Here is a 144,179-nt window from a genome sequence, read left to right on the forward strand (position 1 = left end):
GTTTGATTGGGCGAACCCATTTACACTCATGAGACTGGATTCAAAAAGAGTGCATGAACAAAGCCTTTTATTAACAGGATACAGCATTCACACTATTCACATCCACAGCATTAACTGAAATGTTGCAATAAAGAGATGGGCTTTTGTCAGTAGGCAGGGCCGGATTTATGCATAGGCATTCTAGGCACGTGCCTCTGCTCGCAAGTATAGTAAGGAGAAATAATATAGATTTTTTAAATGATTATTATTTCACTCTAATTTTAATATGCAAGACAATTACTTCTTAAATTAATACAATTTAGAATATTGTCGCTGTTGGGCAGAAACCTCGTATCTCATTTTGTCATTTTTATTTTCCATAAATCATTACTGTTCACCCTTTACATCTGTCTGTGGGTTTTGCAAATATAACCAATGAAAAGTGTTAAAAACAGCTTGTGGCTAAACCTCGTAACTCCATTGGATCCTCAAACTGTCAGTCAAACCTCATGACTCAAGAAGTGCTGCACGCTGGATCGCTTCTGCTTGTTTGCAATGCAAAGGGAAAAAAATGACTGGTTATTTGAATTAGTACACTATATTCTTTACTCAAGAAACATAGGCTTATGTTTTATGTATCTGAGGAGCGGAGAACAGTGTCTTATTAAGGTGCGTCCCAATTTGCGTACTTATTCTATGACGTTTTGTAGTATAAATAGTGTGAGTAGTGTGTTCACTGAAAATTCCAAAAAGAAAAAGTGCACTTTATAATACCCGGACGATGCATTCAATTAACCGAAAAAAGTGTAGAATGTTAAGACACTTCATGCACTCAACTTTAGCAGTTTTAATTATGTTTTGCAGAGGGACTATCAGACTTCAATGTTGAATGACAAAATAACCAAATTAAATTCATACACTACACACTTGAGTACATAGTGCATTAGTGCAAACTGCATAGTGCATTTAGGACACAACTTTAGTCTAGCATTTGCCGCCGGGTCTTAGCCAACTGTCTTAAATAGCCTGTGAGTAGCACTTCACCATTTATAACATGAGATTCTGGCCAAATGACAGAAACAAACTGAGCGCCCACATAGCTACAGTAAAGTAAAAACTGTAAGTATGCGATACACTTACGACCTCACATGCGGATGATCTAATAAAAACACGACATTTACTGGTCAAAAATTTCGTAACTCAATTTAAGCTTGATTTTGGTAAAACGTTAATAATATGACACATGCAAGTATTCGATCATATTTAAAGCCACAATGTCAATTTCGACAAGTTGACAGCGTTTAATTATTTATTTATTTTCCTATGTCACAATCTGAGCTAAATCTGGCCCTGACATTAGGTAGGCTATCGTGCTAACAATGAACAATACTTTTACAGCATGCATTAATCTAGGTTACTGTTTATATATATAAAAAAATATAGATACAAAATTATAAACGCAACAGTTTTGTTTTTGCCCCCATTTTTCATGGGCTGAACTCAAAGATCTAAGACTTTTTCTATGTACACAAACGGCCCATTTCTCTCAAATATTGTTAACAAATCTGTCTAAATCTGTGTTAGTGAGCACTTCTCCTTTGCCGAGATAATTCAGCTCATGAAAAATGGGGGCAAAAAAAAAAAATATATATATATATATATACACACACACGTATTGTCAGGGTTCTGTCACTTCTGTCTAGTCTATTTCTTGGTTTTGTGACAGAGCCCTGACACTCCTGTTTTGTCTTGTCTGTGCCTTGTTTCATGTGCTTTCATGTCATGTTTTTTCTTGTGCTGTGTTGCATGCAGCTTGTGTTTATCACTGGCTGCGTGCTTTCATGTTGCCATGTTTTGTGTGAACATGTGGCCATGTTTTGTGTGAACATGTGGCTTATGAGTGTTCTCATTAGCTGCGTGTTCATGTCTTGTTTAGTTGGGGCACATGGCTGGTGATTGTGTTTGCTGGCCATGTGCTCATGTGTTTGTCACGTTTGGTGTGAGGCACATCGATTGTCATGTGTTTCCTTGTGCCATTTGCTCTCCTGTCGATTGTCTAACCCCACCCATCTTGTTACCTGATTATTGATTCATTTGTCCCATCTGTCCTCCCTCATTACCTGTTTTGTTTGTTCTCCCTTTTTAGTCTCCCTGTGTTTTCGCAGTCCTGTGCTGGTTCATCGTATGTATGTCGTATTTCTACCTTGTCTGTTCCTCCTGTCAAGTCAAAGTCAAGTCAAAGTCAAGTGTTTTATTTTTAATAAAAGCCTTCATTCGATTGAGTCCTCGCCAAATATATAAATTTGTTACTTAAAATTATCTGAAAAAAAAAAAGACAGTAAATACACTTTATTTCATCTAATTGAAATGGAAACTTTTCTAATTTTCCTTGAAGCAAATGACTAAACCAAAAACTAAAATAAAAATGAATAATAATTACTAAAACTTTTAAATGAAAACAAAATATAAAAATAAACACTGATTCAAACTGTTAATTTAAAAATCTAGTAGTATCTCAATGATACTAAACACTGACAGAACCACTCATTCTTCTTATTGCACATTTTATTGCACACAAAAACAGATTTGTCTGTAGAACAAAAGCCATGAAGCATTTGATTTTCCCTCTCCGCCATTATTATTATTTAGTGGCATCCCTGTTTTGTCTTTGCACTGATCATTCAGTCTCTAAAACCAGAAGCAATTGTGATCTTTACTAAATTTGGTGAATCTCACAGGACAGAAGTAACAGAATACATATCTATATATATATATATATGCCAACATTTGAAATGGTATCAATAGTGAAAATGTACAGCAGTATACTTCTTCATCTTAACAGATGTGGACATCAATAAAAGACAACTCAAAAAATGTCTAGTGATCTTTTAGCAGAACATAGACTAGACATTGTTAGACTCATTGGTTTTCTCCAATCTAACACACAACACTACAGTACTCACACCATATCCATGAAGGTATTCATGTCTATAGGAATATTATAAACACTTCAACTTGACTTTATAAAACTAGGCAAATTGTAGTAAATATAGACAGTAAAACTTTCTTTCTGTGTACTCTCATGTAATAACGAACAAGCCTATATAAATAACGAATATCCCTAAAAATACCTAAATATCTGTTTTTCAATAACATGAACATTTTATTTACCATTAAAATTACCCTTTTTTGACTGAAAGGGGGGAAATCTAAAAAATTCAGTACACATGTATTATATTCTATAACAACCAGTTACAAACCTTTTTTTAAAAAACGTCCAAAAAACTACTATCAAAAATACAATCACGTTAAATTACTACTACAGGCAAACCTGTGTTGTTGTTTTGTTTATCGCTTAAAGAACTACTGTTTCTACAAGTATTCCCACACTCACTTACAGTGATCATCAAAGACATATCAAATCATCAGTCTATGAATTCAGAAGTATTGCTACAGTCAGTGCAAACAGATTAAAGACAGAATTACCACAACGTGATTACTTTGTCAATAACTACAGTAAATAAACAGTCTTTATATAACAAGTGCTATTACATAATCCGATTACAAAAAACAAGTACTTGTAATTAGAGTATACATTACTTTTTAAAAAGATACAAACACGTAATCAGAGTACAGTTACTTTTTCATGCTGACATCTTGATTATATTATATCAGTCAACAGCAATAAAATTAGTTCATTAAATTGTAATTTACTAATAGTGAGCTGTCTGAGCCAGAGGCTGAAGTTCGGTTGATCTTTATGTGACGTGTCCTTGATTTACAAAAGATGTTTATATCCAGAGCAAAAGTAATAGTGAACTTTAATAGCCTGCTGTTATTTGACCATGTTTACTATTGTGTAATAAAAGTGGAGTTAAATGATACTTAAAATAGTTCACTCAAAGATGAAAACTTTATCACAAAAGAAGATTTTTTTGAGGAATGGAACAGTTGAATGGGGAAAAAAAGATGCATTACTCAAAATATTTTCTTTTATGTTCCACTGAAGAAAGTAGTTATTCATGTTTGAAACAAAAGCGTGAGGAAATGATGACATCATTTTCATTTTCAGGTGAACTATCCCTTTAATTCACAAATTGTTTTTATTAATCAAAACATGCAATAATTGAAGAAACAATTAAGGCTGTTTGTGTTGATAATAAAGGCGTGCAGTAGTTTAAGGAAAATGTTCCTTTTTGGTCTTTTTTGTATTTTTGTCAGAACAATGCGGCAGTATTGTGGAAATAAATACGATTTGGCTCAAAAGCGCTACAAAAACAATTAAATTATAATACTTAAAAAAAATTGTAATCTAAAAGACTTGTTGATTACAAGTCTATTGGTTAAGTTTTTAGCCATTTAATTTGTAATCAGTGCCAAATTATTTCAGAAGTTACGTAGCCAACACTATATATAGCTTAGATGCATGCATGCTTGATCATTATATATTTCTAAAAACAACTGGTTTAATGCTGTCATGTAGTACAGTATGTTGTTCTGAATTAACGACCCTGCAATTATCTACGTCTGAACGCTGATATCGAGTACAGCACGACTGCGAGTATGATTTTGCTTTTATACAGCTGTTTTATAAAAAAAAAATATTCATAAAGTCTTATTTAGACCTATATAGAAATACAGTTGTGCTCATAAGTTTAGAAGCACCTTGCAGATCCTGCTAAATTCTAATAATTAAATAATTTAATGAAAAAAAAATTCAAAATTGCATTTTGTCTTGTATTTATTAGTACTGCCCTAAAAAAGCTCTGAATACACCACAGATGTGTACATATAGTCCACAAGACAAAATAATTGCTGAATAAAAAAACATGGATTAGAGGGAAACAGTTTAGGATTCAAGGGTGTGTAAACTTTTGAACTTTTTTATTAGTGTGGTCTTGTGGACCATTTTCAGGGCAGTACTTTATGATCCCTTTTTTGTTTTTTTTATTTACTTTTTTATATTCTGCAAGGTGTATGTAAACGTACAACCCCAAATATATTTCCAGAAGAAGCCAAAGCATAAAGTTCTGGATGTCACCAAGTAACAAACAGCCTGGAATACTGGAATAGTGTATATCAGTAACGCTGAAAAACAGCCATTTCCTGCATTTTCACTCGGGTCGAGCTCCACTAGTTTACACCTCAATAGTTAGAGAGACTGTATACATAGGCTGGAAAGCTCTGAACACAGACAAGCAGACCATTACAAACTGTGTGAAACATCCCAGTGCTGTTGTTGCTATTAGTACTCTTGGAATGAAGCTCAGCCAATCAGATTTGAGGACTAACTGAACTGTTGTATAAATTAACACAGCAACAGGACTTCCCTCATGAAAAAGAGGTGTGCTTAATAGTATCGAATGTGCACTTGTAATGTATTTAAAATCTTACTTTTTTTATTTTTTTATAAACTGTACTTGCAGAAAAAATTATATTATTGAATTAAAGGGATACTCCACTTTAAAATGAAAATTCTGTCATCATATACTCACCCTCATGTTGTTTCAAACCTGTATGCATTTCTTTCTTCTGCTGAACAGAAAGGAAGATATTTAGAAGAATATCAGTAACCAGACAGTTTTAGATACCATTGACTTCCATAGTAGGAAAAAAATATATACTATGGAAGTCAATGAGACCAGAAACTGTCTGGTTACTGATATTCTTCTAAATATCTTCCTTTCTGTTCAGCAGAAGAAAGATGTTCATAAATCATTGAAACAACACGAGGGTGAGTATATGATGACAGCATTTTCATTTTAAAGTGGAGTATCCCTTTAAAAGCCCACTTAAGTGGACTTAATGTCAAATTAAAAGTTTGTAATTTTCCCTTTATTACAAAGTAGACTTTTCATAATTGTGTTATGAAACATAGTCATGACACTTGACTAAGTACAGTTTTAAAAAGTGTACTTTGTAATAGTCAAATTAAAAGTTTTACTTTGAAGTATGTATTATTTTTTAATTATTATGTTTTAATACTATTTTGCCATGCTTTAAAGTACCCTTATGTTTACGTGTTCACAAACATATTAATGCACATGTAAAGTACTTGATTATAATTTTAACTGTTTGATATTACAGCTAAAGTTAATATATTTTAAATGTAGTAAATTGCAACTTCATCTCTACAAATGTGTAATTATAAATATATTTAAATGCATGACATACAAGTTTCAACAGAAATTACATTAAAGTATATTTTAGTTTACCATAAATACTTATTGCATTAGGCAGTTCACTAACCATATTTCAAAGACAATAGATGTAATTATGACATTACAAATAAAGATATACTAAAGTCACACGGAAGTGGGTGTAAAGTTCAACCTATCGCATTTAATATACATTTAAATTATTATAAAATTTAATTTAATTGTAATTAACCTGCGATTAAGTGTCTGAAGACATCACATTCACTTTCCATAATAAATACTATTTTTAAAAGTATGCTAAAGTGTACTTCTTTTTCACAAGGGTTTAACACAGCAAAGAGAATATAGGCTACTGAAGTTATAAGCAGCTAAACGGTGGCTTATTGTAATACTTCAGTGTTCTTGTAAGATGTCAGACTGAAGATAAAACCATTATATTACACAGTATACCCTCCAGCTTGAAGCAGTGCTTACTGGACAGATCAAAAGACTGATGGATATGAGCACTGTCATTTCAGTTTGACTGTTTGAAAACCATTCAGTAGAGCATATCATTTCCTTTTGCTGCTACATCGGATGCAGGCATGAAATCAGCTGACATTTAGTACCTGATCAGTAAAAGCACTATCAAATTCAACCCAAAACAACAATGCAAAAAAAATAAAAAAGAGTCAGATTTGCAGGATATAAACTTGTGTGAAGCCTCTAGAGCTGACCAAAGAGGATGGAGCAGAGCAAAAAAACAGAGTAAAGAAGCAAGAGACCAAGACCTAGTTTCCGATCCAGCTTCCAGCCATTCAGATGCACACTCAGGACCTACAAGACACATAACACAGTTAACATGGACACTAATTGCATTGAGTATGTGGGTAGTCAGTGTGTGATTAGGGGGATTTCACTGCCTATGCTTTTAATATCCCACTTTCTGATTCATTTTTCATCAGAAAGAAATAAAAAATTAAAGAATAAAAAAGGTAATTTCGAATTTATATCTCACAATTCTGAGAGGAAAAAAATCTGAATTGTGAGATATAAACCTTTTTTTCCCTCAGAACTGAGGACTTTTGTTAACAATATTGGTCACACTTTAGATTAGGGTCCAATTAATAGAATATGGTCATGCAGAACATTAATATGTGCTTTATAAGTACTAATAAACAGCCAATATCCTAGAAATGTGCATGCTAATAAGCAACTAGTTAATAGTGAGACTTGGACCATAAACTAAAGTGTTACCAAAATTATTAGTTTTTACGATTATGTAATTAATATGCAAACCAAATATGGTTTGGAGTCTCTGGTGTAGGGCTTGTATGTTGTGGTACTGGGTTGCTCACAGTGAGGAAGACTGATGCGAGCAGCAGGATAACAGAATAGACCAGGCCCTTATTATTGATGAATACCTGACAAAAGACACAGACCAATCAGATGAAAGCATCAACAGGAAGACATTTGCATTGGTTTTAGAATACGTAAAATGCTCACTGTTGATCCGTAGTCTACTACTAGAGTTCTTAGAGTCCAGGGGAAGCCCAGTCCCAGCAGGATGTCAAAGATATTGCTGCCAATGGAGTTAGACACTGCCATGTCCCCCATTCCTGAGACACATAATACAACATCATTGTAGTACATTTTCCAAATAATACAGTGTGTGTGGTCCTAGTAAATGCTATGTTATGGGGACAAATTGTGGCCAAAAAAATGGCAGTATCTAAAATCCTTGATCTTGTGGGGACATTTTTGGTTACCATGAGGAAAATGGCTTATAAATCATACTATGTGATGCTTTTTGAAAATGTAAAAATGCAGAACGTTTTCTGTAGGTTTGTGGGATAGAATATACTGTTTGTTCAGAATAAAAATGATTATGTCTATGGAAAGTGCCCATAAAACATGGAACCCCTGTGTGTGTGTGTGTGTGTGTGTGTGTGTGTGTGTGTGTGTGTGTGTGTGTGTGTGTGTGTGTGTGTGTGTGTGTGTGTGTGTGTGTGTGTGTGTGTGTCACGTAAGGGGTGAGGAGGATGATGAGATGAGGCACGGATGGAAAAAAAAAAATAATTAAACAAAAGACGAGGATAAATGCAACAGTGTGTAGAATACAAAGAACTCTAAACAATCTATAATGAATAACCATGACAACTAAATACAAAAGGGAACACAGGAAACAGGAAAACAAAGAGAAGCAAACTAAAAGTCCTCAATAACGAAACTGAAACTAAGGCTGCATCCAAAATTGCATACTTCCCTACTATACAGTAGGACGAATAACAGTATGTGACAAAAGTAGTATGTCCGAATTCACAATACTCATAAAAGAGTCGGCAAAAAGTATCTGATTGACCTATTTCCGGAGAGTTTCTGAAGTGTGCAGACGATGGACACTTTATAATCCCATGAGGCCACGGGAGAGGATTTATGAATGGCAGTGAAGCAACATAACTGATGCTGGTAAGTCACATAATAATGACAACATGGCAAATGTAGTACTTCCAGATTACTTTCATACCACACACATTAATACTATATAGAACATACTTTTTTAGCGGTCGTGAAGTAATTACTTGTTCAAAATAAGTACTTACTCATCAGAGTATGCGATTTCGGACGTGGCCTATGACTGAACGTGACAGTGTGTGTGTACTCAGTTTTTACGTGACGTCACACCCTTTTAGGAACGCCCACCTGGAAGGCAAAACAAGGCTTTCCTCTATTGCCGGCCAGTAATTTTTACCAGGTTTGTGCTAAATACTTATGTAGTAAGACAGTGATATTAAAAGACCAAATTCAGTAAACATCTTTTTGATTATGCATACTAGTATGTACAGGCACACTGATGAACCCAGAATATAAACACAACACGCAGTTTCTCGTTAAGCTTTTTTCCAATGAAATCCACTATAAAGGAAATGCTCAACCATCTAGCATGTAGCGTTCATATTCTGGGCTCATCTGCTCACCTGTATATAAAATGCATCTTCAATAAGATGTATATTGAATTTGATCTTTTAAAACAGTACATTAAAGCACTTTAGATGTTTAACGTCCCGCTGTTTTTAGTGGTTGAAATACTGTATACTGTATATGGACCACAACCGCCCAAAACTTGCATTTTGAAAACGTTTTTGATCTTCTTTTGAGATGGAACATTTACAAGTCTGTAATGCACTTCTGGGCGGTCAGTTGCCGCACGGAGCTCCCGGAGGAGCTCTGGGTCAGAACCGCCCTCGTGCATATCCATGAGCGCCTGGGCCTGGTGGACCTGCAAGAGCGCCATGGCATGCAGGGCGGATGCAGCCTGTCCACAGGCCTTCGCCGTGAGACTGGACGAAAACGTACAGGCCATGGAAGGGAGGCTTGGATTCTCCCGCCAAGAGGAAGCGAAAAACACAGCCGCACTGGACACAGCTGCATCGCAACGACACGCTCCACTGGCGGGAGATCCACATACCCCTTGGCTGCCCCGCCGTCGAGGGTGGTGAGGAGGGAGGAGCCAGCAGGCCGTAGTCTGGCACTATACGGTGCCGACGATGACTTGGTGAGCTCCTTGTGCACCTCCGGGAAGAAAGGCACCGGGGCGGCGCGCTGAGAACCAGCACGGCCCGCCCCGAGAAACCAATCATCCAACCGAGAAGGCTCGGGACGTGGTGGAGGGTTCCACTCAAGCCTGACCTTCTCAGCGGCCTGGGAAAGCATAGCTGCCCACTCTGGATCGGCCTCGGGCAACGCTACACTCCCCAAGGGGGGTAATGCAGCCGAGTCTTCATCTCCAGAGGAGCGAAGCTCCCCCTCCGATGCTGCGATTGACATCTGGTCATCAGGAGGAGCCCCAAAAGACACGGCTGGTCGTTCCTGAGAAGGACCAGTACGTTCTTTTGGGAGCTCCAGCGGCGGCCGCGTTTGTGAGGCGTGAGGGGCCCACAGAGATTGCCTCGGCGGGAGTGGCCTTTTATTGTGGCAAGCCTAAGGCACACCTGTGCAATAATCATGCTGTCTAATCAGCATCTTGATGTGCCACACCTGTGAGGTGGATGGATTATCTCGGCAAAGGAGAAGTGCTCACTAACACAGATTTAGACAGATTTGTAAACAATATTTGAGAGAAATAGGCCTTTTGTGTACATAGAAAAAGTCTTAGATCTTTGAGTTCAGCTCATGAAAAATGGGGGCAAAAACAAAAGTGTTGCGTTTATAATTTAGTTCAGTGTAGTTAATGCATTAACTAACATGAACTAAAAATGAGCATATTCTTAAGTTATTAACCTTTGTGAATAAAAAAGTTCACATTCATGTTAGTTCACAGTGCATTAACTAATGTTAACAGATACAACTTTGGATCTTAAAAATGTAGTAGTAAATGCTGAGATTGACATTAACAAAGAATTATTAAAAAAATTATAATTGCTATTATTCATTATTAGTTGTTCAAGTTAACTAATGTTGTTAACACTAAAGTCATACCAAAAATTATATTAAAGATAATACAAGCATGCATACAAACAGTTTTATGTTCATTCAAAGGTTACATACCTTGGCGGGCAACAATGAGGCTTGCCATGCAGTCGGGTACGCTAGTGCCAGCAGCAAGGAAAGTGATTCCCATAATGTAATCCGGAATATCTAGTGTGTAGCTGATGATGGTGACCTGCAAGGCATTAATAAAACACCACATAATCATAACAATCATCACACCAACCAATGGAATGACAAGAAAGTATATTTAGTAAGAATGTCCATATTTTTTTACTTTTTCTTACCATCCACACCATGAGGTAGGAAAAAATAGCAATCCAGAGGGTTGAAGCAAAAAAAGTGACCATGAACCAGCGATGCCAACGTGGCGAAACACAGTTAGGCACTGTGTAATACAGCAAAACACTCAGCGGCCACGATACAAACCACTTCATACATGCACGGTATCCAGCTAAAGCACATAATACACAGAGAAAACAAACCATAAAAGGTTAGCAAAGTACCATTTTCTTTACTTCTCAGTATGTTTTTTTTTTGTAAAAAATAAATCAATAAAATAAATCCCAAGAAAAGAAAGACGAGAACGGACAAAGAATGAGGGAGAACACGGTATAAATACATGAAGAAAACAAAGGCAAGGAATGAGTTAGTTAATGAGATTACAGGTGAAAATTATGAATTATGATCTCTGAAAAACAGAGATACTAAGTCACAGGGAAACACAATGAAACAGAGCATTCATGTTACAAGTAGGAGGATAAGTACGCGCCAATAGTGGGAAACTCAGTATTTTTGTGCAGTGTGCACGTCAAAAGATCCGATTCGTATTTTGTGACACATAAATGCGCAGATTAACCTGACCATTTATTTAGCATTCATGTAAGCACTATGTTTGGATTCAACAATCGGAATTATTAAAACCGTGCCAGAGTGAGAACGGATTGCTATTGGGTTTTATAAGTTAATATTCAGTAATATTACTAGTTTAACTACACTGACACTTTCGGATGAGAAATTAATTGAGCTGAATAATGACACTAACTTTGCAACATTGAATTTAACAACATTAACAGTTATATGAACTGAACAGTATCAACATCTTGACTAAATTGAGATGATTTTTGACACTATTGTATTCTATAGAGCTGCTGAAATGGAATGTTTCATAATTTTACAGCATTACCCCTATTATTTTCCTGTTTATTAATGTGAAGATGCTTTAAAACAATCTATATTGCATAAACCGCAATATAAATAAATGTGTCTTGACTTGACTTATTACTTACAGTTAAATACATATTAGAAAAAGGTAACAAAAATTATCCTATAGATGTTTCACGGCTTAGAATAAACTATTTGAATAGTATACAAATAGTAATACTAATAAATTGCATTCGATCTGCTTTCATGAACTAACCAGGAATATGAAGAGGTCTGAACCTTTCGTCCCCATCCTCATCCTCTTCTTCAGGCTGACTGTTTTCCACATCCACCTTTTCTCCTTTCTTACCATCCATCATTTCTGTGTCCTCAAGTGTCTGCTGTGGTTCAGCACTTCCTCCATTTACTATCCCTCTAGAACTAAAAGTCTTCACTGGGGTCCCGCTCTCCCTAAGCAGCCTCTGTCTCTGAAATGCGCAGGAAAGAGAAAAGCGAGGAATTTACATTTCATGCAGGTTTGGGCAATATTCTGAATTTAAGAATTTACTCCCTCTTTCCATTTATCAGTTTGAATTTGAATTTGAATGACAGGAAAAGTAAATGAATTGCCATTCAAAGAAATAAATACAGAAGAAGGCGTTTTTTCCCAAATATTTTCAAAACTGATGTAATGCATATTTTTGAGTCATGGAACAATGTTTAAACAAGTTTCAGTTGTTAAATAATATTTGTGTTTAATTTTTTTTTTATGTCAGCCAATACAACCAAATAGTTGTATGTATATTGCAGTTGTACCACCTGATATGGAAAGTGTACCAATCTACCCATACTTGAAATGAGCAGTTTTTAACCGTATCTTTTTTTTGAGAGATCAAATCTCTTCACTCTGCCACAAGGATCACATGTGGGCTCCTCTGGATGATTCATTATCATGTTTACTGTTATTACCTTGTCAATTCATAATACAAAAAGCCATGTTTGCAGTTGTGCCACCCTGACATACAAATTGCTGGAGAATTTTTTTTCAATTATCTCAACAGCTTTAAAACTATACTGATATTTATAAAAATTTGTTTATATGAAAGATTTCAAACCTAAAATAATACCATATATTATTTAGTTTTTTATTAAGACACCATTTTAAATAGTTTCTTAGTCTATTCATTTGTTCGGACAGTTGCACCACCTGACATTTTGGGGATTTAAGATAACAAAACAAAAAATAATGTGTATTATTTAAATGAACTAAAAATGAATTCAAACTAAATATGTATTATAGACTTAAGTGATACTTTTTATGTCATGAATTTATCAAATTATTTTAAATAGAAATAATGCACTTTGACATAAAAATATGCACGACATGTCATTGACCCATATATACTGTACACACACACACACACACACACACACACACACACACACACACACACACACACACACACACACACACACACACACACACACACACACACACACACACACACAGGAATTGAACTGGAATTTAAATGTCATTATCTGTATTATTAGGTAACATAAAAAAATTCAAGTTCACCTCACTGATGAGCATGCGTCCAGCCATAGACAGACGGGTACGTGGGGAGAAATGCGGAGTGATCATAACACGCAGCCCAGCCTCCGGAAATGAGAGCTGGTGTGGTCTCAAGATCAACAGCTCATCCACCATCACTACTTGAGATTCCTGCCCTGAGTCTGCTGGAGCTGAGAACAACACAGAAAATGAATGCATATTAAGAAGTACCACCAGTTTGGAAGTGCTGCATTCCTGCTATAGAAAATAAAGACATGCATGCATGAGTACCTTTCTTCAACAGCACCATGGAGGTGTTGCAATTGACTCCCACTTCATCACCCTCTTTATCTGTGGGCATTTCTCTCCTGACACAACACTGAGCTGGACTACCACATGATCTTTGGACAAAGCTGGCAATCTGACGGTTAAACCTGCGAATGAGATTAAAGTCACCATGAAATCAAAAATGAAAATTCACATTTTTTTATGGAACATTGCTGTGTTTATTATAAGTGATTTATCCGTACACATCATTGTTACACAATATTCATGTGCCTTGTAGTCTTTGATTAAAATAACTTCTCCTTCTTGCAGTGACTTCTCTTCTTTGATGACGTGTTTACTGGCGCGAGGGCGGGACAACCTGTCACTCACATGAGACCAACCAATAGCAAACCACAACCACCCAATCAATTAAAATCCCATTCAAACTTTTTTCTTGTTCGAGAAGCCGTTTCACTCTGATATGTCACAATAAGGAAGAAAAGGCTATCACAACTTCCGTTTCATGACGACTTTAAGGCTAAATCAACCAACAGTTTGAGTTTCTGTTTATGACAGACTAGATTTTGTCATATTTTATACATTTAAATTTTATTATATAAATATACACTATTGTTCAAAAGTATGGGAGCGGTAAGATTTTTTCATGTTTTTGAAAGGAGACTTATGCTCACTAAGGCTGCATTTATTTGATCACAAATAACTAATAGTGTTTAATATTATTGTAATTTAAAATAACTTTTAAAGACATTTATAATGTTACAAAAGATTTCTATTTCAAATATGCTGTTCTTTTGAACATTCTATTAATCAAAGAATCCTAAAAAGCAGTAAAACTGTTTTCAACATTGATAATAATAACAGCAATTATTATAAATTGAGCACTAAATCAGCATATTAGAATGATTTCTGATTTCTTCATGTGACACTAAAGACCGGAGGAATGATGCTGAATATTCAGCTTTGCATCACAGGAATAAATTACATTTTAAAATACGGTATATTACAATAGAAAACAGTTATTTTGAATTTGAACTGTACTAATATTTCACAATATTAGTTTTTACTGTATTTTGATCAAATAAATGCAGCTTTGGTGAGCATAAGAGACTTCTTTTAAAAAAATATTTTAAAACACTTTCTTATTCCAAACTTTTGACTGGTAGTATATATCCTAACTCCTGATTTGCCTTCATTCTCTTGGTATGATTTTAGCACCCTCTAGTGAGACAGTTTTGAGTACCTGATGTCTACTTAAGCAGCACTATCTGTAATTGTTCTTTACATATATTTAGCTATTCTTAATTGTGCTTTATCTCTAAAGCTGTAAGACACAAGTATTCAGTGCTAAAAACATATTATATACAATGTCTAAGAGCATTATTTTGATGTTTTTGTGAAAATTATTAGTTCTTGTTCATCTCACTTAATTTCATCAGATATTTTAAGCACTTTTCATTACTACTTACATGCATACTTATCTGTCATGAAGCTGTGATGTTGCCCAAAATTATCTTGCCCATTTTTAGGTGAAACTTTGAAATGTGTGGCACAAATGTAAATTCTTAAAATTCATTGCTATTCAAACTATAGTTTTTTAAAACGTATCAATAAATGCATTATTGTACATTTTTCACAGTTAACTAATATAATATAGTTTCTCAAAGGGTTTTTCAGTCGCTGTTTCTCTTGAGGCACTTGATGGGGACATAAAGCACACCAGCCTCCAAAACACAACATACTCTTCATGTTGTCAACATGGGTTGTTGTATCTGTATGAGATAAGTATGTAGTATCTTGTATTATCAACACCTCTGCATCAAAACATGCTTTAGTTTCCCTCCTCCAATAAAACAGAGAGCAGGGATGTTTATCTCAGTCTCTGACAGCTCAAGCTTCCCCTAATGGCCTTAAAAGGTCTTTAATGAAGACTGTCGTCATCTAGAACATCCTTATCTCTCTAGAAGCTGTGTTGTCTGTACAACACTGTTACTCATCCAGGCTCCTTTCTAAACAACAAATGAAACAGGGTAATCTCTCTCATATGGAGGAAAGAGGTGTCATGTATTAGCTTGAACTTGGAAATTCTTAACCCGTAGCAATAAAGAGAAGAGATGCTTGAAAAGGTATATGATTGAAGCAAGAGGGAGGTCTGTGTAAAATACGTTTTAGTCTATGATATTATTTTATAACTTCATTTGGGATTTAGAGCCAGACAAAGACAACGAGTACTACAGTATTAATTCTAGGATTGTATGTTACACTTTCTTAATTCCTCCCAAGGGTTCTTCCTCTCAAACCTAACCATCTTGGGAGTTTTTCCATAACACATTAGCCTTTGACTTGCTGACTTGAAGTTTTCAGACACAATTTTCAGTAACAGTGCTTTGAAACAGTATGGTTTGTTAAGAATGCTATACAAATAAAACTTAATAAGACTTGACACTTTTTGAAAGTACTATAGGTGGAGCAATGTTCTCTCAAATGTTGTAAAGTAGGCTACTTAAAGGTAGGCTACACTAATACCCCTTTTCCACCAAGGCAGAGCTGGTGGAAAACTGGTTCTTAAGTAGCACCAAATCATTGCAGGGTCTAGAACGGAGCCAAGAAAGAACCGCTTGCGTCAGGCTGGGGGTGGGGTTACCGTGGCCAACAAAACTGAAGAGAAACTTGTGACCGCCATTTTTAAATAGCAGCTAGTCGAGCTAATAGCAGCTCGATTATAATATCCGTCTATGTAAGTTACGGCGAGCTGCACGAACACGTTGGATTCGCCGTGTTTGGATGGCGATTTATTTTCGCAAACCCATGAGCATCCATAGTAACGCAACGTCTATTATTGTTGATGCCTTGTTCGAGATGCATCGGAGCAGCGTGGACCGATCAGAGCTGCGGGAGTGTTTGGAGATCATACGACTCCTTGTGCTTTTTGATCGCTTTGATTTCATGTGCTGATCGTTCTGCGAGAAGCCGATGCATCTCGAACAAGTCTGGTGTGTTTGTGTTTGGCGCTGCCGCACTAGCGTTGCTGGGCAACATGATACGTATGCAGTGACGTAAGATATAGCTCTGTTGTGGCTCTCTGGCCGGTGGAAACGCAAACCGGTTCTTAGTAAGCTCGTCAGTCGAACCAACTCCGAAGTGGCAATAGCTCTAGCTCTGAACCAGCACCCGGTTCTTGTTGGTGGAAAAGGGGTATTAGTAACTTTTTTTTGTTCAAAATACATGATCATTTTTTCTTCCAAAATGTTACTCTGATTCACTATGGTAAGCCTATTATAAGAGTTTATATATATTTTAGGCCCGTCGGGATGGTTTTCATGGGAAATTGCGCACATGCGTCACTCGCCCGTGCATGTCTCGTCGTATCCGAGAAAAGATGCTCCGGCTACTTTGACGTGTGTCTGGTGTGTGAGTGGCAGAGGTTAGTTTCACAACGAGCGAGAAAGTCTGATGTGAAGCAGCTAAATCTCCAACCTCCGGAGAATCACATGTTACAAAATAACACAGAACAGAGGAGAGTCTGCTGGCAAAAAGAGAACGTGACAGAGCTCATAATAAAACAAGAATCAACATAAATGGCGAGAACTGAGGGATTTGAAATGTTGTAAAAGCGATGCGGAGATTGTGTTTGTATTACTCAACAGGTGAGTAAGGTATTTTATTGAACAGATAAATTGCCAGATATAGCTCTCTAACAGAGTTGATTGTAAAAGCATTATCTATTGTGAGGGATCATTTCATTATGGTTGTTGTAGCGCTGTGATGGAATTTGTTCTCAAGGAAGTAGCGTGTCTATTATTGGGCAAAGCTACAGAAAGCTTCAGCTAGTCAGCTTAAGATCCTTTCCATCTAAACTGGTTAAATCTCTTAAGCCTAGTACTGAATGTATTATGAGCAGTAGGATAACTATATTCATCTGCACAGTCACGCAGAACCGAAGCACAACCAAAACAATGTTCTTCCGCAAAATGCATGCCTTTTTGTTTTTAACCGCTAGAGGGCCAAAAGATACATAGTGTACCTTTAATTCCTCTAATATCTCTTATGTGTCTAATACACTGATATCCCACATGCTAAAGAAGAATACTTCAGCATATTTTTAAAGAGTACTTACTATGGAAATGACCATTCGAAAGAATATAATTCTAAAGTATGAATGCAATGTGAATGTTATGCTTTCAGAAACTTAATTGCATGTTAATGGGTTTGGTGTTCTAGAAAATCTTCAAATAACTTCTAAAATGTTCCAAAAAAGGGTGATAAAAGTGGAGGGATACTTTACTTCATGAATAGAATACTACTCTGAATGCTTTCTAAAGGCAATGTGGCGGAGAACAGCATTATTTATACTCACTTCATGATAAGGATATAGACTCCATACATGGAGATCAGAAGCATGGATTCCCACCTATAACAATGGATACAAAGATTGTTAGCGAATACAACACTCATATATAAAAAGATCTATAAATAAGTATAAATATATTAACTTTCTAATGCTTCTAAATAATGAGACTACTCTGCTTGAACATGTGGACATGGGTGTAATAGAAACATACAGTTACAAGACTTACCATACAACTCTTTCATCATAGATAACCTAGAGAAAGGTGGACAAATGAAGGGGTAAAATGACTGGAATTTAATGATGAATTCTTCATGTATAATTTTAATTAAAACTCCACAGAAGTAAATCTAGAGATGCGCTGACCGTCATTATCGAGTCTTTATACTTTTAAGGGGTTCACAAACTTTTTTCAGTCAAACCCCTAAGATGTAAAATATTTACTTTAATCCCTGAGATCTTAAGTTAATATTTCAATAATTTAACGACACATTCACAAGTTCACGGTTCTCTGATGTAGGTTAATGGTCACAAGTAAACGGATAAAATATTGAAGAATTTTTTTAGTAAGTGATTTATTTTGATTTAAATGATATATAACAAATTTTATATGACATTATGATTGGAAGAAATATTTTGGAAACAGTTCCATTTAAGAATATTCACACATTCGGGTTCACTCTTTACAAGAACCAACTAACACTACAAGTTGCAATACAAAAATGTATGTCTTAAATACCTTACTTTCAAATGCTCAAACCTTCGAGCTTTTAACATTACAGAACCTCAAGCTTTTATTTTGGCTAAATATTGGTAAAATGATGGAAATGTCTTGACACTGCACAAGACGCTGCATCATGACGTTGATGCTATGGGAAAGCTTCTGAGTGAGCCTGTGTCTGAAGCATGTGTGGAAAACGCCAATCCCAATTGGCCAACAGCATAGTCACGTGACATAGCTTCAGTGCGTCACTAAGACCACAAATAGACGCATGATATTCACATCATCAGATTCTAATTGTCTGAAGGGAAATATTTTCTGGCATTGCGTGAAGAATGCCAAAGCGACGCAGTGTCTCATTCCTTCTCAGGGAATGGGGTTACATAGGTAACCTGAGATGTTCTCTTTTGAGTGGAACTCAACTCTATGGGAACGTTAATAACCACGTCGCTAAAATACATGACCATCAAGGCTGTGAAGTACTAACATGCACAAACCCTTTAGTCTAAAGAATGGTGTAACCCTCTGGGGTCGACAACGAATCAGCGTGTTTTGCTGGATTTTCTTCACAAGCGGCACAATCGACTTAAAATACTCTGTCATTTATGGTTATATGAAACTGTAAAAGGTCTACTTTTGTATGTGTTCACTTACAATCAAAACAAAACATTGTGCTTTTGTAAAATAAACAAAAACAAACAGGGTGTGCTTTCTGCCGTCTATAAAAATGCTCCGTGATCTTTTTTCAGGAGAACATCTTTAAAATTAAACTGTCACATGCCTGTCCTGTCTTGTGCTGCACATGGGTGTTTTGTTATTTTGGGCCATGTGCTCGTGTCTATTGTCTAGCCCCTCCCATCTTGTTATCTGATTATTGGTTAATTTGTCCCACCTGTCTGTCTCGATACCCTCCTTTGTTTGTTCCCCTATTTAGCCTCCTTGTGTTTGTAGTCTTGTGCTGGTTCGTTGTCCGAGTTACCTGTCCTTGATGTTCCTGTCTGTTGGATATCTGAGTTCTGAGTTTTTGTACTTTGTTTGTGTTTATTTATTAAATCTCCTCTGCACTTGAATCCTCGTCTCTCGTTTAGTGTTCCGTGACAGAACGAACCAGCCCTAATGTGGATTCAGCGGAGCGAGATTTTTTCTCCAGAGGAGGATAAGGGAAATTCCATTTCCCTATTTGAGTATTTCTCCAGATGCGCTCAAAGGACTTTGGAGGAGGAGAGCACCATGTCAGACGGTGATCAGATCGGAGGAGGTGGTCCGGTGGTCCGGAAACGGAGGAGAAGGAAGACCTCCTCTGTGACTATTCCGGTGGTCCCAGTTCTGGTGGTCCCGAGTCCGGTGATCCCGAGTCCGGTGGTCCCAGTTCCGGTGGTCTCGAGTCTGGTGGTCCGGAGGCGGAGGAGGAGGAAGACTTCCTGCCTCCCCAATGACCCGGAGGCCGTCCCCTCCGAGCAGCCCGCTGTCGTCCCGGAGGCCGTCCCCTCCGAGCAGCCCGCTGTCGTCCCGGAGGCCGTCCCCTCCGAGCAGCCCGCTGTCGTCCCGGAGGCCGTCCCCTCAGCCCGCTGCCGTCCCCTCCGAGCAGCCCGCTGTCGTCCCGGAGGCCGTCCCCTTCGAGCAGCCCGCTGCCATCCCTGAGATCGTCTCGGAGTCGCCCACCATCAGTCCTGCCACGGCCAAGAGAGTGGTCTTCCTTTTTTATGCAGTGGCGGTACTGCAGGCGTGGAGGAAGCACAGGATGTCTGCCGATCCAGAGACTGTTCTTGAGCCTGTGTCTTCGGACAAGATGGCCACCGCCGAGCCTGTTCACGTCATGCCTGCCGAGCCTGTGTCTTCGGACAAGATGGCCGCCGCCGAGAGTGTTCACGTCACGCCTGCTGATCCTGTGTCTTCGGAAAAGATGGCCGCCGAGCTTGTTCACGTCACGCCTGCCGAGCCTGTTTCCCCTGACAAGATGGCCGCCGTCGAGCCTGTGTCTGTTCCTGAGCCTGAGCCGGTGGTGTCTGTTCCTGAGCCTGAGCCGGTGGTGTCTGTTCCAGCTCCTGGGCCGGTGGTGTCTGTTCCAGCTCCTGGGCCGGTGGTGTCTGTTCCAGCTCCTGGGCCGGTGGTGTCTGTTCCAGCTCCTGGGCCGGTGGTGTCTGTTCCAGCTCCTGGGCCGGTGGTGTCTGTTCCAGCTCCTGGGCCGGTGGTGTCTGTTCCGGCGCCTGGGCCGGTGGTGTCTGTTCCTGAGCAGTTTGCATGGATCGTCTGAGTCGGTGGTGCCAGTTCCGGCGCCTGAGTCGGTGGTGCAAGTTCCAGCGGCGCCTGAGTCGGTGGTGCCAGTTCCAGCGGCGCCTGAGTCGGTGGTGCCAGTTCCAGCGGTGCCTGAGTCGGTGGTGCCAGCTCCAGCGGTGCCTGAGTCGGTGGTGCCAGCTCCAGCGGTGCCTGAGTCGGTGGTGCCAGCTCCAGCGGTGCCTGAGTCGGTGGTGCCAGCTCCAGCGGTGCCTGAGTCGGTGGTGCCAGCTCCAGCGGTGCCTGAGTCGGTGGTGCCAGCTCCAGCGGTGCCTGAGTCGGTGGTGCCAGCTCCAGCGGTGCCTGAGTCGGTGGTGCCAGCTCCAGCGGTGCCTGAGTCGGTGGTGCCAGCTCCAGCGGTGCCTGAGTCGGTGGTGCCAGCTCCAGCGGTGCCTGAGTCGGTGGTGCCAGCTCCAGCGGTGCCTGAGTCGGTGGTGCCAGCTCCAGCGGTGCCTGAGTCGGTGGTGCCAGCTCCAGCGGTGCCTGAGTCGGTGGTGCCAGCTCCAGCGGTGCCTGAGTCGGTGGTGCCAGCTCCAGCGGTGCCTGAGTCGGTGGTGCCAGCTCCAGCGGTGCCTGAGTCGGTGGTGCCAGCTCCAGCGGTGCCTGAGTCGGTGGTGCCAGCTCCAGCGGTGCCTGAGTCGGTGGTGCCAGCTCCAGCGGTGCCTGAGTCGGTGGTGCCAGCTCCAGCGGTGCCTGAGTCGGTGGTGCCAGCTCCAGCGGTGCCTGAGTCGGTGGTGCCAGCTCCAGCGGTGCCTGAGTCGGTGGTGCCAGCTCCAGCGGTGCCTGAGTCGGTGGTGCCAGCTCCAGCGGTGCCTGAGTCGGTGGTGCCAGCTCCAGCGGTGCCTGAGTCGGTGGTGCCAGCTCCAGCGGTGCCTGAGTCGGTGGTGCCAGCTCCAGCGGTGCCTGAGTCGGTGGTGCCAGCTCCAGCGGTGCCTGAGTCGGTGGTGCCAGCTCCAGCGGTGCCTGAGTCGGTGGTGCCAGCTCCAGCGGTGCCTGAGTCGGTGGTGCCAGCTCCAGCGGTGCCTGAGTCGGTGGTGCCAGCTCCAGCGGTGCCTGAGTCGGTGGTGCCAGCTCCAGCGGTGCCTGAGTCGGTGGTGCCAGCTCCAGCGGTGCCTGAGTCGGTGGTGCCAGCTCCAGCGGTGCCTGAGTCGGTGGTGCCAGCTCCAGCGGTGCCTGAGTCGGTGGTGCCAGCTCCAGCGGTGCCTGAGTCGGTGGTGCCAGCTCCAGCGGTGCCTGAGTCGGTGGTGCCAGCTCCAGCGGTGCCTGAGTCGGTGGTGCCAGTTCCAGCGCCTGTGCCGTGGCCGCCCGAGGGGTCTTCACCGCCCTGGCCGCCCGATGGACTGTCGTCTCCGCCCTGGCCGCCCGATGGACTGTCTGCTCCGCCCTGGCCGCCCGATGGACTGTCTGCTCCGCCCTGGACTCCCGAACTTTGTGTGCCTCCCTGGCCTTCTGAACGGTCCATTCCCCTTTTCCCGCCCTGGTCTGTCCCTCCCTTCCCGCCCTGGTCTTATGGAGCGTCTGGTAGCCGCTCCGTAGGGAGGGGGTAATGTCACATGCCTGTCCTGTCTTGTGCTGCACATGGGTGTTTTGTTATTTTGGGCCATGTGCTCGTGTCTATTGTCTAGCCCCTCCCATCTTGTTATCTGATTATTGGTTAATTTGTCCCACCTGTCTGTCTCGTTACCCTCCTTTGTTTGTTCCCCTATTTAGCCTCCTTGTGTTTGTAGTCTTGTGCTGGTTCGTTGTCCGAGTTACCTGTCCTTGATGTTCCTGTCTGTTGGATATCTGAGTTCTGAGTTTTTGTACTTTGTTTGTGTTTGTTTATTAAATCTCCTCTGCACTTGAATCCTCGTCTCTCGTTTAGTGTTCCGTGACATAAACAAAACTCAGCGCACAAATATCTTTATAAACATTTAAATTTCTAATTTTAAATGATCTAATTCAAAACAAATATTCTCTGTTTATGTAATCTGTATGGAAAGATCTCATGTCAGCTCATTATCCGATAATGTGAGCACGGCTACGCAGAGCGCACGCTATTCAAATGCTAATGTTCTGAGACGATCCATGCAAACAGTGTCAACGCCCACAAGTTTAATCAGATTCATGTACTTCATCTACATGTACTACGTCGTCTTGGGACGTGGTGAGGAATACTCCTGGAATAATTAACCTCAGAATAAGAGCAGTCTGGTTTCGAAATTAAACTGGTTTCAGAATGGCGCAGATGCACGGTTTCATTACCTTCACATACTTAAGTAAACATACAATTTTTACATGTACACATTGACTAGTTTGGCTCTTCCCAAACTATATTGCTAAACTGAGATGAGTGAAATCGACTGAAATATGTTGAAATAAAATGTCTTTGTATAAGCATCGTATTAAACTGCAAATTAACATTTATATGCTCCATAATATAACATAAATACGATATATAATATGTTACAGATGTAATATGAAGGATACTGCCACATCAATGAAGCTTTTGTTAGCAAATTTCAGCTCATATGCTAAATATATAATATAAAATATAATATACAAATTTTGTTCACGTACTGTGCAATAATATGCATGAAATCCCCAAAATCATGTTTTCTGTAAAGAGTGGACATTATATTGATGTTATTACAATAGTTGCTATGATTCTTTTATCAGTATGCTCACAGGTGTTTTTTTTTTCTTCACAGATTTGAGAATCACAGTGACCGGATACTGGCCCACATTGGACATAATGACTAGAATCAGGAACGTATTTTCTCCAGTTCATAGAAACACTAAACGCCTTGGAAATGCCAGGTACAGTATGTGATGTTCAATTAAAGGGATAGTTCACCCAAAAATGAAAATTATGTCATCCTTTTCTCACCCTCAAGTTACTCAAGTTACCTCAAGATATTCAAAATATCTTCTTTTGTGTTAAGCAGAAAGAAAGATACAGGTTATGAAGAACTTGAGGGTGAGTAAATGATGATATAATTTCATTTTTGGGTGAACTATTCCTTAAAATACTTGAACATGATTTGTTTCCAGGTATGACTGTCTACTCAAAATGTGCCTTTAACCTTTATTTATATTTGGATTATATTGTTCGAATAAACTACAAACAATATATATACATATATATATACACACACACACACACACACACACACACACACACACACACACACACACACACACACACACACACACACACACACACACACACACACACACACACACACACACACACACACACACATATATATATGAAGAGTTCAGATGCAAAAGCCTCTAAGTGCCATCTGAAATTTTCTTCTAGAATGATTATTTTTATCAAGCTCGTATATTTAAGTTCAGTAATTTCACTTAAATGGCAATGAAAATTACCTATTAACTGTCATTTAAGTGAAATTACTGAACTTAAATATACGAGCTTGATAAAAATGACCATTCTAGAATAAATTTTCAGATGGCACTTGCATCTGAACTCTTCATATATATATATATATAATTATTATAATTATTTTATTTTTTTTGTCCTCACTTTCTTCCTTGTAGTTCCCTCTCAGTCACATACCTGACTGAAAGGCTCATTAGGGGCAGGGTTTTAATCTCCTCAGGTGTGAATCAAAGCATTATTCATGATCATTCATGCCTACTCTCATATGGCCTTTGTAAACAAAAAGTCTCTTATAAAATTTAAATCAAAATATTGTTTTATGTGAATGAGTAGGCAGGATGATATTCACATCATTTTGAAGTTAAAACTCTAGGCTACAAGAGCCAGTTCTCAGAAGTCTTGTGGACAAGTATTTAATATATTTTTTGTGATCTTATTTCAGTGACTTAATTTTTTTTTTCTATAACCACACATAAACATTATTTTCTCCAAAATACAAACATGTACATACATGTTTCTCACATATTATTGTAGCTCTGTTTGTTCTGAATACAGTGTAATGAGACTTTAGCCATTAATATGTTTAAAAGCAACTGAAAACACTTCACCAGGGCCCAAAAACACAATCAGACCCCAGAGGGTTAACACAAAGGAGTCAAAGCCTGGGGTCAATCCAATTCAACAATAAACATCCATGATTGTGTGGAAAGGCCCAGCCTGCCAGAGCTCAAACATATAAAGGGATTTAATTCGAAAAAAAGCCCCAAGAGGCGTACACAGTACACTCCATGCAGAGTGTGCCTCATTACCCCAAGGACGAAGCCTACAGTACCATGTCCCACAGGTAACTGACATTGTCAAGACTGAAAGGGCACAATCTTAGAGTACTTCTCTAAGAAGGTAGTCCCCTGGGTGCCAGGAGGTGAAACATACTGTGCACTTCACAGACCTGAAAAGGAACTTTACCTAATATAAAGGCTAAACTTCTCCACAGAGAACACCTTTTGAATCACAAAGACTGGAAGATAAAAGCAATTAGGTTGTGAAGTATAGATACGCACAGACCTTTTAGCCTCCATAAGATTCCTAAGAATCCTTCCTTTGCAATACAATTCAATAAAACCCATGAATGTGAGCAGAAAGGGACAGCCCACTGTAGCACAAAACATTTAATAATGGTGCACCTTAAGCCTACCACACTCTTAGTATGGTATGCTTAATGCTAAGTGGGCACTGCGCACCTCATTAGCAAAGAGAAACGACCAACCAATAAGGCTGTGACTTTCGTTTTATAAACCTTATGGCCAAAAAAGAAAGATTATACCCAAAAGGACCTGAATCCTGGGGTAAAATCCATCCAACTGAAGAACTATATAAATGTGTGCAGAAGGAATAATCCGCAGCAACGCAACATCCCAAAAGTGCACCCTTATGTAAGGCCTAAAATTAACCCATAGTTTGGGTACAGTAATGCATAGAGGCGAAGCATGCTGCGTGCCTCATAAGAAAGTGAGAAATAATTGATTCTAAAGGTTGTCATTTTAATTTGTCTATTTTATGGACCTATGGTCAAAAAGAAGATTAAACCCATAGGGACCTGAGATCCTGGGATTGAATTCATATCCAAACAGCAGAACCTTGTGAATGTATACGGAGAGGACCAGCCTGCTGCAGCACAAACATCTTGTAATGGCTCACACTTAGCTAGTACACTACTAGTGGAGTGAGCCCTGTTGCCAAGAGGTGAAGCCATTTTGCGTGCCTCATATGCAACGAAATCACATCAACAATATAATGGAATAGACTCTGCTTAGAGACAGGGGAACCTCTGCCATGGCCTCCAAAGCTGAAAAGTAACTGATCGGATTTACACTACAAGTCTGAGTGGCCAACGAAAATCCTCAAGGTCCTGACTGGGGACAAGAGATGAAGCCTTTCTTACCTTTGCAAGTCAAACGGTGGAGGAGAAAAGACTTAAAGGATGACCGAATTGGCGATCGAAAACAGCACCTATGTAACGTAACCCAATCTCAGGTACAATAGAACTTTGACTAGTCCATGGGGCAAAAACGAAGCAGGAGGGGGCAACTGAAAGGACTGCAAATCTCCAGTTCTCAAGGTTCAAGGGTTTAATAAATAATAATACAGTTATTAAAAAAACAACAACAAAAAAACATTGAAACTGTATTACACCTGCACGTATCTATATTATTGCACGCAGAGCAGAAGAGCAATAATTTGTCAGTCGAACAGCCTCTGGATAAAAACTGTTCCTGAGCCTAGTTGTTCTTGCCTGGATGGAGTGCAACCTTCTTCCTGACAGAAGCGGGGCAAACAGTCCATAGGCAGGGTAGGAAGAGTCCTTCATAATACTTGCAGCCCTGTTTCTGCATCTACTACTGTAAATATCCTCAATTGTTGGAAAACTGCAGCCAGTAATCCTCTGTGCCGATTTCACCACAGACAGCTGCAGAGAATTCCTGTCTGTGGCAGAACAGTTTCCAAACCACACAAGTAACACATGACGTGGTGATACTCTCCACTGCACACCTATAGAAGGATGTAAGGACTGTGGTGCCCAGCCCAGCCCTCTTGAGCCTCCACAAGAAGTACAGCCATTGATTGGCCTTCTTTATTATACTCATGGCATTAGTATACTAGGTTAGGTCATGGTCGATGTATATTCCCAGATATTTGAAACTAGGGATGACCTTAATAGATGTTTCTCCAATGTAGATAGGAACAGGAAGGCTCCTAACGACCCTCCAAAAATCCACAATCATATCCTTCGTTTTCTTATCATCTGCTCTTTCTCTGCTCTGTCTCTTAAGCAAAGTCAGAAACTTCTCTGACTCTGACTCCAAGGGCTCAACCAGAGCCTCTGATAAGACTTCCAGAACTATGGAAAGACCCCAGGAAGGAACTCGAGGTCTGCAGATATGCCTCAGCTGTAAAAAATGAGACACATGAATATACTAATATATATATATAACGTACATCTAAAACTCCTAAGATCCTGATGCCTATTTAGCATTTAAAATTGAGAGGAAAGTGCTAAAATAGAGAGCTTATTAAGCACAGCCAATAATCAGCCAGTTACAACACAGTCTGGAAGATGGCTAGAAGTCAATATAACTTATTTTTTTTAGATACAGGGAGAAAGATGTAAGAAACTTGTAGATACAAAGATACATAAAAGAATGATGAGATCATTGTTTGTACATAGTCGGAGGAAGGAGAGAAAGAAAGGGGGAACACCCGTCTGCTCAACATTTCCTTCGGCCTTATTTGGTTGCAGACCCGTAATCTCTGCAAATGTGTCATCTGCCTCGCTTTCTTCTCTTGAAAATCTGGTGATGTGCATTTCAGGCATCTATTTATGTTCTTAGTTACACACTGATGCTATGTCACCTGACAATGCAGTTGACCAATCAAGATTATCTTTTTCCACACGTGCTTCAGACACCGGTTCATGCAGAAGTGTTCCCATAGCGTCAAAGTCATTACGCAGCATTGAGTTCCACTCAAAAGGGAACTTCTAAGATTTGATAATCTCGATTTAATAATATATATTGCTATTTTAGTTTTATTTCAATGAATTCTGCAGCCCAATTTGGTTATTTTCGATGTTACATTCAGTTGAATGAATTCATTAGCTTTTCATCAACTCATGAATCCCCTGCAGTTCCCTCATGAACACCCATTTGCAAAACCCTGCCTTAATAAAACAATATAAATTGCTTTAAACTATTTCTCTTCTCTTTTGTCCTCTCTCATATGTACCCATATACTCACCAAAATCAAGGCCAACACTGAGAAGATGTAGTACAACGAGTCTCTGAACATAGGCCACCAGGTAAGGACCACCGTCTAGGGCACAAATGAACACACGAGAAACTGTGGCAATATTCTTATTCCAAGTGTCAGCTCACAATTCTGACTTTTGTTCCTTGCAATTGCAAGTTTATTTTTCACAATTCTGACTTTTTGTACCTTCTTCACACAATTTTACGCTTCTGCTAAAATGTTCTCATAAACTGAGAGGAATGAATGATGAGGTCAGATTAGATCATTATGTCTACCTGACGGGCAAAGATGCCACACACTCCAATGATGACCAGTATGTTGAAGACAGCCGACCCTACAATGGTGCCTACGCCGACATCCCCCTCTGTGATAAATACACCTGCCATCAAGCACATGAACAATGGTAACAAATGTGGCAGAGGAATTACATTGATCATTAAACAAATTTCACATTTTACCATGTGGTTTAAATTATATATATAAAAAAGAACTCAATGGACTTGGTAAAAATGCACAGTTTAGCCATTTAATTAGTTTGATAAAGAGCACCTATGATATATATACATTGATATTGTTCCAAACCTGTATACATTTCATCCAAAGAACACAAAAGGATTAACTTTTGAAGAATGTTTCAGCTATTTTTCTGAAGGAATATAATAACTGTTTGAAGGTAACAAACTGAAAAATGTAACTATATATTCATTTGAACGAGATTTTCAGTAAATAAGGACTTACATTTCTGTCCTTAGTAGAGCTTGACAGTTCCTGGTAACTTCATCAAGTCAATTCTTATTTATTTGAGTGCTGCTTTTTACAATACACATTGTTTCAAAGCAGATTTACAGGAAATTACGTATATATATTGTAAAGAAAGTCATACTATAATGTAATGTCTATAATGTATTTAAAGTATTCAACAGTTTCAACATAAGCTTGACTGAAAGTCATGCCATACTGCATTTGACATTATGTTTTCATTGTATGGAAAAGAACAACTTAAATATTTAAAATGTATCCTTTTGTGTTCAATGGGTTTGTAATGAAGGTGAGTCAATTATGATTTTTGTAAAAAAAAAAAATGCATCAATCTGTCATCACAGTTTTGAGTACAGGACTTTTGCAATGTAATATATAAAAAGTAGTATGTGCAAATCTTAACCAATCATAACCAATCAAGTGGAGGTAGGTAATCAAAGGAAGTGAAAAATAAAACTGACCAATTAAGGAAGTAAATAATTCAGGAGCAGAACTTCCAGCAGCCATAAAAGTAGCTCCAGCCACATCTTCACTCAGCTGCAGATTCTAGTGAAAAGCATTATATAAAGTAGATGATTAATCATGGGTACTAGCAATAATATGAAAATAATAAAACTGTCTCTTTGACGATTCCTTGTACAGTGTCTTACACAATGTTTCAAAATATTTATCTGCACTCATGGATACCACACCAAATGCCATGTACATCAACCAACCTTCCCTTGCTAAAAAGAAGTGTGCTCTTTTGTACTGAATGTGCACTTGTAATGTACACCAAAAAGTATATATTTAAAAAAAGATATATATATATATATATATATATATATATATATTATTTGTACCTGCAGATTATATACATTTTAATATTACATATTTTTAAAGGTACTAAATTGCAACATTATCATTACAAACTTTGTGTAATTACAAATATATTAAAATACATGACCTACAAGTTTCATTAGAACTGACAATAAAATATATTTAGTATATCATAAATGCTTATCAGTACATTCAGCAGTACATTTAAAAGACAATAGAAGTAATTACGAAATTACTTCTATTAAGTCTACAATTGAAACTGCAGAGAGGGCTAGTGGATCTATGGCTGTGGATCAGGAGGAGTGATTCATGGGCTAATGCTGCTGGGACACAAGTCAGGGTCTATTCAACCCTAGCTGGGTCACCTGAGGGAGTATAATGATGAAAGACCCGAAACACAAGAGGAACTCAGAAACATCACTTAGGATGTGTCCCAGTGCATCCTAGGAGGAATCTTTTGACCAATTTTTTCTTTTAAATTTATTTACCAAAATTAAATAAATAAAAAAGTTGGTGTGTATAATCTGGGCAGAATGCTAGATCTAACGACCTGTAGACAGTATACTTCAAATCCATTAACATACGTACTGACATATCATTTAAGACTTTAAAATTATAATTCAACTTTATTTGGACTATTTCTTTATTGCACAATGCACATTTCTTAATATTAAGCCAAAAATGTGTTTTAATATCATTATTAATAAGGATTGTATGATCTCTGTATAATATCACTCTTTAAATGCAAGATATTTAAAGTGTACCAGTTCCACTTTAGCACAATCGAGTATACTTAGGTATATATTTATTTTGACTTCAGCACTACTTCTCCACAATTAAAGTGCATTTAGTACAAAATTAGTTGTTCCAATTTAGCAGACTTGAAGTATATCAGTTTTGTACAGTGGGGAGAACAAGTATTTGATACACTGCCGATTTTGCAGGTTTTCCTACTTACAAAGCATGTAGAGGTCTGTAATTTTTTTAATAATAGGTACACTTCAACTGTGAGAGACGGAATCTAAAACAAAAATCCAGAAAATCACATTGTATGATTTTTAAATAATTAATTTGCATTTTATTGCATGACATAAGTATTTGATCACCTACCAACCAGTAAGAATTCCGGCTCTGTTAGTCTTGTTAGACCTGTTAGTTTTTCTTTATAAGCCCTCCTGTTCTCCACTCATTACCTGTATTAACTGCACCTGTTTGAACTCGTTACCTGTATAAAAGACACCTGTCCACACACTCAATCAAACAGACTCCAACCTCTCCACAATGGCCAAGACCAGAGAGCTGTGTAAGGACATCAGGGATAAAATTGTAGACCTGCACAAGGCTGGGATGGGCTACAGGACAATAGGCAAGCAGCTTGGTGAGAAGGCAACAACTGTTGGCGCAATTATTAGAAAATGGAAGAAGTTCAAGATGACGGTCAAACTCCCTCGGTCTGGGGCATCATGCAAGATCTCACCTCGTGGGGCATCAATGATCATGAGGAAGGTGAGGGATCAGCCCAGAACTACACGGCAGGACCTGGTCAATGACCTGAAGAGAGCTGGGACCACAGTCTCAAAGAAAACCATTAGTAACACACTACGTCGTCATGGATTAAAATCCTGCAGCGCACGCAAGGTCCCCCTGCTCAAGCCAGCGCATGTCCAGGCCCGTCTGAAGTTTGCCAATGACCATCTGGATGATCCAGAGGAGGAATTGGAGAAGTTCATGTGGTCTGATGAGACAAAAATAGAGCTTTTTGGTCTAAACTCCACTCGCCATGTTTGGAGGAAGAAGAAGGATGAGTACAACCCCAAGAACACCATCCCAACCGTGAAGCATGGAGGTGGAAACATCATTCTTTGGGGATGCTTTTCTGCAAAGGAGACAGGACGACTGCACCGTATTGAGGGGAGGATGGATGGGGCCATGTATCGCGAGATCTTGGCCAACAACCTCCTTCCCTCAGTAGAAGCATTGAAGATGCACAAACACACAGCCAGGGCAACTAAGGAGTGGCTCCGTAAGAAGCATCTCAAGGTCCTGGATTGGCCTAGCCAGTCTCCAGACCTGAACCCAATAGAAAATCTTTGGAGGGAGCTCAAAGTCTGTATTGCCCAGCGACAGACCCAAAACCTGAAGGATCTGGAGAAGGTCTGTATGGAGGAGTGGGCAAAAATCCCTGCTGCAGTGTGTGCAAACCTGGTCAAGAACTACAGGAAATGTATGATCTCTGTAATTGCAAACAAAGGTTTCTGTAGCAAATATTAAGTTCTGCTTTTCTGATGTATCAAATACTTATATCATGCAATAAAATGCAAATTAATTACTTAAAAATCATACAATGTGATTTTCTGGATTTTTGTTTTAGATTCCGTCTCTCACAGTTGAAGTGTACCTATGATAAAAATTACAGACCTCTACGTGCTTTGTAAGTGGGAAAACCTGCAAAATTGCCAGTGTATCAAATACTTGTTCTCCCCACTGTATACCAAAAGTACAAGTGCAGAGTAATTTTTATTAAGTACATAAATATGCAAATGTATTTGTAGTATACTTAGCACAAAATAAATGGATTTCAAATACATATAAGTATACATGTGTTTCAAATACTTTTTTATTTCACTAGGGAACTGACGAAAATAACCATAATTTTTACCATTCCGAGTCTCCGTTTCACGTCAGGTGGTTCTTTCCACGTTGTGCATTAAAATTGTTTAATGCACACCTAGCCCTGGATTATCCCTTATGTTAGTTCCATTCTGTCTGTGAAATATTTTGGGTAGATGTATGCCACTTAATGTTCAGCACTCATTGGATTATTAATTATTGGATTATGAAATTTATTAGGTAACTTGCTCAATAGACAATTTTTTACTATTACTAATACTTCTCTTGTGTTGGATCTGGATGGCATGTTATTTTACAGTAGAGATGTGCGGATCAGCCCACACATTACTTTTCTTTCTTTCTTTCTTTCCTTCCTTTTGTTTTGTTTTTGAAATGTCTGTTTGCCTTGATTGCTGCTTAAACAAGTGAACCCGCAACTGCGTAGATTAATGAGAGTCTGCAAATTAGTGCCTGACGAAAAATTAAGCTTTAAACACATTAGCCCATACATTTTTTTTGCGCATATGCCACCATGGTGTTGGTCCAAGGCAGTGTCAACTAGCTTATGAGGTATTGAACCGTAGGCATTGGCAAGGTCAAGCCAAAGCACAACCAGGTTTAATTTAATTACAATTAACAGGCCAGAGGGGGCTTTGGAGTTGGACGAGGTGATGGTGATGGGATGGTGAGAGGCAGACAAGGAGGGACGATAGCAGGATGTGGTGACGGGCTGGTGACGGCAGGACGACTCAAAGGGATTGTGATGGTAGGATGAGGAGACCCCAGCGGCAACGCTGTATAGTTCCTGATGGCACAGACCCAGAGCTCTCTAGTGTTGACAGCCCACGGCGGAGACGAGGGAGGAGCCAAGATGTTGCTGGCATGGCTTTTGACAGCTGGGCGACGACCGACGGAGACAGAGCCGGTGGATCCGATGGCCCAGACGGAGGGTCAAGGGAGCTGAGCGATATCGCTGGTTCTGGAGACCCAAGCCATGTTGCGGCGACGAACATCGTGGGAGATGCCAGATTACCTGAGAACAGAGGCGATATCGACAGGAAGGAGGAACCTGCTGCAGCCAAAGAGGTGGACGGACTGAGCTCAGCGGATGACCCGAAAGTCCGTGGCGGAAGAGGTGTGACGACTAACCAAGGGGGAGCCGGTTGGACAAGGGTCTCTGGTGGAGCCGAAGGTGGGAGGAGCCAAGATGAAGCCGACAGGTCGACAGGCCAAGATGGAGCGAAGTGATCCGAGGCTGGCTGCAGCTCGCAGTATCCTCTTGGACAGGCGCTGCTGGTGGTTGCATGACCTGCGGCTCGACGTCCTGGCAGGGCATCCCCAGCATTGTGGTGGTGGTGGTGATGCAGTCACGTGACTTCTCCGTGGTCGTTGGTGTAGAAGTTTGCTCTGGGTCTGGCTGTTCTCTGGATCAGGATGCGAAACTCTGCAAACACTTTCTCTCAAACACGACCTCTCTCAAGTTTAGTTCATTGGTGTTTAAGAGGTCGACGGGAGGATAATAGTTTGCCCCGATCCAGAAAAGTGACTTCAGGGTCTCGTCATCATAAGGGCAGGTGAATGCAAGACGGCAAAATCTTTTGGTGAAAACTAAAAAGTTCTAGCTCTCACGAGCCACAGCAGTGAATTGCGCTGTGTAGTCCGTTTTTGGTCCTGTCATCTGTCACGGTAGTGATGTTACTTATGACACTGAAGCTTCAAAGCATGTATTGAGTTCGCAGCGCAATTTCTCATGAAGCTAGTCAAGCTACGTGCCAGAGCGCGTATTGTTTTCAGAGAAACACATGATCAACGAAAAACGAAGCCTTGCTTTCTTTCCAGTCACGTGAATGCTTCACTTTGCATGTCGGAATGTTTGAACCCAGACCACTACTCTACAGGTTTTTGGAAGTTTAAATCCATTTACTTTAAATATATATATATATATATATATATATATATATATATATATATATATATATATATATATATATATATAAGCCTATAGCCTATGTTACATGATCATATATTCTGCCATATAAACAGCATAGAAACCATAAAATATTTAGACCACCATTTACTTGCATCAAGCAACTCTGTTGGTATTTTTATAATTAGTATTAATATAATTGTAACATTTAATTTATTGTCACACTTTAATATGTGAATTATATTATAGCATTGTATAATTTTAACATTTAGCATTGTCAGGCTTTTATTTTCTCTTAATAGATAAAACTTTGGCGCCAAGCACTCGGGTTTATGGCTGCTATAAATTTGACCTGCCACAAGATGGTACTGTTTTCGACACTCTTGATGCTTCGAATCTTTTCCCGGAACAATCCGGGGAAAGCCTCAGTGCTTCTTGAGGCTTCATTTGCCCATCCCTATGTCACGGGGTGTTTGCAGACGAACAGACGAAGACAGGAGAAGAAGGTTCCAAACAACAATAGTTTTAATAATGCTATTCCCTTAAGCAGGCAGACAGATAGCAAACACAATAACATAACTGTGACCACACCAGGAGTGCAGGAGAGGGAACAACTTAAGTACTAAACACAAATGAAGATAGTTAATTAAACACAGCTGACACATATGCACTAATAATGACGGTAACCAAAGAGACAGATGAGTGGCAGGAATCTGCACAAGGACACGTGACAAATGAAAACAAACTGAAAGTCCATGAAAACAGAAACTAACAGAACATAACAGTGACAGAACTTATGTATATTCTTTTAAAGTATATTGTTTCTGTAATAAGTACTCTTTTTAAAAGTATGCTAAGTTTACTTCTTTTTCACAAGGGTTCCCAGTGGCACGAATCTCTGCTGTTTTAAAGGAATTATTAAATCCTGACAAATTGTGAACAAAGGTAATTTCCTAAAGGAACATGAATAAAGGGAATTTCCCAAAAGGAAACACACCTTCCAATCTTGATGTGTTAATTAACACTTAACCCAGAGTTCATGACACAAAGCATCAGTGCTGACCCATGGGAGCAGGGAAACAAGGCTGTCATCACTTCATTTTCTGAGAAATGGCAAAAGTAACGTGTTGTCATTCGTTTTCCAGCTGAAATGTCTGACAGGTGGCTTGACTCACCTCTGAGATCTTCTCCAGGGAGGGGACAAAATAGTCATCGCAAACAAGAGCAAGTGCGTAGAACATATAGATGGCCTGCAACAAGAAGAGAGAAGATTAGATAGATAGATACTGTAGATAGATAGATAGATAGATAGATACTGTAGATAGATAGATAGATACAGTAGATAGATAGATAGATAGATAGATAGCTAGCTGCATCTCACTCACACATAGCACGTGTAGTAGTATGGCACCTCTCTTCCGCTGTTCTTTGGTGAAGATGTCCTCAGGGAACTCATGAATTGCTAATGGAAAGATACCACATAGTATGGACATGGAATCATTAGAAAAAGTTGTGCTTGTTGGATTTTCAAAACCCACTTAGTTTAATGTGGGGTGGACTAGTTGCATGTTCAGGCAATAAATACAGTCTGACAGAGAGGAATATGAACTTTAATGATGACAGAACCCACTTCTATTTATAGCAGCCCATCATTGTGCTACTGAAACCTCCCTTCTTCACACTCATAGGTCACACATACACACAACCTCTACAAAACCACTTTTCAACAATATAAAAAAAAATAAACAGACAGAAAAAAATGTTGTGACAATAATTTTACAATATACCATCTCGACCTACTATGTTCTCACTCAAAAGCACACATCACCCAAAATCTCGTTGCTCATAAATATAGAAGAATGAACAAATTAATTCCATGAATTAATTGGTGAATACTAATTCATTGTGAATACTTCACAGATTAAATAAAGATTTGTACACACTCATAGGTCACACATACACACAACCTATACAAAACCACTTTCAATAATATTAAAAAAATGAAACAGACAGAATTTTTTTTTGTGACAATAATTTTACTTGAAGTCGCGTAAATCTCACTCAAAAGCACACATCACCCAAAATCTTGTTGATCATATAGTAGAATTAACCAATTAATTCCATGAATTAAGTATTCACAGATTAAATAAAGATTCATAAATATTTGTACTTCTGTAAAGTTGTTAATTCGTAAATTAGTTTAAGAAGCTGTCAATAAATCAATATTGTACGTTTAGTGCCTATGCAAACAAAGGTAAATGTACGCATGCTGTGGTATTGACACATTTTAATTATAAATAAATTTATAAATACATGCAAATACTCATAAGATCATGTTGCTACTATCCACGCTCATTATATAGCTCTATATTGTTTGACAGCATGTCAATTGACAAATTTTTACGAGATATTTTAGGAAAAATAAGTTCTCAGTCATGTTTTGGAAAAGCACCTCTGACTCTGAGCAATACAATTTTCCACTGGGATGCTGCTTCACAGACTTCCTTAGGAGAAGGACTTGTGCAAACAAACGCATTCACAGGGATGATTTTCTTTTCTTGCCCTTTACATCCCAGACAAAACCTCTTCACCCCTCCTTTATTTACAATGGTTTGTTTTGCTTTCGCTCATTGATTGACTTTCTTTCTTTCTCTCATCTCTCTTTCCTGTCATCTTCTTCACCTCTTCTCTAGCCCAGTGTCAAAAGACATGTTTTGGCTCTATGTAAATCGCTGAATCGTGCTGAAATAACCTGGCTCCACTGAACGTCCTGACGAGTTGCCTCAGTGAAGGCAGTTACTATGGAGACGTCTTCCCTAGGGCAGAGAATTGTTGACGAGCAGCGGCAGGAAGCCAATGGCAACAGAGCGAAAGTGAGAAACTGGGTGGAGGATATATCTTTCCCATGGACTTGAATCAGGAAATATGGAAAAAAAGGAGGGACAAAGAGATGACAAGCAACACAGAAGTGCAACTGCTAAAAATACTTCATTTCCCTCTCCCAGGGGGAAAGTCTTGGGGTTCTGTGAGAAAGACACACATATAAGATGGTGTTTGACTCCAACAAAAATAGAGGAAAGTGTGTAAATCAGATTGCAGAGCAAGTGAATGATTTTAAGACAAACTGTATAAAGGGAAAAGCTAGGATAATGGAAACTTTTACATTCTATTTTCACAATTGTTTTTTTAGTCTCAACCTCACATAAATGCCAACCTGTCATTGCATGATTTGTAAACGAATACATTTTAATGTTTGCATCACATAACCAGCTCCATTTGTCTGGCTTTTTTGATGTTGTAAACTTTTTCGGTAGTTCACCAGGTACAGCACTGCACCTGTGATGTGGAGCGTTTGGGTACGAGACCTGTGAAACCCGAGACACAATAAAGAGCTCAAAGACTTGTAGAAGCAAGATACAATTGCACAGTTACTGTACATCAGCTAGTGTGTTTTAGACCATGTGTGCTTTTGTTAACACTATCAGTTAGGTTTAGTGTAGGGTTTCAGGGCTTTTATTAACATAGCACTGAGGCTACAGAGGTTGACAGTTTTGTAATACAGGCCACAAAATTGTAGCACAAGTAAAAAACATCAGTTCCCTTTCGTGGTCCCAACGAGTTACGTCGTGACGACGAATGGGGTTTCGCTTAGAAAGCCTCTCACCTTCGAGTATACAAAACGAGGCAATGGGAAGAAAATGCCATGGGTCTGCGGAATTTGCATGGCGTAACTCCGCCCCACCTCTTGGGTATATAAGGAAGTACGCTGGCAACATGCAGTTATGTTTTCGCTTCAGAGCCAAGCGTTTTCTTCACTCCCACAAGCCATTCTGAATTATCTTCACTCTACGAGATGAGCGGCTCTCCAGTGTGCTGGTGCAACGGCGTGTTCCATTGAGATCACATTACCTGCTGCTGATCTGTGCAGTGATCTGTCGACAGTGTGTTTGCTTCTCCCTGGTAGCTTCAGCACTCTGCTGAACTTTTTTCTCTCTCTAAAAGAGCTGCGCGTGGCACATCTTTTTCAATATGGTTCATCCGTGTGTTTTCTGGATGTGGGCGCGTGATCCATCTGCCTAACGGTCACAAGCGCTGTTTGGCGTGTTGGGCTTAATCACGGTTGGCAGCGCTCGTGGATGAGTCATGTTTTCATTGCGGGAACATGACCATTACGATGTTTAGATCGAGACTCAATGATCTCCGTGTGGGTAGAGTCCCCTCTGCCACACCCCAATCAATCTCTTCCTCGAGAGGGGATACTTTGGCTGGTGGCCAGGGTGATCTGAGGGTTACGGTGTGGCACAATAACCAACGAGTCATTCCTCGGGCTACGCCCGCCTCCACATCGCAAACCGTGGAGCTTCCGGGTGTGCCTGGTTCCTATCGGGGACCCAGTGTTTTCTTTCGGGGCTCCAGCGGATGATGTCATGTCACTCACAGCTTCACAAGGCGGGCTTGATTCCTCTGGGAATCAGGATTCGACTGCGTTGCCTCCCTCGAGAGTGCCAGCGTTAGCTGAGTCAGATCCAGAGCTGACGGCCATGCTTTCCCGGGAAGCTTAAAGCATCGGTTAGAGTGGCGCCGCCCTCCCCCCGAGTGCACTACCAGCACTCGCCCCCAGTGCCTTTCTCTCGGACGTGCATCAGGACGCCTCCGGGTCGGTCGATCACGGTCTGCAGTGCTGTGTGTCGCCTTCGAGGGGGTGCTGACCCGTGAGTGAGACCAGGCCGCCGTGTAACGCTGGTCCATCCCTGGCCAACACTGACAGAACGCGAAAACTCGACCACGCCCCCACGCAGGGACGCTATGCCTCCCATGTCCGGGCTGGTCAATCCGCTGCGCACTGCACTGACCTCGCTCTACGGGCGACATCGGTACCTGCGTGATCCCTAGGCCAGGTGATGTCCACAAGTGTGGTTCAGGAATGTGAGGGGGTCTGAGAACTCGTTTTCTCAGCTCCCCCACGTTCCAGGCTGGGCTCTCTTGCAAAGGCCGCGGGGCCTTTGCAAGTATGCATTTCCCCAGTGAGTTTTCTTGCACAGACCTATCCTCACGAGGAGCAGGTAATTTTGGTTGCGCCGCATTGGCCCACCCGGACCTGGTTCTCCGAACTAGTACTCCCTGGCCAATTCCTCTGAGGAGACTGAATCCTCCCCGCCCTCCTCTCGTACCCTCTTGGGACCTCTCAGTGGCTTTAACTGCCCTGCAGAGTGCTCCCTTTGAGCCTCTGCAAATCAGTGGAGCTTAAGTTCCTGTCAATGAAGACAGCGCTACTGGTTGCATTGGTCTCTATTAAGAGGCTAGGGGACCTGCAGGCATTTTTGGTTGACAAAGTGTGCCTGGGATTCGGGCCGGCCTACTCTCACATGATCCTGAGACCCCGGCCTGGATATGTGCCCAAGGTTCCCACCACTCCCTTTCGAGATCAGGTGGTGAACCTGCCCTCGGAGGAGGCAGACCCAGCCTTGGCACTGCTCTGTCCAGTACGCGCCCTTCGTGCTTACGTAGACAGAACGCAGTGTTTCAGGACCTCAGTCCAGCTCTTTGTCTTTTATGGTGAAAAAGCTGAAGAGAAAGGCTCTCTCCAAGCAAAGGTTGTCTCACTGGATAGTGGACGCCATTGCTTGGCATACCAGCAGCAAGGTCGACCATGCCCCCTTGGTGTGAAGGCACACTCCACCCGGAGTTTGGCTTCCTCTTGGGCTCTAGCGCATGGCGCCTCGCTAACAGACATCTGCAGAGCTTCAGGCTGGGTGACACCCAAAAAAAAGTTTTGTTTTTTTTTAAATCTGGCTAGTTTTTCAGCGAGTAACGTTATACGCTGTAGGATGCTTTTTCTTCTGATGCTCGTTGTGGGTCTTTTTTCTGCTTTTACTGATTTTTGCTCGGTGTCCCAGGTCTCCTTGCTGCCTTCTGGCTTGTGGACTTATAATATGTCTTTTTTGTATTCGTCTCTGGATTTGTATCATTTAAACCCAAAAGCCCGGCCAAAACTGCCTACCAGACTCTACAATAACTGTGTTGCTCTTGGAATTGCTCGCCGGCCTCGCTATATACACCGGGGTTCCCGTCGCAAACAGTGTGCAATAAACGCTTCTACAATCTCGGCTGATGGATGTACTATACCCGTCGTTTGGTCTTCCTCTCGCCGACTGCATAATAAAACATGTCATGAGAATGGAAACGGGAACTTTGCGCATCTCCGTCGTCTGGAATATGTTTCATCAAGGACTCCACTGGACACTACCACATCATCAACGGCACTTAAAATGGCTCTAGTCAATGCCAGGTCATTGTCAAATAAAACCTTCATTTTAAATGACTTTTTTACTTCTTATGCACTGGACGTTTTATTTGTGACCGAAACATGGTTAAAAAATGGTGACCAGTCGTCTCTTAGTGAGCTATCCCCATCTGACTGTTCTTTCTATAGCACCCCTAGGCCAAGTGGTCACGGTGGTGGCTTAGCCACGATCTTTAGAAACTCATTCAAATGCAGACTTATGCCTACAGATGACTCTTCTAGTTTTGAGGCACAGCTCATAAAAATTGAGCTAAATGGCCCCCTACTTTGTGTTTTAGTGTATAGACCTCCCAAAGTCAATACAAACTTTATTCACGAGTTTTCTGAGTTTCTGTCAAACCAAGTGTCTCGCTGTGACAGGCTGTTGGTATTGGGGGATTTCAACATCCATGTCTGCTGCCCATCTAAACCGATGGTTAAAAACTTTTTGAACCTTATGGACTCACTTAACTTTGTACAGTCTGTCTCCAGGCCGACACATATTTTAGGCCATACACTGGACCTTGTTTTGTCTCGCGGTTTCTCTGTACAAGTCTGTGAAGTATTTGATACTGGCATTTCTGATCATTTCCCTGTGGTGTTTGAGCCTGTTATTTCATATACTCAGCCTATCCTCTCTCGTCCTGTACACTATTCTCGTGTTTTTCATGCAACTACTGCTCTCGAGTTCTCCGAATCTTATTCCAAACAACTTTCAAACTCCAATGCTTATTTGTCACCTTGTATGGATACTGAAAAAATGGTTGAAACTTTCAAATCCATCTGTTGTACTGCTCTAAACACAGTTGCTCCACTTAAGCGCAAGAAGTGTAAGGTCAGATCCAATCCTCAGCCCTGGTTAAATGCATCTACTCGTACTCTCAGACAAGAGTGCAGGAGGGCCGAGCGCAGGTGGAAAAGGGATGGGCTTCAAGTGTCCTACCAAATTTTGAAAGATCGCTTAACAGTCTATCAACACTCTGTTAGTGAGGAAAAATCCAAATATTTCTCAAACCTGATTGCAAAAAATGCCAATAGGCCAAAAGTTCTGTTCAAAACCATACATTCGGTTCTTAATCCTGTGGTTTGTTCAGTTCCGGATGTGAATCTTGAGATGTGCACACAATTTTCTGAATTTTTTGTTCAGAAAATACAGGATATTAGATTACGCCTCTCTCCTCTTTACATAGATCACTCTGAACTGGTCCTTACATCCAGTCGTTTTACAAACTTTCAACCAGTGTCTTCATCTCAATTACTTAACATTATCTCTCAGATGAAATTCACTTTCTGTCAATCAGATGTATTGCCTGGACGTCTGTTTAGAGAAGTTTTAGACACAATCTGCCCCATCCTCTTAGCGATAATAAATAGCTCTTTAATAAATGGGGTTTTCCCTGAAAGTTTTAAACATGCTATCGTACAGCCCCTATTGAAAGGACATCACCTTGACCACACCGTGCATAACAACTACCGGCCTATCTCTAAACTACCTTTTATTTAAAAGATTTTGGAAAAAGCTGCCTTGTTACAGTTTACCTCTTATCTGAATACTTTTAATATTTTAGACCCATTTCAATCTGGTTTTAGAGTGCTGCATAGCACTGAGTCAGCACTGCTGAAGGTTACAAATGACATCCTATTGTCTATCGATTCCGGGTCTTCCGTTATCCTGATACTTTTAGATCTGAGTGCTGCATTTGACACCATTGATCATAATATTCTACTGAGACGACTGGAGTATTTTGTTGGAGTAGAGGGCCTTGCTCTACAGTGGTTCGCCTCATACTTGCAGGGGAGGACCTTCTCTGTAAATATCGGGTCATTCACTTCACCCTCTACGTCGATCCATTGTGGCGTTCCACAGGGATCCATTCTTGGCCCCCTTTTGTTTTCCCTCTACATGTTACCTTTAGGCTCAATATTCAAGAAATATAACATAAATTATCACTGTTACGCTGACGACCTCCAATTATATCTCCCAATCAAACCAGGAAATGACTTTTCATTAGACAACCTCTTTACATGCCTTAACGAAGTCAAGACCTGGATGACAAATAACTCACTGCAACTGAATGAAAATAAAACTGAAGTGCTTCTACTGGGTCCTGCTGCTACCAACAACTCCATTAAAACACAGTTAGGTCCCTTAAGTAACAACTTACACAATTATGCAAAAAACCTTGGAGTCTACTTTGACCCTCTTCTCCAATTTGACAAGCATGTAAATGCAGTTGTAAAGAGTAGCTTTTTTCAACTACGATCTATAGCAAAAGTGAAAAACTTTCTATCTAGTAAAGACCTTGAAATTGTGATTCATGCGCTAATTTCCTCTCGATTGGACTACTGCAATTCTCTGTACGTTGGCCTATCTCAAACTACACTGTCTCGGTTACAAATGGTTCAAAATTCAGCAGCCAGATTGCTAACAGGAACTAAGAAAAGGGATCACATCTCCCCTGTTCTTGCCTCATTGCATTGGCTACCAATAAAATTTAGAGTCGACTTTAAGATCCTTATTTTCACATACAAGGCCCTACATAGCTTGGCCCCAGATTATATTTGTGATCTTATTAGGCCATACACAGCCTCTGGGTCACTAAGATCTTGTGATCAGTCACTCTTATCTGTCCCACGCTCCCGGTGTAAATCAAAAGGTGATCAAGCTTTTTCTGTAGTTGCCCCAAAGCTCTGGAACAATTTACCTTTAACTATTAGGACCTCTCCATCTCTGGTTGCTTTTAAATCCAGCTTAAAGACCCATTTTTACTCTCTTGCATTTGAGTAATATTGTGTATGTTTTTTAAATAACTCGGTGTTCTACGTTATGTATGTACTGTATGTATACACACTGAATGGTTTTGATATTTGATTTTATCTCTCTTTTTTATACTACTACCTTTTCTCTTATTTTGTTTTTATTGTATCTTTTGTATTATACTGTAAAGCACTTTGGATCAACTACGGTTGTGTTAAACTTGTGCTATATAAATATACCTTGACTTGACTTGACTTGACCCAACACATTCGTGAGATTCTACTATCTCCGAGTGGAGCCAATGTCCTCTCGTGTACTTGCTTCAACTAGCCGGTACTAGGATCTGCTCATGTGTTCAATTGAAAAGGAGGTTCTCTGCGCTTCTGTGATCCACAACAATCCGGTGCAACCAAGGCAGGACAAAACAGAGCAGAAAAAAGGGAATCGCCGGTGCAACACAGATGTCTCCTTGATAAAATTTTTATTTAAGGTGCATAACAATGACTAACGTTTCGATGTAGTTACATCTTCATCAGAGTCCTTGGAGAGAATGAGCAATGAAGCCATTAATAAGGATCATCACCCGGTGTGATAAAGGGGGCGTTGGCCACCCAAACATACACCCATCTAAACCAAGGTGCCACACTCACAAATCAGTCATTAAAGGGGAAGTACCCACACACAGGTAAAAATAAATAAAATAAAAATAAATAAAAAATAAAAACGTTACGTCGAAACGTTAGTCATTGTTATGCACCTTAAATAAAATTTGTATCAAGGAGACATCTGTGTTGCACCGGCGATTCCCTTTTTTCTGATCTGCTCATGTGTCTTTGCTTGCTTGCCATTCCACTCCTCGGACTGGATACGTGCGATATTCTCCTTAGGTGAGCTTCCCCCGAGAAGCCCTGAGTTCCTCCAGAACTGTTGACGTCAATGCCAGAGTTATGCCACCGGCAGCTTTGGCGTTGGCTAGGTGCCTCCATGTGCATGGTTCCCCCCTTGGGCGACCCCCACATGTGTATTTGCACTGTAAGCCTCTCTGAGCATGTGTCTTACCCTTGGCAAGTCACCTTGCCCCCCCTGGGGTTGAAACATTCCACCCTGCGGGCCGGACACCCCAGTGTTTCTCCATATGCAGCCCGCTCTCGGGTCATATGTGTATTCTGTACATATATAATTGCTTAACATGAAGTAAATTTTGTTTATACAGCCCAATATCATTATCACAATCCAAACAACATCCATCCATTTTCCATTTTCCATCCATTTTGGTCAGGAAATCTTATGTACCCACTGAGAGAAAAAAAAAACGTCTCCACACTGGAGGAAAACTTAAGGATTCACATATGTTTACTTCAAATTTCTTTTGAGAGAAGTATTATTTTTCCTATTTTTACCGCAAATAGGAAGTTGTGCGCATTAATGAGTACACACATGTAATGTAATGTCTGTTTCATTCATACTCATAACTGGAGGGCGCCCTTGCGCAGAAAGTCTAGAAGTGAGGCTCATAGAGGTCATAAAACCCATAGATATCATATAATAAAGGCTAGATGTCTCGTCCGCGCTGCTGGCCAATGGAGGTCGACGTCCGCACACGGCGGTCATCTTGCCACAGGGAGCTCGCTCACTCGTAACATTGTGTTTTAATGGTGCATGTACTTTTAAATAACCATAACTTGCTAAATTTTCTACCGATTTTCAAACGGTTTGGTTTGTTATAAACGTCAGAGATGTAGTTATGACACTGCATACATATGAATAATTATAACATACATGTTCAAGCATTCGGAACTATAGCCACGTTAATAACGTTTGTAAGAAACCAAACCGTTTGTAAATCCGTCAAGATTTCAGCGAGATAATAGGATTTGTGTTCGTGCTGATCACTCACCTTACTTCAGATACCACAGAGCTCGCCAGAAAGCTTCCCTGTGACAAGATGGCCGCCGTTGATGCCGTTCGAGACTCCGCCTTAAGACATCTAGCCTTATATGGATATCTATGATAAAACCTAAAATATATATTTTTTCTTTATCATTTACTTAGCCCTATAGAACACTATAAAATAATCTAATTTCTGCCTCATTCTATGATATGAAGCCACATCAGATCACAAATGGAGGTTATTTCGAATACCCGGCTGACGTTAAGAAGCAAGTTTGGAGTAAAAACATTATTAAATGTTCTTTTTTGTTGGACAACTGGTTTGTAAACGCTTCTCTTTACAAGTGTGGACAGATGTTTGGTGCGTGTTGCTTTTTCAAATGCATGTTTCTAAGTGACTCAAACTCACAGCTTGCAGAGATGGAGCAGCATTTACTGCAAACCGATCAAACTCTGATCTCAATGCTTTGCTTCACCATCAAACAGGACATGCTGTGCATATACTTATTTAATTAAAACTTTGCAATTTTATAATTGAACAAACCAAATTACGAATTTGGTTTGATTTCGGTTAATTGTGCAGCCCCATATTAACCACACACGCAAAAAAGCACACAAGTGACACAACAGACTCTCACTCACTTCACACAAACAAGCGGCTATGTCTCACACACAAAAAACTGTATCGCACGCATGCTACTGTGGTAAATTTATTCACAACACAAACCAATTTTTTCATGTTATGTGTGACATATATATGTCACACTGTACATCCCTGGGTTTAGTGTAGGTGGTAAGTTATTTTCAAATGTAATAAAGTATTAACCCTTCAGCACCACTCACTGGTCATGTCACTTTAAAGTGCCCTGAAATGTGCAAGAAGAAATGCATTTTTCCAATGAGTCTGGCTTGTGTCAGTGTACAAATACGTCACTGTGACTTTTCACCTCACAGTCATCTGTTCCGCCTCTTGGATACAAGCAGCCAATTTGGCCTTGTGTTTCCCTTTTTCTTACCAGCTGGAGCCAAGTTTAGCTACAGTGCAGCTGAACTGACTGAAAACAGCTCAAGGATGGCTCACACAGTTCTATGTGACAATCAAATCAAGGAAGTATAGTGTAAAATACCTCAAATTGCAAGAAAAAAATGGATAGAGAAAAGGCTTTTGTGGCTTGAATGTATGAGAGAAATATGACAGCATCTGTCTTTCTGTCTGATTGTGTGACTGAAGCAATTCAAGTATGAAACAAAGTTGAATCAGCTATATAGCAACTCTACAGAAGATAACAGTGCTATTATTTAGCTCAAGTTTTGTTCTCATACAATAGTGTAAATGCAGTCAAATCAATAAAATGACTAAATATTTAGTCAAAAAAACAAAAAAATGTTGTAAATGTTACAAATGTTGTAAAATTGTGTTTAAATAGCATGTCCATGTGCTGACCTGTGAATTATGTAAAAACTAAGAAAAAGAAAAAAGAAAGAAGTGAGAATAAGTGGGAACTGATATCAGGTAGCTTCATCGGGCCACAATTTACTAATGCAAATATGGGGACACACAGTGGCAGAGCTTGTCTTTTCGCTATGTGGGTGCAAGTGAGAAAGCCTCAGTTAGGTGTAAGTTCCAAAAATAAAGCCTATTTCAGATTGCTGTGGAAAATGGCACATCATTATTTGAACTAACTTTTAAAGTACCTAGAATTTGTATAATAATTTAAAGTTCTTCAAGTCAAAATAGCTGTTACGAAGGTAAGCAAGTAAAATTTAAGCAGTGCTTGCTACTGGCAAAGTTTTAAGGAATAGAAAGCCAAAAATGAATATTCTGTCATCATGTCATCCCAAACCTTTACAAGAAAAAGAAAAAAAGAAATATTAGGGTAAAGATAATTTAGTTTAAAAGTATTTCATTTAAAACATTAATAAAAGTTTTTCCAAATCCCCCCCCTGTATTATTATTATAGATTAATATTGATTTTAATTATGTGTGTGTGTGTGTGTGTGTGTCTGTGTGTGTGTCTCTGTCTGTGTGTGTGTGTGTCTTCTGCCTGTCTTTGTTGTACCTGTTAGAATTATATTGTAAGTAAAAGTTGCCATTTCAACTTTTTGACTCTTCTTCTGCCTGCACCACGCCCTGACAATAAAGACATTACAATGATATAAGTGATCATCCGAATTTAGATATACCTATATTGTATTTATAGTGTTGTCTAGATAAAACATTCACAGGCATCAAAATCAAGTACATAAATGTCAGGGTTTGTGGCCAACTGATTGCTGGCCACATGTCAATGTCCATGGACCACTGGTTAATTGGTAAGTTGTATGGAACACTGTCTTACAACTGCTTTTAATTTAAGATAGTCGTTTGTTTTCCTCCTGTTTTCGCAGTTTCCCCTATTAAATCCATTGCATATTGGATTATGCATATTAAAGTCAATGGATACCCCCCTATATTACCTAATTACCATTTGTATTTGTTTACATGATCCAAATGCCCAAATAAAATCAGTAATTCCATGTGATCCCTTTTGTTTTATTCCAATATTAGTTGTTAGCATAACAAATAGCATAACATTGACTATTACTTTCAAATAGCAAAACAATAAAATATGTCAGGTTGTATTTGTTTTACTGATATCTTAATTTTTATCAATACTCTAGTTTCATCGCTGGATTGAAAAATGCCATAGGATGTGACTTCAGCCATACAGTAGCGACACTTTAATACAAATATCTCAATATCTAAACATTTGATTGGCTCCAAATAAAAAGTAAAATGACAGTGTTAAACGTGCATTTGCTGTGAAATATATATGTTCTCTCATAAGACAAGTAGATGTATGGTCAATGGGCTTGTTAGGGTTACTTTCCCTAAATATTTGGCAAATCATATCCAGTCAAAAGCATCCACATTGTGTCAACCAGTTAGTTCTGCTCATGTCATGTGACCTTTATGCAGCATGTCAGAAGAGGTAACACTCAATGTCTTTAATTATAACATCGTCAAAAATGATGCAGCATGATTTGTTTTTTATTTGACTGCAGCAATTGGGTTTGTCTTTGTAGGGGATTCTCTAGCCACCTACTCCTGTGAAATGTACACAAATATTTGGCTAACGCAAAGAACATCATGTGCAATGATTACTGACATGCCTAAAAATAGCACCTTCCCTTTCCTTCTCATTCTTTATTTCCTCCCACCTTTCTCTCTTCTCTCACTCTCTCTCTCTCTCTCGCTCACTGCCTCTGTCTTTTTCATCTAAGCTCTCGCTCTCTCACAGCTCTCCACAAACACACGCACTCCAAAATTTTGCATTCAGTTGCCAAGCAACACAAACCTCAAAGGACGGGGTCTGCCGTCTCGTCTTTTTAAAGGAACAAAAACAATGGTGAGGACGAGAGAGAGACAGAAGGGGGAAAATGAAATTGATCTCAGACTTATTACATAATCCCTTCTAATTACTGAAGAACAGTAAAAGAAATTGCGCCTATTAAACATAATATTGCTCAGCTCTCATAGACGAGCAAAAACACTGTTTTGGGATTTCACCAGAAGCATCTCATCCAATGGTAGAGCTCTACAACACATATGCAGACAATGAGAGCAGTCATTAACTGTCACAAATATGTACCATTAACTGTCAACATTTTAACCTTAACACTCACACTTAAAAGTAAGCACTTTATGCACTGATTTTAACTTTTAAGATAACATAACACATTATAAACTAACTTACATTATAAACATAACTAATATAAACTAATAATGAGCACTACATTTTAAAGCATTTGTAAACATTTGTTAATGTCAGTGAATACATTTGTTCATGTTAGTTCACAGAGAATTAATTAATGTTAACTTTTGATCTTAAAATGTTGAGAGTAACATAAACTAAGATTTTTTAAATGCAATAGAAATAGTGTTTATTCTTAGTTCATAGTCATTGTAAAGTGATACCTGTTGGACTTATTAGTAATAATCACCTTTTACACACTAACTAAAGTTGAAAAAGTGAAAAAATTATAGGACCCCTGATGTAATATTGAATAACACACTACATTCAAGCACTAATACCTGTGCTTGAACATTATGTGCTTATAACCTTTGCTTATAACATACCTTGTATGTTAGGCAACACATCAAAATAATTGCATTTATTATTGCTATCTATGTAAAAGTAAAACTTATAATTTGACATTATTACAAAGTGCACTTTTTAAAAGCATACTTAAGTATGTTAATAAACAGTCATGAATGTGTACTCTAAGTACACTTAAGTGGCCTTTTATTTAATTCATTTTAAATTATGTGCAAGTACAGCTTTTTAAAATATACATTTAAGATTTAAAGGTTATAGGTTCATATTCAACACAGTTAAATGCACTTGTTTTTCACAAATATATGAGGAGCATTCTGCATGGATGTGAGAGGTTTATTTTTTGCTTGTATGCGTATGTAAGTTTGAAACATGGCCCAAATGTCACCTCATACCTGAATCTCCAGTCAGATCCTTTGATGGAGTAAAGGTTGACCTGTTTTAGATTTCATGACTTCCTGCCAATGCAGTAAGCGAGCAACATGATTGAGATTTTGTTGATTATAATTGGTGCAATGTTGTTTTGTTGTGTCACGTCGAGCTGCTTGAATGCACAGGGTTAAAAACCAAAAGAACTGGGTCATGCATAGAGCTCACACATTGCAGTGTCTCTTACTGTGCACTGAAAAAAAAAAAAAAGTGAAATTGTGCATGTTACCTTAAAGAGCTATTTGAACCTGATCAGATCCTAATGACATGAATAGACGTAACCAAATGTAGTCTCAGAGACAGTCAATAACTAATTTGTGCTAACACACTTTGATTTGACCTATTCACTGGGGAAATAAGATTCTCTATATCAAAAGATCTAGTTTGATAGTCTTATGATCTACTTTATCCCTGTCACCCCTTATTTGAAGACTGCACTTGGGAAATAAAGTGTGCTTAAATGTATTGAATGTGCACTTGTAGTGTACTTCAAATCTTAAGAGTATATATCTTAAAAAAAAAAAAAAACACTGTACATGCAGCAGTGGTTGAACTTCATGCCCATAACTCCACCTCAGCCTGTCAGTCCATCAACTCCGCCCGGCTCTGCACTCCATAGGCTCCACCGTGGTCCTCCAGCCTTCGAGCTCCACCGTACTCCCACTCGTCCCCCTGGCTGCGCTTGGTCAGTCGTCGTTCTTCCTACGCCACAGACTTCGAGACCCTCGGGTGCACCTCATCCCTCCACTCCTTCGTCTCTGTCGGGCTCCTCCCTCCCTCAGGTGTCGCCCTGGTCTGCCAAAACTCCATCTCCACCTTGGTCCCGCGATCCAACAGCTCTGCCTAGAACTTCCCGGCCTGCGGTGTCGCCCTGGACCGTCGCCCTCTCGGCTCTGCATGGGTCTACACTTCCCCCGGCTCCGCATCTGTCTGTTGATCCCCAGATTTCATCCGGACCCTCAGCCAAGGCTCCACCCTGGATCCTCTCTCCATCGGCTCCGAAATGGGATCTTGCCAGCTCTTCCAGGGTCTTGTTTGTCGCCAGCCCTACGTCCATCTCCAGAACCCCCACCCTCCTTCCACTACTGGACTATTTACAGCACGAGGACATGCCTTGTGTAATGTAATGGAGTGTAATGTCAGGTCTATGTTCCGTTTTATGGATGATATTCTATATCGTTTCCTTATAGTTCCTGTTTCCCTGCTTTCCCTGCTTAGTATCAGTTTCCTTGGTTACTGATTACATCCTCATTTGTTTATATAGGTCTTTGGTCCAATATAGACCAAACATTTTGTTGAAACTTGAGTCATTAACTTGCAATGATTTTTAAAACGCCCAATCATTGCCTATGTACTGTATATCAAAATAAACACAAAGGGTTTCTACACATAAAACTGCAACAGAGAATTCAGAAACACTGACTTTCCATCATGTGACCAAAAGTGCAAATGGATCTTGCACATTTTTATTCATCAAACGCTCAAGCTGATCTTTCACTAGTGCTAATTCTGGTAACTAACTTATTCAAGCATCCAGTCCATGGTGTACGGCATTTTTTTATGGCAACTGCTTGCTGTGTACACATAGATTAGAACAGACAGACCATGCTCTGATCTCAGTTCTCAGTACTTTGCATATACAAATGGCAATAGAATTACAATAATAACAACAAAGGTACTTCAAAGTCAATGTCTGTAACTTTTTTTCAGATGAGACAGTAGAGTGTCTTTTCCTGACTTCTGTTTATACTTGATGTAGCCTCTTAATATCTCTGGACAGTGTATGTTTTCTGTTCCACTCATTTTTAACTAGTATGTGCTCTCAATGAGCCCGCATAAAAGTATAAATTGATTTTTTCTGTACGTCCATGAAACTTCCATGAAATAGTTTCAAGTTAAGTGTCGCCTAGCCTTTAGTTGTTTTTGTTGCTTTTGTGCAATAGATTTATAACAATTAATTTGTTTTTAGATGTTTTATTTTTCGATATTTCTATTTTGCGGGAGTCATTTTATTCTCCCGCAAACCGCACACACACAAGTACCTTACCACCAGCACCCGCACTCGGCCATCAAATACATCGAAAAGGGTTTACTTTTATTTGTGTAAACTCACAATAAGAAAGTGTTGTGTAAAATAAAGAAAACAAACAGGATGCGCTTTCTGCTGTCTCGGGCTCCGTGAACTGGAGCGCTTCACAAAAATGAACTGAAACTCAGCGTATAGGCTACTTGCCTCATAGACATTAGAAATATATCTATAGAAAGCTTGAAATGTCTATTTTTAAACAAACCAATTCAAAAGGAAAATAAATATTCTCTGCTTATGTAATACCTATAAAAGATGCATTTCTCTCTAAAGGCATATCCACTATACTGCAGAGATGGCGACTCAGCATTGTCAACTTCATCTTTGCAGCTGACACTGACACAGAAAACACTAGTTTATTAATAAATCATTAAAATATTCTTTAAGCTTTAAGCCTTTTCCGCTGACTGTGACATCTCCCTACACTGTAAAAAATCCAACTTACGTTTTGTATGACAAATTCAGTTTTTAAAGTTTATTCAACTATTTAACATGAAAAAATTTGAGAAAAGTTGAGATAACTCAGCTGCAGCTGGTTGCCTTAAACTTTTAAGTTTTCTCAAATTATTTTTTACAGTGCATACGGACGAGGCATTTATACTTGACGCGCTCGCTGCTGTGCTATTCTTTGAAACGGCAGGGGGCGACTGGGAGTAATTGTCCTATAAACCATCAGGAAGCAGCGGTGAGAAGTAAGGTATATGAGAACCATGTATAAAACTACATTTCATTAGACATTTTTATTTTAATTTCATGAATTTCATGTTTTTTTTTAAACATGGACCTTTATTTTCTTTAAAAAGGCTTATTTCTTCTATCATAGTCTCATTTAAAAAAAAAAAAAAATTAATAAGACAAGCGCAAACTGGTTGGTGGTACAGATGTACATGGTCGGCTAGAGTCGTCTAGCAATCATGCATCTTCGGAAGCGGAAGTTACAAAAATGCCATGCACACCGCCATGCGAAATGTGGTCTCGCGCATGACCGCCCACACCTCGATGACATAATTTTTGCGAACGTGGTGAGTATACACCAAGCGTGCTTCTCAATATCCCTCCTCGTTTCCTCGCTCCTCCGTCCTCCATCCTATGACCCGGAAACCGATCGAGCTCAGCCATCTTGAAGGACATCTCAATTCTCTAATTGCACCGCGAGTGCGGTGTGAGGAGGCTTTCTGAGGAGTCATGAGTGATTGTATCCTTGTGTTTTATTGACTAAACGTGACGCAAGTAAAACATTTTTTAAAAGTTTATTTCAACAGGGTATCTTGCTTTATTATGAATTTCTTAAATAACCAAACTTTAACAACATAAGAGCAGATCCTTTGAGCGCTGCTGATGACGCTGTGAAGTGATGCTCGAGTGATCAAGTATTCCAATGAATAAAAAAGCTTTCCTTCGATTCCTCCGTCCTCCTTTTCTTTCCTTGCAGCCTTCCCTCGCATCCTATAGGGGGTGGAGCTGAGACGCGAGGAAAGGAAGCGAGGAAAGGAAACGAGGATGCACAAATAAGAAATGAAACACCCCAGGATTTATGCATGCGCTTGAGCGTGGAATATGCTATATTACACCGATATATATTAAAAGCTCATTCTGGTTTAGTATGTTATTTACATGTGCTTTTTACATGTGTTATTTACATAGTCGACTAATGGCTTAAATGAAGGACTACAAGTCGACTAGAAAAATCGGGGGCATCCCTAGATTAAATTTAGTTTACAGTTTTATTAAATGCAGTTAGCTCAACGTTATATTGCTTTTTTGACTGACTTAAGTAAGACTTAAATACATATTTATATGGCAGTTCATAATTACTTAATGTACTGAATAACCGAATGTCCTGAAAAGTATTTATGGTAAACTAAAATATAATTTAATGCAATTTTTATTTCTATTTCTACCTGTATGTCATGTTTTTATAAATAGATTTGTACCCGGACATCTGTAATGATAAAGTTGAAATGTAGTCATTTTAAAATATATTAACTTTAAATGTAATATTGAATAACACATTAAAGTTAAAATTATAATTATAATCAAGTACTTTACATGTCCTTTAGTATGTCAGTCAACACATCCAAATAAGTGGACTTCATTAAAGCACAAGAAAATATGATTTAGGCTACACCTAACGACTTAAAATATACTTTATAGTAAACCTTTTAATTTGACATTATTACATTATTGCACTTTTTAAAGGTGTACTTTAGTGTGTTAAGAAACATAGTTTTTTTTTTTCTTTATTTTCATTATTTGGAAGTTTCCTTGTTACAGTGTAATTATACATTTAAGTACTGTATAATTTTAATTAACAACATACATTTACTAAAGGGTTAGGATGGTTTAAGTTAGCATGTAATTGTGAATAATTTACTGTTATTACTTCTATAGTGAGTACATGTAATAACTACAAAGTGTTAACAAACAGTCATAAAAGTGTACTGTATATATATATATATATGTATATACATTTTCTTTCACTACTAGTGCACATTCAATACAATGAAGCACACTTCTTTTTCACAAGGGAAGTTTAGAGAATATGCTCCATGCAACCATAGTAGCCTGTAGATACGCACATGAACAAATACATTTACTGTGTAAACTATATCTTTCAAGCAGTGGCCTTTGGGAAAAACAAATATTTACTCTCAGTAGTTTGTATAAATAAAACACTCAACGAATAGCGTACCATACAATCTTAAATATAAATTTTAGATCTAAAATTCTTTGAAATGCAAATACTGTAAAATGATTCCCACCTGCTCTGGGAGAGTCAATTGTTTGATTCTCAAATCCATACTGCAGGACTCTGCGTCTGGGAAAGTCAGTTTCTGGCCACGAAGACTCCACCTCTGTAAAGGCACAAGAAATTAATTCACCTATACACCTTTCAGAACCAAACATGTACAAAAGTTTACTTTTATGTCTGCAAACTGTCATTGCAACAGTCAATAATGCTAATGAAAACATTTACTTAAACATGAATCTATCAGATAAACCAAAAAAGGTATTTGTGAGCAAGTATGCTTGAGGAAAAACATTCAGCATCAGAAGGCACTTAAAGCTTCACCGCACAAGCGTGCATCTTGACAAACATAGTGTACCACAACCCTTTTGTTTAGATTTCAAAGATTTTGTTTAGCAAAACACAACAGTGTGACAAACTACAGTATGCACCAGGGTTATATATAATACTTTGAGAATACATAAAAAAATTTTTTTCACACAGATAAAAAAAACACACATACTAATCTGCATTTCAAACTGTATCACTAGCCTGCACTATTTATTTATTTATTTATTTATTTATTTATTTATTTATTTATTTATTTATTCATTCATTCATTCATTCATTCATTCATTCATTCATTCATTCATTCATTCATTCATTCATTCAGCTGACGCTTTTATCCAAAGCGACTAACAATTGCTATATATGTCAGAGGTCGCACGCCTCTGGAGCAACTAGGGGTTAAGTGTCTTGCTCAGGGACACATTACTGTGCACTACTGTACTGAATATCAAATTTTTACGACGATAATTATATTTATTATCATTATTAGTTTTCAAATTTTTGCTTTTGTTATGTTGTTATTCAGTAAGAACTTCGAAGTTTTCATTACTCTTACTCACAGTCTCTTTAAGTCCAGTTCAATATTTCACGAGGCATGTGACAGTCTCAGGTAAAATCCGACGGAATCTGAATTTTGTTATTTTGTATAATGTGTGTATCTTTGGATAGTTTACAAAATAAAACAATACTCTTTGAAATCATAATTGTATTGCATTGTGTTCACTTACAAACAATTCACTTAAAGGCACAATATGTAAGTTTTACCGCTAGAGGTCGCTTATTCAAAACAAAGGTGTAGCTTGATGACGCCGTGTATGAGCGTGGAATCATGGGAGATGTTGTCTTCATCTCCACAGCTGATTGAAAGCAACTCGGGCAGAAATCATATTCATGGATGAGCTAATGTATTACAGTTTTATTAACGCTATGGTGGTATGAAGCAGTGCTGGCCGCTGGAGCGAATGCTAATGAGAGAGACCAGCACGAAACACAGCTTTTATTATGCACTGCAGTCGGTCGCTTCTGCTCTTTTCGTTGCGAATGTGAGGTAACGCAGCGCTGTATTACATGGTTAAAATAATCATACTAAATACATTTGAATGTGTTGAAAGTTATGTTTTAGCGTTACTCTGTGCGTTCGCTCTGTGGCTGGTGAGACACTTGTTGCACTTTGCAATAATCTAGATCGATATTACAAAATTCTATTAATAAAAATTGGATGACTTGTGTTGTTTAAAATATATTGAATGATGGAGAAAGCTCTCTCTGATTACACTGTTAACCACTTGACAATAGTGTTGTCTCTGAGGTACAAACATCGGTCCGTGTACTGGTAAAAATGGCTGATTTCTCTGGATTTAAACATTATTAGAAACATTTGGGATAATGTAAGTACACAAATCAACAAAATATATAACTGTCACGGTGGGTTGCAGGAAGGCAGACGGAGACGAGGATATATTTTCAATTCAAAGGTTTAATTTAATTAAACACAGGACAGCAGAACAGGTAGCAACACAAACTAAATATAATGGAGATCGGACGAAGACGTCCACGCCCGGCGTCCACTCAAGTTTCGGGCCATCCACTCCACTACAGTGAGAGCAGCCGATACCCATGTCTTGCGAGCGGAGATTGCAGTCCTACTGGCGAAGGACGCGAAAGAGCCGGTCCCTCCAGCCGATATGAGGTCAGGGTATTACAGCCCCTACTTCATTGTACCCAAGAAAGGACCGATCTTGAACCTGCAAGACTGGCGTGGCGTGCTCGTTTTTCCAGGCGTGCCTTTGTTCATGGTTGCAGTGCGAACTGTGCTCTCCATGATGATGAGGAAGTATCAGCAAATAATTAATTTATTTCTAGACCTTGCATTAGCTTTACTAGATATATTTATGGAGATGAAATATAAAAAGCCTCCTGTACAGCTATGATCAGCCATTCGGCCAAGCTTTCGATGTTGTTACTGAAAGGCCGAAGCTGATCGGTTTATTTTTGTCACATGACCAGTTGAGATGAGAAGTCGAGACGTTTTCATCTCGCCGCGGCATAGCCTACATTTGAAATAAAGATTTTGTACATACAAAAAAATATAGTTGTATCAGGGTAGTTTTACGAGCACAGTATCGGACCGACACCCGAATACTGGTATCAGTATCGGTGCATCCCTATTTATGTCATTAATATCAGTCCGTCAGAAAAGCAGTTCTAGGCTTATTCTTGGCTGGATAACTCTAAGCCCTTTTAAAATTAAATATGAACGCAGTTTTGGATTAAATAAAAGTACAGTCAAGTCAAATAAAACACGATATACACTTTATATATGTAAATTTAATCTAAATTAAGCTTTGGTACCGAAATTGGTACCGAGAACCGTGGATTTTCACTGGTATTGGTACCGAATACTGAAATTTTGGTATCGTGACATCACTACAAGCTACCGTTCAAAATGCTCACGCAGAGATGCATTTTCGAATGCATCCGTCCCCGAGATTGGTTTGAAGCGATCAACCTGAAGGACGCGTACTTTCATGTCTCGATTCTCCCTCGACAGGCTGTTTCTGCGCTTTGCGCTTGAGGGTCGAGCATATCAATACAAGGTCCTGCCCTTCAGGCTGTCCCTGTCTCCCCGTGTCTTCACAGAAGTCACGGAAGGGGCCCTTGTTCCCTTGTAACTATCTCGACGACTGGCTCATACTAGCACACTCTCAAGATCAGTTATGCCAACATAGGGACCTCGTGCTCAGGCACCTCAGCCAGTTGGGTTTTCAGGTTAACTGGGAAAAGAGCAAACTCTCCCCGTGGAGAGGATCTCTTTTCTCTGTATGGAGTTGGATTCAGTTGCACAGACTCACAGAGGATTGCGCTCAGTCGGTGCTGAACTGCCTCAATACGTTCAAAGGCAGGATGACGGTCCCACTGAAATTCTCTCAGAGGCTCCTGGGGCATATGGCAGCGGCAGCAGCGGTAACACCACTCAGGCTGCTCCATATGAGACCGCTTCAGCACTGGCTTCAGGGCTGAGTCCCGAGATGGGCGTGGCATCACGACACACACCAGGTGACAATCACACCGGCGTGCCGCCAGACCTTCAGCCCGTGGTTAGACCCCTCGTTCCTGCGGGCAGGAGTGCCCTTGGAACAGGTGTCTAGGCATGCTGTGGTGTTCACAGATGCTTCTGCCACTGTCTGGGGTGCCACGTACAACGGACATGCAGTGTCAGGGGTGTGGACCGGCCCTCAACTGCATTGGCACCAGGGACGTGCACAGGGGGGTTGCTCAGGTTGCCCGGGCAACTGCCCATATGCCCTTCTCGACTCACGTTGCCCTTCCGAAAAAAAACAAAAAAAATCGCAAAGCCTCATTCACTTCCATTCGGGAACCGAAAGTGAAAGTCAGTAGAGGAAGGGCAAACTCTGTTTAAGTGGCTGCAGCACTGCACGTGACCAGTATAGCAGTCGATCAAAGAGTATAGAGGTACTTCTATACTCTTTGAGTCGATTCTGTTCCCTACCGGAATTCCTGTTCCCTTTACGCAATCATACTACAAATCATGCATAGTTGCCCAATTACCATACGTACCATCAGAACTGAATACCAGCAAGAAGCACAACTGAATGTACGGGAAGCCAAAAGGTTAAAAAAGGATTGTATTTTTTCCCGAAATTTAAAGGAGCTGTATGTAAGAAATGTATTTCAATTAATCATAAAATGGCCCTGATTTGTCACTAGACATTAAGAAATCATGTTCATTTCAAATACTTATATCACTGACAACAGTAGTCCGGCCAGGATATTGTCATTTAAAAAGTGAAGTTGCAGCCCTCAACTGATGTTGATGTTGTCATCTTGTGTTTTGGCCTGAAGCTCCACCCTCCACCTATCTACCAATCACGAAGTCAGTAGTGTTTCGGCATCGGGGTTGCCAGCTCTGCTCTAGTTACCACAGCTACACGCAGCCTACGTTCCTGCTGGATCCTGCAGCCTATCTGGCAACCTCGAGTCAGGGGGGAGGGGGAGGGGATACACCACTCTACAGTAATTTGAAAGTGATTGCAGTACCAGTTTTGGCCACAATCTTACATACGGCTCCTTTAAGCTTTTTCCCCATCTGTCAATTCAATCCAGATTATTTCTTAAAAAAAAAAAAAAAATTATAATAATATGAGGAACTCTTTTTCTCATGTGTATTTTGGTGACATTTAACATACTGTTAATACATATTGTATACGGTTTACAAAGTTGTATATCATAAACCTGTCATCTCTGACGTTTTGCAATCTTTATGAATGAATGAATGAATGAAAAGCTTTATTTCGAACATGTAAAAACAAACAAACAAACAAACAACAACAAGAAAAAAACAATCATAGTAGTAATGATACATTAAAAAAAAAAAAAAAAAAAAAAAAAAAAAAAAAAACACAAAAACAATTTTAACTTATACATGTCCGAAAAGGAGTAGGAAGAATCATAAGCTTATTCAATCCTACCCCTTCTCCACTACTTTTGAATAATTAACCGGTTGGCCGAACATCTTGATCTATTTGTCTCCACACACCAAAAAACAAAAACAAAAACAACATACATTTTTACCTATGTTTGTATACATCATAAATAATAAATTACATAAAAAAATAAAAATAAAAATAAATGAAAATGTCACCTAATTAATCACTTTCTTCCTCTCTGTACCTTGCAAATACCATATTTTTAGTCATACTTGGACATTGTTTAAGTACTGAACTTAATCTGTTCCACAACTTCACTCCACATATCGAAATACAAAAACTTTTTAATGTTGTACGGACACATAATTGTTTAAAGTTGCACTCACCCCTAATATTATATCTCCCTTCACTTCTAAAAAAACAGTTGTTGAATATTACCAAGGAGTAGGTTATTTTTTGCTTTATACATTATTTTGTGCTGTTTGAATATAAACCAGATCAGTAAATTTCAATGTCTTTGATTTTAAAAATAATACATTTGTGTGATCTTTATAACCGGCACCATGAATCATCCTTATGGCTCTTTTTTGCAACATAAATACAGATAATAGTCTGCATCCGTAAGTATTACCCCAAACCTCCGCACAATAGTTAAGATATGGTAATATCAGCGCACAGTAAAGAATGTGGAGTGATTTGTAGTTCAGAACATGTTTCGCTTTGTTCAATATTGAAATACTTCTTGAAAGTTTATTGTGTACATGTTTTATGTGAGATTTCCAACATAATTTGTCATCTATTATCACCCCAAGAAACTTATTTTCATTAACCCATTCTACAGTATGTCCACCCCATCTACCTGTATCTGAACTTGTATACTCTTTTTACAGTTACCAAATAACATGAAGTTGGTTTTATTAATGTTTAATGATAATTTATTTCTATCAAACCATCTTTTTAATTTATACATTGCTGAAGTTTATAAATAATAATAAGATCATAATATGAGGCATTGAGTTTGGACATAAACACGGTCAGATAAGGCAATTTGTATGGGCAAAATTCAACTGAATATATTCAGACATAATTCAAAAACTATGAACAAGTGCAAGATTAATTCAATTCACAGAAATATTACTGGAGTGTGAGGGCAACTGCCCCTCAAAATTCCTGTGCACGTCCCTGATTGGCACATCAACTGCCTCGAGTTGCTAGCAGTATGTCTCGCTCTGAGCCGCTTAAAAAGGCCGCTACAGGGCAGGGGCATGCTGGTCTGTACGGACAACACTGCGACCATTGCGTACATCAACCGACAAGGTGGTCTACGCTCCCGTCGGATGTCGCAACTTGCCCACCATCTCCTCCTCTGGACTCAGAAGCATCTGAAGTCACTTTGGGCCATGTATGTCCCCGGTGTGCTCAACTGTGTGGCCGACGAGCTATCACCAGCTATGCTCCCGGGAGAATGGCGACTCCACCCCCAGGCGGTTCAGCGGATCTGGAGAGAGTTTGGGGAGGCTCAGGTAGACCTGTTTGCCTCCTCAGAGACCTCCCACTGCCAGCTGTTTTACTCCTTGACCGAGGGAACACTTGGCATGGACGCTCTGGCACACAGCTGACCCCGGGGCCTCTGCAAATATGCGTTCCGCCCAGTGAGCCTACTTGCACAGACCCTGTGCAAAGTCAGGGAGGACGAGGAGCAGGTCCTTCTGGTGGCTCCATATTGGCCCACTTGGACCTGGTTCCCAGAACTCATGCTCCTCGTGACAGCCCCTCCCTGGCCCATTCCTCTGAGGAAAGACCTTCTGACTCAGAGACGGGGCACCCTATGGCACCCGTGGACAGGACGTGGAGGTTCTAGGTGACTTACCCCCAGATGCACTCAACACCATCGCTTCGGCACGGGTCTTCGAGACATGCATACGTCTTGAAGTGGAACCTGTTCGTCAAGTGGTGTTCCTCTCACCGAGAGGACTCCCGAAGATGTTCGATAGGGTCCGTGCTTTCCTTCTTGCAGCAAGGGTTGGAGCGAGGGCTGTCTCCCTCCACCCTCAAAGTACATGCTGCTGCTATTTCAGCATATCACGACCACATAGATGGCAAAACAGTAGGAAAGCATGACCTGGTCATAGGCATGTGCCGGTATCAAATTTTCATGCTGCGATTAATTGATTGAGCTTTTATCCCAGTATACGGTATTATCACGGTATTTTAATTGCTCAAGAGAAACGGATGGATTGGGGGGGGGGGGGGGGGGGGATTGTGATTGTCAAAACATTTGGTAACTAAACAGAATTTTACACAATTTTCACGATTTCAATTCAATTCTTGGGATTTGATTTCAATATTGATTCAATATTGACTCTTTGGATAAATATTAGGTAGGCTACAGTAGATAGCCTACATGTTAATTTTTCTCAAGAAAAAATATATCTTACATAATGCTGAGAGAGCCCTGTCAGCTTAACTAAAGCTGGTTAAAGGTTAAAAATGAACAAATTAAATTAAATATAATTTGGTTTTCATTATAATAACAATTATGTCACAAGTAAAAATATAATACAAATGTAATATAGTGCACATATTTAGCTAAATACTCCTCTCTATAGCTATTTTTTCTAGTCAACTAACGTGTTGGTCATTAAATGGCTTTCATGAGGTAAATGTAAGGTTCTGTGACATAATTGTTCACCTGCAGTTTTATTGACCTCTTTCCGTGGTTGAAAAACACTGATTGATCGATATTATGTATGAGGCATAAATACCTTTCGGTAAGTTGTACTGTATCTTTAAATAAAAAGTAACAGATGATCAGTTTACTTGAACTAAGGTGCTACAGCGATCGGTCACGTCACATTTACAAGCACCAAAACGGTATTTATTGTCTGAATTTCTTAATAAAATGGACAGAAGAACCTGAGAGCTGAGATTTTTTTTCATATCAAAAGTAACCTGCTCTGTCTAGTCTGTCGGTGTCAGTGTCCTCTTTGCTCCGTGAATTTTCTCTGCGTGAGAAAATGGATGTGTGGCGTGAGAGCGTGTGAAAAGTGTAAATTGCGTGAGTCTCACGCTGAATGCGTAGAGTTGACAGCCCTGCTTTTAGAAGGGGGATAAATCGTCGGCAGCGTTCCTCCTTCCGCCATGCTTCTTCTCCATGTGAGGATTCATTACATTAGACTAGAGTGCGCACTGCGCCGCATGCACACAGTGCTTCTACATGTGGGGATTGTTTACATCAGAGTGCGCACGTGTTTCGCGCAGCATATACGCAGTGTTTGTTTAAGCGGTTGATGGAAAATAAGCTAATGTGCGTTCTATAAATATAAATTCTGATCTATTATTTTTCACGGTATTTTGAAGTGCCCGCGATAACAATATCGTGTATATTCATTACCGTGATTTATCGCATTACCGAATACCGGCACGTCTACCTGGTCGTCAGGGTCCTTAGGGGGGCGAAACGGTTAAATCCTCCTCGACCCCCCTCCATAACCTCCCTGGTGCTTCGAGCACTCCAGGATGCTCCCTTTGAGCCTTTGCAATCAGCAGACTTAAAGCTTCTGTCCATGAAGACTTTGTTGCAAGATGTACTGGCCTCCATCAAGAGGGTAGGGGACCTGCAGGCATTTTCAGTCAACGAATAGTGCCTAGATTTCGGGCCGAGTGACAACCACGTTGTACTGAGGCCTGGCTATGTGCCCAAGGTTCCTACCACTCCCTTCAGGGACCAGGTGGTGAACCTGCAAGCGCTGCCCCTGGAGGAGGCAGACCCAACCCTGGCTTTGCTCTGTCCCGTCCGCGCTCTGCGACTGTACGTGGACAGAACTCAGCGGTTTTGCAGCGTTCTCCTTCCTAACAGAAAGAGCACGTTTTCCCTGTGTTATCCAATAATCTCACTGTATTGGTTATCACGGAACAACAGTGACAGATAAACTCTGTGTAAGCCCTCTCCTATCATCCTTCCAGGCAAGAAGGGGCAAGCGGCTTGCACAGTGCGCTGGATGGGGTCAGCAGCTGTGGCCCTTTGGTAGGGATTCCTATTCGTCGGTCCCGACGTGACGTTGAATGACGGACTGAAGAGGAATGTCTCGGTTACGTATGGTAGCCCTCGTTCCTTGAAGGAGGGAACGGAGATGCCACGTCCCGTCGCCACACTTGCTGCGGCCCGCTGGGGCAGCCAGCTCATCGGCTCGGCTCCTCAGCAAAAAACTGAAGTGCAATCGCACCTGCTACATTATATTCCTGCGCTGCATGGCAGAGCAGCTGTTGCAAATGATTGCATGCCAATGTGCATTGGCTCATTTAGTTTCACTCGAAGTAGATTGGCCTCTCTAGCGAGATTTCTATTCGTCTGTCCCGATGTGGCGCCTCCGTTCCCTCCTTCAGGGAAGGCGGGTTACCATACGTAACCGAGACGTTACCCTGTGTTTTTATAGGTTTGGTATTGTCTATGTTTTATGTGGTTGTTCTGCTAAGCTTTTTTCCTTGCAGTCTCCACTATTAAAGACTGTTTGTGTTTGTTAAACTCAATCTTCGTGCAATTCATTGCAACTACCCATGACAGAAACAGGTCTGTTGGTGTCAATGAATGTTTACAACTTAAGTTGAACTTAAAGATAAAGAAAACAATAAACATTGATCCATATGCAAGTGACTTCTATGCTGAGTCTTCTGTTTTTTTAGAGAGAGACTGCTGCAAAGTTGCTCCCACCAAATGATTTAAGTTGTTTCTTATCAGACTGTCTCTCCTGCTCTCTTGTGTAGGGCATATTTTTTCAGCTTTCATTTTGTGATGCTATATATGGGTAAAATCAGCGCCTCTGCTGCAGAACCGTCCTCTCTGTCATCACAAAACATAAAAATGAAACAACTGATGCCACACACGAAGATCAATGTGACCACTTCAAGTTGGAACAGTTTGTTGTCCTGGTTTGGTCTGTTTGTCAGTAGGTATAAATCTGCAGCTTCATTCAAGAAATATCAAATCATTCGATTATATAAGTACACTAATTGTAATTATACTGTTTTTTCCAACTTGTACAAACTACTATGGACTGAAAGTGACACTTATTTGGATGTGTTGAAACTAATAAAGCAAATGTAAAGTAGGCGTATTTCAATAGAAATGGCAATACAATATATTTTAGTTAAGCAAAAATGCTTATCAGTACACTCAACAGTACACAGTACCATTTTTCAAAGACAATAGAATTATGTACAAGTACAATATAAGTATTTATGTGCCTTTGTGCCAAGTTTGTCGTATGCCCCCCCCCCCCCCCCCCCCCCCAAACTAGTTAAGCTCAAACCTCGCCCCACAGCCAATTACATTGATCAACTAAATAATGCAGTCAGCTGTCAAGAAAAGATTAATCAAGTCCATACAACCGAACAATAATAAAGTTCAATAGTTTAATTTAAGTGATTTGAATCATGAAAGCAAGCTGACCAGGAATAAAGCTTTCTTTGATTTTAGTTGAATTGATTGCAATACTGCCTGTTGGTTCCTTCAATTCTAATGTTAATGTTGTGTTTACAAACTCATCTGCCACAAATAATATGTTTGCATAAGTTAAAATAAAAAGCTGATTTATGTTTTAATGGTTCAAGAAATTGATACTAGAAAAAGCTGACACCTCCAAGGTTCCCAGAGCCACAACTGATCTGTCATGTAAGGGAAGCTTGGTTGGAAAAGCAGGGGTTGATATGTTCTATGGATTTACAACTATGCTACTTTTATTGGGTAGGCTACTTAGGGTACTCAGACGCACTATAAAACAAGTATTGGTTTTGATAATACAATTTTTACACAAAGGAATAAACAACATTTTAAGAAATAAGAATTAAAATGACTGTCAAGAGATAAGGACTCAAGCCATATCATATTTCTAGAAATATGTTTTTTTTTTAAATTGGACAGTGGGTCACCATCACCAACATTAAGCACCGGCAGTGGTAACACTATAGCACTATATAGGAAGTAAACGTGTAACTATTACTTACAGCAAATGCCCTGGATAGGTGAATCTCTAGGATCAGGTTGTTTTTGGAACTTTCGGAACCCGTAAGGCAGCAAAATAATTCAATTTAGGTATGTTAGTTTATATACATTGGTCTGTCTCTATCTCCCTCCAACACTCATTAAAGGTTAGTTGTATATAGTGATTGGGCTTAGCATGGGAATCCACCTTTCAGTGGTGCTGTGACACAGGTGTGAAGGTTTTTTTACTGGCAGAACAAGCCAGAAGAAGAAGAAAAAATTATACATTTAAAATAATAGCTAAGTGCTGCTTAATGAAAACCATTTATGATGAATTATTAGGCTATTTTTTAACTGTATAAAGCATACAAATCGTATAGCTCTTATAGCTATAGTAATAAAATATAATTTGCTCTATTTTATGTCTGCTGTGTGCATAAATCATGCTCCTCTTCATAGGCTATCATATTGATGCAGACACAAATGAAAAAAATAAATAAAAATGAAAATGCATGGTACGAACAAAAGCATAACCATGGGATGATGTTAAACTAATGCATGTTTTGTCTGTGATTGTCCTTACCTGTCAGTTGCAGGACCTGTGCGACCCACACAACCAGGAGAAAGCCGAACGCACAGCAGCAGAAGCGCTGGAACGGCCGCCGTCTGACGCTCCATGTCACAGACTTCATTCCGCTCCGTCTGTTCCTCACCGCTGAGTCAGAACATGATCGTAGCAGCCGCAGATTCCTCCTGTCGTTATCCGGGACTGAGAACTACCTTATTACTAAACTAAACTTTTCAGTTGCCTTGCTTTTCTTCATCGCAGTTAACACGGCGCCGTTTCAAACTATTTAGAAGCATCACAGCGCTAACCTTACGCGCAGACCTGTTCTATATGCTCAGGTATCATCTGCTTCAAAGCGCACAAATGCGCTCACATGCCATTGGATTTGGAAAGGTCGTTGTAAATGGTACCCTCGTCCTCTCTCTCTCTCTCTCTCTCTCTCTCTCTCTCTCTCTCTCTCTCTCTCTCTCTCTCTCACACACACACACACACACAGACAAATCACACCGCTGCCGCTTGAGGGCGGCTCTTGCCAGTACAGTCGTGTAACGTCGTGGACGACCAATAAGAAAACCCCTTACCCCCCACACTCCATTGTCATAATCATTTGTTAACAAACAAATATGAGCTCATTGTTTCTTCCTTAAATTATTACATTGTTTAAATTAATACATTTTTAACTAACTGGGATTTTGTATGTACATTTCTGATAGTCATAACTTAGACAGTTACCTCTGATAACAGATCACTCTAAATTGTAATGTGGACTCATGCATTTTCTGTAAAGCTGCTTTGAAACTATATGTGTATTGTAAAAAGCGCTATACAAATAAATGTGAATCGAATTTAATTGAATTTGGGCTTTGGGGCATAAATGACATACCCGAAATAAAAAGGTACTGTTCATAAGTCATTCTGAATAGACATAACCAACATGTATTTAGAAAGCCAACACTTTTTTTTACAGTTCAAGACTCAGAATTACTCAGACTGTTTTTAATATGGAGATGTATAAGCTCAAACATCAAAAACAAAAGTAAATTAGTAAAAATATTAAGAATATAATTTTTATGTATAAAAATGTTATTTGAATGTAGTATAACAACGTATAACCACAAATAAAGTGAGGCCACAGTGTGGTCATGCTTCATTTCAAATCTGAGGATGATATCTCTAAAACTATGCATTTTGTAAGACCATGTCGTGAGTTTTTAGAGAAGAATGACAAGATTCTAATAAAATATTTTATTACCCTTTAAAAACACCCATTTGCAGTCTATTGTCTAATGTCTGGCGATAAGAACTGCTCAATTTATGTTCTATTGTTCTCACTCAATGAACCTTCACACTTCTGCCGTGAATTAGACTTAATCTTATTATTTTATCGTTATTCTTTTGTTTGTATTCAGACATTATTTAAGCAATAAGGGCTGTGCTGAATCGTGAATAAGTCACGGCAGAAGGCAGTTGTTAGGCACGACGCTAAGCGTGTTATCAATGCAACTTTCATGAAGTACAATCACTAAAAACCTTCCTTTCGCTGGAAAAAATAGTCCCTGACTGTGAACAGCAACTTACGTTACATTATTTCGCCATTAGATGGCGGCAAGGACTGTCTTTATGAGTGAGTCTGTAAGTAGAGAAGACTTTTATATTGAAAGGACTGAAACTTGTTGTGCACCCGGAGAAGCAAGATGCAACTGACAAATGACTAGCATGTCAGGGCACGGGAAAATAACTTAACGGTTAAAAGGACAAGATATCGCGGACATTTTTTTAATTACGAATATATAACTGACCTGAAGGAAAATGCTATATCTACTGTAAGGTACATTCGCCTACTCGATCTCTCACAATATGCTATAGAGTGCGGGATCGTGACGTCAGCTGATCACAGTAACGCAAGGCATTGTGGGATTTTAGGACACAGAAGTTACGGGAGAAACGTAGTTGTAGCAGCGTAGGAGTAGTATTTGCGGTAGACTGTAGGTGGTGGTATTTTATAAGTAATTCAATTTAGAAACACGACAGCATGGTGAACGCATGCTGCATTATAAATTGTCACAATCGTTCTCACGATTGGCGTGGAAAACGTATAACAAATGGAGTACGATTTTTCAGCTTTCCCGCTTGGAAACAAAACAATGGAACTCAAGTCGCAGAGTTAACAGAGGCGTCGCATGGCATGGGTAGCAGCTGTAAGACGGACAAACATCACCTTAAGCAACAACTTGTGCAGCCTACACGAGTCCGTATCCCTGACATTGTGCTCTCTCCACAGATGCACTTGTCGAGTGCCCTCTTCTTAGCTGCGCCAGAGGAGAAGTCAATCTTGTAGCCCACCTCTGCTTGGACCTTGTCCACACTACTCGGCATCATCCAGTAGGCTGGAAAATCAGTGACTGTCTTGGTACCCCGTATCCGCACTGCTACTTCAATTTTAAACAGGAGGGCCCCAACATGTGTGCAAGACTCTGCTATGCCAGCCATGCAGTGTGCACACTCCACTTGCCCACTGGTATTGAGGATCACCCATGGCTTGAGTGGAGGTTCATTGAGGTGTTGAGAGTGCAAAACCTAAGACATAAATAACACTGATAAGCATGAAATGAATTATATATGTATATATATTCAAATAGCCTTCACTTCACATTTACACACCAGTGAAAATAGTTGTAAATTCATAGTCAAATCTCCAGTATATTTTTTGTAGACATGTACTTTTGATCTCTTTACTAGTTCTTTATTTATGTTTATGTGTACGGCTAAGCACCAATATACCAAGGTAAATTCCTTGTTTGTGAAAATGTCCCTGGAAATAAACCTGATTCTGATTTAGAACAGAAACTAGTCTAGAACAGTGCAGAAACAACAACAACAACAACAACAACAACAACAGCTTTTCGCCTGGAAATTATATTTAATAAAATAAACAACTTAACCAAAATGTTTCCTAAGTAAAAAAAAGAAAATATATATACGACGCAGAGTTTAACTTGCAGTGTTGTGGTTGATTTTAGTATGGTGACAGAGAGGTGTGTCTGGTGCGTGGTGATTACCTACCTTTGTGCGAATGACTATTTTCTGGTCGTTGAGTTTGTAAATCTCCAGGTCCTGAACCCAACCATTAGTAAAGTGGTGATGGGCTTCGAGATTTATAATTTCGGAACTGCTCAAATGTGTATGCGCTCACACCACAAACAAGGTAAGAAAACACGTCAGGAAATGTTGTTTGCGTTATCTTGTTTAGATCAGTCGACCACTCTTTGTGTTAGTACGGATCGAGCCCGTTAATTGCCTTTATTTGATCCAAGTAGCGCTCCTTTGCTTCCTTGTTCAGCTTCTCTCGGTAGATAACCTTGAGCTTGATCTTTGCATGGTCCATGTGTGTTTGTTTACCTTTTTTCTTCTTCTCTGTACAACCTCGTCGTTTGGCAAACAAAGAATTACCGCCACCAACTGCCTCTTGGTGTTACAACAGCCGTGTCCTAAAAGATGGCCGCCGCTACCCAGAATGCACTGCGTCATGATGTAGTTGCCCATTCTCTAACTTAAATGAACAATATCAATGAGAGCATCATTAGATTAGATTAGATTAGATTAGATTAGATTCAACTTTATTGTCATTACACAAGTACAGGTACAAGGCAACGAAATGCAGTTTAGGTCAAACCAGAAGTGCAATAGCAGCAAGTGCAGGATATACAGTGGTTCCATAAGTGCAGAACATGGATATGTACTGAATAAATATAGAGTTGAATACTATTATAAACAAAAATTTATAGATAGATTTGTCCTATGAATATAATATACAGATAACTATTACTGTGAACAGAATTTACAGCTAGATATGTACTGAATATAATATACAGATGGCTATTACTATAAACAGAGTTTTTACAGATAGATATGTACTGAATATAATATACAGATGGCTATTACTATAAACAGAATTTTTTACAGATAGATATGTACTATGAATATTTATACAGATGGCTGTTACTATAAACAGAATTTTTACAGATAGATATGTACTATGAATATATATACAGATGGCTGTTACTATAAACAGAATGTGAGCATAATATACAGATGGCTATTACTATAAACAGAATTTTACAAATAGATATATGTATAAGTTAGGCTAAAATGAGCAGTATAACAATGGATTTAAAGTAGTGCAAATAAAGTTTGGACAGAAGCTATCCGAGTAAAAGTGCAGTGGAAAGTAATTGCATATTAATTGCATATTAAAGTACGGTATTGCAAATGTATATGTAAACAGTCGGTACTGTAAATAAACAGTCGGCAGTGCAAATTGAGCATATTCCAGTCAAGGTAGTAGTGCAAGATGCATATGTAAACAGTTTTTACTATAATAACAGTCAGCAGTGCAAATTAACATTATAGAATAACAAAATGGAGGCAGGTGTGAGGAGGGAGAGGATATAGTCTATCAGTATATGAGGGGAGTGGGATCAATGAGGGTTAGAGTTTAATAAAGAGACAGCTCTGGGGAAAAAACTGTTCTTTAGTCTGCTGGTCCTGGTCCGTAGGCACCTGAAACGCCTGCCGGAGGGCAGGAGAGAAAACAGTCTGTGGGCTGGGTGAGAGGAGTCCTTAAGGATGCTGCGAGCTCGATGCAGACAGCGTTTCCTCTGGATGTGCTCGATGGCAGGTAGTGGAGTCCCAGTGATGCGCTGGGCGGTTTTCACCACCCGCTGCAGTGCCTTGCGCTCTGCGACAGAACAGCTCCCATACCACACTGTAGCACAGTTGGTCAGGATGCTTTCTATTGCACAGCGATAGAAGTTCACCAGGATAGTGGAGGAAAGCTGATTCTTCCTCAGTGTCCTCAGGAAGAAAAGGCGCTGGTGAGCCTTCTTGACCAGGCTGGAGGTGTTGGTTGTCCAGGACATGTCCGCCGAGATGTGGGTCCCCAGGAACTTGAAACTGGAGACACGCTCAACAGCCATTCCATTGATGTGGATGGTGTCGTGTGTGCCTCTTGACACTTTCCTGAAGTCCACGATGAGCTCCTTCGTTTTGGTGGTGTTGAGGAGCTGGTTATTTTCAGTGCACCATGTGGCCAGGTGCTTGATCTCCTCCCTATAGGCAGTCTCATCGTTGTTGCTGATGAGACCAATCACCGTAGTGTCATCCGCAAACTTGACGATGGAATTAGATCCGTACACAGGCTTGCAGTCGGAGGTGAAGAGGGAGTAGAGAAACGGGCTTAGCACACAGCCCTGTGGTACACCAGTGTTGAGTGTGATGGACGTGGAGCAGTTGGAGCCTGATCGAACATTCTGGGGTCTGTTGGTCAAAAAGTCCAAAATCCAGTTGCACATGGAGGTGTTGATGCCCAGGTCTCCAAGTTTGGCAATTAACTTAGTTGGGATGACAGTGTTGAATGCTGAGCTGAAGTCAACAAACAGCATGCGTGCATAAGTGTTCTTATTGTCCAGATGTGTGAGCACAGAGTGCAGTGCCATGGAAACTGCATCCTCTGTGCTCCTATTGCTACGGTAGGCAAACTGGTGTGAGTCCAATGTGGATGGTAGAGAGTCTTTTAGGTGTGCCAGGACCAGCCGCTCAAAGCACTTCATTACGATGGGTGTGAGTGCTACAGGGCGGTAGTCATTAAGGCACTTCGGGCTAGAGTGTTTTGGCACTGGCACAATGGAAGTGCATTTAAAGCATGTTGGTACAGCTGCTTGGGCAAGAGACAGGTTGAAAATGTCTGTAAAAACCCCAGCGAGCTGCTCCGCACATGCCCTGAGTACGCGTCCAAGGATGTTGTCTGGTCCAGCAGCCTTGTGCGCGCTGATCCTGCTCAGTGCATTGCAGACATCTGTGGAGGAGAGTGTGATCGGCGGGTGGTCAGCTGAGGATTTGAGCTTGGTGGCAGTTTCTCTGTTGTCTCTTTCAAAGCGAGCATAAAAGTCATTTAGCTCGTTCAGGAAGTTGACATCAGTGGCTGCGGGGGTGGAGTGAGAGGGTTTGTAGTCACTGATGGCCTGAATGCCCTGCCACATGCGCCGGGGGTCAGCGTTGGAAAAGTGTCCCTCTATCTTAAGCTTGTAGCAGTGCTTGGCCTCTTTGATGCCCCTTTTCAGATTTGCTCTGGATGTGCTATAGGCTTGTGCATCTCCTGATCTGAAGGCAGTGTTGCGTGTCTTCAATAGGAGTCGCACTTCCCTGTTCATCCATGGCTTCTGATTTTGGTATGTGGTGATCTGCTTCTGGGTTGTAACACTGTCAATGGTGGTATTAATATAATCCAGTACAGAGGAGGTGTAGCAGTCAATGTCATGTTTATGTTGCTAAGAGTGGTTGCTAGGGGTGTTGTGTAGTGATACATACTTGGAACCTTTGGGTGAAGTGGTCATAGCTGTGTTTTATCGTGAATAAAATACAGTTATTGACCAATCAGAATCAAGGACTGGAACCAATAATAACCTGACCTTTCTTCTTGCCCATCTACACCACTTTCATCCCACTGTACATTAATCCATCTATTAAGTCTGTCTAAAATATATATTTTTTTAAAGTACATAATTATGTACTTGCAGATAATGTTAAGTAGCCTATACGTTAAATAAATAAGTCTTATTTAAGTGGGTCAAAAAAGCATTATTTAATTCAAATTTAAACTATAATAATTTTTCATTTAGTTGCAATTGAGATTCACACTTAAGTAGCTTACACTATTCTTTTAAAATATATTATAAAATTGCCCAAACATTGACTAGTACTCTATTGCTATATCTGTGTGGGACAATCATATATGTTAAAACATACTCAAACTATTCTTTGTTGGCCTACCTTTAGGAAACCTTGTTCATTTGGAGACAGTTGCATTTATTTTTTGCATAATAAAATTTGGCACAACGATGCTCGATAACATCATTAAGCAAACTGAATCCAATTTTTCACTAGCATAGGCTACTTACTGTATATCCTTACAACTAATAACAACTTTAAAGGCACTGTTGAGTAACTTTATACCGATGTTCAGCACCAGGTGGCGACATTTACTTTGTGTTTGTTCTCGGGATTCTTCAATCCCTCCATCAGAATGTACGATAAGGCTATCATATGATAATATTTATTTTACTATTTGATCATGCAGCTAAGATTTAAAATTAGTGGCTAAATTAAAGAGAGAGACTATTATGAGACATGCTTAATGCCAAAATACTTTCCATTGTGCAGTGAAAAAGACCAACATAGTTACTCTAAGGTCATGTTTTGTTGTCCTTCTAGGGGCCTTTGGAATATTTTAGCTTAGATATTTAGTTTTAGAACTTTAGTTCCCACAAGGATAGAGAAACAACAAACACAAATCATTTACAGTGCACTGGTGCCTCAAACCTGATAAAACACAACTTAAGCATGGTGTCAGAGATATGTTTCTCTTCCAAGTTCTGGAAGATATCACACAGTACACTCAAGTCAAATAAAGACAAAACCCAGAGTATTGTTGTCATCAACAGTCCAAAAATACATAATAAAAATAAAAGAGTGAATGTCTCTGAATTCTGTTTAGAAAAGGTCTTTAAAGTTGGCCTGTTTGCAGCCTGTTTGTGTTCTACATCACAATGGCCAGAGTCGTTGCAAATATGGCCACCAAATGAACTGACTTTCTGGCTGGAACTGCCTCAATACACTCCTAGTGTGTGTTTCATCATGCAATTTAAGGTCAGTGAACTACTGGCATCTGGTGTTTTTTTTCATAACATGCACAAAGTCGCTTTCCAAAACTTTCACTCTCTCTGCTCCTTTTTGGTGGAACGTGATGCCAACCTTCTATACTTTAAACTTAGCAAATATGAGCTTATGATGTTCCTCAAAAACAGGAAGTTCAGGAGATACAGGAAGCTCACACATCTGTGGATGAACTCCATGGCCATGACAGGAAGCACAGGAAACTCATGGATGATGGAGAGTGTGCAGGGTTCAGGCTGGGCTCATTATAACAAAATTATGACATTATAAAAACAAAAATAAAACAAAATAAATATGACAACATATATATGTGTGTGTGAGAAACTGCATTGTGACGTTAGAATCTCGAACGATTAAAATTAGATGCAAAACAATCCCACACTCAGTTCAGGCCATGTTAGTACATATAAACAGTACTACATTAACGTGAATAGTTAGTATGTGACTTCCTTGAAACCGATAACGGCGTCTCTTTGATGATAATTGCGATCTGCTCTCGTCCAATTTCCTGCTCCAGGGATTACAGCATTGCCAATTCCAGTGGTCACAATGCTTCCAGTAAGAGAAGTTCCCGAGTCTGTTCCAGTGAGTGAGGTTTCCGAGCCTGCTCTCAAGAGGGAAATCCCAGAGCCCAACCCAGAGAGTATCGCACTGTCCAAAATGGCAAGTCAAGTCAAGTCACCTTCATTTATATAGCACTTTTAACAATAATAGATTGTTTTAAAGCAGCTTTACCATGATAATAGGAAATTAAAGTAACAGAGATTGTTTTAGCTTTACAGAAGCTCTAGAATAATGTTAGCCTGGCAAGCCAGACCTACATCAAGATGTTAGGTCTGGCAACTCACCATTGGCATGGCTCAATCGGAGGGGCGGGATAAACGGTTGTCTTTCAAATTCCCTCTGCACGCAATAGGATCCAACTAGTGTTGTCACGGTACCAAAATTTCAGTATTCGGTACCGATACCAGTGAAAATCCACGGTTCTCGGTACCAATTTCGGTACCAAAGCTTAATTTAGATTAAATTTACATAATTATATTAAAGTGTATATCACAAAGATGGAAACTGTAGTATTAAAAACACTTTACAATAAGATTCCATTTGTTAGATAACATTAGATAAAATGACCTAACAAAAAAAACAATAGATATACTGTCGCAATTATTCTCCTTTAGGGGTTAATTTAAAAATACATTTTTAAAATCAAAAGTTAACATTATTTCTGTTAACATTATTTAATGCACAATGAATGAAGTGAACAAACATGACCAATCAAGTGTTTTGTATTAAATAACATTCACAAACATTAATTAATGTTGTAAAAATATATTGTTCAAAACCTGGTACCGTGACGTTTAAAAAAAATGAGTACCGACTTGGTACCGAAGTACCGGGTCTTTTGACAACACTACATCCAACGTTTGCCCACCAGCTAGTTGATAGATTAAACTTTTGCCGTATCTGGTCGGCAAAACTACAAACACATCTTCCTTTTTTAAGAATGACTTAAGTGCCGTTCTTTGTTCTTTTCTCAAAGAAAAGCTTAACTCCAAGTCATCCAGAGTCACGGCCAAAGCCGATTCGATAGACCGCTGTTCGCCAGCAGCAGCAGCCATTCTTTGTTTTCAAGTAGCTGGGAACCGCCGCAACTCTGTCGTCATTATGTTAAGCCCGCCCCGCCTACTCTATACACGATGTGATTGGCCTGACTAGAGTATGTTTTTTCCAGCTCGAAAGTCAGCGGAGAGTTGCTAGATTACACTGGCTGCAAAATAAATGTTGCTGCCGCTAGGGCGCATCTAGATTTCTAGGCTAGAATAATGTTATTGTCCAGCTAAAGTTAGTTTTGATTGATTCAATTGCGTAGCAAAGATCATTAGTTATTAACTTAGGGGCTGCTTACACTTCGCTTATACCCTAACACTTATGTGTGTCTGGGCCAAACACAAATCCATACCAGTCCCTGAGCACAGTCCAGAGTTTGCTCCAGCCCCGGACCGGAGTCCAGTGATGGCTCCAGCCCCTGAACCCGCTCCAGAGTCCGCCCTGGTTCAAAACCCCATAGCTCCTCCCAAGAAATTGGAGAAATTATAGCCTAGCTTTCGGGTCAAGGCCAAACCTCCCTGGCTCCCTGAGCTTCTGGCACCTTCTTGGCTCGCCCTAGAGGCTTCCTAGCCTGCCAAGCACATCCTTGCGCACTTGCCCTCCAGGACTCCAGGGTGCCCGTCCCCCTCCCTGGTTGCACTTTTTTTGGCACAAGGTCAAGGTTATGTTTTGTTTTGCCTTTGTGTTTTGGGATTTTTGTCTTCTGTGTTAGTTTTCCTTTCACCTAGTTTTCCCCATGAGATTCATTCATTCATCCCATTCACCCGTGCCTTGTCAATCACCTAATTTGCTCCTTTATTTGCCCATGTATATTAGCCCTCAGTTTCAGTCTGGTCTTTCTCCTGTATTGATTTGCTTTCACATGTATGTGGGTGTTATCTCCCGGTTATTTTCCTATTCATTGTTTTTGAAGTTAGAATTAAAAACTATTTCAGTTGACTCCTTCGTCGTGCTCTTCATCCTCAGCCACATACTGTGACAATTATATACAGAAATGGACCACTTATTTAGACAAATTGTGAACCTTACTTTGTTTTCAGACAGTTTAATATAACTTCTTATATATTATATATTATACTTCTTATAAATATAACTTTTTTAAATATAAAAGTCTAGTACAAACGTTACTGTCAACGGCAGTTGTCACAGTTGCTAGGCAACAAGAACAGTCCTCTATAGGCTAGACCATCCCATTTAACAATGCTCAGTCCGACTTTCGCAGCCTTCGAAGGTGTGTCCTTTGAAGTCTGAGTCCTTCGAAGCATGCAGTCTTTGAATTGGGACACAGCCAAAGTAGCTGGAGTAACTTTTCTCTATTTAGGAAAAGTTACTCTATTTTCTCTATTTAGAAAAGAAAAGTTTACTGATATTAGGAGACACACACGGGTGAGTGAAGCATGCAATTTCCCGCAAAAAACATGCCATCCATTCTAAAATATAAACACTAATAATAGGCTAGCGAATCAGGGTAAGACAAAAAAAAAAGAAAAAAGTTTTGGAATAATGATTGAGGTAATGACTTATTTAAATTGTTCATTTTAAATGTGTACATTTTAATAGACCAAACAAGGTTTAGAGAGTGGCATGCTCTCATTTTAACATTTTTGGGACATCCTTCAGTGTGTAAAAACATTGTGTTGATGTGAAACAAAAATATAGCAAATGTTTTATGAGTTCAATGACAATACTTGAGACAAATATTTGATACATTTCTGACACCAGCTCGTACAGAAACAAGTTCAGTTTTTATTGCCAGGATCCCTCAGATTCACATAAACAATACTTGATCTCTATTAGTTAAAAGAAACAAGTATAGCTCCAGTGATCACCATACCATTTCTTAGTATGTTTTGACTGGACGGCGTATTCCTGTTGGTCCAGTCATAATTCTTAATAGATTTCACAGACCAGAGTGCATAGTGTGTGGATTTGTGGTTTGCCATACACCTACATTTTTCATTTTTAATGTGACAATACTTACTTGTAAAAGTGCCTGCTAACTAGTGATTCTGTTCCAGGATCTGATTATTTATGGGATTGGTAGATATAATGGTATTTGTAGGCAGGTTTGGCAATTTAGAACAGTCATTGACATCAGTGTATAGTAACTACAAAGACCTAGGCCTAAACTTAATCTGTAAATCGGTCCATGGGCATGACATGGATAGCAAAATGACATGAAAAAAGCAACACATCAAGGAATGTTCGGCTAACAGTGGAAAATGTTCATTCTTAGGAGTGGTTTGGATAGTTTGTAAGATGCTTTTAATTGTACAGTCTGTAAATACCACAGTTGTTGGTAGTGGAACAATACAAAATTTGGCACTACAACAATCCAGTCACAAATTTCCAGTGAACTATGCTAGTTTATCTGCATGGCTTGCATGGCTTCATTCCCTGGAGTGACTGTGGCTTTGTTCCAGTGAAAGCAGGCTGTACTTTAAAAGTCGCATTAAAATCAAAAGGACCAACATTTTGTAAACAACAGAATTGCATCGTTAATACATAAATCAAACAGTAAGCATTACTATATGATGAAAAGCATTTATGGCTCCATAAAATACCATGCCATAAAAAAAGATAGGGATTAGTTTGACATTTCCAAACCTGTCCCTTTAAGAATTTCAAGTCACAAATGTGTCTGAGTAATTTAGTCTAAATGCATTAGTTCTGATTTGTTTTTTCAGGAAGGTTTCGCTGATAAAGTGTCCTGATCGTATCATTAATAAAAATGAAACTGGAAACCACTTAGGCCACCACAGCAGTTAAGAGTTAACATTTCAGTATTGAACAAAAGGTATAATACAGCTTTGACAGTAAAAAAAAAATAATGATAAAATTATTAAAAACATGAAAAGATGGAATGTCACACAATTTTTTTAAGCAGCCACGGTTGTAACTCGCACTGTTCCTTTGAGTTTGTTTCCAGTGTAATTTCAGAGAGTAGTTTTCCACTACGGAAAGTGTCTCGACGGTTGTTGTTATTATTCAGGTAAATCAAAATATGACCTGCTATCATGTCATGCCTTAATACTCTTACATTTAAAAATAAAATAAAATAAAACATTCATTGGATCACAAATTTGCATCTCTTCCCTTCCAGTTCAAATATACATATCTAGCAATAACATCCACATTTTCAAGATTAATAAGTTATTACATTTTTATAAATACATACACAGATACAGAAGGTGGCTTAGAAATTGCTTGTTGCACTTGCAAACTTTCTCAGCCTCCTATCTAAAAGACTATGTCGCACACAGATGAACAGGAAATAGTTCTTTTACATTGCTCTTTTGCTAAGTAAACCCCACAAAATGCATTACTGATTGCATAAAAGCTGCAACAGTGTTATTCCTGTCTGTAACAATTATCGCGCTGCATTCATCAAACTCAACAAATTCTCCACTAATGGTAACAACTAATCAGCAAACTCCAGCTCCATCTGGATATAGACTTACACACATCAGAGGGAAGTAACACTTATTTTGGCTCTACATTTCTTCACAGAGAGGAATAAAGATATAGATTTATAATTTCATTGTAATACATCAGAATCTGCTGGTACCAGGTTATCACAGTGACTCTAAAATAAAAAACCTCAACATTTGAAGGGGAGAAGACATGTATGACGTATGGATATTTAACATTTTGCTTCGTTTCCCTTTGCATGTAGGTTTGTGGTGGTGCCGTGTGATTCATTCAACTTCAGTACGGCTTGTTTTATGAGTCCAGTCAATATGCTCTTCTTCTTGTCACATTTTCATGTTAGGTGAGGTAAAGAGAGATATTATATGGAAAATAAAAGAGACAAAATAGCAATTTTATAAATATGTGCTGTCTCACAATTCAGTGTAAAGCACTCTAGGCAATTTGTGTGAGAACAAAGTAGAACTGGTCTGGCTCTTCTCTTAATTCTTTGTGAGCAGCAAACACTTGAATCAAATTGGAAGCAATCTTTATTAATAGAAATGTACAACTTTAAGTCATTGCTTCCCTTCGTAACTAAACACTAAGAATTGTTTTCTTCTCAAATCAATGTCTTTCAAGCAGGTGTCTGCAAGGCTCATTCAGATTCAGTGGGATCAGACATAAGACTTCAAAAACACACACACACACGCACACACACACACACACGCACACGCACGCGCACGCGCACACGCACGCGCACACGCACACACACACACACACACACACACTCACGAGAATGTAAAATTTCAGATGTCAGACACTTTGTCCCATTGCTGAAATCACAGCTAAACAACGGTGAAAAGGCGTAAAATGAGCTTTTTTCTCTTTTTTTGATCAATTAAAAAAAGTGTCCATTGAGTCTAAATTCTAAATTCAACTGGCTATTCAAAGCAGGAATGAGTTGCCTCAAATTATTTGTGCTAAAACAAGGAATATTCCAGCTTCAACTTAAGCTCTACTGACAACATGCTTTGATTACCACAGAACACAATTTTGACTTGTCCCTTGTGAAAAAGTACACTTTTAAAAGCATATTTTTAAAATAAAGAGTACTTATTACAGAAATAATATACTTTAAAATAATATACTTGAGTGTGAAATGAATGTAATTGTTATTTGCAATTAAATGAAAATGTATTTTAGTTTGAATTTATATTTATATTAAATGAACTTAACTTAAGCACATCTAAGTAATATCACAATGATTTCTATTGTCTTTGAAATATGGTTAAAGTGTACTGTTGAATATACCAACAAGCATTTATGGTAAACTAAAATATACTTTAACATCATTTCTATTGAAAATTGTATGTAATTAAGTATATTAATTTACTAATTAACACACAGTTAAAATTATCAAAATAAGTGTACTTCTTTGAAACATGACAAACGATTATTAAATCTATGATTAAAAAGTGCACTTAAGTGTGTTAAGAAACAATCATGAGTGTACTCTCTTTAAGTACACTTAAGTGGCCTTTTATTTCAGTAATATTATCTGCAAGTTCAGGTTTTTAAACATATACTTTAAGTATTGAAGTACACTTCAAGTGCACATTCAATACAATAAGTGCACTTCTTTTTCACAAGGGTAGTCGTAAACAAAAAATGTGTTTACCAAAATGCACGTATTTTCTGATTTTCACCATCAGTTTGTATCGCTCTTGGTGTTAGCATATTCACTCGAGAGATAAGTGAGAAGCCAGCCTTTTACCCCATTGCCAACAGAGAAAAGGTCAGATCGGGTTCTACCTATTTCTGACACGGTGATGGTTAATAGAGGGTTACAGTCACACTGATATTTTAATAATTTTCTTCTAGTAAGAAACTGTATATACACTGAAGTACATGGTCTGGAACTCCTGAAGCCATTTCAACACAGGTAAGGGGAATGCATTGCTAGGTATCTGGACACAATCGTTTTTTGTGACCATCCGGTTCACTATGTAAGGAAGAAATACTTAAAAGTATAATTATGAGTTTGAACAGTTAATGTCACTAAATGTCTTCTAAAGTCAGGTCTGAGGGTTGCAAATAATTACTTTTGAATCAGTCAGATGCTTTTGAACTGCTTGTAAACAATATTAGCCGATGTTAAGGGCATGCTTCCAAAACAGTAATGATTAAGTGTTTCCTACGAGACTGGTTCTTGCACCGAAGGCTATCATTGTTAACAAGCTGTCACAGTGATGAGACTATATGTGAATCTAGCCCTGAAAACTGTTTAGGGTGAAACAGAGATTTGGATGACTTGTTAATTATATTAAGTATATTTTGAGTAAGAATGTACTTTAGCCGACCAGGTTGTTTTCGTGCACTTTTCGTGTAAGGCTTGTCAATGTTCTTGTCACTTAAGAGAAGTTTTTAGGGCGTTGTTTGCTAGTTTTGCATTGGCCTTTAGATCAGTCTGTTGATCTTGCTTGCTGCCATGGTTGGACCTTCAATGCTAGCAGGGTTTGTTGACGTTGCAGAGCAGTTCAGTGACCTTAATGAGCCGCGCCACGGTACTCTGGGACTCTTCCTGCAACCGCTGGTTGTTCTGCCTGAGACTTTGCACCTCTGCTTGCAGCGTTGCCTTGTCCTCCTTCTCCTGTGGGAAGCATGCAAACATAATGTCTTTCAGGGTCGAGCGTTCTCACTCTGTATTGATAGGACATATCCACGCCACAAGAGGACAAGTTTACAATATCTCAATATGTTGGTGGTACTGTATGAGACAGATAAAGATAGGCGGACGTGATTTCACCAAGTAAAACAAGTTCCTGCATCAACATCCTTGCTGATCCTGGAACAAAATTCCAATCAACCAGTCAGATTTGAGGGAAAGGTTTACATTTAATGTCAAGTTTAGGCTTACAACAAGGGTTAGGTGCTTCTACACCATTTTTATTCACCTATAATTTCCCTCTGATTTTAGAGACAAGTTATGGATAGAGTTAGGTTTAGGGGTAGAGATAGGGTTAGAACTATGTTTTTGGACAGGATTGTTGATCCAGGAACATGTCTTACTTGGCACAATCACGGCGACCATTGAAGACAATGGCTTGCTTGACACACATTTACCAGCAAATGCCACACACTATTACATGATGCAACACAAACAATGATCCTTAGATCACTTGCTATACACAAAGTGGATAAATGAGGACTAATGGTTCGTACACTGAGGCCCTGATTTACTAAAGGTTTGCATATGAGGTATTACATTTTAAAAGTTGGTGTGTTGGAGTTTGTAAGATTTTTTAAGGTTTCGAGAATGAAAATATTTTGAAAGAAGTCTCTTATGCTCACCAAGGCTGCATTTATTTGATCAAAATACAGTAAAAACTGTAATATTGATGTGAAATATCATTACAATGTTAAAGAACTGTTTTTTTTTTGTTTTTTTTTGTGGAAAAAGTTAGTACACCCTTACATTTATGAAGTGCAAATTAGAACATTAAACTGGAAGGCCACACTTTATATAAACCTCAGTAAACTGGTCTGGTTTGGTCATTAACCTAAAACAAAAAGAAAAAGAAAAAGAAAATCGAATTGAAATGCTGTTTGGGGACTTGAAGCAGGCAATATAAGAACCCTCTCATCTCTAATATTTATTTGAACAGTATTTATTTAAAATATGAACATTGTAAAGGTCAATTTAATGCATTCTTGCTGAATAAAAGTAATAAATAAAGGCAGTTAAAAGAATTCTGCATGGAGGAATGGGCTAACAATTAAGCTATTCTAATCAATGTAAGAGAATGATAGACAATTATATAAAAAAAATATTATAAGTTATTTCTGCCAAATGGATGCAATACCAGCTACAAAACTGAGGGGTGTACTTATTTTTCCACAGTAGATATTTGAAATTTAGTTCTGTATATTGTAGATTGAACAAGTAAATAAGTAGCTTTTATTTGTTATCTTAGTAAATCAGGGCCTGCATTCTGATTAGCTCTCGATTGTAAAAACAGGCCAAAAGCGGCATCAGACATGCATACACAGGCAGCATCAGTGATGTGAAGCATTCAATAAGCAAGAAAAGAAAAATACATGGAGGATTTTAATGCAATATTCATGTGTCTGAAATATCCTGAGTGATATTCATGCATGAAAAGCAATGATGCATCTAAAAATGGTAGTAACTGATGATAGATTGTTATCTGTGCATGTATAATAATGTTTTATAAGGCCACACTTTTAATCTCAAGGGGTTTAGACTATGGTTTACCTAGATGAGTGTGCTGGATATAACTGTGGGACATTATGCAGTCAACCATGCTCAGCCTCTCTTTCCCTTCCTGACCTTTTGCTGATAATGTGATCAAACAAAAGAGACCTGAGACCCCAGATCAGCTATATTCATCCTGAGGGGCCTTAATCACAATATATTATGTTACTATATTATAGCGTTATTATGTGTGCATGCACTTCATTCATACGGTTGTGGTCTTTGTATTAATGGTCAGCAGTAATTCTATGATCTAATGTTTGCATAGATTTATGTTTGTCTTCAACTCATCTATTTGAGTGCCACATGTAGCTCTTTAAATACAGTTTTGTAGCTCAAAGTCTGACTTTTCGCCACATTTTTTGTCAGCAAATACCTCTCAATATAATACAATTTCAAAAACTACACTCAACAGTAATTTTGCTTCCATAAATTAGAAAATGAAACAGGCATATAATGATGTTGCAAAGTGTGAAAAATGTCATTTTTGGCAAACTTTATGGCAAAATAATTATCTGTGGTAATTAATATTGTGCCAAAAATACTGTCAATGGAACTTAACTTGATTTGAACCAGGAACATTATTTTAAAAAGATCATATTTAAAGCAACACCATAATAAAAAAGTTATATTAATGAATAGATGATGCATTTTAATCATTTGATTTGTATTGTATATTTTTTTATTACATTTTTCTTGCCCAGTTTTGTTGTTGTTGTTGTTGTTGCTGTCAAGCACAGCAGAAAAATAGGAAACAATAGTTCAAAATAGTAAAGAATAATTCACCTTCTGGGCTTCTATAAGATTATGCTTTCCATGCTCTAATAAATTATTATTAGTAGACATATTCTAAAATTCTCAAACAGTATTTTAAAACTGGGCTATTCTAAACCAAAGAAATTTGTGAACTGAATTGGATTCTTGTTCCTAAACTGCTCTAAATCAATAAATCCCTCATAATGAAAAATGTCATATAAGAATATCTGGTAACACTTTATAACACAACTTTATAAATGCATTAACTAACAATGAGCAATACATTTGTTACAGTATTTATTAATCTTTGTTAATGTTAGTTAATAAAATTACAACTGCTGGTTGTTAGTTCATGTTAGCTCAGGTAGATTAACAGATAGTACATTAATAATGTATTAGTAAATGTTGAAATTAACATTAACTAAGATCAATAAATGCGTTAGAAGTATTTATTAGTGATAGTTCATGTTAACTAATACAGTTAACACATTTTTACAACTAGAATTTCACTATCCTCGCATTACTAAGAAAGGTTTCTGTCCATTTCCTATTAGACATGTTTAAACATGCCATATACAAATCCAAAATGAGCAATTGTATTAACTTGAAAACAGAAAAATTAAAGGCCACATACACTCTGCAAAGTGTCAGCAATCACAACCACATTTAAGTGCACTTAAAGGGATAGTTCACCCAAAAATGAAAATTGTCATTACTTACCCTCAAGTTGTTCCAAACCTGTATGAGTTTTTTCTTCTTCTTTTTTTCCCTGCTCTCTTCTTCTGGTTATCAACATTCTTTAAAATAATCTTATTTTGTGTTCAGCAAAGAAATAAACTCAAATATGTTTGGAACAACATGAGGGTGAGTAAATGATGACAATTACAATTTTTGGGTGAACTATCCCTTTAAATGCATTTAAAAATTTGAATGGGTGAATATGCTAAATTGTCGATTCATGTGTGAATGGAAAACAACATACGATAAAATGTTTCCAGTCACTAGTATCACATAACACCTGTTTTAGGGCTGTGCCAAATAAAGATGTATAGATGCCAAAACGTTGCTATCGTTATCATTTAAAAAAACATGTATTATGATAGCAACCTATGAATGCTGTGGTTATTAATATGTAAACCCTCATGTGATTTTGTTAGATTTGTAAAATTAGTACCCTTTATTTGGGATGTTAGTAAATCAGGGTCTGAATATTAATACCAGTTGGAATCAAGACACATTTACTACTGTAAATTTGTGTGTACAGGATTTGCGTGTCTTTGAGTGAAATATGCAAAGAAATGTTAAACATTATTTAACTATTTTACAATGTCTTTTTCTTTTTGTTTCTGAATGCTCTGTACGTTTATGCTATCTTCCGTCTTTTACAATTTACAAGTATTCCTGTGGGAATCTTTTAAGAAAAAAAAAATAGAGAATAAAAACGTACGGTAGTATATCAGAGAATTGTTCTGAATGAATCCATTCAACACGTTCAGATGTATTTATCTCTGTTTGGGTCTCCTGCTTCTCATAGAATGCATGTTTTTCCTTGTCTATCACTAAATCAAGCATTGATTCTGCGCTCACCAAAGTACATAAATGTGTTTTGATTGACATGGGCTTAGGCTTTGCTTCTCAACTTTATATCACATCTGTCCTTCACATCCTTGATGTTAAACTTCCGCATAATTTTGATGTTAATCAAGTGAGAACTGTCATACATGTTGTTGTTTTTTGTTACTGATTGAGTAAAAATCTCATGCTCTACTTGCCTTCACTGCCATTGGTCGGTTAGTGTTGAGAGTGAGCATGGCTGCCCATTGTCCCTCCAGCAATCTTCTCATCTCCTCTGTTCACCCTGCTCAATGACAAGACAGGTTTCTTTTGCTTGTCCCGCCCTACCTCTACAGTCCCTCTGTTTGATTGGCTCTGTGAAGCAGCAGTGGCTCTTTGAAGTAGCGAAGAGGGCAAGGACTGGACAGGGCAGATATACAGACAAGGATGGGTGGATGTATTTCATGGGAGATATTTGAACGGGGTTACTGTGTGGGAAGTATGCTGCGACAGAGAGAGCTGTGCTGTGACAAACCCACAGAGGACAAAGTACCTTTTGGAGGTCATCCTGCAGTCGCTTCAGCATGGCCTCTAACTGGGACACTTTCTCCTCGAGGTGACCAGGCGAGTCACTGCGAAGGCAGGGAGAGAAAGAAGAACACAAAGGAACACAAAAATACATGGTGTGATATATCATATGATATATTTGGCAACATATGTATATTCTGTTGGAGCATTTAGACTTCAAAGGCTCAATGCTGAATAACAGGGACCACATTTAAAGTAAACGTAAGATTTTTATTAAATTTTTTAAGGCATAAAGGGTCATGAAACTTCGGAGAAAAAAAAATCCCATTGTTTTAAAGGCAATGTTGCACTGTAAAAAGTGGTAACCTGCAATTGTTACCATAAAGAGCTATTTCTACTTGATTTAACCCACTACAATTTATTTTCGAATAAATTAATGCATTTAGGTTGATTCATTGATGTTAAATAATAATTTTTACTTGAATAAAACCTGAATAAATTAGACGTTACCATTTTTAGGTTACAAATATTTTGAGCAAATTCATTCTTCCAAAATTCTAAAGTTGAAGAAAGAATGTGATATACTAAAGTCTGCATGCAGTATACAGAAAATGCAGTAAACATATTATTGCGAAATATTATTACAATTTAATTTATTTTCTAATGAGAATATAGTGTAAAATGTCATTTATTCCTGTGAAGCAAAGCTTAATTTTCAGCACCATTACTCTAGTCTTCAGTGTCACATGACCCTTCAGAAATCATTCTAATATGCTATAATTTGCTGCTCAAGAAACATTTCTATTATTATCAATGTTGAAAACAATGCGGAATCAAATTTTTGTGGAAACCATTATACATTTTTTTCTTCTGGAATTTTGATGAATGTAATGTTCAAAAGAACAGCAAGGTAAAGTTAAGTCATAGGCGTAGGGGAAAATCTACCACAAGAGCACAATGTTTTTGGCAGGTCATTTTATAGTTCTCTGTGAGTTGTGTCTCTCCTCATGTTGCGAGTATAATCGAATGTCAAAAGAATGCATGGCACAGTCATTCTCACCTGTCCTTGAAGTCTTTAAACTTGGTTTCCGTCTGACCTGGCTGGGTCATAGTCTCTTGAGTTCCATCTCCTGACTTCCGATCTGAAACCCAGCAGGAAATGACATTAGTAATATTCCATCTTATCATTGCAAAGTTACCAGACCAGCATTCTTCAGTGAACAGACTAGACAGACTTTCACATGCTCAAACACATTTCATCCACTGAAAATGGTCATTTCTCACCTTCTCGAGACAAAGCTTCCAGAATGTTCCGACAGGCGCTGGCCAGATCAGCAATCGACTGCCACTCTTCCTCAGATGAATCTGTTGTCTCTGAGAGAACTGAAATTAGCAAAAATATATTGTAAAACAAGCTCTTGGAAAGTATTTAGTTTTGATTATTTCTTGGAATCTACTAGAAGTGCCTTTGTGAATTTTGTTAAAATTAGTGGAATTTGTGTGTAAATTAGCACTTTAACAGTTTGAGTGGATAAATAGCCTTGTGAAAAGTACACTTTAGCATACATTTAAAAAGAGTAGCCTACTTATTACAGAAATACCATACTTTAAAATAATATTTTAAATGCAATTAAATGAAAATGTATAATAGTTTAGAGAGTTTTCTGACCCACTTAAGTATAGGACTTAAATACATCTTTATATGTAAATGTATAATGATTTCTGTTGTCTTTGAAATACAGTTACTGGTTAAAGTGAACTGCTGAATGTACTGACAAGCATTTATGGTAAACTATACTATTCTTTAATGTTATTTCTACTTTTCATGTACATTAAATTTAATATATTTGTAATTACACATTTGTAATGATGAAATTTCAATTCAGTACATTTAAAATATATTAGCTTTAAATGTTATATCAAATAACACAGTTAAAATTATAATCAGGTACATGTGATTTTAGTACGTTAGTCAACACATCAAAATAAGTGTACTTTATAGCACTACAAAAGATTATTAAAACATAACATGATTTAAAGTTGTTAAAGCAGTCCGCAGTTCCCTCTTTTGATCTCTTGGTTCCTTGTCACATTAGGTATTATTTCCCTTTTGAGCGTACAGTAATTTAAAAAAAAAAGTTTTCTGGAGACAGCTTCATCCTGCAACAAGCCACCAAAATTGGAGACTGTTTTGTTGTTAATATAACGATATATGTTTTGTTTTTTCTAAGCAGTAGCTGTATTTAGGCTAGGTTTGCATCTTTTTCAAATGACTTCTGCTGCCATCTCCCAAATTGTTCAAAGTGAAAGGTTCCTACTGACATTCTGGGGATTGGCTTAAAAAGGCTTGAGTAAAGAGAATAACACACATGCACACCCGTATGCATTTTAAAAGAGAGCCTGGAGAGATGTAACCGCTCAACTAACAAGGGGCAGCACCGAACAGATGGCCCAGAGACAGCGTCTTGATTTAAGGCCATATAATACCCCTTATCCCAACCAGTCCTAGCCTGGCCCCCATCTGTCCAAAGCTTTACACTCATTTTAAAATGTCAATGCCATTCATGCCTTGATTCAAATATTTTAAAGCTTGCCGAATTTACTTATGGATGTGAGGCTGGTCGTAGATCAGCTTATTTTTTTTTTTAGAAAGGTAGCGTTTACAGGAGAAGGGCTTATGCAGGAGTAAGGGAAAATGAAACCTCCCAGAGGAAGAGGAGGAATAGAGCCGCCTGTCGCCAAGACAAAAGAACAAAAGGAAGCTGAGCTAATGTACAGAGCAAAACCATAACAGCTGAAACCATACCAATGTAGCTAAATACATTATATATTATATTTTATACATTTTTCAGCTCATTAGTCATTTTCACTACTTCCATAGTGTATGATTGCAGAAAAAATATACACTGCCGTTCAAAAGTTTTTGATCAGTAAGATTTTTTATGTTTTTAAAAGAAGTCTCTTCTGCTCACCAGGGCTGCATTTATTTGATTCAGAATACAATATATATATATATATATATATATATATATATATAATCATAATATTATATTATGTGAAATATTATTACAATTTAAAACAGCTGTTTTCTATGTGAATATAGTTAAGTGTAATTTATTCCTGTGATCAAAGCTGAATTTTCATCATCATTACACCAGTCTTCAGTGTCACACGATTCTTCAGAAATCATTCTAATATGATGGTTTGATGCTCAAGAAACATTTCACATTATTATCAATGTTGAAAAGAGTTATTTACATTTACATATTTCAGGATTCTTTGATGAATAGAAAGTTCAAAAGAACAGCATTTATCTGAAATAAAGCTTTTGTAACATTAAACACTACCGTTCAAAAGTTTGGGGCCAGTAAGAATTTGTATTTTATTTTTGGGGGGAAATAAATAAAATAAATCAATACTTTTATTCATCAAGGAAGTTAAAGACATGTATAATGTTACAAAAGATTATATTTCAAATAAATGCTGCTCTTTTGAACTTTCTATTCATCAAAGAATCCAATTTTTACAAAACTGTTTTCAACATTGATAATAATGAATGCTTCTTGAGCATCAAATCAACATATCATGTGACACATGTGTCACACACGTGCCTCCATTAGGGCCGCAACTAGGGTATCCGGGGCCACCGAGACTCAATGCCTCCTCTAACGATGGCCCCGGGACCGAGTTTGGTTCTCGGACCTGATGTCTCTCCTGGACGGTGCTCCATGGGAGATTTCCGTCAAGAGGGATCTTTCGTCTCAAGCAGAGGGCACAACTTATCACCCCGACCAGTATGGAAATTGTGGTTTTGGCTAATGAGGGGGATCGACCAATTTCCTGCAGGGCTATTACCCTTCCAATTTGAAGGTGTATGTGGTGGTCATAGCTGCTTCCCATGCACCTTACAGTGTTGAGTCATTGGGGAGAAACCCACTGGTGTCTCGTTTCCTAAGTTGTTATGAGGATGAGGCCTGAAAGCCATGCAAGGGTTCTGGCTTGGCATTTGGCTCTGGTACTAGAAGGTCTGTCCACAGCACCATTCGAGCCTATATTCTGGCTGGACTTCCAGCATGTGCAACCAAACCCCTACAGATGATCCAGAATGCTGCAGCTCGTCTTGTCTTCAACGAGCCCAAGAGGGCCCACGTCACTCCTCTGTTCATCTCTCTGCACTGGCTACCTCTCGCTGCTCGCATCAAGTTCAAGGCACTGACGCTTGCTTACAGATCTATCACAGGCTCAGCTCCCTCCTACTTTCACTCACTCCTACGAGTCTACATCCCTACCAGACACCTACGATCGGTCAACGAGCGACGTCTCGTGGTTCCATCACAGAAAGCCACAAAATCACTTTCCAGAACATTCTCATTCACAGTTCCATGCTGGTGGAACGCTCTCCCCACCCTCATCCGGAATGCAGAATCCCTGACAACATTCAAAAGACAGCTGAAAACCCATCTCTTCCGTGAGCACTTAACCTTATAAAAAAAAATAATAAAAAAAAACCCTTTCCCTTTGAAACATCACTTATCAGGCTTATGCTACTCTGAATAATACCTGAACTTCGTATTTTGAGCACTTCTTGCGTTGTTGTTGTTTTTGCCTCTTTATGATGACTCGCTGAATTTTTGTCCTAATTTGTAAGTCGCTTTGGATAAAGGCGTCTGCTAAATGACTAAAAATGTATATTGGCCCCGATTTTGTTGCAGAGAAATTTCTGATTCTAAAGACTATGTTCCTACTGGCCATCACGTCTCTTAAGAGAGCAGGAGATCGACAGAAATCTTTGTCGGTTTCCCCTTCATGCTTAGAATAAGCTCCCAGCATGGTTAAAAACTTTGTGCACCCTAGACCGGGTTAAATGCCTAAGGTTCCAACTAATGTTGCACAAATCTATAGTCTTGCAAGCCTTTTGTCCTCCTCCATTCCAGATGTCAGTCCAGGAGAGACAGAGCACTGGACGCTTATGTCCACAGAGATGCCCTGTGGAGGAAGTCTTCTCAGTTTTTGGTCTGTTTTTGGTCGCCTTGGAAAGGTTCACTAGCGACCAAACAGACTATGAGCAAGTGGATAGTCGAGGCTAATTCTCTCGCTTATGAGATGTGGTGTCGGCTTTCACCTATGGCTGTCAGGGGAATATGGAGGCTTCAAAAGCCTTATTGTCAGGGGTATCACTTTAAGAAGTATGTGATTTGGCAGACTGGTCCTCTCCAGACACATTTGTGAGGTTTTACAACTTAGATTTGGACTCCACTCTGGTGTCCCAGGTGCTTTTGTCCTAGATTTGTGCTTGTCATGATTCATTCTAGGACAGGCACTAGGTCAGTATGGCATACTGGGTATAAACATTCCCATAGCGTCAACGTCAGACGCAGCTTTGAGTTCCCTCAAAGTGAACGTCTCAGGTTATGACTCGCTGGTGTCTGAAAGTGAAAATTGTTTAAAATGTCTTAAATTTTGAAGTTAGCTGCTGGTAGCCTAATATAATAACATGGGAAATGAGCAGCGGTATTGACCGCCTCTGTTCATATTGACAACTCCTAAAGCCCCAGTTGGCTCACTTTGGACCAAGGTATTTGGCGGGCTAAAAACCCCTGGACGTTGGCCCAGAGGAAGCCCCGATAAGGCCTGATCAAGCCCCGGAAGTGACAGTGGAAACGCAACTGTACTAGCACGCTCGCTTTTGGCACTACAGTGAAAACACGGCTATTGTGGAAGTGCTTATTTGAGGGCTTTTTTAATATCCCATTGCAAAGAATGGCTTACTGTAGCAACAGTGGTCTAAACTTATAACATTAACTACACAATTATTTTTTAAATAATACATTTACCGCATAATGTTTTGTGGTATCATTAAGAAACACTTACTCTTAGTGATGGAGTTATGGAGGCTCAGAGCTCTGGAGTTTCTTTCTGCACTTTCCCTGCAGGCAGATCTCATGGTCACATCACTGACAGATGGCAGCTCCTCAGTCCCCTGATCAGGCCCAAACTAGACAGAGAGCAAGAATCAAACAATCAATTAGTGTAATGACCAAAATATTATGGTAATTGTATATAACAAAATAGTTACTGGTAGCACTTTATTTTACAGTCCTGTTCCCCATGTACAGTACATATTTACTTATTATAGTAATTGCAAAAACTGGGTAATATCTAGGTACTAACCCTGAACCTGATTAGATGCTGATTAGATAGGCTATGCAATGTTTCAATGTTGAGAAAACACTTCTTAAAAGAGAAATGATTTCTGTAAATCCAGTGATAAAATTCCATGGCTCTCAGTTTTCAGTGATTGGCTCATGACTAGTGGTAGTGGCTGGTCTGTGTTTGCAATTCCACAAACCTGGAAGACCCTCTGAATGTATATAAGCAGTAGACTTTTATAGAAAAGAAAATTTACAAGATAAAAAAAGAAGTAGAATCAATGAATTATGAATAATTTACTGCCATTTTGACAATAACATGTAATAATGTAATCAATAAAAAAGTTCATTTTAAAATGTAATCTAATCTAATTACAAGTACTTAATTTTTGGAATCTGATTACCCAGCATTGCTTTCCAGCGACTTTTTTGTTTTACATCTGCAGTGTGGATAGTATAAACTATATAAGGTTATTTCTACTGCTTAATTTTTTTATTTTTTATTTTTTATCATTGCATGAAAGTGAGCAGAAAATAGATTATACTGTAAGACAGAACGTTTCTGTAAATAATTATTTCTCAATGTACTCATGCATTTAAAACAGAAGAAAAATTAAGATGAATATGACAAGAGAAAATGTGGGGAATAGAGGGAGCAAGAGAGAAAGGGATTTTATGAGGGGAAGAAGGGAAAGATGAAGTGGGAGGAACAGTGAACATACAGGAAGGACAGAGAGAGAGAGTGGGAGAGGGATCTCAGAGGTTAAAAACCCTTCTAAAAACACTGCAATCACTTTCCAAATACAGAGAGCTACAAGCTTGATCCATCAGTTGCCCTCTGTGTGGGAGGCAGGATCCTGCATACACAACAGCAGCAGATCATGCCATGCTTCAGGAGCTGAAATCTGTTGTGCTATTCTGGAAGTTGTTCATGCTTTTAATGCTGTTTCTAAGTCATATGTCATAGCAGAGGTGAATGATTCACTTACATTCTTAATGCATCGATTACGAATCGGTTTAAAACGTAAAAAAAAAAAAAAAACCCTGAATGAATCATCATTCGTTAAAGTATAATTCAGTATTTTAAAATAAATAAACATTAAATTCAGGGGGGGGGGTTCATGGAAAACCTGGAAATAATAGGGAATTTTTTTAATAATTTTTTTTCAGACCAAGAAGTAGCCTTAATATTTAATGTTTACTTTCAAGTTGCTTGGTGCAGTAAACAATCTATAGCAGTTTGTCTCTTTCTTTTTCTTATGTTTTTTTGTTCCAATAAAGTAATGTGTCTTGGTGAAGGAAAGGGTTGACAACTCAATAAGCTTCATTGTATCTGTGCCTATTGTGATCACATGATCAGTTTTGCTTGCCTTGACAATCAATCAAAGGAATGTTTCTCCTATCAGCTTGTAAAACAAAGTAATGTCATACTGACAAAAAAAAAGTGTGTATTTCATACCTCTTCCACTAGCTCTGGAGGCACTTTAGGTTTGACTGCCAGTATAAGGTCAGGGGTCTCGTCCCTAAGCTCTCCAGGGTTTTCATAGATGTGCCTGTTTCCTTTCAGCCCCACATTATCATACACATGTCTGACAGACATACACATTCATAGAGAGAGAAATATTAGTTAAAATAAATAAAATAAAGAATAGAATAAAAACTTTTCTGCAAACATTGAGCTGCTCATTTCTGTCAACAACAAAGAGATTTTATGAGGCTTGGATATTGCTTTTTTACAACATCCAATTGCTTCACACTTCACTACTACGAATAAAGTCTCTTTAATTTAGTTCATATTTGTGTTGTGTATTTGTGAGTGCTATCCAAGTAAAATGGTCATGCATATTCTTCCTTACCATTGTGAAAAAGAAGTGTACATTAGCATACTTTTAAAAAGAGTACTTACTGTATTACTGAAATTAAATACTTTAAAAGAATATACTTCAGTGTGAATTGAATGTAACGTTTCCGGACATTTGCTTAACTGAATGTTAATTGTATATATTATAAATATATTATAATTTAAATGTATATTAATTTAAATTATCTTTAGAGAGCTTTTTTGAACCACTTAATTAGGACTTTAGAACTTGTTTATATGTAATTTAATAATTACTTATATTGTCTTTAAAAATGGTTAAAGTAAAGCAGAATGTACTGACAAGCATTTGTGGTAAACTCAAATACTTTAATGTAATTTCTTTTGACACTTGGATCACATGTCTTTAAATGTATTTGTAATTACACATTTCAATTGAAGTAGCAATTTAGTAGCCCAAAATATAATATCGAAATAACACACTACAGTTAAAATTATAATCACGTACTTTACATGGGTTTTAGTATGTTAGTCAACACATCAAAATAAGTGTACTTCTTTAAAGCGTGAGAAAACATGATTAAAACATAATGATTTAAAATGTACATTGAAATGTTTAATTTGAGTTTATTTAAGTGCACTTAAAAAAACATACTGTAGTCATGAAAGTGAACTGTATTTAAGTGCACTTAAGTAGCCTTTTATATTATTAATATTATATCATCTGCAAATACTGTTTTTTTTTTTTTTAAATATACTTTGTAAAGGTTGAGAGAGGCAATCTTTTGGTGTTAGAACTCATAATTTCAAATAATGCACCTTACAGCGCAACATAAAACCACAGCCGATTTCTCATAAAATGTCAAAACAATATTGCTTTTCCTTTTAAGTATACGTTTGGTACACATGACTAACTTTTTCTGAGTCCTAATCATGATTTTGCAACATGGGTTAACTGTACATGAGTCCTAACACATCAAAACAACCAGTTACCACAGGTGACGAATTAGAATTAATAGTTAATTAGCACAGATCCATCTTTCAGTAAAAGTTTGTTTGCAAAGTGTGTGACAAATTGTGGCTGATTTACAAAATAATTGATGGCCATTGGCAGTGTTATTGTTATTAACTATTAAGTGTTATATTGAAATCAGAAGCAGGCAAACAGAAATCTGTATACCCTTGAAAGATGTCCTGGCATGGAGGGTGTCCTTCTAATGAGTAGCTTCGTGTGAGAGAGACAGGGGTGATTTCTGGGGTCTGACTCTTCATGCTGTCCTGCAGGGAAGTTGCTCGTAAGAGGGGCAAGCTGGGTGGGGAGAGGAGCAAATCTGTATCCATGGGCTCAGGAAATACCAACTGCTCTCCAAGTAGTTCCTGCTTTGGAGTTTCACTGTCATCCATCTTATTTTCATTCTCTTTCATCTCCTCTTCCTCCCCTTCTTCACCATCACCATCATCTTCGTCGTCGTCGTCGTCATCCAGAACCCAGGCTTCACCCAATCGTCCTTCTCCGGATTTGCTCTCTGCATCCTGGATGGCTTTCTGGTAAAGCTCAGAGAAACTCCTGAACTCAGACACAAGAACAAGAAAAAAGGGAAAAGAAAGTGAAGAGCAACGGTAGTGAAAACCTCAAAATTCCAGCTTATTTATTTCAGCATAGTTAGTCATGGGTGAAAAGATCAATGCTACTATTTTGGTTCTCTTTTTTGAAGGATGTTATATAATAAAATACTTGCATACATCATGCTGAGTGAGTCGCTTTATATAGATTTTTTTTTTCTTCTTTTAAATACAGTTTTTAACCAAGATGTATTTGTGTGTGTTGGTTTAGATCCATCAATAAGCATTATGAAAATTTAATGATAGTTGGCCAGCTGGTGAAACACTGGCTAAAACATGTTCACAATACAATGAGATCTGTCTTTCAATCAATTGCTCCTTCCCCTCTCTATCCATCTGTTTCCCTCCCTAGGGACATAGCCTCTCTCTCTCTCTCTCTCTCTCTCTCTCTAAATATATATTGCAATAATAACAGTTTTACTGTTTTTACTGTATTTTTAATCAAATAAAGGCTGCTTTGGTGAGCATAAGAGACTTCGGTCACACTTTAGTTAATTGCGACTTTTGCCTCAATAAACTCCTAATTACTGCTTATTAATAGTTAATTAGGTTGTTAAGTTTAGGTATGGGGTAGGATTAAGGGATGTAGAATATGGTCATGCAGAATAAGGCATTAATATGTGCTTTATAAGTACTAATAAACAGCAAATATCCTAGTAATATGCATGCTAATATAAGCAACTAGTTAATAGTCCAATCTATTGGACCCTAGACTAAAGTGTTACCGAGACTTCTTTCAAAACAGGATACCGTCCCCAAATGCTTGAATGGTAGTTTGATACATATATGCACAGTTTAGCACTCCATCCTCCACTCCCTGCTAACTATTTTTACTAGTCAGCCCACTTTTTGCTAAAAATCACTGCAGTGTATGAGTGCTTTACATCATCTCTCCATTTTGTCCACCCTCTTTCACACGCAAATAAGCCATCACCTCTATTACCTGCGTGGTTTCCCGTTCTCGTCTGGAGGAATGACTGTGATGTGGATCTTCTGTGCCGTGCGGAGGAGTCGGCTCCTCTCTTCCTGGCTGAGGTGCACCAGGACCTGACCACAGAGACGAACAACACGAGCCCACAACTGCAGCCCACCGCTCTCTGCATATCCAAACCGCTGCAGCTCAGTTACAAAGCCTTCCTCGCTCATCAGGAAGCCAGGCTGACCTACTCCGTCCCGCAGGGGTGTGATCTCACGCGCCTCACAACCTCGTGTTACCAGCTACCAGGGGAGTTAGCATAGAAGTGTCATGTTAAAATGGCATACTGCATATCATAAAAGCTCAAAGTCTTATTTTTATGGATTTTTTTTATTAAATGAATGCGGCTTTGGTGAGAATAAGAAACAGCAACATATCAAGATGTAAACTGAAACCATATTTTCATTTTTTTTTCTTGTCATCTATTGTTTTTATTGAACAATATGCAGTTCTTTGACATTTTTGGAATCACAAAATGAATTGTGGTTTATTAATTTACCTATATGTGACCCTGGACCACAAAACCAGTCACATGGGACAATTTTTTTTAATTGAGATTTATACATCATCTGAAAGTTGAATAAATAAGCTTTCCATTGATGTATGGTTTGTTAGGATAGAACAGAGGATATTTGTTAGGATATCTGGCAAAAATACAGCTATTTGAATATCTGGAATCTGAGGGTGCAGAAAAATCGAAACATTAAGAAAATCGCCTTTAAAGTTGTCCATTTATGTTCGTGATCGTGCTGCATTCACTCACAAAAGTAAATGTTTTATATATTTACGGTAGGGAATGTACAAAATACCTTCATGGAACATGATCTTTACTTAATATCCTAATGATTTTTGGTCGATAACGATCATTTTAACCCATTCAATGTATTGTTGACTATTGCCACAAATATACCCGTGCTACTTGTGACTGGTTTTGTGATACAGGGTCACATACTGTATTGACAATCCCCACTTTGTAATAATATTGTATGTATTGTATGTCTTTTTTTAATTCAAGAGTGCAATATAGCTTTACACACTTGCAAATGTCAACAGTTTTGTTGTATTTTGATGGATGCTCATGTTTAATATTTACTGCAGCAGTAAAAGCATACAGTAAAGTAGTAAAACCATTTTATGAAGGTCAGATACATGTGGTAAAAAAGCAGATGCACCTATATCTGCGATTTAATTCGGTATGAATTAACAATTAACATTAACGAAGCCCACAATAACAGTATTTACATTACAGATATACCGAACAATATGTTCTGAAATCAAATCCCTCATCCCACAGTGCTAACAATTCATGGGATTAAAGTGCCTCTATTAAGCTTATTCGGAGTTTGGTTTCCGAAACAAACTTTAAGCGGTAGACCAATCACAACAGACGGGGCCATCTGACCAATCAGAGCAGAGTAGGCTCTCGGAAAGGAGGGGTTTAGAAAGACCGGATTTCAGACACTGTGAGAAAAGAGGTGATGCTGCAATGTATATTATGAAAAAAGTTAAAGTGTTTTTTGACCCTGGATGTATGTAAACCTATTTTAGGAGACCTCCAAAACAAATTAGAAACCTTTAAAATAGCATAATAGGGGCACTTTAAGTAATATAGATTTGCATACTGCATTACATCTCACCTCCAGCCTCTGGACAACCTCCTTCATATCCTCAACTTGGCTGTCCAACATCGTCATGGTCACTGCCTCGCCTCTCTCGTAGAAGATATCCAGGCAAAGGCCACCCTGAGCTCCAGTCTCAGTCACGGCCTTCCAGCCGATGACATCACGGCAGCTGCAATTGAACACGACTGTTCTAGTGGATCGCTCTATGAGCACGACTGACTCCGCTGACACGCCGAGCAGGCAGGACAGGCTTAGACCGTTGCTCTCACCGCCCTGAACGACGGTGACGGCCCACACTAAAGCGCCTGCGCTATGAAGCTCTGCACCTTTAGCTCCCTTAAACTTCTCTTTGCGCTTCCCGCCCAGTGAAAGCAGCGGGAATTTGGTGGAAGAATCAATGGGAGTGGTGGTGACGTAGTTTTCCGCTAGGTCTTTCAGGTACTCTTGCCGTGTGCGTGTGGCCATAGAGCGAAATTTTTCCGCTTTCTCAGCTGCGTTCTCTGCATTAATGGCTTTGGCAAGGAGAAAGTCACGGAAGGCAGGAGAACGGGGGAAGCGTGCACCTTTAGGGAAGAGAGGACCAAAGAGCGGGATGTCCTTGGAACGAGTTACAGCAACTCTGAGAAAGGTGGAGATAAAGACATTTAAAAAAAAAATAATTTAAACATTTTATGTGTTTTTTTATGTCTACTCTTTTACCTGTAATAGGTGTTGTCGGTGCAGGGCTCGTGTACTCGGACAATGATGAACACATGCTGAAAGTGAGAACGGATGGCTTTGGGGGTGAAGGGTAAAGCACCTGGCTCTTGGAAGACTATTGTGATAATATCATTCCCTATGTGCCTCTTCCTCAGTAACTAGAAGAGAAATAGAGAAAACAGAAACTTAGATATTATGCTGACAAAAATACTGTTAGTTAGTCGACTTGGAAGTGCTTGAGGACAAAATTTGTTTTCTAAATTTAGTGAATTATTCTAATTATTTCATTCTAAATGAAGTGACTTGTGTTGTATCACACGCAAGTATATTCTTTTCAAGTATATCATTTATTTTCTGTAATAAGTACAGTTTTTAAAAGTAAGCTAAAGTGTATTTCTTTCACCAGGGGAGACATATGTTCACTGCATGTTTACATTTCTTCAATTTGATGTGTATGTTGGAAATGGCATATAAACTTTTCAATGCCCATTTTGTTATTATAAAGTTATTACACAGGACCCCAGGGCCGGTTGCACCAGCTGTGTTACAACTTAACCTAGTTTTGACTAAGTTACAACTTACACACTACTAAATATTTTTGCATCGCACCATTATACTTGAAGCGTAACTCTATATACGTATAAACTTAATATTTACGGAAGCCTCTGATCAGGAGTAATGGTTGGAATAAAATAGCAGAGAACATTGTGTGAATATATTAAACATTTTTTAGTGGCTCTTCAGCACAAACCCGTCCTAAACATTGCGCCGCTGTGTGCATCAATCCATGTTGTGCATGTCAAATAAAATCAGTCATTTTAAATGCCATCACTTATGTTTTTTTTGTATCAGTATTTATTCATTAATCCTTATTCATTTCAAATACAGTTTCTGAATGTTATTTAACATATACAAATACCTATTATGATCACGATTAAGTAGTATCGTATTTAGTTAGAATGAAGGATAAACTGAAATTCACAGCATTTCAACAACTTCTGGTCACGTATTTGAAGGCTAATATAGGAATATATATATATTATGGAGAGCTTACGAACTACTAGCTACACTCTGCCTTAAAGTCCCACTCCGATCATATTTTGAGCTATTTTTAAACATTCTCAGTGGTCTTTAAATGATGATTATGCCGTTTTTAGCCAAAATCACAAAACCTGTGCCGTTTTCTGGGACTTCGCTTCAGCAGAGCGGCAGTAGCTCATTAGCAATTCGCCTCTGCGTTGTGGGCGGAGCCGTTGGCTGAAGCGAGATACATAGGCAGCAACAGCCTCTTTCTGTCTTTCTTTCTTTCTGTCAACACAGAAAACATTTAATCACTGGATAGTTTTTTTCGTTTAATTAAAGTGTTGTTTTATGTCTTTAAATAATGTTTATGTACTGTCTTAATGTGTAAAATAATGTCTTCTAGTGTTGTTTACACTTTCGCCTGGCTCCGAAGACAGAGGGCCCTATTTTAACGATCTGAAACGCAAGTGTCAAAGCGCAAAGCGCAAGTAACTTTGTGGGCGGGTCTCGGCGCTGTTGCTATTTTCCCGGCGGGATAAATGACTCTTGCGCCAGGCGCAAATCTAAAATGGGTTGGTCTGAAGTAGCTTCATTATTCATAGGTGTGGTTTGGGCGTAACGTGAAATAAACCAATCAGAGCGTCATCTCACATTCCCTTTAAGAGCAGATGCGCTTTTTCCATAGCGGATTGCTATTGTAACGGCGGATTTGCCAGGCGCGCGCCAGGAGCGGTTCACAGCCAAGGAGAGCAACGCTCTCGTCACGGCCGTAAAAGAGAGAAGTTACATTGAAATGGAGAAACCCACCCAAATTAACTTCGGTCAATTTGGGTAAATGTGTAAGCTAGATGTATGCTTTTATAATAAATTGTTTATCTATCTATCTATCTATCTATCTATCTATCTATCTATCTATCTATCTATCTATCTATCTATCTATCTATCTATCTATCGTAATAATGTATGATTTGCAAAAATGAAAACTGCTGCTTCTGTGTAGATGAGAGAATCAAAGTGCACGTTGTGCACACGCTACATTAATTATGGCCAAGCATGCGCCCTTAAAATAGCCTATGAATAACATGCGCAACGCGCCACTGACTTTAAACTATTTTTTCCTGGTTAGTGGCGCAATTGTTTTCTAAACCTGCAAAATAGCAAGAAGGAACGTTTGCGCCGGAACACGCCTCCTCTTTGCGCTGAACCGCCCCCGGGAGCGCAAGTGTATTTCTTAGTTAACCGACGTGCTTCTGTGGAGGGAAAAGTCCGCTTTGCGCGGGTGCAAAATAGGAATGATACATGCGTCGGTGTACAAAGTCACTTGCGCTGGGTGCAAGATAGGGCCCAGAGAGTGCGCGCGCGCGCGTCCGGGTCTCTCTCTCTGCTCGTTCTTTCATTTAAACAAGCGCAGCAGTTCATCTACATTACTCACCGATCAAATAAGACTTTGGCGGGGCAAAAATTCACTTTGGCAGGCGCTAAAACAAGTTCAATGCAGTAAAATTCATGCGTGAATTTAACAGCATGACCATGACCATGCACTCGCACAAATGCGACCACATAAAATTTTAACTCGCACATTCTCAAAAAATGGTCGCATATGCGACCATTTTGGTCGCAGTCTGGAACCCTGGAACGTAATCCATTCATCTCTCACAGCAACATGTTTTGGTAAAGCATGAAAGTTAATACCAATATCTCTCCTCTTAGCATTGCAACCCGCTACCGCACATAGGTATTGATCCGCCATCGTCTTCTCTACTCCTCAGAACCTGAGCGGGCGGGGCGGAGGGGAGTATGAGCTTGTGGCCCCGCCCAGTGGAGTTACTACGTCACAACTCCAGTCTATTTTAGCGTCTGCTACTGATTCAAAGCCATTTGAATGCAGAAATACTCAGAAATACAACTTTGAGCTTATTTTTCTCAAGATATGTCCTCTAACATCAGAAAAATACCACAAGAACATGTTAACACCTAGAAAAACATGATTTTCATCGGAGTGGGTCTTTAAGAACAAATGGTCAAGTGACACTTTTCATCTCTTTACTATTATGTTTTGAATATTATATTTTGTCAAACAATATATTAAAGATAAGCAATTCAACACATTTATATTTACAATTTGCAGTAACTTACAATTAGTTATTCTTTTGCTGATACATATCATTGTCCTGCTAATAATATGAGTAATGGTTTTAAGAAATGACTGTAAGCGGTGCTCAGTTTTAAGGGGATATTCTCTGGTTCTGTGAGTTAGTTATTCTATTGCTGATACATATCATTGTCCTGTTAATAATATGAGTAACGGTTTTTAGAAATGACTGTAAGTGGTGCTCAATTTTAAGGGGATATTCTCTGGTTCTGTGAGTTACCTGTTGCGTATTGTTGGATGTGTATGGAAGCATGGTGGAGACATGGAACATGATCTCGTAATCCTGGTAGCGAGTATACAGTGAGTGTGTTCCCGTGGAGTCCGCTGCAAAAAACAAACACTATTATTACACACCAAATCAAAATCTTTTATTTACTATGTGAATATATTTTAAAATGCCATTTATTCCTGTGATGCAAAGCTGAATTTTCAGCATCATTACTCCAGTCTTCAAAGTCAAATTAGCCTTCAGAAATCATTCTAAAATATTGATTTGCTGCTCAAAAAAACATTTCTTATTATTAGTTTTATTTTATTTATTATTTTATAAATAGAATATTTCAAACGAACAGCATTTATTTGATTTTTTTCATACCATGTAGAAGTCTTTACTCTCAAATTTGAATAATTTAATGCATCCTTGCTGAAGTAAAGTATTAATTTCTCTAAAAATATAACATTTTACTGAACCTAAACCTTTTAAAATAAGAAAAATAAGCAATTACAATTACAATGTGTGTGGTCCTGGTAAACCCAAAGACAGTAATAACGGAAGTGCTTACCTTGTGAGGACATTTATTTGGTCCCCATGAGGAAAACAGCTTATAAATAATAGCAAATTATGTTTTTTGAAAGTGTAAAAATGTAGAAAGTTTTATGTTGTGCTTAGGGTTAGGGGATAGAATACAGTTTGTACAGTATAAAAATCATTATGTCAATGGAAAGTCCCCATAAACCCAACGTGTGTGTGTGTGTGTGTGTGTGTGTGTGTGTGTGTGTGTGTGTGTGTGTGTGTGTGTGTGTGTGTGTGTGTTTTGAGGTTTTTTCTTACTTTTGGTGTCTAGTTGAGCTCTGTATTTCTCCCAGGCCTTGAGTCGCACTCTGTCTCCAAGAAGGTCCAGAAACTCGTCAAACACTGGGCCAGCACTCTCATTGTTATACATGTCCTCTTCAGTACTCTGTCCTGCTCTGCAGTACATAATCCCCACCTTACGCTGGAAATTCAACTTTACACACACACATACACGCGCATTAACAATGATGAAATTACGGTTGCTTGTCCAGCTAGTTTTCTACACACACACAACACCATTCTTCCTCATTTTTTTCACTAAGCCTGTTTCACACTGCATGCACAAGCAGCGCAACTACAAAAGGAGGCTTTTGTTGGGCTTTATCACTGACAACATTTCTGCTGCAATTCTCAATATCTGGGGCTGAAATCAAATCATCAGACAAATTTCAAATTCCACTTTCAGACATGTTAACAGTGTACCTGTATATGTTAAAGTTTTGTTGCCTTTAGTCTGTCTATTAGCGGTCATCTATGTGATATGCAGTATGCAATGTTGATCAAATTAGCTTATAAATGATACATTTATTTTTTACAGTCTGTCCGGAAACATGGTATCACTGAGGAAAAAAACACTTTTCAAGCCTATACACCGACGTATACATACGTATATATTTACACAGGTGTTTAATAATATTTATTATTAATAATAGTTTTTATTATCAACGTATAAAACAGTTTTTGCTACTTAATATTTTTGTGGAAACTGTGATAATTTTTATTTTTTTTCAGGATTCTATTATGAAGAGAGATTTATTTAAACAAGAAATCTTTTGTAACATTATAAATGTCTAAACCGTCACTTCAATTGAATGCATCCTTGTTGAATAAAATATTCATTTCTATTGTTTATTAAAATATCTTACCTCAAACTTTTAAATGGTAGTGTATCACGGTTTCCACAAAAATATGAAGCAGCCCAACTGTTTTCAACATTGATAATATTAAGAAATGTTTATTTTTGTTTGTTTTGTTTTTTGCAGCAGCAGCAATAGCAGCAAATCAGCATATTAGAATGATTTCTGAAGTATCATGTGACACTGAAGACTGGATGAATGATGCTGAAAATTCAGCTTTTTAATCAAATGAATAATAAATTTTTTTTAAATTACAATTGAAACCAGATCTTTTGAATAATAATTATTTTTCACAACATTACACTTTTTACTGTATTTTTGATCCAATAAATGCAGGCTTGGTGAGCAGAAGAGACAAACATTTTTAATTATTCCAAACTTTTGACTGCCAGTGTCACTATGTATATCCATACATGCATTCTGTACGCACCTTATTTCTATTAGCGTTTCAGTAACCTTCAAATACGAATTGTAAGTTCACCAGAACTACAGAAAGCAGCTCAATGTAAAATCACTTACCCCCTGCTCATCCAGTTTAAGGAGTGTGTCTCTGACTTTAGGGGAAGTGGAGGCCAGTCTGAGGCAATGTAGGTTGAGATCAGGCAAAATAAACTCCAGCAGTCTCTTGGGTGAAAGGCCGCGTGGCGTGGTGTGACGTGCAGCGGAGGGAACAGACTCTTCCAGGATTGAACCTCTCAGGGTCTTCAGCTGCAGGAAAATGACAGGGACAAGACCAATTCATGAGAGCAAAAGACATGATGTAGACTTAAAGGGGTTATATCATATTTTTTTTATATCAAACCTCATAAAAAAGGTTGAATTTTAAAACGAAACTCTACCTTCTAAGAGGTCATAGTAGCAATGTTTCTAATTTATTTTTCTGTCTGTCAAAAGTTCAATACATATCTTAATCTATGTAAAGTACTGAGTTATGGCCTGAGGACAGGTGCTTTTAGAGGTAGTGAGTAATAATGTAATGCTATGAGTTGTTGTTGTTTTTCTTAAAAGAGAAAAATAAATGAAATAGTACATTTGTGTATGAATTTCCTTGTGATCTCATTAATTCTAAACAAAAACAAAACCATAACAAGCAAAAAAGTGTAAAGACAGAGGGTGGAAAATTGTCTAATTTCTGACCATTTTTTTCTAGTGGAAATTAGTAGCAAAGTGGACCTCAAGGAAAATATAAACTTGATAAAGTATAGGATATAATTCCTTTAAACGAATGAGTGAAAATGTTTCAAAATGTCTTTTTCGACTTATTCTGTGTGTGAGAGAGTCTTGTATTTACTTCAGTGGTCCTGAAAATGATTCTGTAGTTGTACTGGGACCCACTTGATCCCTCTTTTTCCTCCCTGCGAAAACTGACAGCCACTGGCCCCAAACGCTCGTCGATGCCAAAGAAATTCTGATGGTCTGATTTACAAGAAAGAAAAGATGTTAATAATTAATACAAAATGCTAACAATTAATAGTTAACAGTTAATACAAAATGCTGTAAATAAATAAATAAATAAATAGTGAAAGTGAAAACAATATAAACAAACACCAGAATATTGAACACTAGAATAAGAGAAAACTATGATTATGAAACCTTTAAAGGCTCATTACAGAGATGAATAACCATACATGATGGCCAAACTACTGTTTGATAGTGTCAAGAGTCTGAGTGAACTGTGTTCCACCTGCATTTATTTTGAGCTTTTTTCAACATACTTTGACATCAGACTTGTATTGATGTCTTTATGTATGAACATATTTGTCAATGTTCAGAACTAGATAGCCAATAGCGCTTTGTCTACGTCAAAGCCTGACAAAGCTGCACTTTACAGCTTGTTACAGCCATAGTTGTAATAAAAATGAAGAATAACAGATTTCCCCCTTTAAGATTTAATATGCAACCATTTCTATAGTAAAACAGTGACATTTTTGTAGTGAAATTACATTTGTGTAGTTAAAAAAAAAAGTTTATATATATATATATATATATATATATATATATATATAATGTGCATTGCATCCTTTGCAATCCTTTCCTAGCATTTGATTAGACAGAAAATAGAACAATAGTCGTGACGTGGAGAATGAGTCATCAAAATTGTTGATCTGTCCTCTCCGCTTAAGAGCTGTAAGAGCTCCGCTGTTATTCACTAAACTTTTGCATCAAATTTGATGTGCAGGGGCCTTTACAGTCAGAAATATTGGTCTTAGAAGACAAAAAAATACAAAAGAACAAAAAGGAATACAATAACAGAATGTTTGTTTGACAAAAGCAATAACAGACATGATTACAACATGGTTAAAAAAAGTAAAAAAAAAAGGTTAAAAAAGTACAAATGCTGCACCTTTACAACAGCTTGTCACTGGGGCTAAAAGAGATAACTTTGTACCTTATCTACCCCTAAAAGTTGCATATTAGTAGCAGGCGTGTCAAACTCAGTTCCTAGAGGATCACTGTCCTACAGAGTTCAGCTCCAACCCTAATTAAACTCACCTGGACCAGCTAATCAAGGTCTTCGGGATTAATAGAAACAGAGATGTGCTGCGTCCCAATTCGCATACTATCCGTCCTAAATAATATTTGAAATTAAAATGAGTGTGTCCCAAATCGTAGAATGTTCAAATGAGTATCCCAAAGATACCCCGATGGTCTACTTTTTCCGGTTAGAATTAGAAGTGCAGATCTGTGCACAACATAGATATGTATGAGTAGATTCAACATTCCACCACTCCAGACACGTTGGCGCGCCCGCCATATTGCAACGTTCAGCGTGTCGTCTCTCACAGTGATGCCACAACATTGCGCAGCTTCTGGTTGTGAAACTGCCGAGTTTTAAATTCCCGTAGAAATGGGATAACCTTTTACAGGTGAGAATGTGTTGGTTTGTGTTTTTATATTTATTAACTCAATAATCATGTTTTTACTATGGTACTCTTCATGTTTTTACTTTTACTATGGTAACTTTTTAATGTCGTGTCAGCTGACGCTTTCATCTTGTTGTATTGTGTTAGTTTAACAAATTAGATATTCATACATGCGTCTAACTATACGGTTGCAGACGCTCAGTCAACTTGCTCTCGAAATATCACGGGCCGCTCCAATATGGCGGACATCTATGATGCACACTCTAACAGCTAATATTGCCCACAATTCATTACACGTTGGACGAGGATTCAATTAGAACTACAAACATGAATAAAAAGTGTTAAAAAACTACAAACATGGCGGATGTCCGACGGTTAAGTAGAAAGGTATAGATAAAGGGGTTTGAGTTATTATATCTAACTTAACACAAATATATTTATTCAATGTTATACACATTATATTTCATCTGCAACAGCATTGTGAACTTTTGTAAAAAATATGTTTGGTCATTAAATTTTAAAAGCATCATTATGCAAACACATGAGGAGAGTCTCCGCATGAAAGACCCACGACTGGCAGATCAACGTGCTACTACATTTCTCTCAGAAAGGGTAGGAAATTAGTTTGAATGTGGAGGATTTCAACTTTGACAAGATCATTGACAGAGCAGTCTTAACGGTGACAGGATGCACGTAACTGCGACAGAGCTGTACATTAAAGACACAATTATGACGAAGTAGTATATCCCAAAGCTTGCCTACTCTTTTGTTACAAACTCAAAAGTATGTACTTTTTCTTCACAAAAAACAGTACATGCTTGTAGGGCATAGTATATGTAAGTGAACTGGAATGCAGCAATGGTCTTATTATTGGAGATATGAGGGTCTGTGGCTCTAACATTAGAGAAAGCGTAACGCTAACTTGGATCACGTGTGACTTGATAACCAATCACATTACAGCCTTGACATCTTTGAATTTCGTTCAGAGTTGTGTGACAGTCATTAACTGTTTGCAGATACCATAGAAATGAATGAGAAGTGCCGTAAACTGAATCATACCTGTCTCGCAATTGTCCATGACTTCTCTTATAAAACATTTTTTTTTTTTTTTTTTTTTTATAGATCAATTCAAAATTAATGTCTAAGAGCAAACATGTTGAATATTAGCCAATGGGCTGTCTAGTCATTAAATAAGCTATTTCCTCACAAAAGTGGTTAATTCAGTGTGGTGAAGCCTCTCCTCCATCCTTTAAAACAAAAAGAAACAAAAAATATGCCTCTTGACTCCTTCCCTAACTATGCTTTTTTATGGCTAAGGTTGCAGGCTTGCCTTCAAGTGGCTTTGCAAGAAACTTCCAGGCAGGTGGCCCTCCAGGAGCAGAGTTTGACACATGTGCCTTACAGTGTTTAGTAGTAACCCTTAAGGCAGGGGTTTTCAACCATGTTCCTGGAGCGCTCCCAATACTGCACATTTTGCATGTGTCCTTTGTCTGATTCACGCATTTCAGGTCTCGAGTCTCTACTAATGAGCTGATGATCTGAATCAGGTGTGTTGGATTCAGGAGACATGCAAAACATGAAGTGTTTGGGAGATATACCTTAAGATAAGTTCAGTTCCAACCTTGCTCCAACACACCTGTCTGGAATTATCAAGTGTTCCGGAATATCTTTATTAGCTGCTTCAGATTAGCTGTTTGATCAAGGTTGGAGCTGAACATTGCAGGAAGGTAGATCTCCAGGAAAAGGATTGGGCACCACTCTTTTAAGGCTAACGCCCAAACTGTTGTACCCCTAAAAGTAAAATTTTTGCACATTTATTCTGAGAGTGAAGTAGACTAAGCAATGAAAACAAGTACGTTTCTTCAAAAAGAGCAAACAAGCAAAAGTGGTTCGCTACACACAAACTCTCACCTTTCATGTAAAAGTACTTGTGATAGTAACGAGCCCCAAGGTCTGCATGCTCTATGAAGTAGTTACTTTTCCCCTGGGGCTGGATGTGGCTCTCCCTGGGCTCCTCTAATACTGAAACAGCATCGTTGGGGCTTTGAAGACTCCTCCACCTGCACTTGCTGTGTAGGCCAAGCCCCACACTCTCCTCGCCACCCATCTCATTCCGAAAGTGAGGACAGCTGAGCAGGAGATCATTATCATTCCCATCTCCTTCGTCCAGCAAAGACTGCTCTACATCTTCCGAAGTAATCCCACTTCCCGTGCCGCTCCCTCCACCCTGAGAAACTGAGGAAGGTGTGGATTGAGAGAGCGGACGGAGTTGAGAGGCAGCTGACGCACCAGATGTGATGTTCTTTTTGCGCCCAATACTGTCCCGATTAGTGGCAGCCTCCGACAGGTCGAAAAGGATACTCTGTACATCATAGTGTGCAAAATTGCGCACCCAAGCACTGCCTGGGACTTGTTCACACTGAAACTGAGCGGCCTGCAGAGGGGACTGTTTGGCCTTTTTACCGAGCCCATCTGGTTTCGGGGGCTTGACTGGTTTTGAAGTGTCTACTGCTGGAGAACAGTTTGCTTGATACAAGCCGTCCACCTCAGGAGGTGCCTCTTGCAGCCCCAAAAGAAGAAACGGATCTCTGAAGCGCAAGGCATTGGGACTGAGAGCGCCTTGTTCTTCGGCACCAGGATCTACGCACTGTGTCTGTCGCTCCAGCGAGGAGAGGCTGCCATATTCTCTGTGGAGGTACTCCCCCTGCCCCGCAGTCAGAGTTTTGTCCCCCCCTGCCCGGAGCAACTTCCTCCCGACCTGCCCCGTTGAATCCAAATCGCCAAGGGTGACATCACTGTTGCTGCGCTGCATTATGTGTCCACGACCCACTGTCCTCAGATTTAGTGCAGCTGCGTTGGGTGTGACGCTGTCACAGTTTGTTCCCTCTGGCTCTCTCCTGGGGGGCCATTCGGCCACGACTCGTGTCCGCACACTACCACCATCCGTCTTGGGGTCAAAGTTCACTCTCGCTAGGGGCGGGCGTGGACTCTGCCTGCGGAACTTGCGGATGAAGAGATCGTCTGACTGCATGATGCCCTGATGATCTGAAGTTGTGGGAAGCTCTTACTTTTCAGTTGCCCTTGCCCCTTTTTCTTATTTCTCCCCACCAAATTACTGCATCTGTGTGAATAAGTCAGGAGTTTTTGAGGAACTTAAGTGACGGACACAAATGTTTCTGTTCTAGCCATGAACACCTAAATTCTCCAGCACTGCCAGCAGAACTCCGTTCAATAGGTTCCTCATTCACTAAAATATTCAGAAGGGCTGAGCGCAACCATCTTCCTTGGAATAAAATAACAGCCGCGCAGGCTCCATATATGATTTAAATCTCTCATTAACCATCTTAAATTCTAATACACAACAGTACTCTAATCATTAATGTTATTGGCCAAACCCCAGCAGACTGACTATGATTGTATGTGGATTGAAGTTGGACCTCCTACTGACTCCCAGTCTGGTTTATTCTGAGTCAGGTACACCTCGTCATGACTCTCCGTTCATGGCCAACCACAAGCTCTGTGCCTTTAGAGACCACGGCTGCATCCTCCACCGAATTCCTGAAACACAATGACATGTAGGTTATTAATATGTTGTACATGATAATAGATGTTACATAAATAGCATTTTTGTAAATTACACTTTGTGCTTGGGTTGTATGGCAGTACATTAGATTCTGAGTTAAATTCTTCTGTACCGTTTATACTTTATTTTGTGCAAAGATCTGTGTGGATATTAGTGGGAACGGCTTGAAGTTATTTATACACTGGGGGATCTTGAGGATGAAGAGATCGTCTGACTGCATGGGTTAGGGTTAGTAATTCCACCTACTTCAATTAAAATTTCTCTTAAAAAGTTTTAACCTTCCCTAGCCAGTGGAGAACCCTGCATAGGCAACACACACATCTGCCTAGAGCGGCACTATAAGTCAGTACATGACGCAGCTCACACACACACATAGACAGCTGGTTGGTCTTCTTACCACTTACCAAAAAGATTAATCATCTCTAATCCAGCTTTCTGTTTTGGTGAAACCGTCAAATTAAAATGTAACCAAATGTGCCCAATTCCTGAAATACACACACTGACATACTAATGATTCGTTTTAAATAATGTATAAGCGAGCTGATTTTGACCAAGGGGCTGCTCACAATTAGATCAACAACATCAACAAAAAATATGCAAAATGCAAAAAACATTGAATGTATACATGTAGGTGTGTAATTGAACATTTAATACATGACACCTACATAAACAAATCTAACAAATAATGCACATATGTCTTGCACCAAAAAAAAAAATCCCCCCCAAAAATCAGAGGCCTATCTAAACGCTAGCGCAAACAAGATGTGGTTGTTAAGGTAGAACAGTTTTCATTTTTATACACTTCCTTTCAGTCAAAAATAGCATACAGACTATGCCGTACATCAGACCACATCCACCCAGCTGACCTGCACAATAGCTGCTCTGCTCACAAGAGGAGGGGGCTTCCTGCAAACTTTGCCAATACATTGGAAAGTACTCATAAAATATGTAACACTGTTTGCCAGGTTTTTTAGCCCATGTTGCATGATTTTTTTTGCCTTATGATTTGGTCTGCTCCCATCCTCTTTCAGAATCTCTCTCTCTACATTCTGGTTTGTTGGGTAAAGGAGGGAGAGGAAGATTAATATCGCACACACATGCATGATAAGTTAACTTTATTTTAATAAAATCATTCAGAGCTACAGTCTACTCTGTCAGATGTAGTATCACACATAAAGTTTGGCGCATGTACAGTAGTTTATTCAGCAACAAAATTAAATCTCATTTAAATTATTATGCCACCCATTGGTCAAACGACCCTGAATACTATGGCAAGCAGATTTGTCTTTGAATGTCACCAGTGTGTCACCAATGTAATTCAGTTTTGACAAGTATCTAATTCATGTGCTCTACAACTGCATCACACACTTTCACACAATCAATCAATATTTTTGATCTCAATTATGACAATATGACTTTTTACTAGTAAAAATGGTATTTTGACAAGACATAATTTGAATTCTATTATAGAGCTCAATCAAATTTCTACTTGTTTTCATCATGCAAAACAAAGCTGTTTATCGTTTATTAATTTGTATCTCTTTTTTTCCAAATCTTGCCTGAGATAGATGTTGTCAGTTTTGGATATTGGCAAAATATTTGTTTTTAAGTTTATTTAAAAAGATATATTCAGCATTCTTCAATCCATAGATCCATTTTCAATGTAAAACTAAATACTATTGTACAATTCATAATTTGAGTCCAGATGACTCCCAGAGACACAGCAGATTCAAGTGTTAATGCTCTGACTGCAACTGATTTAACTCCTGCTACACAAGGACTTATTTCTTGGACTTATTCACTGCCCACAACGCTTTACCGCATGGATGCAATTACCATAATGAGTTGAATAAAGAGCTCTAAAATGCAATTCTGCCTATAAGAATGACTATTGTAGATGTCTTTAATTACATTTAGTAATAATGCATTTGATTATATCTATAATGCTACTCATAATTTCACTTGTTAAGATCTTAAAATGATTTCTATTTATAATAATTCTCACTCAATTTAATCATTTCAGATATCTTTCATTTGACTAGTATAAATACAATTCTGACTACTCAAAACTGAATTATGACTAGTTGTAATTGTTTTTTGTTTTTTTACAGTTAATTACAGTTACTGTTTCTGGCAATTCTCAAAATGAGATTGTAGTTACCACTGTCAAACTCATTTTGACTAATCAATAATCATAGTTAAAATTATAGATATCTACAGTTAATTAAGTAAATTAAGCAAATATATATATATATATATATATATATATATTTTTCTATTAGACAAGCTTGAATTGAACTTAAATTAGAACTTAACTGCAGATATCTAAAATAAAAAGCAAAACAAAACAATGGAAGTCAATTCAGACAAGTGAATTATTAGTCAACATTGCATTGTAAATATCCCCCAAATGAATTATTACAAAATTGCATTTTCAGATATTTTCGAAGTGAATTATTACTAGTCAAAATTAGGGGGTGCACCAATTCTACTTTTCCTTTTCGGATTCCGATAACTCAACATGCCAACATGCCAACATGACTAACATGCCAGCTACACAAAAATGCATTATAAATAAAGAGTAAACAGAGTCTATAGCTAAACAAATAAATTATATATACATATACATATATATGCATATATATATATATATATATACACACACACAGTTGTTGGAAATAGACACAATAACATCCATGGGTGATGCACAGTATTGGATTGGACTTGACAACAAAGGTCCATGTCCATGCAGATACCAATCCAGGTTCTGTGCATCCCAAGTAAAAACTGCATTACAAATATCTAAAATTGGACTAGTCCAAACTGAATTACAATCAATAATGCATGGGAGCTTTTTAGGATAAAATGTTGTGTTGCCATCGACACTAAGGCACGTGCACATAGACCCCAAGTAGTGCTCAAGCACCTGCCCAATAAATGCCCTTTTCTGCGTCATAAGTGGATTTTTTTTAATAGCCTATAATATATTATTTATAATTATATATATATATATATATATATATATATATATATATATATATAATATATATATATATTTGAGTTTTTATTTAAAATAATTATTGCACTATTGCAATATCTAGCCTACATAGAGCCAGCCTAACTTAACCCTACATTAAGGCCTACATTAACTCAAGCGAGTCTGGTGTTGGCGTAAAATAGCTTCGTGCAGGGTCGAAAATACCAAAATTCCGCAAAATTCCGCAAAATTCACGATATGAATTTTGCCGAATATCTTTTATAATATTTTTATTTTAGTACAACAGTTCCACAAACAAAGTTGATATTAATTTAAAATTTTAAACACAGTATTGTAAATTTTGACTGTTTTTGCTCTATTTCACGAACGCAACACAGTTGCCGTCCTGCAAGGTGTTTCGTTTATGAATATGAATGAATCAGCTGCTTTGAACGAATCAGTGAATGAATAATTTTTGATTTTGCCTCGCTTATTCAAACTTGCCGCCACCTACTGGCGGTTTTGTTTAATGTAAAAATACCTAAAATACACAGAAAAGTATAATTTCATTTTCTCATTTCATATTTCTATATTAAAAAATGTGCATTTAAAACACTAATTTCATAACATAATTCATGCAACTGTAATTGCAGTTCAATGTATCTAAGTAATAATAGTGTAGTAATAATAGTAGCCTGATAATAAATAGTAGGCTAATAACTGTCAGTAATGCACAACAATTATTTTGCTCATTTACCAATTCAGCATAATGCCAACAAAATAAATATGTATTTCTTTATTTAAATAAATAAATAAATAAATATTAAAGTAATTTAAAGATGTTCTACAGTAACTAACTTGAGCACCCGCCCCCCAAAATGTCTGCAATGCCCTGCACAAGAAAAATTTGTTAGCGTTTTGGTCAGATGTAAAAAGCAACCAATATTTCATAAACATAAAGCAAAATATACAGCTAGACACAAGTGAGGCCATTTGGGGTTCTTGCAACAACAAAAAAAATCATTTATTATGCCATGAACTTCGCAAAGTTTGGTAAACCCAACCTTTTTTTTTTTACCCTCACAATTCTGTTAAGACTGTTTAGTTTTAACTCCAGTAATGTTTAGTGTTTGGACCTAATAAAATAATAAATAAAAACCTTTAACATATAAAGTAGCCTAGCTATAGGCCCCATCATGTTCCAACATTTAGCCTACTCAATGGATGGCTCTACACGTATCCACAGATGTCTGGGATAAACCCTGCATATCCACTGACCCTAGAACCGCCCCTGAGTAGGCTATATCATGTCTTTCTCAGCATCGTTTTTGTGCTGATGTGCCGTTTCTTTCTTATGAGCATCCATGCACTATACATTTCATCCAAATGTCGCTAAAAAGAGGGCAGTGTGGATGTGCGGTGAGAGCTGTGTCCTGTGTGAATGCAGTTTAATCTGCCTGCCTCTGAACAGACTCGTCTACGCTAAAACAAATCTATATAATTATTATTATTTCACAAATATGATCTCTTTACAATAAAATGAGTGTTTAGATAAGCAGTTTAATTTCATAATAACAACAAAGGCTGCTCGCACGATATGAATCATTGGCTGCTACATGCCAAGCGGAACAGGACGAAGTAACCGAATGAACAAAGAAGCAAACGAGCACATCCTTTCTCACTAACAGAACGCTGCTACTGTCTTAATGCCGGTTACATCAGTGGCATTTGGTGTCACTCGCATTAAAAATAGCGGTGTCGAATGAAACTCACCAACAACAAAGCGATGTCTGACAGCTGTCTAGTCTCTCTTTCCCCTCGCGTAATTCTTGTCGAACTGACGTCTTTTATGCTAAACCTAGCTCGACGAATATGCCGTTTTTGCACAGCGACTTCCTGTGATTTGCAACCTCGAGAACAGGTGCAGTGGTGCAGCGAGCCCTTCCGATGCGCGCGCCAGTGAAGCTCTAATACGCGAGCACTGCGGTGATGTATTTTAAAGGTGAACGACGAGGATTTGACGGTTTCATCTCTCTCTCTCTCTCTCTCTCTCTCTCTCTCTCTCTCTCTCTCTCCTCACACCTCACACACACACACACACACACACACACTCACACATGTCCTGATCTTATTTCACACTCTCCATTCTTGAAATAGACGACTATTTACTGCAGATTTAGGGGCAAACGCACACTGTACAAATGCAGCAGAATCTAATGCCAGAATTCCCAGTGTTTCTCCGTCATATATTGTAAAGAAGTAACTGAAACATTTAGTGTGAATGGTGTTGTGTGAATTTCGTCCGTTTCCTCTTTCTGATAAGAGTAAGAACTGAGACCCCAATCACTCCACATATTTAAGTGTCAGTTTCACTTCCAATTTTCTGACATTAGTAAATGTAGTACAACTTTGATGGTATAATCATTTGAGATACATTTGCACAAGGCTTTCGTCAACCCACTCAGGTCCTCTGGTACCGCCTAATCAATTGGGCCTTTTTCATGTGGCATGTTTCTTTTTTAGTAATTTATGTTTACACTACATAAAACATTTAGGATGCATTATCAAACATCCTAAATATTTAATAGTGTCAATATGATTATCCTGCAGCCTCTGTATTCTCTCAACTGTTTTCACTTCCAAGTGCATCACCTGTTAATGTGGGTTCAAGCATGATTAATTGGTAGCTGAAAATAGATGCAAATTTAACGGTCTCTGTTAAAACTTTCCACTTTCCCACAACCCCAACTAGAGTAAAGTAGTGTTTTAACTTATGTAGCCTTGGCCTTTTACTGTTTGAGAGAGTAATACTTTGATATCTGTTGACAACATATGTTAACAAGAGAGAAAGGAAGCAAATTTATTCTATTTAATATTGTTTAGTGAACAGCATTTTTATACATAAAAAAGAGACAATAATTTTCAATGCTGTTTAAGAATCTACATAGCATCTACATCTACACATCTACATCATTGCTGATTGACAACTAAACATTTGCATTTGCAGCAGGGCAATTTTTTTATTCTGTTTGGTTGAAAGCTATATTTGATTTAGGATGAAAGATCTACCACTCAACTTATAGGGTCAGTTGACTGAATAGCCTAATTTTTTCACTGGCAAATCTGTGGAAACAAACATGACAAATCTCTGGGCACAAACCAAAAAAGCTCTCAGAGGCTCTTGGAATATCTCAATAAAAAAAAAAAAAAAAAAAAAAATTTTGTATGGATTTAAAAGCTATATCTAGGCCTATAAACAGACTTGAAACTAACTCTTAAGTTATAGGTTGAAATAAAATGTATTTCTATATAAGTTGAATTGATTACTGAAAATTCTAAAAACACTTACAGCATTTACTGAGAATTTGTTGTTATGTTATGCTTTTTTAAATTGCAATGGCCCATAGGGGCCTATGTAAAACACTTAAACCATATCAAGTTGCCACAATACACAGCTTGCTAAGATGCAATGTTTCTTACAGTTTTAAATTCCCTATTTGCAGTGAGGGATTCAACGGAGAAAAGGCTTAAACAGTTTCAGTATTGAGGGCTTGAATATTGTCCTTACTGAAGGTTTTGATGCAGCATCCAAACTGCACCTAATGGAAATACATGCTCCCTATCTGTCAGTCACTTCGACATTGTGTCGGGTACTCACACTTGGGAGCCCCAAATACCTCTGAAATTTTGAGAAAAAGCCAATGAGAATTGGCGAGTGGAATTTGCATGTGCCACTCCCCCGGACTTACGGGTATAAAAGGAGATGGCGTGCATCCACTCCTTCAGGTTTGTGCTGATGAGCAGAGAACGTGTGCCAGCCATTCAGCGAGGAGTTCAGTGTTGTGACAGGAGGTCACTTCGACGTTGTGTTGAGTACTGACACTAGGGGTCCCAATGGAAAGCACCACAACAGCTGAAACGAATTACAAGGTTTTGGTGGTGCAGACCAGTAGCTTGCCGGGTAACAAGTGCACTCGCAACATCGTAACCTTCCCAACACGCCACGTAAGCCATGTAGTCCATCGAACAACACGGGGACAGAAAGGACAATGGGACAACCCTATTACAATGGGAATAGGTCGCTTCAGTCAGTCTTTTGACCTTTTCTAAAAAAAATAAATAAAAAAAATAGACGTTAGCACTAGAGAAGTGCTCTTCCTCCTCGGTAGGAGAAAGAACACTACGGAGGCCACATCCTGCCCAAGGAGAGGTTTGTGAAGAATACATCGCATGGACTAACCAACCGGGAAGTAGCACACTACAAACACAGTGACTGGTGACAGAGGCGGAGCTCGGCCTAGGCTAGGGGAAGACATGAGTTTACCGACCGGGGTGCGACCCCCTAGTGTCAGTACTCGACACAGCGTCTTATTCCCTCCATCAGGGAACAGAGGTTAAATATAGTATGTTTTGTCAATGTAGGCTATATTCGAAGTAATGAATCCTTAACTTTGAAACATGTATGATAAAATGTATACTTTAGTTTTTACAAAGAAAGATTACACTTCAATTGTTGTTGTAATTGTAACATTTTTAATAAAAAAATATATATTTACAAGGTAGATGTAAACAAATTTTAAAAGGTAAATATAAGCCTTTTCTTTAAATAATTTTTATTGTGTTTTATTATTGACAAATTTGGGGAGAGGATACATATTCCAAAACTGAAAATACAGTATGAGAATTAACTGCACAATTACTAGACATGTTTTCCTTGGATATTATACAATTTGCAAGCACAATTTGTGAAAAATAAAATAAAATAAAATAAAATGACATGCTTCCAACTGTGAACCAATTTGGTAGAATATTTATATATATATATATATATATATATATATATATATATATATATATATATATATATATATATATATATATATATATTGCTCTTGCATTCTTTCTTGTGGCTATAGGTGACACACCTGAATGAATGGCTCATTAAGTATGCGGGCCCCATTGTCTCCTCGGGTGTGAATCACTAAATATGCATGATGGTGTTGAATTGTTGACGCCCCTTGCGCATATTGTCTTTACAAACAAAAAGTGTTTTACAAGATTTAAATCAATGTATTGTGTTATGTGAATGATAAGGGCAGGATGATTTTCACATCATTTTGAAGAAAAAACTCTAGGCAACGACATCCATTAGTCAAAAGTCTTATTGTCACATATTTAGTATGTGTTTTGTGGCCTTATTTCAGAAACTTTAGTTTTTAGTTTTTTCAATAACTATGCATAAACATTGTGGGCGGGGCTAAGTTCGGCTGGCATCCAGGCTACTGTTTAAGCGCAATAAGCAGCGAAAACAAACAAAATTTAGTACTGAGAGGCGGCTTTATGTGTGCGCACTTTGGCTGTGAGCACAAAATCTGTGGGAATAAGTAAAATTATGTGCAATACGTGGAATCCTACGCCGAAATTCAAGCCCTGTAACACCTACAATATTCATCCAAAGCAAGTGAAACGAGTGAGTGAGGGTTTGTGTGTGTCAACTCACTGTTTACACCTGGTATTAGGATGCGTTTTAGGATGCGTCGATTGGATTCAAGTGGTCGACACTAAATACATGTGTAAACGGGCTCTAAAACATTTTGAGCTTGTCCACTTTCTACCACTTCCAGAGGTGGTCAAAAACGCATTCGACCGGATTGCGTAGTGGAAAGGCTCATGTGGTCGAATGCCTTCAAACAGCCACTAAAGATCGCCTACTCTCCGCCTACTGACCTAATGTGTAAACATTATGGGAAGCGCGCTAGCCAGACGAGATTTAGACTTGGTCAGCTGAAGATCCAAGTTTGGTTTGAAGACAAAAAAAAAACGTACCAAGCACAATGTTCTGTAATCATTCCTGATTTCGTTCAGCATGGTCTTGCAGCTATCAGGGCAGAAACGAAAGCTGCTGCTCTCCGTATGTTTTTTCGTTGTCTCCGGGCACGTTCATAAATTGGTCAAGCTTATTTTGTCCATTAGATCAAAAGATCTAATAAAAACCCATATATTTACCCGCTCATAGACCCTCCCCTCGAAGAAATCAGGACAGAAGTGGTTGAAAGTGGACAAAAGAGACGTACGGGTTAAAACACCAGGGGCCTCATGTATCAATCTTGCGTACGCACAAAAACTTTGCGTACGCTAGCTTTCACGCTCACGGTCGTATGTACTAACAGTGAAATTAACGCGAGAATGTGCGTTCCTCCACGCCAATTTCATGACTGGCGTACGTACATTTCTCATTGTTTTTGTCCGTTGACGACTCTTACAGGCAATGAAGTGAAGTTGCAAACATTACACAAGGAATTATTCTACAAGTCTATTGCACCACCACCTGTGGGAAGCATTGCTTTTAAAGGTACAATATGTAAGAATTTTGCATTAAAATATCCCAAAATCTCAAGGCCAGTGTTATATATTTTGTTAAGTTGATTACTTACAATATCCCAAATGTTTCCAACTATTTTTAAATCGTGAGAAAATTGCGATTTTAACCAAGGAAACGGGGCGTTAGAGCAGGGGGGAGCTGGGAGTCGCCAGTCAATTGCGTCATATCCGCGTCACCCTCGGTTTCCGCTCGTACTGCGTGGAGTCCTGGACAAATGCGGAAGTTGTAGTTGTAGCGTCTATCAAGCTACAAACTTTAGCTTGTTTCTTGCAGTCGTTATGGGACACAATTATTCTTTACCGATTGCAGCTGGTTCTGTCGACAAAGCATGCTTAATTTTATATTTTCCAAATGTAGCATTCGGTAATAGTTATGTTTATGTAAGGAAAGTATTATTGCTTTAGATTTGTGTTTAGTTTATTGACATTGTTTATCACGTCTGGTGTTTATGGCCATGTAAATAAACATAGCATGTGTTACACATAAAGATTAATCAGTATTTTGGCAAATGATGTGGGCATGTTCGAATGTACTTTTACAACAATTGTTTAGAACATGTAAAACTGTGCAGCGTTATCACAACAATGAATTCGACATACAGTAACATCTATGAAGTATTAAACCTTACTTTTCTTGCGGTTAATTCATTTTAATGAAATAAAAGTGTGATGAGGTTTAAGAGTCAGGAAGGAAGAAGACGCGTCGTCGTGACTGGGACTCGTACTTTATTAAAATAAAGCAAAACAAACAAAAGCCGCGCACAACGCGCATTCACCGTGGCAACCGCGACGGCACAAAACAGTTCAAAAATGAGAGCTCGGATCCACCGGTTTTCTTCCTCTGCGTCCAATTTTCTCTCCAGTCTCTCTCTCGTTCCAGCGCGGCTTATAAGCGGTCTCTCCACGCCGATCACTGCAATAAGACACAGGTGCATTTGCACTTGACCTACTTGCTCGTCTCTTTTCTCTCCCATCACAGACCGCGCTGAACCACGCCCCCCTCGCCACAAAAAGCATGTCATTAAACGCAACATTTATAAAAATAGAACTTAGCCTCATCATCCATGAACATGATTTTTCGATTCCCGTCTGACTGATTTACATCCACGGTGGAGTTTAAAACGACAGTTCCCATCATTCCACGCTCCTTCACATCGTCATCAAGCTACGCCGTTGTTGTTGTTTGGAATGTAGCGCCCTCTAGCGGCAAAAATTCTTGCATATTGTACCTTTAATATTAATTTGCAATTTATAAAATAATTGACATATATTGTCACACGAGCCTTATGGGAATATTCTATCAATTATGCAATTAAGTAAGAACATATAAAAACATATGCAAATTGATACCACCCTTAGTCTATGGCAATGACAGCTTTGGTTTAATGTCCACCTTTATATCAGACCATTACTTTTTAAGGTCATTTATAGACTGTGTACATTTGAGACGTGTACAGTTGAGACACCTTAAATAACTTGCGTTCGCAGCAAGCACAAGTTGTGATTTTTGCTGTGCACGTGCGTATTAGTGTCCTCTTTGATCGTGGGAAATTTGAACAACGGACGCATCTCCGATCCGAAAATATCGGGAAAAGTTTTTTTTTTCTCAGATGACGTTCACTTCACCATGCACTCTCCAAAATGAATAGCTTATTATCCTTATGTGACTGTTAAACATAACTGGTATCACCACAAACGTTATTCTGTGCCCTAAAAACGGTCATATTTCATTGTATTGTGTCATGCAAGGTAATTGCAAAATCTAGAGAAATGTGCGAGGTGGCCAGCGGGGGATAGTTGAGACATATCTACTGTACCCCCGATAGAGTTCTATTAGGAAACACATTGTTTAGTTGTTCAGTGTTATGATAACAGTTTAAACGTCGTAATTAGCCAGCATAGGACGCAAATGAAAATAAAATTTGATATTTGTGATATTTAAAGGTACCGTATGTAGGATTGTGGCCAAAACTGGTACTGCAATCACTTTAAAAATACTGTAGAGCCGTGTATCACCTCCCCCTCCCCCCTGACTCGAGGTTGCCAGATAAGCTGCAGGATTCAGCAGAAACGTATGCTGCTTTCAATGAGCTTCCAATGGCAAGTGACGACGAGACGTACACAGTAAGTTTTTTTCTGTTAATTGTGTTTATGCTTCATGAGAGATATTTTGATGAGTCATTATTTATTTAAAAAATGTACTAATTGTCATTAGTTAAATATAATCGTAAAGATTTATGCTTGTATGTGACAGTATAATCATAAAGATGTATGCTCGTATGTGACAGACAGAACGGTAGCTGTTAGTCTAATCTTTTGTTACGTTATGTATCTGTCATTAATGTAAGTACAAGCCTATGTCACTATGTGTAACCAATACAATAATATGTGTAACGAAAAAAAAGAAAAAAAAGAAAAAAGTTTATGTCATAAGTAGGCTAAAAAATAACCAAAACATTTTCCACAGCAATTATAACGCGGGACAAAGTCAATATCACCAATGGCTGTCACAGGGTTGTTTTCAGTCCCATCAGAATATATTGTTAGAGTAACTACATTACATTAGCAATGGTCATATAGGTCAACTTGCAGCATGTGTAACTTAGAAGAACGAATGACGAATAATTTTTTTCTGAGGTAAAGTTAGGCTGCTGTCTCAATTAAGTTACGTTTCAAATTGCCATAAGTTAATGGGTGTGCTAATGTTGTTTTCCTCAGCGTCTCAGCATAAGTACAGAGAAACGGGCTCCTATAATGCATTGCTAATGTTAGCATACGTCCATGTGAGCTGTTACGTTACTTTGCACGAGCATGCATAACTTTGTTCGACTGTCATGAATAACGTTATATGAAATGTCCATTGACATCAAGTACAAGTTATCCAAGCATAGATGAATCTTACCTGTCCAGGAGAAAATTAGCAACGTTGGCGTCTGTTTTAAAATTCTTCTCCGTTTTCAGCCGTCTCCATCTGTCAAAAGCATCTCCAATACAAATTCTGGTTTTATTTCGGACTTTGTCACGAAGAATTTCTGAATTGTAACGAGGTCTTTTGGATTTATTAACGTTAGACATTTTTATCCGACTAGAGTTAGGGTAGGTTAGAGCAAAGCTGGCAACCCGGATCCCGAAACACTACTGACTTCGTGATTGGTAGATGGTGGAGGGAGGCGCTTCAGGCCAAAACACAAAATGACAACATCAACATCAGTTGAGGGCTGCAAGTCCACTTTTTAAATGACAATATCCTAGCCATACTACTGTTGTCAGTGATATAAGTATTTGAAATGAACATGATTTCTTAATGTCTAGTGACATATTAGGGCAATTTTATGATTAATTGAAATATATTTCTTACATACGGTACCTTTAAACCGTGTATTATTAATAAATATTGTTACATATCTTGTTCCTGCTTTATACATTTTAACCAGTGCTAATTTAAATAAAATGAATGAATATAAATGGATGAATAAACAAAAATGTTGCCCAATTGTTATTTTCTTTATTTGTCTTTATTTTTTATATTTACAATGAATGGTTAGTTACCTTCACATCATTAAAAATGGGTGTCTCTATACCATGCATCACATATGGGTACAGTCAGGGGCGTCACTAGGCCCTTCAGCCCCCCTAAACTTCTGCCCAGCCCCCCTAAAAAATATTTGATTAATACATTTTTGATCGCTTCAGTCCCCTTTAAAAAACTCATTTGAAACGGCGGCAAGCTGCGTCAAGTTTCGGCTCCTCCCCTTATCCGAGTCTGTTCGGATTTAGCGCATTTTTCAATCTGCAGTGACGCCGAGCAGAGCGAACATCAGAGAGTACAAGGTGTGTCGTGAGTGCATTTATTGATAGATTGCTATGATATTACATCTGCATCGGTGCAGTTCTTTGTCATAAATGCATTGCAGTTTACATAATGTAATGTTACTGGAGCATTGGGAGCAACACGGGACGGTTCGGTTTCTCATCCAATACCAATACGTTTCGCTGCGTTCACCTTCAGCCCTTATCAGTGTGATAGTTGTTTTTTATTCCTACAAAAATGAAGCGATTAACACCCATGAAAACATACTTTAGAAAACGATCATGATTTATTTGAATTTACTTTTTAAACTTTAAAACATATTATTTTGTATTTCGGCATTATGCAGCCATCCACAGAAATGATTGAAGACACACGTTATCTGAAAGCACTAGATGGCCAGAGAGACATAATGTGGAGTTATTTTGTTTTGTATTAATAAATATAGTTTTGTATTAAGTAATAATAAATCAGGAGGAGTGTATTATGATACATATGAATAAGAGTAGAGTAAAGGGATTTGTGATTTTCTTTTAAATAAGCTGCTTGATTTATAGAAGTGGCAAATTGATAATTCATGTTGTTATTTTTAATAAATAGAAATAAATATAGAACAGATTAATCATATTGCCAATAGACAATTACATTAATACACGTTTAGCTGGTTAGTTAAATGATTTGAAATTAAATAGATTTTCACGGGGTGACTTGATGAATAACCAACCGTATTGTTGATTATAAAGGCTAAATAGCTTAAAAAATAAAATAATTTATATTTCATTGTAGATGGACATAGTTAATAGCTTTCCTGGTAGCTTTGTCTGAGAAAATGATTCATAAATCAACCTATCAGTTGACCCTATGTTTACTTACTTCACTGACAGACAAAAAAAAAAAGCCTATATCAGTCAAAGCTCAGCTTTAGGAGGGGAAAAGACAGAGCAAGATAAAAACAAAGAGAAAAAGAGTGTGATGCTGATGAGGTGAGGAAAAAAAACTGCTGCCCGCACATGGTTTTAAAGCTATTGTCATCCAATTTTTTTGGCCTTCAAAACATCTTAAAATGCACATATGTAGATCAGAGAAATCAAAATTTTCTCGGGGGAGCATGCCCCCAAACCCCCCTAAATACCTCGCATTCGGTACCTCAGTGATTATAAAACCCTGCCATATGCATGTTCCTGGATGAATGAATGAAACTAGTTAATAATGAGCATTGGACCATAAACTAACTTCTTTTTTTTACATCATACCCTCATTGGGGGCTGAGCCCCCCTAAAATGAAAATCCTAAAATCGCCCCTGGGTACAGTTGAGACAAAGTTGAGACAAAAAGCACCTTATTTTTATGAGCTATAATTGTGGAAAATATAAACTACTTGTGGGTATTATTGATTGATATGCTATATGCTAATGAAATGTCATGTGGCGTGTCATGTGGAAATTAACTTCTTTTCAGTGTCTATTTTTGTGTGAAAAATCAAAACGCAAAAAGTGTCTCAACTGTAGGCTACTCAGTCTACTCTACAGTGCGACTTTCAGATCCCACCGCATTGACGGCATCAACCAAACTCTCCCACTCATATTTTTTCCTTTTGTTATAGGACAAAGTTCCAAATAATTTTTTTTTTTCGTTTCCACCTCCAATTCACTTTCTGTAAAGTTTCGTTTCTTGCCGCCATTTTCTTACTGCTTTCTTTTGCCAAAGTGGACTCATTACCATATTTAAATGAATTAAATTAAGGGAGGAGACTGGGTGGGGCGTTGTGCTCGTGCATGTGCGCCCCAGGGGCCTCATTTATAACCCCCTGGGGCCCTTCATTTATAACGAAACTATTTACCCAGACCCCAGACAATCCGGTATTATTTATCATGATAAGCAATTATCTCTGTGGTTAAAACATTAAAACACAGCATGCCACAGGAAAAGTGTTCAAAAACATGTACGCACAAAACGCACAAAACGCACGTACGTTTTTGTACGCACAAAACAGGCCCTGAAAGAGGCGTACGCCACTTCCGACGCATAAGTTGTGATTTAAAACAAACTTGACGGGAAAATGTGCCCACCTGCACGCAAACTCTGACCCATGCGTACGAACGTTTTGGAGATGGAGCAGTTTGGTGAGTTAAATGTCTTTTTTGTCACTTTTAGACAGAAAATCTAAAGAAAATTAAACATATACAGAAAGATAATACAAATATAATTTCACTCACCAAGCCTATCACTTGAAGCAAAAATCCATCCCTTCTTAAATGTCCGCGCCAGCGAGCGCGTTGGGCCGTTTAGTGAAACTGACGCAAATAACAGTTTAAGTAAAATAATGATTTAAACTATGTTTTACTTCTGATATAAACATTTAGATTTAATATGCCATTCAAATTAATGGAGTTAAACACTTAAAAATGAAATCATTACTGAGAAGTTACAAAAAAAATTATATTCAATCAATAGAAATATTTGTTGTGGATGCGATGTTTTTGAACACTTTTCCTGTGGCATGCTGTGTTTTAATGTTTTAACCACAGAGATAATTGCTTATCATGATAAATAATACCGGATTGTCTGGGGTCTGGGTAAATAGTTTCGTGCAAGTTGGAAATAATGCCCAAGGCCAATCGGTTTCCATTAAAAATATAAATCAATTAAAAATACAATTCGGCCAGTAGAAAAGATTGAAAAAACGTTCTCTGAAATGTATTTTACACTATTTGTTTTATGTATTCAAAAACAAGGCAAGGATAGGCAACTACATGATTTTTATTAATGTAATGTGTCTTGAACCGTTAAACGTTATCACGTGGATGAATAATCATATGCAAATGATATGCAGATGAGGATCTGCATAGTAAAACTAGGCGTTGTAAGCTACATATATGGTTATTATGGCACAATCTTTCGCTGACTGGCATTTATAAAGTGAATTCTGCGCAGGTTCTGGCGTACGAACGGTTTTATAAGTCTGAATCTTTTTTGGCGTACGCCATTTTTGGCTTTCGGGCGTACGTACACTTTTAGTAAGGTTTTATAAATGAGACCCCAGGACTGGTGTAAAAGAGAATGTACCTCTCTCGTCTATAACACATCTGAATACCAGGACTAAACAGGGCAGAGAAAGCGAGAAAGCGTTATCTATTCTATGGAAAATGAGTATTGGAAGTAATGAGTAGGGTAGACTGGGTACAGTTGAGACATAGGTACAGTTGAGACACCTTTAATAACTTGCGTTCGCAGCAAGCACAAGTTGTGATTTTTGCTGTGCACATGCGTATTAGTGTCCTCTTTGTTTGTGGGAAATTTGAACAGTGGACGCATCTCCGATCCGGAAATATCGGGTAAAGTTTTTTTTCTAAAGTAGGACGTTCACTTCACCATGCACTCTCCACAATGAATAGCTTATTATCCCTATATGACTGTTAAACATAACTGGTATCACCACAAACTTTATTCTGTGCCCTAAAAACTGGCATATTTCATGGTATTGTGTCATGCAAGGTAATTGCAAAATCTAGAGAAATGTGCGAGGTGGCCAGCGGGGTATAGTTGAGACACACGTGTACCAACTGTACCCCCGATAGAGCTCTATTAGGAAACACACTGTTTAATTGTTCAGTGTTATGATAACAGGTTAAAGGTCGTAATTAGCCAGCATAGGACGCAAATGAAAATAAAATTTGATATTTGTGATATTTAAACTGTGTATTATTAATAAATATTGTTTAATATCTTGTTCCTGCTTTATAAATTTTAACCAGTGCTAATTTAAATAAAATGAATGAATATAAATGGTTGAATAAACAAAAATGTTGCCCAATTGTTATTTTCTTTATTTGTCTTTATTTTTTATATTTACAATGAATGGTAAGTTATCTTTACATCATTAAAAATGGGTGTCTCAACTGTACCATGCACTGTCTCAACTGTACCACATATGGGTACAGTTGAGACAAGGTTGAGACAAAAAGCACCTTATTTTTATTAGGTAATTGTGGAAAATATAAACTACTTGTGGGTATTATTGATTGATAATATCTTTGTCTACAAGCTAATGAAATGTCATGTGGCATGCCATGTGGAAATTCACTTCTTTTCAGTATCTATTTTTTGTGTGAAAAATCAAAACGCAAAAAGTGTCTCAACTGTACCCAGTCTACCCTACCGGAAGCGTTTTAAATATTTCAGTATCGAAAAATCTGTATTTTTGAGAACACTACATTGCACTTAGTGTATTATTTCAGATGCCTTTTTAAAAGACTACTGAAACAACTGAAAACTGTATTATAAATTATTTTTTTTAAGTGTTAAATATTAAGTATTATATGTTAATTTCAAGCCCTGTATATATATATATTTATATATACACACACACACACACACACACACACACACACACACACACACACACACACACACACACACACACACACACACACACACACACACACACACACACACAAAATTGTAGATTGAACAATGGAAAGCAGATTAATGTAGTATGGAATGTAGTGAGGTTGTTTCAGAGAGGCAGTTTAATTTGGACCGTCACCCTTATTATAGGGTCTGCTTCCTGTTTGACAGGAAGTGATGTGAAATGCCAGTTGACCTTTATGTAGGCTGAGAGGATGAAACTGTCATCCTGCATGGCCTAGAACAAGGTGAACTAAACTTCCGTGTCTATGTGTAATTTCTCTCCACTTTGTTTCCTTCATGCTCACATCTTTTGCACTTTTTTAATATATAAGCTCTCATACAATGCTGAATACTGTTTGCTCATTTTTGTCAGTTATAGGTCTGCTTTTTTTTATATAAATTTTTTTCCTGCATATATCATTGCTTTCATCTCCACCATAATCCTCTTTTATTATGTTTTTCGTGTGGATGAGCTAAATACATTTGTCTAATGGCTCTGTTTACACCTAGTATTAACATGCGTCTTGTGTGATACAATCACAGGTTGTTAACCAAGACATTTATCACATGTGTCTCAAATGCATCTCCTGTGATCACTTGGGGTTGGATTCAGTTTATGAGAGGATCTCTGATTTCATGAATACAGTTCTCTTCATAAGTTTACCATTTTAAAAATAAACAAAAAGAGAGATTTTCCACAAGATTCCAAAATTTACATAAATTATCCTTTTCAAAATATGCATGGTTTTTATTATTGTGTGTTGCTTCCTCCAGCATACAGTACTTCATGTCAGTCTGTCACTGCAAGTCAATATCTTACTCAAGATGTCCTGTGAATTATTTAGCTCATATTGATCTTTATTTAAAAAAAAGACTGATCTCTACAGCGGTGAGTTAAATAAAATCTATATAGGCAATGCTTTTGATTGATGATAATTCCACTTCACTACTTAACCAAAATATTGAAAGAGAATAGTTTCACCACTTAAAACATTACAACATCCTGAGTATTAATCCTTTTATAGCTGAATTATGGAATCCAACACTGTCTTTTTGAAAACAAGAATAAGTATTAAAAAAGGGATAATGACAACAAATTAATTATCAATATTTGTATAATTTATTGTGCAATTATGTTTTGGTTTATTCGTATATAATTAAAAAATGTATTCAACTTACCCCAGATTACACACTGACATGTCTCAAACCTAACCTGAGGCAAGTTAAGCTACTAAGACACTTTTTGACAAGTCACATTATAGATTTATTTTTAAAATTTCAGTTGATATAGGAGAAATGAAGAAGTACACTTTGGTATACTTTTGGTATACTAAAATGAGCACTTATTATGGAAATAATACACTTTAAAAGAATGTACTTAAGTGTAAACTGAATGCAATGTTTTCAAAGCAATTCATTGAATGTTATTGTGCTTTTTTGACCCACTTAAGTTTAAGACTTAAGTACATCTTTGTATGTAATTTCATCATTCACTTCTGTTGTCTTCGAAATATGGTTAAAGTGAACTGCCCAATGTACCGAGATGCATTTATGGTAAACTAAAATATACTTTAACGCAATTTCTTTTGCAACTTGTATGTCATATATTTTAATTGCACATTTTGCATAATTTGGTGCATTTAAAATATATTAACTATATATAATAACAATTTATTGAATAAAACACTACAGTTACAATTATTTTAAATGTATAAAAGTATTTTACATGTGCTTTAGTATGTTAGTCAACACAATAAACTAAGTGTACTTCTTTAAAGCATACATAATGATTTAAAATTTACTTTAAAGTGAAACATTTAATTTTACATTATTACCAGCTTTTAAAAGAGTACTGAAGCGTGTTAAGAAACATAGTCAAGAAAGTGTACTCTTTAAGTACACTTAAGTGGCCTTTTATTTAATTAAGATTTGAAGTACACATTCAGTGTAATTAAGTACACTTCTTTTTCACAAGTTTCCTGATATTTGTGTGGTTCATTAGTTGAATCTGCTTAGAGTGCTCAGAGAACAACCCAAGTAAAACATTTGCTGTCCCACGTTCCCCTGGTACTTGTTCAAGGTCACCCTTGTGTTTGAGGCAACACTGTATTTTTTAGCATATGACACTGAACACTAAATAAAAAATAAATGCTATGTTGTGTTCAGTGTCAAAAATATGGTTGCTCGACAACAATAGCAGAGGACTGACAAAAATTAGTCCAATGCAATTGTAGTAAATAAGCATAATCTTGGAAGGACAAAGAGGTTGACTAAAACATTATTCAGTTATTCATGTGCAAACCATCAGGCCACATTCAGGATATGCTTTAAAAAAGCAAGGTTTTTGCTCCTCCCCCAATGCAAACTTGAGAACAAAAACAAAACCTCAAGCAGGAAGTCTACAACTTGGTTCAAAAGGTTGAAATGATGTGAAAAGTATACAAAGACACAGATAGGAGATCCATCAGACATAACCACACTTCACATCTGAGAAGATAAATGTAACAAATTATGCAGTTGATTGATGCAGAATGTTAAGCTGTTAAATCTGTTGGCTGCATTTGAAATGGCAAGTGTTTTATGAGTTTTGTGTTTGTATAAAGAGGAAGAGGAACTTGCTTGACAAAACAACACAATGGAATTAAGTTGAGTAATTCAAATGAGAGTATTTTATTCCTTATGCTACCATTGTTTGGTTGTTTTCTATGCTTGAGTTCAGGTGACTTCCTCTGTCCATTTTTTGCACGTGTGCCATTGAAAAGAAGAAGTTGTATACTTAAAAAAAAAGAGTACTTATTATTGAAATAATACACTTTACTTCACTTCACTTTTGAATTGAACTTGAACTTTTGAATTGAGTAGGACTTCAGTACATATTCATATGTAATTCAACTTTGAACAGTGTGCTGTCGGATGTACTGACAAGCATTTATGGTAAAATAAAATATACTTTAATACATTTCTATTTGAATTTGTATGTCATGCATTTAAATACATTTGTATTCACACATATGTAATAAGGTTGCAATTTAGTACATTTATTATAAGAAGTTTAGTACATTTATTTAGTACAGATTATAATCAAGTACTTTGCATGTGCTTTAGTATGTTAGTCAACACATCAACATAAGAGTGCTTCTTTAAAGCACGACTAAAGTTTATTAAAACAATGATTTAAAATGTATTAATCTGACATTATTACAAAGTGCACCTTCTAGTGTGTTAACAACAGCCATGAAAGTGTATATGGCCTTTTATTTTTATGAATATTAAATTATCTTAAAGGTATAGCGGAGGATGTTTTACTTCCTGGTGGGTAACCTATACTATTGGTCCTCCTAATTGTCAATCATTCTGGTGAATCAATCAAACTTTTCAAAAAGTGGAGAGGGCGGGTCTTATCTAAAATTTGGAAAGATCCTCCGCTATACCTTTAAAGTACAATTTTTTTGCTGTTGTAAAAACAAAAAAATATACTTTTTAAGATTTTAACTACATGTGCACATTCAATACAATTAAGTGCACTTTAAAAGAAAAACACAAGGGTGAACAGTATATGTTCCCTTTACCAAATCGTGTGTATACAGGTTTATGAAAAAAGCCTCCCTTTGGAGCAGACTGCTGATGACTTGATTCATAATCAAAGTAAATAATGTTTTTTATTTATTTTTTACAAATGCTAAACTTCTTTATTATGGCTTGGCCTAATTATAGCTATTAGCTTTTTATAAAACAGTAGTGGTCTGTGGTATATGTCCTCATGTATGTGTGTATGTTTAAGATGTTAACAGAAATGGGGCTTATTGGCCAAGGCAAGAAGAACAACTGTTCTTATGAAACACACAGAGAGACACACTCACACAAGAAAGGATATAGTGAGAAGCCTTCCTCCATCACTACATCCATTATACTTCTGTTACACTGTCCACTCTGTCCATACATGTCTTTGCACCTGCGACTGCATCTTTTCCTACTTTACATTCTCCTCTCATCTTACTATTTTTTAAAAAAACTAATATAAAATCACTCTTTGAAATAAAGATCAGAATATTAGGTTTTCACAACGATGTCATAAGAATTGTTTTAGGTTCCGCAAAGACACTTTTTCATGGTGTGAAGAACATTTTAATAATCTAAAGAACCTTTTTCCATTCTAAAAAACATTTTATGGAATGGAATGGTTTATAGATGTTAACGGTTCTTAATGGAACCCTCAACTTCAATTAAGAAACTTTATTTTATGTTATCATCCATTAGTAAAGAAATAACATATTCATCTGCTCTTTTATTTTATTATTTTATTTTGAGAGTTAATGCATGTGGTAATATTGGTAAACAATCTTTTTTTCAACCAGCCTTAGACCATGCAGACATTGCTTGATATGACCTTCCTGGAGCACCCATTTGCTTGGCCTAATTAATATTAATGAGCTAGAGGTAAGCTGAGCCCTGGCTCATTCTTCTAGTTTTAAGCATATTAAAAAAAAAAAAAAAAATAGTACAATGATTAAACAATTTACACAATAAATGCGAAAAATTGGACATTGCAAATATTCATCCTGATTAACTCTTTCTCACATTCTCAAAGATTTGACAGATTAGACATTTCCAATGTGTCGGTCAAAGAGCTCTTCATCTGGAAAGCATCTACTGAGTACAAACATCTTACGCTATGAATCAAAAACATCTTAAAGACATTTCCAAAATGTGAGTTTTAAATCTCACCAGCCTCTCTTCATAATATAACACAGTTTTAAGTGACTTTTGAAGAAGATACTTTCATATAGGATTTAATTTGATGTTTAAAAAACACAAGTCAATCAGGCATTCATGTATTAATGAGAATGGATATTTTTCATATTAAATAGAACTTAATGGTGGTGGGGCTTAATACATTATTGGTCATTCAATGCTTCTGTGACTGAAAAGGACCAAAAATAACAAGACCCGAGATTAAGAAGATGCTAAAAGTTATACTTAGATGTAAAAAATATATATAATGGGGATCGGGAAGAGACCATGAGTCCGGACTCAAACACAGAGTGCTGTTGCGATATTTGACGGAGCTTTGTCCATAAGGCTATGACTCTGACAAAATGTAAAATGTTTTATATAATGAATATTCTCAATCATGAATATTAATCACATTGTATCAACCAGATTGATTTATTAAAAACAAAATGCGGACGGTGAAAGATGAGAACTAGTCAACTGGATTACCATGTGTTAGTGTGTGTTATCTGTTGCCTATCTGCATGGTCAGACTCTCTATAATTAAAGTCACCATGAAATCAAAATGGATAGTTCTTGTTTTTGTTTTTTTAATCACTGTAAAAAATTTCTAACCCTCCCAAATCAAAAATTTCAAGTGACCGATAACATCTAAATTTTTCAATTGGCCCAAGTGCAATTCTTGTTGCAATAGTCTGTTAACATTGGCTCAATGAGAAATAATACGTCAGACTAATTGAAAAATTTAGATGTTATCGGTCACTTGAAATTTTTGACTTGGGGATGTAATTTTTTTTTACAGTGATGGAATATTTCCGTATTTAACTTAAATGATTTATTCTTGTAAAAATAAAAAAGCTAATTAATTTGCTAATTGCGATAATTTGCACCTAATATTAAATATATTAAATAAACACTTACATTTTTTATATATTTTATATTGTAATCATTTCACATTGAATTTCCAAAATAATTTAGAAACATATAGAAACATAAAACAATATTTGTCTCTATTAAATGGAGCCCCCCATTTAATATAATAATATATAATTATACCCATTCAACATTACAGTATAATTGAAAGCTATCAATTTTAACATTTAATAGGCTTTAAAAAATGTGGGCCAGTTCAGATTTTTACATGCCCTGCAAAAAAAAAAAAAAAAAAAAAAAAAAAAAGCATTGTTTTTGGCCCATGTAACCTTGCAAACAGTGCTTTAAGATTTTCAGGTAGGTAAATAAGCAGAAATTGAATAGGCTAATCAAACACTGCACGGTCTTCACTGCATAAATTATAAACGGAAAATAGATGAATCCTTATTAAAGCTACAAAAGTTATTCAGTCAAGAGCAGTGAGTGATTTTCTTTTGTCTTTTGTTCTTAAATTAACATTAATGTCAGACAGCTGCAGGTTTATAAGGCTGCTGTCACTAAGACCTGACTCACATGACTCGGATCTGACACATCATATTTTCTCACAATTCTTTACGTCAGTGTATCACTTTTCAACTAAGGTGGAAGGGGTTTTTCAACAAGAAGTTTTGTCCATCCAAGCACGAAAGAGCTCAATGCAGCACTGTGCGTGCGTTTTACAGAGAGCTGTACCAGTTCAGATTTGATTTTTTTTATTTTTTTTTATTTTGCATCTTATGCTTGAAGGGTTTAATAGCACTTAAATGAATGATAGCGTGATCATATACTGTCGCACTGCCAAAGGATGACAGAAATATACAGATGTTTATCGGCCTATATATACATCCCAGACATTGTGGGATATTTGTGTGCATGGCTTCTTAAATGATAATGTGATCTGTCTTCCTTACAATAGCTCTTAGGGAATATATAGAGCATTAGGACCTGCATCTACATCAACATAGCTTCCCATCATTTAGGTCAAAGCATTTAATATTTAAGTGTTCCATTTTAACATTACACTATATTTAGCTTCACTTGCAAGTTAGAGCAGGGCAGCGGAAGTGTTATGGAATAAAATTGCAGAATGTATTCATCCACTTTTGGGCTTTTTTCTAGTTGTGAATAATCTTTAAGGAGTCATTCTCATTACCTCACACTTTAATATGTCTGAGCAAAGAAGTTTGTTTGTCTTTGCCAAAATTGATGTACTTTCAACATTTTCTTGCATTTCTTTGCTCCTCTTTGATGGTGTTATTTCACACAGCAGTTGGTGTGCGTGGCATTAAGCTCTGAGTTTCCCACAGACACTCACAGCACTTTTATTGATTTTCGGCTCTTTGCACCAAGGAAATGCGAAGACATACACATACTAATGTTGAATGATCTTTTGTTTTTCTTGCATTATTATTTGCCTGAGAAATATTTCATCAGACATGATAGTGTATGTCTCATGTTTTTAAATATACATGCAGACCTTAGGTAAGTCTATATCTGTGTCTAAGTGCATATACAATGGCAACATGATCTTATTTGTATATATTTTACCACACATACATTTATGTATGTTTGCATAGACACTAAAATGTAAAATATTGACATCGACAACATCTAAACGTTTAAATCTTATGTTTAATCTAAGAATATTTAATTCATGGAATTAATCAGTTGATTATACTGTATGATCAATGAGATTATGTTTTCAGTCACATTTGTTTATCACAGTTGACTCATTTATCTTGTAATTATAACATTTCATTCTGTTCTGTGTGACTTCTGGTGCTAGATCGTTTCAAAGATTGCATCATTTTAAACAAAACAACACTATCAAATCTTGAAATGAACACAATTTCTGTTAATTGTATAACCATTATGTATATATATTTTTAAATGCCACACATGTATACTTTGGTACAACTTTTTTTTGCCATTTTTGGATAATTCCATAAATTATTGTGATTACACTTGTCCGTCTGTTACATTTATCTTTATACTATATTTTTTAGAACATTGGTTAGGTTTAGAGATAGATACATCAACATAATGGTGTATTGAAACAACAACAAACAAAAAAACTCACTGTATGTGGTTTTGTTTAGGTTTGGGGATAAGGTTAAGAGATCTAAAATATCTTTAAAATGGCAAAAATGTAACTATATAAATATATATGATATAAACGATTCATAAATATTTTAACATTTCTATATCAGTAATACTGTTTACATTTTAGATGCTGTCAGTACACCCATATTCCTTGTTTCAGCATCTACCCAAATGTACAAAAAAGTTTATTAAATATGTATTACGTTACATACGAATGCCTACTTATAAACAATGAGACCAATCTGAAAATGGATACATATCTGTATGTTGTACACTTCCATCATTCACAAACTAAGGCCTCTGTATCTCAACATTACATAGCTGAAAAGCCATAATACATGACCAGCTTCCCTAGTGCAACTGTAAGGACTAAAAGGTAAAATGGCAGTAGAGCAATATTATAAGAAAACTTAAGCCAACAGTTTCAGTTATAGTGATACATTCTGACATTTATAATGCAGCCCAAATAAAGGATAAAACCTTCATAGGTTTTCATTACCAAAATGATGCTTTGGTGAAAAAAAGTATGCTTAATTGTATTGAATAGCCTATGCACTTGTAGTGTACTTCAAATCATAAAAAAAAAAAAAAAAAAAAAAAAAAAAATTAAATACTGTATACTTGCTAATAATATTATATTAATGAAATAATAGGCCACTTAAGTGTACACTTTAATGAATGTTTCTAAACAGACAATAGAGGTAATTAAAGATGTTCTTAAGTTGTACTTAAGTGGGTCAAAAAAGCACAACTTAAAGGGGTGGTTGATTTTGATTTCCCTTTTCTAACCGTAGTTAGTGTGTAATGTTGCTGTTTGAGCATAAACAACATCTGCAAAGTTACAACGCTCAAAGTTCAAAGCAAAGGGAGATATTTGCTTTTAAAGAAATCTTTTTTTAAGGACTACAACAAACGGCTGGTAAGGACTACACCACATTCCTCCTGGGTTAGTGACATCACTAACCCTAAAATGTACATAAACCCCGCCCCTGGGAACAAGTAGTCCATGTTTAGAAGAGGAAGAGTTGTTGTAGTAGAACACATTAGTGAGTCTTATCAAGCTGTCGAATCCGTCTTTTCACATGCAATACAGTATGTAACACAAATGCAATAGCATGTCACTCTGTAAGCATCTTACAACAGTTCCCACACAAGCGATTTTATAGATTATTATGACAGGATATGCTAACTGAAGATAGTTAACACCATATCAGCAACATACATTTATCAACTAACCATTCAGAAACGTCCTGTTGCATTCTACATGTTGTCACTTCTTCATGAGTCTGTCCATCATTGTCCAACTCCAGTTTAAACATAAAAGGCAGAACAGTTTCTGACATTTCAGTGCGTGTCTGCGAGGCAATCGGTGCTGCTAAAACACACACACGCACGCACGCACGCACGCACGCACGCACGCACGCACGCGCACACACACACACACACACACACACACACACACACACACACACACACACACACAAGCTCTTGAAGTTCCGCCCTCTGTGACGGGAGCAGCAGCTCATTTGCATTTAAAGGGACACATGAAACGACACGTTTTTACTGACCCTCAAAAAGGGACAATTTTAACTTGCTGTAAAAAATTATCTGTGGCGTATTTTGAGCTAAAACTTCACATACACACTCTGGGGACAGCAGAGACTTATTTTACATATTGTAAAAAGGGGCATTATACCACCCCTTTACGTTCAACTAATTGCATTTAATATACATTTTAACTATAATAGCTTTTTAATTTAATTGTAATAATGTGCACTTCTATAAATAGTTTTTTTTTTTTACAAGGGAAGGGTCCTTATCTAGGCTACTCATTCTATGCATTGGAAGCAGGTTCAACTTCACATACTGTAGATTATTTATAAGTAATGATTGACCTCTGGGCAAAAACAATCAAATGAACCCAACAAGCACATGTGTTATTGTAGCACCTGAGAAGGCAGAGGAAGAGAAAGGACTCAGTGCATCACCACATTACAGCCTAATAAATGTGACAATGTGCAAGATGCCATTGTGCAGTTATCCACATTTTACATCAACTGCACAGGGTCAAGTGCTGCCATGAAAAGCCATGCAGCCGTATCCTTTGTTGTGCATTTTTAAGATTTCTGTTCTTCCTATTCTTTCATCGCTCTGTATTCCACTCCCTCCATTCTCATCTATTATCAACGTATCCCTAGAGCCCAGAGATCAACCCTTCCCCCCATCCTACCAAACAAATGAGAAAGAGATTGATAGAGACGCACAGTGCATCTTGCATTTTCCTTGCCACCTTGAACACCATCAGCAGCAGCGCTTGCGGAAATAACTTCAGTGCAAATCAAATGTCCCAGACCTCCTTTTTATGAATCAAAAATAAATCGTGTAAAAAAATCCTTACCTTTTTAATCTATTTTTCTCATTCTCTCATATTCTTTGTCTCCATAATCTCTGTCAATCATCTAGTGCACATCCTCAGCAAAGATCTGCAGTGGCTCAGTGTCTGTGCCGGAACAGCGGTCTGCGCGCATGTGTGTGAGTGTGCATCTATGCGAATGCAAGCCAGCAATGACGTGTAGACATGTGAAGCTAGCAGGGCACAGTTTCAACCTCAGACATCACTTCCTCTGCTTCACAATGTGTTTCCCTTTACTGTGTTGACACATCCTCTTCTCTGTCTCTCTGTTATTTGTATCTTTCACAAAAACCACACATGCAAACGCAGAACGGCATGTACATGCTTAAAAAGAAAGGTTCTTTACTGGAAATCTGTGGTTCCATAAAGAACCTTTACATTCATGGAACTTTCAATTACACAAACGGTTCTTTATAGTGGAAAAAGGTTCTTTAGATAATTCAAATTATATTTTGGGAACTGTTCACTAAAAGGTTCTAAAGGTTCCATAATGGTTCTTCTATGGCATTGCTGTGAAAACCCCATTTGGAACATTTATTTTTAAGGGTGTATAGCAAGATGTGCGGTTTTAAATGTACAGACAAAAATGGTTCTTACCTCCTAGTTTTCATTTCAGTTCCACATAAACACTTCAATTCATGCTAGCATTTTTGTGATCTCTCTTCCCTCAGTGAAGGCTGTTTTTCCTTCAATGCAGAAATGCAAAAACCACCCTTGACAGCTTGCCCTGAGAAGCTCACTATGCCCCCATCGTGCTGTTCTTACAGGGGCAGGTTGGATTGCTCTCCGTCTTTTTCTGCCCCTCTCTAGCATGCTGCCTTTAATACCCATTCACATCAAACTAAAGCCGACCCCTTCCTCCGCCCCGCATACGCTATTGCTCTCCACCCCCTCCTGTCTTTTCTCTCCTTCACCCGCTTGCTTGAATCTCTCTTGCCCTCTGGCTCTTCAGCCTCCTCACTGTAGCTACAGTAATCCTTTTTCTAGACCAATGGATGGATGATTAAACAGACTAGATTAGTATGGAGTAGAAATGATTCCCGAAAGTAAAGATTCCAAAAGGGTGTTTTTGCAATGATATAATAGAAGAACCATTTTTGAGTTTCCCAGAAAAAAACGGTTAATAATTCTTAAAAGATATTAATTATTAAGATATATTCTTAGTGAATAAAAAACAAAACAAAAAAAAAACCTTTTTCCACTCTAAAGAAGCTTTTTTGGAATGGAAAGGGTCTATGGATGTTAAAGGTTTTCATGGAATCATAGATACCAGTAAAGAACCATTATTTGTAAGAGCGAATATGCAATTATCAGTATTTTTGTGCTTGTGCTTGTGTGTGTGCATAACCCTAATCACTTCTGACTCATGTCAGCACATACATACGCAGTCGTTCACATGTGATGTGCTGTAATGACTAGGTCTGGGAAAGGGCTCTCCAGATTCAGTATTACAGCAAGAGGACTCTACTATGGCTTGGCCATCTGGCAGTAGAATGTGGGGTGACCCTCCCTGAAACTAACTGAACACCACGGAAGTAGGGGAGGAGTGATTTGGGGGGTTGGTCGATGTGTCACACACACACACACACACACACACACACACACACACACACACACACACACACACACACACACACACACACACACACACACACACACACACACACACACACACACACACACACACAAACACACACAAAGCCTTTTTGTTTGATTCCCAAATGACAATATTACTGTAAGAAAGGAGAGTATGAGTTCTTGTTGTTGGTTCAACATCAGAAAGATGTGTTATTTTAATAGGTTATGTAAATAAAATGTTCATACATTTTCTTATTGAAACCTTACAGATGAACGAACCACAATCAGAGCTCTTCTGGAGCTGCGCTGTTATCCTTAACTAAAACTTCTTACTAACTATTAACTGCGACTTTTGCCTCAAACTCCTTATTACTGCTTATTAATAATAGTAAGGCAGTTGTTAAGTTTAGGTTTTGGGCAGATGTAGAATATGTCATGCAGAATAAAGCTTTAATATGTACTTTATAAGTACTAATGAAAAGCCAATATCCTAGTAATAGGCATGATAATAAGCAAAACCCCTTTTAATTTTATAACCCCTTTAATTATTAGAGTGCTGCAGAGATTACTTATTTTTGTAGGCCAAAAGCCAGAAACAAGTTCACACTTTAGCATATCCGGTTCCATCACCCTGAAGTTAAATATCTTTTTTAATATTTTTGGTTAAATATCCGAAATAAGGTCTGTGGTTAACACAAGCTCAAGATATTTCCACATTCAGTAATTTTTTGAAAAGTAAGTTTTTTGTTGAGGAAACCAGGATGATGCTATCTTTCAGATCTGCCTACAAAAATACACCATCGCTGCAGCACTCTATACTTCAATAACACATTAACAATATTAAAATAACACTGTTCTGGAGCCTGTCAAGTTGCAGTTTTGGGAATTTGGAAGGTTATTTTTCTACTGAGGCTTCTTTCTTGTCCTGTTTAACTTTGTTGTGGGTGTGGCTTCAGGCCACAGAGATAATATACAATAAAATAGAGAGGTAATAAGCAAAATATTAAAAAAGGAAGAACAAACTGTATAAAGGGCATATGGTGAGCAGCCGAAAGTGGAGCCTGGGTTCAGTCCTAAATTTACCCAGACATTTTTAGAGTCATTATATGGTCATCTAGTGGACATTGTTGGTAATGTTGCAGTTTTGAGGATTACAAATGCATTGTTGAAAGATGCTAGTGCCCCTAACAAAGCTTATTTCCCAGAATTCGGGCCTATTTCTGTCCACAGGGTGTAATTCTATTAAAAACTAATTAAATCTAATATATTTTAGCACCACTAATTAGTATAAACAAAAACAAGCCTAGACTTTTTAATGGCTGCTCTTACTAATTATTTTAACACATTTTATTGGTGTTTTGTGGTACATTATCTGTGTTCTGGTGTTGTCCGCCACCAGAGTTTTCTCATGTCATGCCATATCTCAAACATTATTTATCACAAATTAATAAAAAAAAAAATGTATATGAATTAAATGTTACCTGAACTAATAAACTACATGCACATATTAAGCATATATATGCATTTTGTACTTTATGTTGCTTAATTTCTACCTGTCCCATGGTTTAGCCGTCATTACCAACACGCTCTGCATAAAGGCACTTTCCTACTTTTTTTTCATCAAGTTTATTTGGTAGCCATGGTAACCTAATATCATATTGGAGCATATGGATTTCAAGCTGCAAGACTGATGCCTTGATGTTCAGAAAAGTAAGTAAATCTACTCTTTATTTTTTGTGTTGGGCATGTACACTTATTATGCGTCATTACCATATGTGTTGTATTTCTGTAATTTTAAACATTTTTAGATTATTTTTATCACTTTAATAGTTAAAATGGTGTACATTACATATAGAAAGCTAGCTACACTTGTTTAGTCATCATCTTTGCTTGTAAGGCTAGTTTTTTGACAAAAATGTCATTACCAGCACAGTCATTACCAGCACATTACAGCTTGTGCTGGTAATGACAGGTTGTGGTGGTGATGACGGCAGATACATTAAACATACTGTTCTTTAAAGAATTTATGTTGAATACGTTATCTTAAATGAATTAATATACATTTACCAATCAAAAGTCACTATATTTTAAATTAAGTAATGCATTTGTTTTTAAAATACTAAATTAATTCATTATAATTGTTGTGTTTAGGTGTGACATGGATCCAAAAGCAGCTGCCTAAAGGTCCAAATCATACAGAAAATGTCTAAAAGATAAGGGAGCTGGTGGGAGAGGAGACCAGGGTGGAGCCGGAGAGCCGATGAGACAGGGCAATGCAGAGGATCTGGAGGGACTTGGCAACGCAGATGGCTCTGGCGACTGAAGCGCAGGCGGGGATCCAGAAGGCCACGGTGTAGCCAGAGGGACCGAGGACCAAGGTGGAGCTGGAGGGAGAGAGGAGCTCAACGGAGCCAGAGGGACGAATGGACGAGGCAAAGCCAGAGGAGGGTAGTCCCGAGGCGAGGGCAGGGCAAGGAATGACCAAGGTGGAACTGGGGGGACGAGGGAACCCGGGGGAGCTTGTGGACTGATGGGCCACAGCGGAGATGAGGGAGACAGGAGCCACGGCGGAGCCAATGGTCCGATAGGCCGCAATGGAGTCCGGGTCGAGGAGGTCGGAGGCGGAGACCGGGGATCCACCGACCCTAATGGAGTGGATGACAGGCAGACCCACGGCGACTCCACCTCCCCGAAGGTTGTTAGAGGAGCAGAGGGGCTGACTGGCAGTGGTGGAAGAAGGGTTGAGAGGAGGCAGATGGGAGGAGGTGGGAGAGGGAGGCTGGGTGGGAATTCAGATTCAGGCTCGGGAACAGAAGATTCAGACTCAACCGGACTGACGTGAAGCGTCTCTGGCTCGGCGGGCACGACGTGAACAGTCTCTGGCTCGGCAGGCTCGACGTGAAGATCAGGCTGGTCAGGCATGACGTGAAGATTCTCAGGCTCGGTAGACATGATGTGAAGATTCTCAGGCTCGGCAGGACTGGCCTCTGGAAGACGAGATCCAGGAAGGGCGGTCTCGGCGGGACGAGACTCTGGACTGGGCGTGGCCGCGGCCATCTTGGCTGAGGGCTCAGATGGTGAGGCGGTGGCCTTCTTGGCTGAGGGTTCAGGCAGCGAGGTGGCGGCCATCTTGGCTGAGGGTTCAGGTGGCGAGGCGGCGGCCATCTTGGCTGAGGGCTCAGACGGTGAGGCGATGGCCTTCTTAGCTGAGGGCTCAGGCGGCGAGGCGGCGGCCATCTTGGCTGAGGGCACAGACGGTGAGGCGTGAGGATTCCCTGGCTCTGGCTGTGTTCCTGATCGAAGCCCGACACTTTTCAGACACCGGAGGACAATTTCCCTCCAGTTCAGTCCCGTGGTGTCGGGGAGATCAATGGGACGGTTGAAAGTGGCCCCAATCAGGAACAAGGTCCTCAGGGTCTCATCGTCGAGCAGGCTGGTAAATTTAAGACGACAGAAGTTCATTGTGAAACTCAAAAAATCAGTGCTCTCCTGAGCCACCGAAATAAACTGAGCTCCATCATCCATTTTGGAGGTCCGTAGTTCTATCACGGTGTGGTGCAGGCAGAAGATGAGGAGACAAAAGTTCCAATACAAACTTTTCCTTATAATAATATCCAACAGGTACAGACAGGCAGAAGGTTACACACACCAAAATAGGACTAATAGGACTAACACAAACAGAACACAACTGTGACAACCTGTTCTAAACTGCCCTCCTGTTTCATGTTTTTTTCTTTATTCAACATGGTTATGAAATGATTAAATAGTCTGTTTAGACTATAATTATACTGAACCAATCCTGTTCACAAGGAACACAGTTCATGTTTGATCTTCCATAATCAGATTAAACTATGTTTTGATGTTTAAACAGATTACTAGCTGTTTATTTATTATTATTTTTTTGTTGGTCTGAAGTCACTTAGGCTCTTAAAGGGATACTCCACTTTTTTTGGAAATAGGCTCATTTTACAAGTCCCCCAGAGTTAAACAGTTGAGTTTTACCGTTTTCGAATCCATTCAGCCAATCTCCGGGTCTGGCGGTACCACTTTTACCATAGCTTAGCATAGATCATTGAATATCTCTCATTCCTGCGTAATAATCAAGAAACGTTGCTGTCGTACCATGGGTCCAGCAGGCGTAATGACGCAGCGCCTGAAAATAGTCGATCCTAGTATAGTCTATCGAGCTGGGGACTATTTTCAGGCGCTGCGTCATATCATTACGCCTGCTGGACCCATGGTACGAAAGCAAAGTTTCTTGATTATTACGCAGGAATGTGAGTATAGTTCCTAGTCAATTCAGCCTAGAAAATCGCAACTTTTAATTGTCCGTCGGTCTTAGTACACGATGTAACTACAGAAGAGTCAAATTTTAAAAAGGAAAAATATCGAAACTCTTTGGTCATTTTTTGAGATAGATGCTAATGGTCTTGTCCGATTCAATGATCTATGCTAAGCTATGCTAAAAGTGGTACCGCCAGACCCTGAGTTCGGCTGAATGGATTCGAAAATGGTAAAACTCAACTGTTTAACTCTGGGGGAGTTGTAAAATGAGCCTATTTCCAAAAAAAGTGGAGTATCCCTTTAAATTACAATAGCTTATGATCAGTGATTTGTCATCACCGCAACAAACTGTCATTACCAGAACTGCAGTGTCATCACCATCACCATACATATTTTTGCCAATAAATTATGTATAAATTACAAAAACATC

The 144,179-nt window shown here is 38.3% G+C and overlaps 2 protein-coding genes across 7 annotated transcripts; both read right to left on the reverse strand.

Annotated features, from left to right (window-relative positions):
• Window positions 1-3,121: 3,121 nt before the first annotated feature.
• LOC309485367 (sodium/potassium/calcium exchanger 3) lies at window positions 3,122-66,322 on the reverse strand. 2 transcript variants are annotated; one of them, XM_082152205.1, is made up of 17 exons: window positions 65,865-66,322; window positions 54,540-54,632; window positions 35,620-35,696; window positions 35,410-35,484; window positions 29,340-29,424; window positions 28,395-28,498; window positions 28,108-28,182; window positions 18,162-18,187; window positions 17,942-17,995; window positions 13,591-13,733; window positions 13,324-13,490; window positions 12,025-12,235; window positions 10,892-11,058; window positions 10,665-10,779; window positions 7,623-7,735; window positions 7,475-7,540; window positions 3,122-6,953 (listed from the first exon to the last, which is right to left on the reverse strand). In XM_082152205.1, exons 1-17 carry the CDS (start codon window positions 65,971-65,973, stop codon window positions 6,843-6,845), a joined length of 1,791 nt encoding a protein of 596 aa, XP_082008331.1. In that variant the 5' UTR covers window positions 65,974-66,322; the 3' UTR covers window positions 3,122-6,842. The 2 variants fall into 2 exon arrangements, with proteins under 2 accessions (XP_082008331.1, XP_082008332.1); XM_082152206.1 differs by lacking the exons at window positions 35,410-35,484; window positions 35,620-35,696.
• A 10,566-nt stretch (window positions 66,323-76,888) lies between these two features.
• sipa1 (signal-induced proliferation-associated 1) lies at window positions 76,889-138,707 on the reverse strand. Of its 5 annotated transcripts, none has more exons than XR_014201025.1 (17): window positions 138,485-138,707; window positions 108,481-110,127; window positions 104,997-105,121; window positions 104,225-104,413; window positions 102,828-103,002; window positions 101,997-102,100; window positions 98,602-98,759; window positions 97,918-98,521; window positions 96,248-96,522; window positions 94,862-95,248; window positions 93,322-93,451; window positions 91,585-91,708; window positions 86,998-87,096; window positions 86,774-86,855; window positions 85,739-85,817; window positions 85,404-85,489; window positions 81,112-81,249 (listed from the first exon to the last, which is right to left on the reverse strand). XR_014201025.1 is itself a non-coding variant. In XM_082151579.1 (17 exons), the coding sequence occupies exons 2-16, from the start codon at window positions 109,598-109,600 to the stop codon at window positions 85,423-85,425; spliced, it is 3,825 nt and encodes a 1,274-aa protein (XP_082007705.1). In that variant the 5' UTR covers window positions 109,601-110,127; window positions 138,485-138,707; the 3' UTR covers window positions 81,112-81,249; window positions 85,404-85,422. The 5 variants fall into 5 exon arrangements, 4 of the variants coding, with proteins under 4 accessions (XP_082007706.1, XP_082007705.1, XP_082007703.1 ...); XM_082151579.1 differs by having other exon boundaries at window positions 85,404-85,605; window positions 86,998-87,087; XM_082151577.1 differs by having other exon boundaries at window positions 85,404-85,605.
• Window positions 138,708-144,179: the final 5,472 nt, after the last annotated feature.

The sequence above is a fragment of the Leuciscus leuciscus genome, assembly GCF_965113295.1.
Source record: "Leuciscus leuciscus genome assembly, chromosome: 2".
NCBI lineage: Eukaryota > Metazoa > Chordata > Actinopteri > Cypriniformes > Leuciscidae > Leuciscus > Leuciscus leuciscus.

Coding starts and splice junctions, on each gene's coding strand:
- sipa1 (XM_082151577.1), bottom strand. CDS start 109,600: ATGCAGTCAGACGATCTCTTCATCCGCAAGTTCCGCAGGCAGAGTCCA. Junction 105,122..108,480: donor CAAGTACTTTTACATGAAAG/GTGAGAGTTTGT, acceptor CTTGTAAATCAG/ACCATCAGAATTTCTTTGGC. Junction 86,856..86,997: donor GGAAGCTTTGTCTCGAGAAG/GTGAGAAATGAC, acceptor GCTGGGTTTCAG/ATCGGAAGTCAGGAGATGGA.
- LOC309485367 (XM_082152205.1), bottom strand. CDS start 65,973: ATGAAGTCTGTGACATGGAGCGTCAGACGGCGGCCGTTCCAGCGCTTC. Junction 35,485..35,619: donor TACTACTACACGTGCTATGT/GTGAGTGAGATG, acceptor TTCTTGTTGCAG/GCCATCTATATGTTCTACGC. Junction 28,183..28,394: donor GTGGCATCTTTGCCCGTCAG/GTAGACATAATG, acceptor TTTGTGCCCTAG/ACGGTGGTCCTTACCTGGTG.